This window comes from Crocuta crocuta, unplaced genomic scaffold (assembly GCF_008692635.1).
Source record: "Crocuta crocuta isolate KB4526 unplaced genomic scaffold, BGI_CrCroc_1.0 scaffold39, whole genome shotgun sequence".
Taxonomy (NCBI): Eukaryota; Metazoa; Chordata; class Mammalia; order Carnivora; family Hyaenidae; genus Crocuta; species Crocuta crocuta.
Window position 1 is genome coordinate 4,308,635 of NW_027533334.1, and position 144,179 is coordinate 4,452,813.

Genomic DNA, 144,179 nt, shown 5'->3' on the forward strand with positions numbered 1-144,179 from the left:
GACAGAAATTGCTGCCTTTGTAGTGACAAGCTTTTTGTTTGTTAATGATTACGAAACACTTCTTTTGCAATGTAAGGTGTTTAATTTCCCTGTTACATCTGTGTGAAATGTACTTTTATTAACAGTTGCAATCAGAAATGATGGGAGAGCCCACCGAATGAACTGTTCTCTGTAATATCTCTAAGTGCTTTATGAAACATTTTCATCATTGTGCAGGCTGCCCTTTACAACTTGCTCTTCCTTTAGTTTGAGCCTGTGAGTGCCATCTGGGAATGCTGAGAGGTGGCCTCTTTGAAGGCAGGACTATTGCGTGTGGTCTTTGCATTCCAGTGCTGCTTTTGCTAGACCTCGTGAAATGTTGCATCTTTTGCAAGATTTGCAATTTCACTTTGCACATATTTTGCACTGGATTACATTGTATTGTCAGATAACATCCTACATCAGCAACAGCTTGACTCCAAAAGCTGTGGCAATGCTAGACCTAGGTCGTGCAGCGATGTTTGGAGACCATTTTATTTATTTATTTTAAAATATTTTTAATTTATTTCTGAGAGAGAGGCTGCAGGAGCAGGGAAAGGTCAGAGAGAGAGGGAGACACAGAATCTGAAACAGGCTCCAGGCTCTGAGCTAGCTGTCAGCACAGAGCCTGACGTGGGGCTCGAGCCCATGAACCGTGAGATCATGACCTGAGCCGAAGTCGGATGCTCAACCGACTGAGCCACCCAGGCGCCCCTGGAGACCATTTTAATAAGAGAGAAGTGGTTGGTGAAGGTTTTAGCCTTGTCAGTTTTTGTTTCCTTATGCAGTCTCCTGACTGCAGGGATGAGGAAATGAGAACGTTCTATCATTATCTATTTCCTGGTTTGATTGATAGGAGAGCTGTCCTGTTAGTGTTCTATTAGTTACTAGGGAATATGAAAATGTAGGGTTTTGTCGATGTGACATATAGGTTGGTTTTTATTTTGAGCAGAGATTTAATATTCAGTTAAATAGATTTGGAAATAATCTGTTTGAAAGAAGTGATTAAAGGAGTCCACACGTGTAGATAGTGTAAAGTTTTGTTTTGTTTTTAAACTTAGCACAGTTGAAAGGAAATTGGAAAGAAAGATATCACAGATGAAGCATAAATGAAGCTTTATTCATATACTGCTGGAACGAGGACCAAGGAAAATGGTGAAGTTTTCTTTGATCATCATTCTGGTTTTTTATTGCTCCGTATTACACCACTCCAAATTTAATGATACAAAGCAAGTTATTTATTATTATTACTTCTGGGGATTGACGGTACTCGGCTGGGTGGTTCTTACTTTAGGGTTCTTACGCACTTGCAGTCAAATAGTAGCTGGAGACTCCGAACAGCTGGAGCTGGAACTGGGGAGATCACACAGGCATCTCTACCTCGGGTGGCCTCTCTGTGTGGTCTTTCCAGCATGGAGGTTTCGAGGTTGCTAGACTTCTTAGGTGGCAGCTCAGTTTCAAAAGCATGTGTCCCTGTCCCAAGAGAGCGCCAGGCTGGAATGCCTTTTTATGCCATAGCTTTCGAAGCCACGCAGAGTCGCTTCTGCGTCATATCTTGCTCAAGAAGCAAGTCATAAGGCCTGCATTAAAGGGGAAGGTAATTAGACTCTACCTCTAAGAGGGAGGAGTGTCAAAGGACTTCTGGATTTTTTTTTTTTAGTTTATTTTGAGAGAGTGCGAGTGAGGGGGTGGGCAGAGAGAGAGAGGGGGAGAGAGAATCCCATAGATTCCACCTCTAGGTGGGAGGAGTGTCAAAAGACTTATAGATTTTTTTTTTTAAGTTTATTTCTAGAGCGAGGAAGTGCATGCACGAGCACGAGCGATGGGGTGGGCAGTGAGAGAGGGAGAGAGAATCCCAGGCAGTCTCTGTGCTGTGGGCACAGAGCCCGAGGGGCTCAAACCCACAAGGGAGATCATGACCTCAGCTGAAACCAAAGAGTTGGATGCTAAACCGACTGAGCCACCCAGGCGCCCCTGTAGATTTTTTTAAAAACCTCCATGACCATTAAAAAAGTTGATAAACTAATAATTATCAGAAGGAGGTTTGGATGCCTTGAAAGTTTTAGAAAAGATTGATATCAAGTATTTGAAAATAGAAGCAGGGTAGATTTGAAATTTGTGGCACTGGACATAAAGCATTTTGTGATGTAGTAACTATTAATGAACCTAATTATTTCCAGACAGAAGTACTGAACTTGACAGTTGAACAGTTCAACATCGCAGAGGCCCCACGAAGCATCCAGGTCCGAATCACAAGGGAAGTGTTCTTTTGACATCACTGGTATTATTACTCCTACAGTCAGGTGCTTGATTTGGTGCATTATTTAGGAAACAGTGAAACATTTGGCGTGTTCTGAGACTTAAAGATTGCAGCGTGGGCAAGTAGTTTTTTACTATAACTGTGCTCAGGTGCAGGATGTATTTCCTGTGAAACAGAATTTTCTTTGGGTAAGAGCTTCTCGGCTTCATCATCCATTTGATTAGTCAGCTCTGGGACTGAATGTTTTCTATTTGCAGAGACCCATCTGCCCTGAAATGACTAGGTTTCGCTGCTGAGTCTATTTTAATAATCATTTGCATGCCGACTAGGTGCCAGGCATTGTGCTAGATACGGCCATGTGGTGGCATTCCAAAGAAACCTTATAGCCAGTTCCAAAAGGAGAGTTGCAAACGTTTTTGGGGCAGGGTCATTGTGGTTGAAATAGAGGCGTAGCTTAACAGTATGATTCATAGGAAGACCATGTGTATTTGCATGTGAAGTTTGTTAGAAGTAGGCCTTAATGTTATTTCATAGCTTTGCGTGCTGTGGTATTTTGATGTTTGTGGTCAGTTTTAAAGGGATACCAGTCACGTGTCATTTTTCTCGGGGTTTTTGCAGTTTTGTTAAATGGAATATGATGAAATTGCAACATCTTTCGTGTCAATGTGAAAAAGAAAGACCCTGTGTTTGTTTAGTTCATACAGTATCTTCTGTCATTTTGTCTGTTTCCAATCAAAAGAGGCCTTACTGTTGTCATTAGAAAATGAGAATGTGGGATCAGACAGTTATTAAGGGCCTTCCCAGGTCTAATGCTCAAAATGGGGTGAGGGGGAAGAGACTGGGTAGAAGATCTGGATAGTAAAGGTGGTAGGAGGTATCTGCTAAGTTAATTTAAGTTGATTTGTATTTTAGGCTTTCTGGAAGCTGAGACCAAAAAAGCAATGGCTAAAAAATAACATTGCTTATTATGTTATATCAGAGTGAAACTTTTTTTTAATCATGCTCTGAGAGAAATTTTTAGTGAATCTTTTTTACAGTTAGAGATCTTAAACAGTCCAGTGGACAAGGAGCTTTATAATTGACACGGAAGTTTTCTTTATGGGGTACATCACGAGGTTTGCTCATTTTAAAACATTATTTTTAGCGGTGTTATTTCTTACCACGTACAAAGCATTATGGCTTCCAGACGTCCTCTCATTTAACACTCTGGCAGCACTGTGTGACAAACACACACAGTTAGCCGCGGTCCCAGGCAGCACAGCAGGGGAGTGTTAGGTGGGTCTCCGGGCCCAGGCCCTTGGTTATTAAGTGGAATCAGCAGGCTCTGCTGCTGAGGCTCCATGGGTACTTTTATGTGAAATGAAGTTTTAAACATTCTTAGATGAAAACAGAATACCATAGTAAAGGCCTGTGCTCTAGCCTTTGGAAGGAGTGCATCTTGAGCCTCCATGAATGCATTTTTTTTTTTTTTTTTTATTGCTTTAAAATTTTGATCTGTTTGCGGAGGACAGATTCCTCATTGTGTGTCTTTTCTTCCCTCTTGCCTGGGGTTTGGTGGAGGAGAGGGGACTGCTCTGTGAAGTGACCGTGTTGGGTTGGATGTTTGTCATTCATTTCTGAAGCCAGTATGCCAGTACGTATTTATTAAGCTCTTGCTGCATTCTGTCGTGACATGCTAGCAGGTGAGATGGTGGGCTGGGGGACCCGTTAGACTCACTCACATGGTGACACTGGATTGGTTCTGTCCTTTATGTGCTGTTTGGGTAAGAAAGGTTGTGAGCAGTTGGTCTCTGCTTTGTATAATATTCTAGTATTTTTAATCTAGGCTGTACCTACAGTGTACTAAATACACAGACATGCCAAAAGTTCGGTCAGAGGTCATTTCCTTAAGGAGTTTACCTATATAGTTGGGAAAATAAAAATGTAAAAAGTGGAAGAACAGTAGCAGAGAGAACAGTTCAAAGCAGTAAATTATTAATCTGCAGAATTGAATAGAATTGATGAGAAGTTTTGGAGGAGGCCAAAAGAGGAAGTGCCTATTGGGCCATAGTATCTTAATTAAACTTCTTGTAGGTACTTGAGGTGTAACTTGGGTAGGATAGAAGTCAGTTTGGAGAAGTTAACAGAATTGGGAGTTTAATAGATACCATAGCTTTCATTATTTTTGTAGTACATAGGGACTAAGAGGTATAGTTTTCTCCATGAACTTCAGTTCTGTCTAGTTGGTATTGTTACATGTTAGTGAGGAGATCTATTTCAGATGTCTCTCAGTGCTTGTTTTTTAAAAAAGTGATATGACTGTAGATACTTGGAATTGCTCTTTGCTGTCTTCATCCAAAGTAGTACTGCCCATCGATAAGAGAGTTCTGTGTCCCCAGATGCCTTTTTTTTACCGGTTCCTGTTTAGCAGTCTCTTTTCTTTGATTCGGTCAGAAGAGGTAATGACAGTAATAGCAGGAGCAGCTTAACATTTTGTACCTGGCTCTGTACTAAGGATATTATGTGCTACAGCACCCTGTTGGTTCAAGTGTGTAAGTAAAATTTGTCATGATAGAAGTAAATTTATGGTCTGAATTATTTCTGGGATGTGTTGAGGAACTCAAAAACCATTTGTGGATCAAAATTCTTGATTAAGTTTAAAGGTCAGGCTTTTTTAAGTCCTGATTGTCGTGGTTAGAGTTTTTCTGGCTTGTTTACTTTATGGACTCTGGTCAAGCCAATAACTCACTAGTAAGAGAGTTTAAAAATAAAGAGATATAGGGGTCAAGGTGCTCTAGACTTGGTAATTTCAGGAAGAGTTTGCAAAGAACTCCTTCAGTTTTTTAAAGAGACCTTTGTCCCTAGGGTTTGTTTTGTTTGTTTGGCTCTGTTCCTAGCTCTTGTCCCTTACCCCAGGCTCTTGCTTTGCTCATATGCATTCATCTTCAGAGTATTTAAAGCAGTTGAAAGTTGCACATATACATTTAAACACAAATAGTACCTTTACGTTTCTATCACTTTTGTAGATGAGACCACAATCACTGCTGTGAGGTTGGTGGAACAAGTGAATCTATATAATTTCCAAGTCCAGAAAAGGAGGAGGGTGGACTTTTTTTATTTTAAACTTAGTTAACTGTTTTGATGACATGCTAAGGAATTTTGGATCTAGTTTTGATAGTTTGTTTTCAAGAGTTTTTTTTTTTCCTTAAAGCACGTACCTCTTCTGTCATTAGTGTGGCATTTTGTTCCTTTATTTAGATGAATGCAAATTTAAGTTTTGTCTCTACACTGTTATTGGCTAAGATATCATTTCTGGTTGGGAATAATTTTTCCTCAAAATTCTGAAGGCATTCCATCACTGTCACATAGCTTACAGTATTTCTTTTGAGGAATTCAGTGCTGTTTGGACTCCCGATCCTTTCTATTTGACCTGTGCCCCAAAGCTTTTAGGGTCTTCTCTCGATCTTTGTTGCTGAGAAGTTTCCTACTAATGTGCCTTGATGTAGGTCTTTTCCTCATTTACTGTATTTTGGGCCTCAAACACTTGGCTTTGGTTATTGGAAATGTTCTTTCTTCTTATTCGTATCTGAACTTCAATTCCTGGAAATGTTATTATTTCTTTAATACTCTTTTCTCCCATTCATTTTTTCATTTTTCTTTCTTTCTTGGGAGAACTCCTGGTAATTGGATATTTGAACCTCCATTGCTACCTTGATTTATCTTTTCACCTCTATTTTCCATTGTTTTGATTTTTTGCTTTACATTATGTTGAAGCTTTTCTTCTTCCATTGGGTCAGTTTCCTCAGAGTGGGATCCTGGGAGGTAAGAGCGAGGCTGCGAGCATCTGAACGGGAGCTGGCTTAGCCCTCAGTTCAGTAAACAGCTTTCCCTTTTTCCAGTGTGCCCGTGCCTGCCTAGCTAGGTGTCCCCAGGCTGTTACTCTGGTTGAGTTTCTGTAAGCAGGGAGAAGTTCTGGCAGAGTCTTGAAGGGACGGTCTCCAGCTCCTAGGATGGGGATCTTAATTGCTCCTCATGCAAAAGCAGTCTTCTGTTTGGGTACCCCCAGACTTCATAAGTACCTGGCGCCTCCAGTTAAAATTCCCCTGCACACTGTTGGTTTCAGATTTCTCTTGTCTGCTAGGGCATTTGTCACTACTCTGCTTTCCAGCTTCCAGAATTTTGTTGACAGGTCTTGTTTGAATGCATTGGCCTTCTTCTTTTTCTCTTTGTCCTTGTAACTTTTTTAAAAAAAGTTTTTATTTATTTATTTTGAGAGAGAGAGAAGAGAGCCGAGTGTGAGCAGGAGTAGGGGAAGGGCAGAGAGAGGGAGAGAGAATCCTAAGCAGGCTCTGCACCTTAAGCACAGAGCCCAGTGCAGGGCTTGAACTCATAAACTGTGAGATCATGACCTGAGCTAAAACCAGGAGTTGGTTGCATAACCGACTGAGCCACCCATGTGCCCCTGTCCTTGTAACTTTAAAATTCATTTGTTGTCTTTTAAAATTCATTACTTGTCATTTTAGAGGATTGCAGGAGGTAGTAGAGAGAAACATGTTTAATTACAAGTCCTATACAAGAAGGGGGTGGGGGAGAGGCAGAGAATAAGCAGGTGAGGGGCAGAGAGAGAGGGAGACACAGAATCTGAAGCAGGCTCCAGGCTCTGAGCTGTCAGCATAGAGCTCAACGTGAGGCTTGAATTCACGAACTGCGAGATCATGACCTGAGCCGAAGTCAGTCTGTTAAGTGTCTGACTTGCTGTAGGTGTCAGTAACTGACTGAGCCACCCAGGTGCCCCCTGGGTTAGATGACTGTGTTTGCATCAGATCTACTCATTGGCAGGGAGCACAAGCTTTCTCTTGTCTCTTCTTTTTTAAAAAACTTTAAAAAAAATGTTTTATTTCTGAGAGAGAGACAGAGACAGAGACAGCATGAGCAGGGGAGGGGAGGTTCAGAGAGAGAGGGAGACACAGAATCTGAAATAGGCTCCAGGCTCTGAGCTGTCAGCACAGAGCCCGACGCGGGGCTTGAACCCACCAACCGTGAGATCATGACCTGAAGCCGGATGCTTAACCAACTGAGCCACCAGGCGCCCCTCTCCTCTCTCTTCTTAAAAGGGCACTAATTATGTCACGAGGGCCCACCCTCATTACCTGATTACCACCCAGAGGCTCCATGTCCAGCTGCCATTACATTGGGCTTTAGAGTTTCAATATATGAATTTGAAGGAGAGGGAACAAAAATATCCACCCCATAGCACCCAGTGTGAGTTTTATGTGATTCTCTCTTTAACTTGCACACATTTCCTGTAATCTCTGCTTATGTATCTGAGATTCTTGGCCATGGCCTGTGCTCTCAGGAGAGGCTTGAAGTGTACTGTTGGCTACTTCACCATAACCCTGCGTTTTCCTCCTGAAAATGAGTATCCCAGGATGTTCAGGCTTAATAATTTCTCAAAACGTACTCAAGCCTGACTCAACATTTAATGTTGGGAGGCCTCTATTAGTCTTTTCAGATATGAAAAAAGTTCTTCAAAGTTTATTATAATCAGGGCTTGTTTTTTCTTTTACTACCTTTTTTGGAGTGTGTTCTTATTTTCTTCATCTGGTGAGGAGCAGGAAGATTTTCTTTTATGATGTTTTCTTCTTTATTAAGGTTCTCTTCTGAGCACTTACATTGCTCTGTGCAGCCTTCATTTTGTATGATTTCATATCCTCACCAGGTAGCTAAGTGCAAGGATTCTAGTGTCTGTTCCTCTTGTATCTGCTGTGTTAGTTAGGTCCACATCTGTGAGGTACATTTGTCTTTTTTTTTTGATTTCCATCCTATCAACTGCCTTTAAGTAGTCTATTTTGATATTCAGTCGTATTCAAAGGGAGATTTTGATTAAAAAAATAGTTATTTGATCACAGGAAGGTGGTATATAGTTGGTTTTGTTATTCATTCTCATACTTGTACGTTGACTAGCAGATTGCTCTAGCACCGTCTACTGTTTAGATGACTTATAAGGAAAACGAAATAATTCAGATCTTAGAATTATCTTTTTGGCTTCTTGAAGTGTTTTTGGAGAACTTTAATTTTTTTAGTTCTGTAAGAGCCAAACATTTTTTTTGTTTGTTTAATAGATAAATCATTATAAATGTTTTCACTCAAATATGCCCCTTTTTGTGATGAATCCCAGCACCCTTCATGGCCCATTTCAAAATCCTGATGCTCCTGAAAGCTCTGGCCCTCCCTCATAAAATCTTCCTACCCTTCCTCTCCTCTTCCTCCTCCTCCTCCTCCTCTTCTTAGCTAATCTCTACACACAACATGGGGATCTAACTCAAAACCCTGAGATGGAGAGTTACGTGCTCTACCAGCTGAGCCAGCCAGGTGCCCCCCTCACGAAATCTAACACCAAACGAATCCTGTCTTCTCAGTAATTCGCGCTTAGAGCACTCCTCTCAGCACCTGGTTTACTGTTTTATTATTTTATTTGTTTTTCTGTGGGTATAGTTTGTTTTTAGAAGTAGATTGTAAACTCCTTAAGGTGTGTGGATTGAATCAGTGGGATTTCAATGTTCCTTTTTTTTTTTTTTTTTTTTTTTTACCTCAGGCTTCTCAAGGGGTAGATCACACTGTCCTCTGTAGCTGTGGCTTGTGGTCAGGGGCAGTGTCTCCAAGTATGGAGAAAACTCCCTCAGGTGGTTTGATATGGCTCCCCGCCCTCTCCAGGGCATTTTATTGCGCCCCTTACTTGTAATGCTTAACACCAGGCCGTATACTCTGGGTGTTCAGGAAGTACTTCTGATTGAATGGGACCCTTGGCGGGTGTGGTATGATAGGAAAAAGAGAGGCCTGAAGAGGGTTTGTCGCATATTCTTCCTCCCACCTTTTAATAATTGCAGGTAAACCAATCTCTATAGTCTGTTGTTTTCTCAAATGGAAAATAAGGAGACTGTTACATCAAGGACTTGGTATTAAATACAAAAATCTGTATGTGTTTGTTTTCCTGAAATCAAATTAAGTATAATTCTGTGCTGGTGCAGTTTCTAAGAAAAGTTCACAGTCCATGAAACTTTAACCAGCCCATAGTTAGAAAATTTTTTTATTTGAGATTGTTTTTACTACTTCCCCAGATTTTAAAGTAATCTTTTGATGAAGCATTGCTAAGAGTGATTCCCCTGCCACCCCATCTTACTTGGCAGTATGAAAGGTTGTCAACCTCATCTTTGTCTTTATAATTTGTTTATTATTATTATTATTTAATGTTTTATTTATTTTTGAGAGAGAGAGAGAGAGAAAGATACAGTATGAGCAGGGGAGGGTCAGAGAGAGAAGGAGACACAGAATCCGAAGACTCTGGCTGTCAGCACAGAGCCCGATGCAGGGCTCGAACCCACGAACCGTGAGATCATGACCTGAGCTGAAGGCAGACGCTTAACCGACTGAGCCACCCAGGTGCCTCTGTCTTTATAATTTGAAAGAAATTTATCTGTTAAATCCGGAAGTCAGAGATAACATGCTTTCTACCTTAAAAAAATCTGTGACTCCCCTTTGGGGACAGGTTTCGATATATTTATTTGTTAGCTCAAGCTTGTGAATATACCTTTTCAAAGATTCAGTGTTTACTAATATGTATTTTGTCTGCTTGAGTTATCAGTTTCTGATAGAGGTATGTTAAATTTCTCATTGGAATTGACTTTCTCAAATGGTCATTTTTTACTGGGTGTGTTTTTGAGGTTATGATATTACTATTCAGATGTATGAATGTTAAATGTTCTTGGTGGATTATTCCTTTGCTTGTTATAATGTGTCTCTTTATTCTTCTTAATACTTTCTTTACTCTGATAAATTTTGACTTTTAATTGTGAAATGAGCAGTGTGAATAAGTAATTGATTTCGCCTGTCTGAATTTCATCTTTTCTTATCATTTTTTCCTGCGGCTTTTCCCCCCTTCTGTTAGAGGCCTAATTTTTTGCATTCCCTTCCCTTTTTCTTCCTTCTTGGTTTGGAACCATAGATTATATTTCTGTTCTTTTCGTGGTTACCATTAAAATTTTCAGCTGCCTTGTTTTCAACAAAACCGGTAGCCAGCTCCAACTTCCATGAGGGAAGTCTGGTACCTGGTCGCTCCCTGGGGAGCACTTTTAGCTTCATTTTCCTGCCAAGGAGATGTTTATGTTTCTTGTGTGTGGTCTCACCTTTGTCTTTTGGTTTTTGCTTTTCTACAGTGTCTTTTCTACCATTGGCTGTGTGTTTAGAGGAGGGAGATTTTCCCTGCTCTACCCATTTTTACCCCCTCCGGTCCGCATACTTGTGCATTGTAGTTGCTAACTGGTTGTTATACATCTTGTTCCTTCTATTTGTTTTAGTGTGAGCCACTTTTCTCAGCTTCAGGTGGAAGGGAGAGAAAGAACAGGAGCCCCCAAGCCCACGGGAGGCCTTTTCGCGGACTGTCCGCAGCAGGCTGGGGGGAGCGCTCGATGTTAGAGCCGGAGGGATGTACAGAGAACTCATTGCTGGACAGAGCAACTGGGGGGGGCCTCAGGGGAAGTGATGGACTTTCCGAATTGTGTTCCCGTTGTAGTAGACTGGCTCCATTTTGCTCCATTTGTTAGCCGTTTTGCTGTGTCCGCATTAAAGCATTATAAGGATGCCACTTCTTTTTTGTGGGAAACAGGAGGGCTACCCTGCATGTTGTAACTCTGATGATGGCGACGGAGTTTTACAGACCTTCCTGTTCTCACCCAGAGCTTGCTAGGACAGGTCTGCGACAGGGGCGGTTCTGAAGGGCACCAGACTACAGATGAGTTTAGTGTCTGGATGTGTTTCACAAATTACTCTACCATCTTCCCCTTTCGGGGGATTGATGTTCATTATGCAGAGAGGAGGGAGCTGATTAAACCAGTAAGCCTGAGAGCTCTTGGTGCTGCAAGTTTGAGAACTTACTTCTCTGGCTAGTAAATGATTTTCAGGCGTTTAAAAAAAAAAAGCATGGGGAAAGAATTGAGCAGTTTGGGGATGATAATTAGGATTGGCAGGTAGGAGGCTGATGTCCTTCATAATCTTCCCCAGGGTTAGCCCTTTTAAAGCATCATTATCCACACTGTCTAAAAGCACTGCTTGTGCGTGTGTGTGTGTGTGTGTGTGAGGTGGTTGAGAGATGGAGAGTGGGACTGAGCTGGGATGCAGACCTCCCTGTCAGTGATGTCAGTCTGGAAATCGGACACTGCCTGTTAAGTCAACTTCTATTGGGTTTGAGTGTTTATTGTAAGATGAAGAATGGGAAGCATTTATTGGTGGATTTCTGAAAGCCAAACTTGGAGCCAGGCCTCTGCTGTGGTAGCTGTGTTGCCAGAAAGAAGTTTGTATTCATTTGTGCTCCCTAGTGACGAAACAAAGGGATCTGGTAGAGCTCTTAAATTTGACCCTGGTGTATTGTAGTTTTGACATTTGTTTGACTCTTTTTGGTTTAGCTCTCTGAATTATACCTAAAGGAAGGCTTTCTGCATGAAAGACCCAATTTAAGAACTCTTAGTAGGTGCAGATTTCAAAGAAGCTGTTTGATACAACTTTCAGACCCCCTCTAAGTACACTGACCAACATGTTCTTTTTAGTAAGTGGGGTTGTCGGGCAGCTAGATTGTAAGGCTTATTTGATTAGTCTGGCTTCATGGGAATAAAGATGCCCAGCAAATGTCTGCGTATATTATAGAAGGAAAATGATCCTGAAATCTATTCTTTCCTACAAGGAGATAATTTCAGATAATAAAGATCTTTTATTTTTCCATATTAAGGAATAAACGTGCCTGTTGCCATGTATTATTTGGATTTAAAAATGATCTGTTATAGTTGAATTTTTTAACAATGAAATTTTAGGCAAAGTAGGATTGTTAGGAATGTTTATGCTATTTGCTTTTTTAAAATCCTTGAAGCTAATAAAACAAGAAAATTGAGACATAGTTTTCGTTGAGGTAAAGAGAACAGTTTTGGTTTAGGAAAGACAGCCTATCACTGGTGAGCTCTACGTTATGGAGAGGCTTTCTGTGTGCTGGGCACTCTAGGGTTCTGGGGTAGAGGGATGGTCTCCGCCTTAGGGGAACTTGGATCTTAAACCAGTGTTTTCTAGGTCCCCAAGATCTTCCTAGAAAAAATGACCTGAATAGTGTTTCAAGATTAAGCATAATTACATGGGTTTCTTTGTTGCAGGGCTTATAAAAGTCTAATAGAGGTATGTGAGTTGTGAATTTCTGAGCAGGAGCTATCCTAAGCAACATTTCTAAAACTTGAAATAGTGGTAGGGTTTTAATGTCTCCCTAAATGGACAACTAATCTTGTGACTATTTTAAGCAACTCTTACCTATATTTGTAATATTTAAGAGGAGTGATTTCCAGGGGCGCCTGGGTAGTTCAGTTCGTTAAGTGTCCAACTCTTGATTTTGGCTCAGGTCATGATCTCACATGATCTCTGTGGGATCAAGCCATGCATGGGATGCTGAGCCTGCTTGGGATCCTCTTTTTCCTATCTTGCCCCATCCCTGCTCACTCTCTCAAAATAAATAAACAAACTGTGTGTGTGTGTGTGTGTGTGTGTGTGTGTGTGTGTGTGTGTGTGTATGATATAAAGAGTAATGATTTCCAAAGGTAGTTAATCATCGGATTTACGTTGGGTGCTTAGAAATTAAAAAAAATCAAACTTCTGAGTGGATAGTATGTTTATATGCTTTAAAATTCAAAGAGTGTACATTGGCTTACAGTGGAAAGTCTGCCTTCCTGCCCTGTTCCTAGCTGCCTACTTCCTTTTCTCATTGGTGATTACTGTTACTCCTTCCAGAGATATTTCATGTGTGTGCCATAACTTATTTAACCAGAATATAAATCACAGCAGCTTGCATTTGCAGATTTCTGGTTTAGTAGTTTTGAGTGGAATATATCTTTTACAGTGTCCCTTAGAGATTGTGATGATTAGCTAGATTTAGACACTATTATTTAAGGTGGTACACATTACTTTTACATGTGGTGTATTACCAATTCATAAGACAACTTTCTGAAACAGATATGGTAACGACCATTTTCTGCATGGATGGAAAATTAAAAAAAATTTTTTTTAATGTTTTATTTATTTCTGAGAGAGACAGATACAGCATGTACAGGGGAGGGTCAGAGAGAGAGGGAGACACAGAATCTGAAGCAGGCTCCAGGCTCTGAGCTAGCTGCCAACACAAGAGCCTGAAGCGTTGCTCGAACCCATGAACCGTGAGATCATGACCTGAGCCGAAGTTGGATGCCCAACCAACTGAGCAACCCAGGTGCCCCCTGCATGGATGGAAAATTGAGGGCAGATATTAAATGACCTATTCAAGGTCATGCTCTGTCTTTTTTAATGTGGAGCTGAGACTCAAATCCCAGGGCTGTTTGCAGGTATCTAGGTGGGACCAGGCTGCCACTCCCTGATTTCATGGCCACAGTGCTGGCGAATGGCTAAATAGCAACAATAACACCACCACCAAACCAGAGAAAAAAAAGTTAATACAGATGTTATATCCTGTTTTGGTACTGTATTAGTTAGAATATTTTATTGGATTATTTGCCAGCAGATGACCAGTGATTAGACTTTCTCTCCTTTGTATTTTAAGGCACTTAGCCCATTAGACTCATGTTATCAGTTTCCGGCGCTTAAATAGGAGACTGCACCCTGACTTTTATCTGTAATTATGCTTTCTGATGAGCTCTTTCTCTCTCTCTCCCTCCCTTCCCATTGCTTCCAGCTTCCTTTTGGCCCCTTGAGCACTTTTCCCTAATCCCAATCCAGATGAATCCATTGAGGAGAGAGGGAGGGAAGAAGAAAGGAGACTGTTCTCTAGGTGAAGGGGGCAGAGAGTATCCTAGGCCATGAAGTACTGACTGATTTTCCTCACTGTTTGGTAAACTCCGTAGATGATTCTCAGAGAGTCTCACAAATCCCTCATGCTATTGCAGGGCCATTTGAATTAGGGCAGAGCCTCTGGGGGGTTATTTTGTAGGACAACATTCCTTTGGTGTATTTTTAAAAACCTGGTCTCACAGTATTGGTCACATAAGAGAACATCTAAAAATCTTTAAAAATAGCTATGAATCCATCATTTTGAGGCAGTTGTGACTTAGAGCCAAGACACATGAATGTCCATTCATTGGTTCAGCCACCCATCCGTTGGCACACAGTTACTAAGGATTTGCTATGTGCCAGGTCTTGGGGATTTCGAAGTTAGTAAAACATGTTTCTTGCCTTCATAGAACGTGTCAGGCTGTGAAAGAGGCAAACGTTTCATCAAACAAGTAGTTACATCATATGAAGTGCTCTGGAGGAAGTGTGCCCCTCAAGTATAAAGTAGGATTCAGAGAAATGCCTAGTTTAGTTTGGAGTAAAAGGTAAGTTAAGGTTTCCCAGGTTGTTTCAGCCTAGCCTTGAGGGGCTACTAGCTAGATGCGTAGAAGGCAGTGGCAGTGTGTAGTTACTCTAAGCTGAGGAAATAGGTGTGTTTAAAACAGTCAGAGAGTAGTTTATGAGTATAATCTATAACCTGGTTAAGGAATTGTGAGAGGATAGTGATGTTTGGATATGGAATACTCTGGAAGAGTGAAGAGGTGAGATTTGAGATGTAGAAAGGGCAAGAAGAGGAATTTTTCATGCTTTTTGAAATAAAAACCCATGCACAAGAAACAAAGGAATTATTGTGCATATACAGATTTCTAATACCAAGAATTCCCAGACTTAGCTCTCATTCCCTGGGTCCTATGCCCTGGATCCTCAGAATTTGAATTGGGCCCTATTTAGTTTGGCAACAGTTAAGCTAGAACTTGGTTTGAGCTGCAAAATATAGCAGGCTATCCAAGGATAAAGAACATAGTTCAGTAGTGATAATGGTTGCCATTTATTGAGCATTTAAATTCTTGACTCTTTCCAAGGTAAATCACAAAATTATCTTTAATCCTTACAGCAGCACTACCAGACAAGTAGTTTTATCCCCATTTAACAGACCAAAAAACCTTCCAAGTTCTGGGACGTGAAAGTAAGTTTGCCCAGAGTTACAGAGGCAGTTAACAGTAGGGATGGACTCGAACCCAGGTTGGTTTGTCTGAAACCACAGCTCATCTCTGTGCTCCCCCCCTGCAGCTGTGGTTCGTAGGGCAGATGGAATGGCAGCTCAGGGATGTAAAATGACCATTTCAAAAGCAGTCAAACTATTTCATCTTTGATGTTAATGTTATCAAGATCCTTCATTACAAATACAACCTCCTAAATTGTCTTGTTTCTATGGAAAAGTCAGATTTCATTACAGGTATTTTACTTCAGTTTCCGGTTCTATCTCAGGGATCAAGTAACTTGCCAAATGTCAGTCGTTGTCCTGTGATGCGTATCAGTTGTCTCATGACACATTTGATTTGTATTTAGAGTTAAAGTTGGGATTGTAACTGTTTGAATACATTATCTGCACCTGCAGATACTTCATAATGAACAGTGTTGCAGAGATTCAGAATGTGGATATGGCCTAAGGGTGAAGAAAACCAAGAATTTTCTCTTGAATATTAGGTTGGATGCTGTGTATTTGGATGGAGCTCAAAAGAAGTCTTCTCGACCTGTTCGTATAGTTTGATTCTTGTACGTTTGTGTAGTCTTACTGTTTAACCAAGTTGGAATTAGGCAGAAGGACTTAAAGCAATTGTCAAGAAGAATTAACATATAAAGGCCATATCTTGTATCTTTTTCTACCAAATTTCTTGTCCATTTGGCATGAGTATTTCCCTTTTCCTGTTTTGAATGGAGCTGAAAATAACATGGTATTTTGGCTTTAAAGGAAAATGACTCATTTTGTTGTGTTCGGCATTTAGTTTCTCAGAGATGTGTTTGATTTTCAAATGGCACAGGAGTTAGAAATTTTGGTCTCCTTTTCATTTTATTAGGAAAAATGTTATTTATGACACTAGATAGGAGTTTGTAAGCAGGATATTTTCCAGGTTAGGGGAAGAAATTATTTGTAAGTAAGTAAATTTGTAAGTAGAATGCCATTTTTTTCCTGTGATAGTTTACAGAACATTTCTGCAACATGGATTTTCTCATTTTAGTTTTATATAACTCTGTTTATTTTGAGAGAGGCAGAGACAGTGTGAATTGGGGGAGGGGCAGTGAGATAAGGAGACAGAGAATCCCAGGCAGGCTCCAAGCTGTCAGCACAGAGCCCTACGCAGGGCCTGAACTCAAAAAACCATGAGATCATGGCCTGATCTGAAACCAGGAGTCCGACCCTTAACTGACTGAGCCACCCTGGCACCCCATTTTATAGAATTCTTTTAACTGTTGTAGCTGAAAACCATTTTAGGGGAAATACTTTAAAGAATTTTCCGTTAAAAAATATGCCATTTAATGAATTTATAGTATTTATTTAGAAACTTATTTTCTTTTTGGTCTTGAATGTATCTTGAAGGTGAATGTCCTGTCATTTATTTAGGGTAAAGCGAACACATTACATAAACTAGCATTTGTCATCTCCATAAGCATGAAGTATGTATAGAAGTCCTATCCATAATTGTCATTCAGGAAGCTGACAGATGGGTTTTCCCTCTGTAAGAGCTGTCATTTGTGTGATTTGGGGTCTTTTAATAGTAAAGTCAGATGTTGGCTGCTTAGCTTAGTTTTCTTCGGGTAGGCAAAAAGCAAGAAAAGTCAGGCCACTATTTTAGAAGTTGTAAAGCCAAATTTAAAGAAATAAAATGCGCTTATGGCTGAGCAAAGATATGTTAGGGATCACTGTACACGCTGAGATTTGAATTATAAACCTGTAGTCAGATTCCTGTTCAGTGAGCAAATACCTTCTTCAGAGATTGGGAGGAATAATCCTTCCATATCAACGGTCTCAAACTCCGGTGCCTACAGGTACTGGGTACCTCTCTTGTCACCATAAGGGGAAATAAGCTCAGTTGCTAGATCTCATTTTTCAAAAGAAGCTAAAAACATGAAATTCTATGTTAAATCTTTCAAGTTTAAATGTTGGCCAAGAATCTTTAAAAATCTTTAAAAAATGTAAAATGCTATGTGATTCAGCATCATGTGTACATCTGTAGGCTGGCAGTTTATGAGGCTCCCTCTGCCGCCTTTTAGTAATTGACTAGCTTTTGCATATAAATCTTAGGGAGGCCCTTCTGTATCCTTGTCCCCACCGCTGCCTTTTCTGTTGAAAACCATTGGCAAGTGAATTACAGTCACTTAATGTCTTTCACGGGAGTTTAATACTATCAGGGAGGCACTATTAAAATTTTAAATCTGCTTTATGCTACTTCATGTTACTTTACTGTGCTATTTTATATTTAAACGGAATCATGCATGGGTAAATCATGTATTGAGTGCAAGACAGACCAGTGGGTTTTAGTATAACGATATGGAAAGTTCACTGATACGGTTTCAGATTCCACATTGCAACCAACCTTTAAGAAACTATTACTTGTTGAGTTTTGGTGTAGTATCAAAGAATGTCCTTAATTTTAAAAGTATTTAAAAATGCTTAATTAGATTATTTTGGTTGACATTTGTGGCTGTGTTAGTAAGAAGAATGAACAATTGTTGTTTTCCAACATTGATTTAGTATTGGCCATTTGAATGACACTGTGCATTTTAGAATAGAATACTGCAGTTCTCAGAGTGTGGTCTGCGGACTCTGTGAATCCCCACCTAAAAGGCTTGCAAGGCTAAGGTAATTTTTGTCAGTATGTAATGAGTTTATTGTTTTTGAAATAAATATTCAAATACTGTCTCAATATTTAATACTATAAATATCAGTGTTTGTGACCCTCATAAACAAAAGGATTTTGATGTTTTCAATTGTTAAGAGTCTTAAGTGGTTCTAAGATAAAATTTTGAGAATCCTTAAAGTACATTATGAGGGATTGGGAACGGAGGCTGTTGGGAAGACTCTGAAGGAATATTTGGGGAGGTGAAAAACATGTATCCAGGGGTTCTGTTTACTTTTAGAGGAAACCTTTCATAGGAGAAATACAAAGAAATAAACTTAATGGTCTGTGTCTTCTTGAAGTCTGAAATATTTTGTTTCTGGTAAATTTTTAGTTTCTCTTTGGCCTTTACCATAATCTTACTCTTTGGTTCCTTAATGTTAAACTTTGTGAAGTTTTCTGTGGTCAGCTGTGACATGAGAAAAATTCAGGACAAAAATAGAAGTTTTTAATATAGACAAATTTATTTAGTTTATTAATGTAAGATTATGGCCTCACATTTTTGCTGTGAAAATGAGGTGTGGTGATATTTTTTTTAATGTGTGTGTTGTCCAAATAGCTACATTGCTGCTTTTATTATTCATCTACCCCCATTCCCATTTACCATTTTGGAAATTCTGAAGCTGGGAAACCCATGATCAAGGTTAACTAAATGCAGGCAGAAGCAATACAAAATGGATTTTTAAAAATGTATCCAAAAGTTGAATGTCTTGAAGTCAAATTTTAGACATACAGTGAAAGAGTCTTTCATAATCACAGAGATGAAGAGAATCATCCCTGTGTTGGTACTTTTTGCTTGGGCCAAGGCAGCCCTACTCTTTCCAGGTTAGGCTCTTCCCCACCATCCTCAGTCCTGTTGGTCAAGGTAGCTCCTAATATTTAAGTCGTAACACAGAGTGGGTGGGTAGTAAGAAAGGTTTTGGAAAAACTAATCCACAGTGTAGATGAGAAGACTCCATTGACCCCTTGCGTTTTATACCCACGACCTCCTAAAGAGGCTTCCCTATGAACATGCCTTAGGTGGTTTGCTGTTGGCTTGCTGTTGGCTTGCTCTGGGCTGTAAAAAGGGGTGTTGGGATTGGATGCCCTCTGGACTGGATTGAATAAGGCAGCACCAGATTTTAAGTTATCTGGTGGGCCTGGAAATATTCCTACTAGATGCTGGCACAGTTAAATAACCATGTAAAAATGCCCTCTGCAGCTTTGCCCAAAACATAGTCTTTTCTCCCAGTGACAGTGGCTGGCAGGTGGGACCACCAGATGATAGCTTTAATTTGATGTCAGTGATAATGTTGAATAGCTGGCATGCAAAGAGACTATTCAGAGGTGGCAGTGTATATGGTATGACGTGTTAGTTGTGTAAAAGAACAATGTGAAAGTTACGGACTGAGTGTCTGTACTTACAAAAGTACAGGGTGAGATAGCAGAGAAGACCTTAAGTTTGACATCTGTCTAGCAACATAGTTGCTTAAAAAAAGTTATATGTAATTTCATTGCTTCTTGAGTTTTAGGCTTTAAGATTTAGAGAGGTTTCTTCTGAGGAAATGCCAGAAATATTCAAATACTGTAGGAATTTGAATTCTTTTTCTAGAAGAAGATAATCTGGGCATAGATTTTTATTGTACGATTTGGTGTTGTAGCTAACCTTTACTGTTGGCTGTTGTTTTTTTATATGGATTATTAAGCCCTTTACTCCAAAATAAAATGATAAGGGTATGCAAAAGTCTTATTCCATAGATGGATAGGTAGAGGTTGAAGTGAAGTCATTAATTTTAAAAGCAGTATACTAATTGTGATTATTAAGTAAGTAGTAAGTTATTTAATGTTTTCTCTGTGTTAACTTGTCTGCTTATAACAGTTATATGGGCAGGTGTCCTGAAAGAAATCTGTATATTTGCATTTTTCTTATTTTCTTATTTATTATTTTATTTTATTTATTTTTTTGGGGGGGGGGTAGGGGCAGAGAGAGAGGGAGACATAGAAGCCAAAGCAGTCCTCAGGCTCTGAGCTGTCAGCACAGAGCCTGATGCGGGACTTGAACCTGTGAACCACAAGATCATGACCTGAGCTGAAGTCAGATGCTTAAACCAACTGAGCCACCCAGGTGCCCCTCTTGCCTGTTTTAAACTTTAGTTTGAGGTAGAAGACCTAGGGAGTTAATTTTGTCGAGATTAGGATCAGGAACGGTTTCTTCTTCTGAAATGGGTTGTATATGAGTATTATATATTTTTTGCTGTTGGAACTGTATCTAAAGAAGTGCAAGAGTGGGGGAAAGACTTGTTTTTATCCTTTCTTCTCTTAGAGTCTCTGAAGCCAGTTCAGAGAGAAGGAAATGAATGCAAAGCAGACATGAGGCTACTCTTGTGAGGGAGAAGTTGTTGGTTTCTGTAGGAAGAAAAGTAGGGCTGTCAGGAAAAAGTTCATGGAGGAGGGAACATTTGAGCTGGGCCTGAAATAAGTAGGAGCGAGGCTGGTAGAAATGTGCTGGTGGCAGATTTTGTCAATTTTCCACTATTAAGGTGATTACTGGTAAACATGAAATATGGGAAGATGTACCCTTTCTTACAGTTGCAGATATATGAAGGCCATCATCTTGTAGAAGCTGGTGTGTCAGGAATATCTTTCTCTCCTGGAGAATTGAAGCTTTGGGGGGATCTAAATTAACCTAATTTTTTTGGTTTTAGAAATTCAGCAAGAAATCCATCAGGTTTCATTCAGTGTAGGGGCATGTATGTCTGAATATGCAGGTGTGAGAGGGCGGCTCAGTGAGAAGATGAATTCTCTTTGAAATTAGAATATTAAGTTTGGGGAAAAGGAGACTGAACTTATAGGAGATTTTTGGGGCAGCAGTAAAATATGTTAGATTCCGGTAGGTTATACTTTGATTTCTTGCTTCTCTTGTTTTTTTCAAATGTTTATTTATTGGGGGCACCTGAGTGGCTCAGTTGGTTAAGCTTCTGACGACTTTAGCCCAGGTCATGATCTTGAGGTTTGCAAGTTCGAGCCCTACATTGGGCTCTCTGCTGTCAGCCTGGACCCTGCTTTGGATCCACTGTTTCCCTCTCTCTGCCCCTGCCCTGCTTGTGCTCTCTCTCTCTCTCAAAAATAAATAAAACATTAAAAAAAAATAAATAAATATTTTGAGAGAGAGCACACGTACTCATGCACACACAAGCAGGGGAGGGATGGGGTGAGGAGGAGCAGAGGGAGAGGGAGAGAGAGAATCCCAAGCAGGCTCCATGCTCAGCACAGAGCCTGACATTGAGGCTTGATCTCATGACTGGTGAGATCACAACCTGAGCTCATATATCAAGATGTGGACACTTAACCAACTGAGCCACCCAGGCATCTCTCTTGTCTCTTTTTAAATACCAGTTTTTTGTTACCTTACCTTGGTGCTTTAAGAAAAAAATTCCAGCCTTTGGATCTGTAAAATGCCTATAAATATAAAGGAATGAAATAGGTTATTGAATTGGAATATAGAATAAATCTTTGGTGTAGGAGTACTAAGGATTGTCAGGAGCTTATTGCTTATTGCTATCCATTGTGTGTTACAGCCATTTCACAAAGGCTTTCCTGCCTGTCCCTGAATGAGATTAAATGCTGACTTATGAGGTTATTTTGTAATGTTATGCTGTACTCCTAAAATTGTTTTCCATCACAATCACATGTAAAGATTTATTCTGAAATGGAATTTGGTGAGTTCTAGGGTAGTTTTCCTTTTTTTTTTTTTTTAAACAAGGGAGATTTTTTTTTGTTCATGTTGCTACTAGAGGGAATATAGTTAATGACTTTAAGCATCATTGTAAGCTTTTGGAGAAAGACCCTTAAAGTAGATGAGTGCCTAATAATCATGTAGAGACATTTAGTAATTTAGTACATGAATGTGATCATTGGTCTGCAAGGATTCTGTGATTTGTGTCTGCTAAGGAGTCTGTAGTGTAAAAGGGGGAACTTAAATACCCTTTATTTTGTTTTAGTTTAATTTTAGTTTTATAATGTTTGTTTATTTTGAGAGAGAGTGAGCATGGGAGGAGCAGAGAGAGAGAGAGAGAGAGGGAGGGAGAGAATCACAGGCAGGATGTGGGTTGTCAGCGCAGAGCCTGAAGTGGGGCTCATTCCCACGATCATGAGCCCCCCAGGCATCCTAATACTCTTTTTGTTTGTTTGTAGGTTTCTTTGTCATTATTATTTGGGATTTATGCTTAGGGGACCAATTTAGTCCTAATAATGGTTTTAATATTTGCAAGAATGATATATTTTGGTAAATTTGGGGGATTAAATTTAAGAAATTAAAAAAATTGGTATTTGGGGAAACATCCTAAATGTCCATGTAAAATCAGTTTGTATATGAAAGTTTCAGATGGGTTAGATGAAATCAAATATGACAGTAGATGATACTCCCACTTAAACTTTATGTATGTACCTCCCCCCCCCCCATATATGTATTTGTTTTTCATTCTTAAGAATTCCAGGACTGAAAAGAACCACAGATGACTATTTATCTTCCCTTACATGGGTGAGAAGAACATGAGCCTTAACAGACTCAGATGAGCCCAGTTAGTAGTTGATGAGCTGGGAGTCAGCCGCAGATTTCTTGCTATCCAGTGGGCGTTGTTTACAGTACAGATGGGGTACATTTCCTACGTGGTTAGGAGTCCACTGTGATTTTTAAGATTAGAACATCGAACTGGTGGTAGTAACCATTTTCTTCTAGCCCCTCAGTGGCCTGAAATTTGCTGTTGAGTTCTTGACTTAGTACTTTAGCAATTTGATGTTTCCAGAGCTTATTTAGTGTTACAAATATTTTGTATGTGGAATGATATTTGGAGCTAAGAAAGCAGCATTTAATTTTTAAAATCAGTTATTCCGCAGTTTGAAAAGACTTTGATAAATTTTATCTGCCCCCGACTCCTCTCTCTCTCTCCTTCACAACTGTGTACTTTGTGAAAGCTCTCCATTCAGTGTTGGTTGAAGAAAAAAGAATGGGGTTGAAATGGGTTTAGTTGTATGCAAGAAAACACGTACCTTCTCAGAGTGTCACTACTGTGGGTTTTTAAAAAAGTAAAACCTTTCTTAGCCTTCTACCTCCGGCTCTGCCCCTTTCTCTGCTCCAGGGATTATGAAAGAGCCTCCCAGGGGCGCCTGGGTGGCTCAGTCAGTTGAGCGCCCCACTTTGGCTCAGGTCATGATCTCACGGTTCATGGGTTTGAGCCCCGCGTTGAGTTTTGTGCTGACAGTTCAGCTCAGAGCCTGGAGCCTGCTTCAGATTCTGTGTCTCCCCCTCTCTCTGACCTTTCNCTCCCAGTTTATTTTATCCCCATTTTCTAGTTGATCTTCTCTCAGAGCTCATGAATCCCATAGTGCTTTATTCTTAACAACGGTATTTTATCTCTTGGAACACAGAAGAAGCGTGCCTTGTAAATGAACAAACTGGGATATGGTGAAAGGCTTGACTTTACAGGACAAGGAAAACACATTGTGTTAATGAAAGTAAATGCAACAGTAGGCAACACAAATGAAAATGTGTTTTATTTGGGGCCAGTTCACACGTGGTCAGGTGCTGTTTTTTGGGAGTGAGAATAAAGTCACCAGTGAGTGGGAGAGAAGTTAAGTATGGCATCATCTGAAAGTAATTCTTAGCTTAGGAGAAAGATTCAGAATTGGAAAGTAACTGTATGTATGTTAGTGTTTGAAAGATGCTCCTCAGCATTAAACAGTGGATAGAATTTATAGGATAGAGTAATGTTGAAAGATAGCTGGATCCTACTAAAATGTCTGTTGATATAATTAGATCATTTGCCCATATATTATTTATGGCAACTTTTTAATCCTAAGCTGTCTTTAAGATATGATTTATTTTTGGAGTATGCGTACCACTTTCATCTGTTAGTACAAATGCTTGAAATTTGATTTTCTGTATTTTTGTCACTTTTTAGAAAGCAAAATTCATGTAATTTCCTATCTAATGTTTTAATTTTTTTCTATTGCTTTCTAAAGTTCTGTTTATCTTTAAGAGAGTTATTTATGAAAAAGTTTTGAAAGACTGTGCCGTTGTTTTGGTAACTTAATAGAAGTTGACAGAAGTGCCTAGTTTAAATGAGTATCACAGTATTTTATATTCAAGACTGTTTCTTTGAGAGAAACTGCAAAATCCTTATAGATATTAGGAGTTAATGTCTTTTAGTTATTTAGCCCCTTGAGATTTTTCGAAGCATATTCCACATACTTGGAGGTTTGTGTGCACCCCAGTGTTTATGACATTATCAGCATTAGCCAAATTATGGGAGGAGTCCAAATGTCCACTGATTGATGAATGGCTAAAGAAATGGTATGTATATATAATGGAATAATACCCAGCCATCAAAAAGAATGAAATCTTGCCATTTGGAATGATGTGGATGGAGCTGCTCAGAGTGATTTTTGCTAAGCGAAATGAATCCAGTCAGGGAACTACCAGTATGATTTCACTCACCATATGGAATTTAAGTAACAAAACAAATGAACATGGGGGAAATGAAACAAAAGGGGGTGGGGAGACAAACCATAAGGGACTCTTAACTATAGAGAACAAACTGCGGGTTGATGGAGGGAGGAGATAGGCCAAATGGGCGATGAGTATTAAGGAGGGCACTTGCTGTGATGAATACTGAGTGTTCTGTGTAAGTGGTGAATTGCTACATTCTACTCCTGAAACCAGCATTACGCTATATATTAACCAAAATTTAAATGAAAACTTGAAATATTAAGAAACAAAAGAAATCAGGGGAGGTGTTACTGTTGTTTTATAGATGATGTGGACAGAGGTTTTAATTTTTATAGTCTTGCATCAGAAGGCCCTTTAGGACCTTGAGACTGTGTCTTAAGTCAGTTAGGCTTTTAGGCATTTTCTGTACCGTTATGTTAAATTCTTAATAGATTTATGCCACCCCAGTATTTTCATTTCATGGTATACATATACAAAGAGATCTGCAAGACTGTCTTTTGGCATATGTAGCAGAGTGTTTAAAATGGCTTTCCACTGGTGTTGGCTCAAGAACCAGCTTTATTGTCACTTTTAATATTATAAAAGCTAGGAGCCTCAGTTTCCTCAAGCTGTAAAAAGGGATTAATTAATGTTATTAATACTGAAGTTGCTAATGGGATGGTACGGGAAGGGAATTGTAGAGTTGGCTTGTGACTCTTTTCTTGGGACAAAAATCAAAGACAGTACAAAAACATTCTTGCCATAACAAATTTCTTTGTATGCTACTATTAGAAATCAGCAAATAATGATAAAAGTGCCTGTCAGAACTATTTTGTTTAAAAAGAATGTGTACACATAGTTTATTCTCCTTTTGTTTTGTTTTTAAAGGTTACGGGAAGTTTCAGAGAAGCTGAACAAATACAACTTAAACAGGTGAGAGTTTTAAGATATTTTAAATTTTATGAAAAGAATGATTTTTCTTAATTAGGGAAAAGAACTCGTTTAGGTAGAAGCTACTAAGAATATTGTAATCTATCAACTTTCTGTGAATTTGATTCTTTTGAATTCTAGGTTCTGTTCATTCTGATTTTTTAAGAATCTGGCATACTAAGGACATAATAACTATGAGGACATCATAATTATTATTTTTCAATATTGCTTTAAAATATGTAAATAACAATTTTTAGAAACAAGTTTTGCCAGCTACTTTTTTCCTCTGGTTAATTGGATAAAAACCAACCAACCAACCAACCCTAGAATGTGTTTGCCATTTAAGAAATAATTTTACTTTGTCTTTTTTTATTCCCTAGCCATCCCCCTTTGAATGTACTGGAGCAGGCTACTATCAAACAGTGTGTGGTAGGACCAAATCATGCTGCCTTTCTTCTTGAGGTAAATTGTCTCCTGTAACATACAGACATGAAGAGGAACAGTTAAAATAACAATTGTGCATTATCATGTATCTTACTTTTTAACCAGGAAATTTTCTATTTTTCTTTTTTTAAAGTAGAAGTTTCTTGCAAGAGTAATTTCAGAGATCACCCAGTTCTCTTTCCTTATTGTGTACATTCTCTGGCTCAGAGAAAGCGTAAACGATTTACCACAGCTTGAAACTAGTTAGTAACAGAATGGAGAAGTTCCTGATACCCAGTCATTTACTTACTCTGAATTCTGTTAGATTGGGATACTTTAGCTTACTTTTGCTGCTATCCTGATCATGTATGCAAGATCTACTTCTGCACATCAGGTGTGAGTGCCTCATGAAAAGGAGCTTATTCACTGCCTTCTGAATTGACCGTGATAGAGATATAATCTGTGTATTGAATAAATTCATATTTTAATACACATTTTTACTTGAGCCATTTTTTCTATTTTCTTTGCTTTCAGGATGGTAGAGTTTGCAGGATCGGTTTTTCAGTACAGCCAGACAGATTGGAATTAGGCAAACCTGATAATAATGATGGGTAAGACATTATACCCTTTTTATTTAATAAGTATTTAGCTCTTGAAAGATATTATATTAAACCTGTGTTTTAATATAGCCCTCAAGTTAAAAAAAAAAAAAAGCATTGTAGAAAATGAGGGACTTAAAATGGTGAAAATGGTTATTTTGTAGTTTGATTTTAATTTTTCTGCAAGTGGTGATTTATAGCTAAAATATTAGCATTAAAAATAGCAGAAGAGTGGACCACTTAACAGAAATAGGTTACCAGAAGAATGATTTATGTATGTGATAGGTCCCAAGTCAGACCTGCTCTTTAATTGAAATGACTTTTTCCATCTTCTTCTTCTTCTTTTTTTTTTTTTTTTAAAGATTTTATTTTTAAATAATCTCTATACCCAGTGTGGGGCTTGAACTCCTGAACCCCCTCAACTCATGAACGCTTGAACCCCGCCTCAAGTCACATGCTCTACCAGTTGAGCTCTGACACCCCTTGTTTTTTTCCTTTTTAATATTTCCAAACCCAGTAACTCAATTTGAGATTGACAAGGGTGTTTAAAATTATAGTCTTTTTTTTTTTTTTAAACATTTATTATTTTTGAGAGACAGAGACCGAGTGCAACACGGTTGGGACAGGGAGAGAGGGAGACACAGGATCCAAAGCAGACGTGGGGCTTAAACTCACCCACTGTGAGATAATGACCTGAGTGGAAGTCGGACACTTAACCAACTGAGCCATCAAGGTGCCCCAAAATTCTAGTCTTTATAAGCGATGATCTATTAAGTTACTAGATAATGTGTGATGAATTTCAGTTGGCTGCCTCTAAGGAAAGCATGATTACCTTAAAAAGTCTAAAGAATAGTTCATTTGCAGTGAAACCCTGAAAACGCTTTCAACCAGAAAGGAGTGCTGGATTGCCAGGAGCCTGTTGTTTGTTAGGCTCCCTCTTTGATGTGCAGTACACATTCCAGGAGGAGCAGTGGGAGAACTTGTGGGGCTGGGATTTGGGCACAGTCACTGCCAGGGTAGTGAGGCTGGGAGACCCGGGTTGTACCTGGGCAGTTTGGAACTGTTTGGTACTTGTTCTGCCTCCTCTTTTTCCCCCTCAGGTCGAAGTTGAACAGCAACTCGGGGGCAGGGAGGACATCCAGGCCCGGGAGGACAAGTGACTCCCCATGGTTTCTCTCAGGTTCTGAGACTTTGGGCAGGCTGGCAGGCAACACCCTGGGGTAAGTTGTGGCCACGTGATAGCCTCCACTGGTCTGGGCCGGCGCTCTGTGAGTGCTTCACTGAGTGATGGTCTTCCGTATCATCTAGCGCTGCGGTGAGGAAACTCCTGAACTCCGGGCAGGCATTGCCGTGGCTCATGGCGAGGCACTGTGATAAAAATAACCTATGCGGCCTAATTACAATTAACCCAGGCCCTTGACCTTTTAAAAATGTCTAATGATGAGATGTGTTTTATTATATCACTTACTGTGTCATTTGTGTTATTTCAGTCTTTCAGTGATGCTGACTTTGGTCTTTGTGCTAATTCTAGGGTAAAAGAATCTAAAATTTCTTTCTAGTATCCAAATTTGGTAGGTCTTTCTGAATTAATTTAGAGATTTTTGAACATCATGTAACTAAACCTGACTGCCTTTAATAAAGGTATTTTTATGTTTTTCAATTGATATATTTGAAATATAACATTATATTAGTTTCAGATGTATAACATAATGATTTAATATTTTTGTATCATGAAACGATTACCACTATATGTCTAGTTAACATCCGTCGCCACATAGAGTTAGAAATTTTTTTCTTGTGATGAGGACTTTTAAGATCTTTGAAATACACAGTAATACAGTATATTAGCTATAGTCACCATGCTGTACATTGCATCTCCATGTCTTATTTATAACTGGAACTTTATAACTTAGTTTTACTTTTAAAATTATGTATAAAATAAAAACTTAATAAAATAAAACATTATTTTAAATTATTTATAAAATACCTCTTATACTAGTCAACTCTTTCATTTTATCTAAAATTGATAAGCTGTCAAGTTGAAATCATATACAGATTCCAAGCCAGATGATTTTACTCGTTTTATACCTTGATTCTTGAATAGCTCGATTTTCTGAAATTACCCGATGAATGCTTAGATAATAGATAATGCCAAATCAGTCGGCAAATGTGTTCAAAGGCTGATGCTGATCTATGAAATATGACTAGAAGCAATTTAAATTGTTTTAAAATATAGTAAGGGGAGGAGGAGGATTTTAAGCATTTAAAAAATATTTTGACACTGAATTTATAGGTAAAGTTAGATTTGAAAATTGAGAGCTCCAAATGCTTGCTATTTTTTTTTTCCTTTTTGTTTTTATGCTGAACTATGTTTATTTTGAGGTCAGAGGAAGGTTATTTATTTGAGTACATCCTTTATTTAGTTCATTCTGTGCTAGAACTATTAATAGGAAGTATAACTCTGATCTTTATTGAAAATATTGAGTGTCTCCTTTTAATGGTCCTTTGCACATAACCAACAGAACAACAGTGTATGAGAAAGAATTTTGAAAATGATATGTAATAAATGAAATTTTCATTTCATTTGATAAATCTGGAAAAAGTTTGATTATATTTAAGAAAGAATAACTATTATGTATTATACTATGTCAAACTATACCTTCTTTAAAAAGTTGCTTTGTTTAATTGCAGGGTCAGCAAACTACAGCCTACGGGCTAAATCCATTTCCTCTTGTTTTTATTGACACATCAGGCATGATTGGTACTTTTACTGTCTGTCTGCTTTGTGCTAAGGTGGCAGAGAGGAGTAGTGTTGATAAAGACTTAGCCCACAAAGCCCAGATGAACTCTTTAGTGTTCTGCTCTTTACAGAAAAGTTGGCTCATCGCTGGTTTAGGTTATGCAGTTATATAGTGGCATTTGTTAACTAATTTGTACTCTGTATTTACTTTTAAATTAAAATTTTTATTTTGGAATAATTTGACTTTTATCTGTTCTTAAAGTGCATAACTGAAATAATTTGACATTTAAAAAGTTATAAAAACTTTCACTTAGTTTCCCCAAATGTTATTAACATTTTAAATAACTGTACTACAGTGTTCAAAACTAAGAAATTAACAGTGATTAGTGCTTTATCTACAGAGTTTATTCACTAATTGTCCTACTAATGTCCATTCAGGATCTCATGAATTTATTACCTCATGATTAACCTCTCCCCACCCCCCAGTCTAACTTTTATTAGTGTAGTTTCAGGTTCCAGCAAAAATGAGAGAAAGGTAAGAGATTTCCCATATATTCCCAGTCTCCACACATGTATGGTCCCTTATTAACAGCATTTCCACCTGAGCAATCCATTTGTTAAAGTTGATGAACCTACATTGATGCATCATTATAACCCAGAGTCCATAGTTCACATTAGGGTTCACACTAGACGTGGTACAGTCTGTGCGTTTGGACAAATGTATAGTGACATGTATCCTCCATTATAGTATCAGAGTAATTTCATTTTCTTAAAAATCTTCTGTGATCTGCCTCCCTCCCTCCCCTTTAACCCCTAGTAATCACTGATCTTTTTACGATCTCCATAGTTTTATCTTTTCCACAATGTCATTTGGTTGGAATCCTACAAAATGTAGCCTTTTCAGATTGGCTTCTTTCACTTAGTAATAGGCATTTAAGTTTCCTCCATGTCTTCTTATAGCCTGTTAACTTGTTTCTTTTTAGTGCTGAATAATAATCCATTGTCTGGGGGCGCCTGGGTGGCTTAGTTGGTTAAGTGTCCGACTTTCGCTTAGGTCATGATCTCGCGGTTCGTGGGTTCGAGCCCCGCGTCGGGCTCTGTGCTGACTGCCAGCTCAGAGCCTCGAGCCTGTTTCAGAGTCTGTGCCTCCCTCTCTCTCTGACTCTCCCCTGTTCACTCTGTCTCTCTCTCCTAGAAATAAATAAAAATATTTAAAAAAAAAAAAAATCCATTGTCTGGATAGTACCACAGATTATTTATACATTCACACACTGAAGGACATCTTGGTTTCTTCCAAGTTTTGGCAATCATGAATAAAACTGTTAACATTATGTGCAGGGTTTTTTTTGTGGATATGTTTTCAACTCCTAAATACTAAGGAGCACAATTGCTGGAATATATCTTAAGAGTATGTTTATTCTTTTATTATTATTTTTTGGCGGGGAAGAGAGAGCATGTGAATGTGTGTGTGCAGGTGGGGAAGGGGGTGGAGAGAAACAGAAACAGACAGAGAACCTCAAATAGGCTCCACCCTCAGCATGGAACCCAACTCCAGGGCTTCACCCCATGACCCTGGGATCCTGACCTGAGCTGAATCAAGAAGGCTGGGCCACCCAGGCACATGAGTATGTTTAATTTTGTAAAAAACCAGCTACTGTTTCCAAAGTAGCTATACCATTGTTTTCCCAAGAGCAGTGAGTTCTTGTTGCTCCATATCCTACCCAGCAAATTGGTATTGCATTGTCAGTGTTCTAGATTTTGGCCATCCTCATAGGTGTGTAGTGGTATCTTGCTGTTGTAGGTTGCGTTTCCTTAGTGATACACCGTGTGGGACATCTTTTTGTATGCTCACTTGCTATCTGTTTTCTCTGGTGAGGTGTCTGTTGAGATCTTTGGCCCATTTTCTCATTGGATTGTTTGTTTTTGTATTTTTGAGTTTTAAGAATTCTTTGTATAATTTAGATAACGGTCCTTTATAATATGTGTCTTTTGCATATATTCTCTCCTGGTCTATAGCTTGTCTTCTCTTTCTCTTGACAGTGTCTTTTGCAGAGCATTTTCATTTGTGCCTTTGGGGTCCTACCTAAAGTCATTGCCATACCCAAGGTCATCTAGATTTTCTTTGGTGTTCATCTTCTAAGAGTTTCATAGTTTTGCAGTTTACATTTAAGTCTGTGATCCATCTTGAGTTAAGTTTTGTGAAGGGTGTGAGGTCTTATGTGTAGATTCAGGGTTTTGTTTTTGTTTTTGCATATGGATGTACATTTGTTCTGACACCATTTGTTGAAGAGACTGTTTTTGCTCCATTGTATTGCCTTTGCTCCTTTGACCCAAAGATCAGTTGACTATATTTACGGGGCGTAGGGGATGGTGTCTATTTCTAGGCTCGGTATTCTGTTCTTTTGACCTGTTTGTCTTCCCTCCACCCTCCCCCCAGTAGCACACTGCTTTGATTACCATAGCTTTGAGTCTTGAAGTCAGGTAGTGTCTGTCCACTAACTTTGTAGTTCTTCAGTGTTGTGTTGGCTATCCTGGGTCTTTTTTCTTTGCACATAAACTTTAGAATGAGTCTGTTGGTATCCACAAAATAATTTGCTGAGGTTTTGATTGGGATTGCAGGTGATGGCATTTTTGGCAAGAATACCACAGAAGTGATGATGTGCCTTTCTCGGCATATCATGTCAGGAGGTGCATGATGGTGATAGTTCTCATCTCGTGATGAGGTTACCTCTCATTAGTTAAGGTGCGGTTTGCCAGGTTTCTCAACTATACTAGGTTTCTAGTATAGTTACTGTACTCTTTTCTTCTTTGTAATTAATGAGTATTTTGTGGGGAGAGAGAGCTTGGTGACTGTAACTTATTTTTATGCTTGATTTTAGCATACAGAAATGCTTTTTTGCCTTAATTATTTCTGTGGTGTTGGCCAAATTTTTAAAAAATTTCCATCATTTTATATTTACTAATTGGAATTCCACTGTAAAGAATAATTTTCCTTTCTTGTCCATTTATTTCTTGTTCTATTTCTATTTAGTTCTTTATATCATTATGATCTCATGGACATAACGTTCTATAGTTTATAATTCATCACTGTTATGTTGTTCAGATTGTCTTGGATTTAAGTTATCTTTATAAATAAAACTTGGATATAACCAATTATGATGGAGTGACTGAAATACAGCAATGGAATTTTAGTACTTTCCTAATAAAATGTGTGACACATAGAATAATAATAAAGTATAGAACATTTTATCTTGAATAAAACCTCTGTACATCTACTTCAAAGAAGATTGGGGTTAATCTTAAGACTTTAAAATGCAGAGAGAAGCAAATTTTTTAGTCCCCCTTACCCATCTTTGCCCAAACTGCTTTGTGCACCTACTCTTTTCTGTCACTCTCTCATCCAAACACATGCCCCAGGGGCGCCTGGGTGGCCCAGTTGGTTAAGCATCTGACTTTGGCTCCGGTCATGATCTCACAGTTGGTGAGTTCGAGCCCGCGTTGGGCTCTGTGCTGACAACTAGCTCAGAGCCTGGAGCCTGCTTCAGATTCTGTATCTCCCTCTCTCTCTGACCCTCCCCTGCTCACGCTGTCTGTCTCTCTTTCTCTCTCAGAAATAAATAAAAAACATTAAAAAAAAACAAAAACAAANTCCACCAACTAAGTCATTGCCAGTCATTTGTTTACCTTTATTTGGTCTTGCTCTGTCCACAAAGCGTAAGCACTTAAGGGCTGATTGTTTCTCTTTGGCCTCTGTGAAAATTCTTAGCTTGTTAATGATGAAATTGTGATCAGGTTATTTTGTAAATTAAGAAATTTTATAGAGCCAAAAATATTTTTCTTCATGAAATATTTTTTTCCCATGAGTTGTATAGTGGGTCCTTTTTCCTCTTTCTGTGTTGATTACAGTGAACTTTAAAGAAGTTTGCAACTTATAACCTGTAATAGAGAAGAAGGAAGGCAGAGCTTGAGTCCCCCCAGGGGATTCTTATCTACAAATTTACCAAATGCGGTCAGATATGAAAGGGACCATCCCCATAGACTGTGGCCACCCCTACTCCCTGCCCTTCCTTCAGAGTCCAGGTTTGCTCCCTTTGGGTTGTGAATCAGGGAATGAATGGCTTCTATCTGAGAGCTGCATTTGGAAGATTTGGGGATAGTGGTTTTTCTTTTTCCACTAGCATAGATAATTGAGAATTCATCATTTATTTTGGCTGCTTATTTTTAAGAGTGCATAGTAGATAGAATTTATGGGACTTTTAGTATTTTTCTCTTTGGCCTTTTCACTGTAGGCAGGTGTTAACTACTAAGATTTATCCTGGGAAATATTTCAAAAATCTATGTATTTTTGTTAGTTAAACTCATTTCAGACCAGGTTAAAGGTAAGAACACCAAATTTAGCAGGGGAAGAGAGTTAATTGTGCTCAGTAGTAAGTTTTAAATGGAGATATTCGTATCTAAAGTCTTTTTATTCTGTTTGATGTCACTGGATGCAATGGATGATAGGTGGAAGCCACTTTTCATTGATTTGAGTTACTACTGTCTTTCCTTTTGAGTCTCATGAGCTAGTAATTAGCCCTGGATTTGGAATGTAAAAGCCAAGCAGGTCATTGTAATTGTAAATAATTGAAGCTGGCTAGGTGGGTAAGATAGTAGGTGGTAGTAAGGCTGCAACAAACTAAGCGAATGTCCCATTTTTAGAGGAGGCAGCTTATCAGATGATTATTACCCTGGGAGAATACAGAGCCATTGTTGCCAAGTGCAAACTTCTGTGCCGCCCCCCACCCCCCATTTTGTGTGTTTGTTTTGTTGTTGTTTTTTAAAAGTAAGCTCTATGCCCAATTTGGGGATTTAACTCCTGACCCTGAGATTGAGAGTTGCATGCTCCACTGACTGAGCCAGCTACGTGCCCCTCACCCCAGCCCTTTGTTTTTTGGTCTTAAGAAAAGCTGTAATTCTGTATCCTTATGTGAATATCTTGACTTAAGTGTTGGAACTAACTAATATTTTTATGTAAATAAATATATACACAGGGACACACATACCAATATTATATATATTGTGTGTGTGTATGTTCTTTTTTAAAGTTCATTTTTAAAATTTTTTCTTTAATGTTTATTTTTGAGATAGAGAGCAGGGGAGGGGTAGGGGTGGATAAATGATGGTTCATACTATAGTTCTGAGAATGCACAATATATTGTTTTTCTCTAAAATTCTCTTGGGCAGTTCTCAGGCTGTAATACAGAAACCACATACACCGTTGGTAGAGCGCATCAGCAAGTGTGGAAAACCATCAAAAAGGATTGCACGAGGTTTTCTAGAGATTTTTTTTTTCCATTTTACTGAGGAAACCTTTTTAAAAGTTGTTTTCTTTAGACATAGATTGTGCTTTTCAGTTAAGTGAGAAGAGAGATCAAGCAGTTTGTTGTATATTTGAGAGTTGTTACACTTAATATAGTCAGACATCTTTAAGGGGAAAAAAGGCTTGGAAAATCAAATTTAAACTAAATCTGTTTGCAAGGGGAAGTTGAAGGTTTCAGCCTTAGGTAAGTACCATGAAGAATAGCCGAGAATAAAGTACCTGTATCTAGAATGATCTCTAATTATTAGGTTCATTTTAGAGAGGCATCAATTCTACTAAAAAAATTTTTTTTAAATAAATAGATGGGCACTGTCATAATTTCTAAGGCTAATGTGATTTTTGTGAACATTTTCTTTGAGGTCTGGTTGAATGCCGAAAAGCAGTTGATTTGAAAATCTTAATGCTCATGTTGGGGGCAGTAAGTGAAGATGGAAATGTCATGCCTTTCCTAAGTTTTCTCATACTTAAGAAAAAATTAATGATTTTAAATAATAGCTTTTCCTTGGTCAAGGTGATTAATAGTGCTAAGTATCAGTTGACTTAATACCTTTGCCAAATGAATGTTTTATTCCATGCAAAGCAGTTTGAGTTGTAAACTCTGAATTACACTTTTTGTGTAACATGTTGTTGGTAGTTACGTCTGATGAGTCTTCCAGGTAGAGGCAAGGTGTGTCCTATAACTCATTTTAGAACTGTGACTGGAAATATTTGGTATGTGGAACTTTAAAAATATTACTTCAGAAGATGCATAAGTGTGATACTTAGCTTTCTGAAAGAGTGAATTTACATGTAAGTTAAGCATTAAAAACAAATGGTTTTATTTTAAGGCTCACTTCTATTGTTCTGTTAAAATATTATAAGCTATTACATCAATTAGACAAATAGCTTTGTCTTCACTTAGGGGAATGAACATGATTTATTTCAGAATGACTGTTGAAAATGCGAATCCTTTTAAATTCTCTCCCATTTTAGAAGTCGATGGAGTTCTGGAGTAGGTGGAAGTGGAGGAGGGTCCTCTGGAAGGTCATCAGCTGGAGCTCGAGATTCCCGCCGACAGACACGAGTTATTCGAACTGGGCGGGATCGGGGATCTGGTCTTCTGGGCAGTCAGCCCCAGCCAGTTATTCCCGCTTCTGTCATTCCAGAGGAGCTGATTTCCCAGGTATGGATCTTGAGAGACTCTTCACGGAGGCAGCAGAACAGGATGAGGTTTAACTGAACGCACTGGGCTGGAGTCATGACTCGCAGCATGAATTGGGAAATTCTGATCCTAGAAAGCTGATTTTGACAAAATGTAATCACAGGAAACTTAGCATAGCACTCTTCTTTATTTTTGACTTCAGGCCCAGGTCGTTTTACAAGGCAAATCCCGAAGTGTCATTATTCGGGAACTTCAGCGAACAAATCTTGATGTAAACCTTGCTGTAAATAATTTACTTAGCCGGGATGATGAAGATGGAGATGATGGGGATGATACAGCCAGTGAATCTTATTTGCCTGGAGGTTGGTGGATCACAGTCATGGTTTTCTTATCTAATTTAGAGGGAGAGACTTTTTTTGACTGGGGAATGGAATTGTAAAATACAGTGGGTTTTCTGAGGTGGTAGATATTTCTCACTGTACTGTTTAATTTGTAGAATACTTTTTAGGGAAAATGGGGAAATGTTTTTGCTCAGTGGCCTTACGTTCAGTACCAGTGAAGACACAGATGTATATGCCTGACTTTATCACTGTCCGACAGATGACTCCAGAAAGTTGTTTTCTGCTGCCCTTATTACCGAATATGTAATAATTGCATGTAGATTTTGGCTGCATTAGGTCTATGCTGTTAATAATATTTTAATAGAGATCATATTTTCTTGTGATTATTTAGGTAGCCCAAGTGACCAATCATGCATTTGAGGTTCCTTAAAAATCTTTGTTAGTAAGTTAACTTTATTCCCTAGGTTGTTAGGACTTTCCGCTCAGGGTATGTGAGTAGTCTTTATCTCATTTTAATCTGATTTAATTTTCAGAGACCTTTCAGTGGTCTGCAGATAGTTTCTGTACCTGCTTTATTTATATTTATTTTTGTTTATAGAGGATCTTATGTCTCTTCTTGATGCTGACATTCATTCTGCCCACCCAAGTGTCATTATTGATGCGGACGCCATGTTTTCTGAAGACATTAGCTATTTTGGTTACCCTTCTTTTCGTCGTTCATCGCTTTCCAGGCTAGGCTCATCTCGAGGTAATTTTGTGTTTATTTCTTCGTGATCATTGGCTGGCTGTATGGAGAGATAGTGATAGAGTTCACTATGTTTTAACTTTTAATTTTGTAATTATACACTAATACTTATTACTCTTTTTGAATGTTTTGGTATTAAACTAGTTATTTTTGATGTGGAAGAGCCATAGATAGTACTTCACTTTAGAGATGACCTTACCTACATTGTGGAATACCTATCAAGGGATTTGACTTATCTAACTATATTTTTAATTAGGAATATGGATTCTGAACTAAAAGCAGAATTCTACTTTACAGTGACATGCAGCATTCAGAAAACAAGTCTCTTTAGTTTATTTGATTAAAATAAAGTGATTATTCTGTTCCTTTTAAATCCTGGTTAGATGGAAGTGCGAAGTATGAAAAAATTAATAGAATGGGATTGGCTAATAATTAATATGTGGAAATGTTTCACTTATTAAATGTTACTTCCAAAAGTTTGAAATCCTTAAAAGGTATATAGTACATAGTAGAGGTTAGAAGATTTTGAAATCCTATGAACGTAAGACTTTCTTTGTATACCTTGGTATATATTTAGCTTGCATTTTAACTTTATTAAGTCAGTTTTTTTATTTTCCAGAATGTAAAACTGCTTGATTCAAATAACAGACAAGAATCAGTTATATTACTTACTGATCATTAGTAAACTAGAAAAAATGCTGTTATATTAAGACCTTGCTACAAATATCTAGTACTTAAACGGAGAGCTTAAAAAATAATAAACTCCCCCTTTTTTGGTTGTTCTCTGTAGGTACTGCTTTTCACTTGAACCATATGAAGTTGCTGCTACTTCTGTTTTGACCTGCGTGGTTGGCAGTTTCATATGGTTCAACTTTATGTGGTTTCCAATCCGTCTTATCCAAGTCTTGGAAAGTATATTTTGATTACTTACTTAAAAAAAATATGAGCAAACAAAAACACTCTGCCGGCCCCCCCCAACCCCCCCAACAAACTGTAGAGAGTTTGAAGGCCAGTTGCAGGAGAAGCATTTTTGTAAGGAAATCTTTTTATCTATCTATAAAGATAGTTAAAAAAAGAAGATTGTGTCTCAAAAAATTTTAAATAAAACGGACCATGAACATCCAGTCTATAAGATTACCCTAAACAAGGGCTTGAATTATCAACATTTTTATAGTTAATGTTAATGAATTTATATTTCATCCTTTTCAGATTTTTTCCTTGTTTGTGTAAGGTTTTGTTTCTGTTTTTTAATAACTGAAGACATTCTAATAAATACTCTTGATTTACATATGTATCTAATGTTTTGACATTCTAATTTATGCACATTTCCTAATAGACAAAGATACGGTAAACATTTTTAATGAAAGCCAAAAATTTTTAATTCCATTAAAAATCCATTTTAAAATAAAGTAATTCTGTTCTAAAATTATGTAGTTGGAATTCAGAAAGTCTGCCTCTACATATTTCTTAAAAATAGCTTATAATTTGCAGATTGACTTGAAAGAGTTAATGTTTTGAATGTTGCATGTCAGGCTTATTAGATATACATTTACATTAAATTTTTGTGAGTAGATAAACTGCTGTTAGTTGCATCCTGAAGGGTCTTTACTAGAGAGTGGCTTACTTTTATCCCACTGGTGTGACCCAATTGCATACCAGTTCTCCTTCTTCCCTTAGAGAGAGACTCTGAGCTGTTGCGTGAACGTGAATCCGTATTACGTTTACGTGAACGAAGGTGGCTTGATGGAGCCTCATTTGATAATGAAAGGGGCTCTACCAGCAAGGAAGGAGAGCCAAACTTGGATAAGAAGAATACACCCGTTCAGAGTCCAGTATCTCTAGGAGAAGATTTGCAGTGGTGGCCTGATAAGGTATTTGGAAAGATTCCCACCCTTTCCATTTAAATGGATTCCTGGCAAACCCAGCTGCCTCCCTTCCCCCCAAGGTTTCTATTTTATTTCAGATTTTTGTACTGCGATTATTAAAAGAAAAAAACTTTTTTAATGTTTGTTTATTTTTGAGAGAGAGGGAGACATGGAATCTGAAGCAGGCTTCAGATTCTGGGCTTCAGATTCTGACCTGTCAGCACAGAGCCCAATGCCAGGCTCAAACTGAGGAACCGTGAAATGGTGATCTGAGCCGAAGTCGGTTGCTCCACTGACTGAGTCACCCAGGCGCCCCTGTACTATCATTATTTTTTAAAAACATTTATTTAATTTTGAGAGAGAGCACGTGTGTGAGCGAGCATGAGTGGGGGAAAGAGAGAAGGAGAGGGGGGCAGAGGAACTGAAGAGGTTCTCTGCTGACAGAGAGCCTGATGTGGGGCTTGAACTCACAAATCATGAGTTCATGACCTAAGCTGAAGTCAGACGCTTAACCGACTGAACCACCAAGGTACCCCTGTACTACCATTATTTAAAACACATAACAACAGACATAAGTAATATTTTTGTTTTGTTTTAAAGTGTACATAGAACGTCTTCGTTTGGCACTACGTGAGTCATCTTAGATGTATTCAGTGGTGCTGTTTTTTGTTGTTGTGGTTTTTCTACTTGAAGTAAATCAGAGAAATCTGATCAGAGAATCAGAGAAATCTGATCAGAGAATCAGAGAATGGTAGTTCCAGATAACACAGCAGTATTCTGTTTTAGAACTTCTTTTCTGGTGATAATTTTGCCACTAACTGATGGCCCTTGGTAGGAATTTGTTTTATAATGTCGAGTGGACCCTGGCTACTGCAGAGCAAGTTTGTGGTCATTGATAGAAGAATGCACGTCAGGGCAAGATAGGGATCTGTGTTTCTTTGATTAGTTAGCTGTCCCGTTTCATGGCACTGAATTCCGACAGACCCTTTGCTCTAACTGCTGCGGGAGACAAAGCAGGCTGAACAGGAACGGACTGGGAAATCTGCTCTGCATCCTGAGAAGTACAGTGGCTGGCTTCTAGAAGGCATCCAGGATTTGTTAAGTTGATTTGAATCTTTAAAAATCCATCACTGCCACATATGAAATAGAGTATCTGATGCTGTGTAGGTTTCATTGTCCTGAGTGCTTGGTAATGGCTCCTGTAGGAAGCCATGTTTCTCATCTCTTTTTTTTGACTGTGCCTTTTTCTTCTAGAGCCAGTGGGCAGGAAATTCTCTTCAGTAGGAGTAAAAGAACATAAAAATTTTGAGGTTAGTCTCTAATGGCTAAGGAGATTCTGATAGAGATTTTTTTTTCTTTCTTTGAAGTTGATTTTGTATTTGGGATATTAAAAGAAAAATATTGTTTAACATTTAAGTTTGTTTATTTTTCATAGTTATTGTGAACCGTGATGTAGTTCATTTGTTTTCTTCTGTATTCAGCTCATGTGGAAAGCTTGAATGCAAGAAGTAACATGAATTTTAATCAGTCTCTTTGTAAGCAAAGGTTATTCTGTTTTCTTTGGCAGCTGACAAACTTTCCCTGTATTGGCATTCTCTTACTTATTTCTATGAAACTAGACATGTCCTAAGTTCTGCTTTTATTCCATATGGTAGAAGGTGATTTAAACCTAGGGCTTTCCCTCCCCCCCCCTTCCGTTCATTGTTCTGTGTTTCCTATTTCTATTGCCTGGATCATATTAGCCTGTGTCTGCTTCATGTTGGCAGGAAGTAATAGAGGATTCATGAATCTGGTTTTATAGTACCATCACATATATATTAGTCTGGGCTTCTTTATCATGTACTGTTTTTGATGAATGAGTGTTTTAAACAGTACAAGTTTAGCAAGCTTTTTCCCTGGCCAGTGTATGTTCTGATAGGCTTCGCCTGTCTTTGTTGCTCTTTACTAATAGGCATGTTTTTAGTACAGCTTGTTTTCAGAAACAGTTAATAAGTACATCATGATATCTTGAGACTGTGCAGACGTGTGTAATGTGTTATTTCCTTGATACTTAGAAATTGAATGAAGGAGGAATAGGAGTGTGTGAAACAAAATATATCCTACCTGTACCTTTTTTTCCGTATTAAACACCTAATTTAAAATATTTTCACTGGAAAAGATCCACCTTTTTTAAGCTTATGATTGAAATTTAGACATAAAAAATCAGTTTAGGGAAAAAATATCTTAACCCTAAGCATTATCATAGTTATCAACAAATACCAGTAGGCCCCCAAAATTGGGGGTAGTGATCTCTGGGAAGTGTATGGGTTTTGGGGGTGGGGGGAGCTTGATATGTTATCAAGAGTCACGTGGAGGGTGCAGGGAGATACAGGGTATTGTCAGCATGCACTACTTAGAAGTAATGTCTTTTTCTTTCTTTTTTGGGGGCGAGGGAGGGTTAAGGAATGCCTGCCAGCTTAACTTCAGAAATGACTTCAACCAGTAATTTTAAATTGTACGTTTGGGTAGTAACCATAGTATTTTAACTCTTCATTTTGGATTGGGGGTACCTGAGAAATTCCATTTGTTAATTATCTGGATCAGTACTGACTTTCCTATTCCCTATTTAGAGAAACAACAGTTTCTTCAAAATTTCACCATTTTGTAGGCTAATAAAGTTCCTTTCATAGTAGAATGAGTGTTCTCTTTAAGCCTTTTACAGTTTAATCTTGGACTGAAAGTATTTCAGGGAACCTTAAATTTTAAATATTTCTATGCGTTTTTCTTTGAGTTAAATGTCAAAGCTAGAATAAGAGCATACTTGGGAACTCTTGTGCCCTGTTGGTGGGAATGTAAATTGCTGCAGCCACTATGAAAAACAGTATGGAGATTCCTCCAAAAATTAAAAATAGAATTACTGTATGATCCAGCAATTCCACTTCTGGGTGTTTATCCAAAGAAAATGAAAACACCCAAAAAGATACATGCACTCTTGTGTTCATTGAAGCATTATGTACAATGGCCAAGATATGGAAATAACCTTAAGTATTCATCAGTGGATGATGGATAAAGAAGATATAATGTATACATATGTATACTCACACATAAATTGAATTTTATTCCACATAAAAGGAAATCTTGCCATTTGTGGCAATATGGGTATATGTCAATGGCATTATGCCAGGTGAAATAAGCCAGAGAAAGACAAATGCTGTATGACGACTCTTAAATGTGGAATCACAAAAACAAAACAAAACACCAGGCTCATAGATACAGAGAACAGATTGGGAAGCACCAAAGGCAGGGGCTTGAAATGTAAAAAGAAGAAGTTTTAAAAGTTGTTAAAAAAAAAGGCATAGACTTTTTTCCCTTATTAATTTTTTAGTACCTTAAAATATAAAAATTGGAATTATAGGGATGTCTTCACCATGAAGACAGAGGTGAAGGTCATTCAGTCATTATTAACTTAGTAGCTTTGATTAAATGTGTACTTTTTTTTTTTTTAAGCTTATTTATTTTGAGAAACAGGGTGAGTGGGGGAGGGACAGAGAGGGCAAGAGCGAGAATCCCAAACAGGCTCTGTGCTGCCAGCACAGAGCCCAGTGCGGGCCTCGAACTCACCAAACCATGAGATCATGACCTGAGCTGAAACCAAGAGTCAGATGCTTATCTGACTGGGCCACCCAGGTGCCCCAGTGCGTACTTTGTCTTAGGCCTTTTGCTCAGGTGCTAGGGTAAGAGTTTTATAGAAGGCAGAACAATGATGTTAATGCTTTGGAGTAAGTACCATTATAGAATTAGGTACCGGAGGCTTTGGGGAATTATAGGAGACCAGGGTGATTGTTAAGAGTGTGGACTCTGGAGTCAGGCTGCTGGAGTTTCTATCCTGACCCTGCCACTTACTAGATGTATGGCCTTGGTTAAGACCTTTAACCTCCCTGGGCCTTTGTTTCTCATCTCTAAGATGAGGATGATAATGGTTTTTACCTTGTGAGATTGTCATGAGAATTAGATGACCCATTATATGTAAAATGTAAAGAACAAGGAGATCAAAGGGCCTTTGTTCTATAAAGAGAACAGGCACTTTCTGTTGGAAGGGTGAGACCCCTGCGGGTTTGGGTATTCCAGGGGGGGTCCATTTGGCAGTAAGTGTTTTGTGTGCTGAATTTTCTGCTGGTACAGAGTTGGGCACAAGCTGAAAGAGATGTGACCATGTCCATTGTCTGACTTGGCTAAAAATGCAAGAAATGACAACATTTTATTGCTATAATAATGTAGCATAATAGGAAATTAACGAGTGGTCTGTAACTACCTAAGGGAGAAATGGAAGGAGAACCCCTAAGTCCAAGTTCCTCATGTTCACAGTTGAACCAGCCAAATCTGTACTGATTTCTGAATAGTTTTACCCCAGAATGTCAACTTTCTTATTATGATGTCCTGCCTCTTTATCATCTTCCCTCCCTCCCCAGTGTGCCACTGTCCCTTATTCCTATCCTTCCTCCTGTTTGCTTTTTATACTTTATATTTCTGGAAGCAGCTGTGATAATTCAGTTACTTTGGTAAGAGGATGTGATTTTCCCATTAGGTGATTATCTCACATGGCTTCATTTCACTTAGCAGTCAGTTCTGAATTTACTTTTCTCAGAATAGAAGTTTAGTTCTATGTGCTGAATGTCTACATGTAAAATGTAGCTATATATATTTATGCCAGCCTGCTTCCAACAAGAATCTAAGGTGACTTTTAAGGGAAAAAAGATGCAGCTTTAGTCACGAAATACTGTTACCAAGAGAATGTACAGTTTAGAGTGAATAACAAATATGGGAGGGAGAGGAAGGAGTAATTACACAGAAATTCGTGCTGAGTAAATCTGCTGAAACTGAACATAAAAACTTTGCTTTGTGCCCTGTAATGCTTTCAGTTTAAAGCACGCACGTATCCTGTATTTTTAGCAGGTTGTTGGAGGAGTATGGTGAGAGTTGTTGTGTCATGGGCGATGAAGAAACAAACTGATGGAGCAAGTCAGTCCTGTTAATTTGCAGTCTTGTCCCTCACTGTCATAGAGCTGTCTTCATAGGGTCTAAGAGAAATAAAGGAAATATATTCACATTTGTCTTTTGAATTGCAGAGTTGCGTGTGATTCTCCATTTGTTTGAATGGTGTTGAGAGCAAATAGCCCCATGACATTTGGTTCCTTCAGCTCTTTGGAGCAGCCTCACTGTTGGAGCCAGTTGATCAATATGTTGCTAATCATACATATTGCTTCACCTTCAGGGTTCTAGAAGGGCAGGTTGAGTGGGGAGAGGTCTTTGTGGTTGAACATTTGGATGCTTCCAGGTAGTAAGAAATTAGCTATGTTAAGAAATTAGCTATTTGTGTCACAGATGTCATTTAAAAGGAGAAGTTGTCATAGAAAGGAAGCGAAGGCAGGCATAGGAGACTGAGGAGAAGTAGATAGGCAAGGAAAAGTGAGGTGTGAATAAATAAAGTTGATCAAATTGCACATTGTAACCCTTGGTTGTGTTCCATCTGCTTCAAGCATCATACACGATCCGGTGCTGGTGGTGCCGGCACATACCGGAACAGCGAGTGTTGGCTGATGGAAGGAGCATGTTTTCGAAAAAGATGAAAACCAGGTTGTATGGGGAGAAATTTAGGAATAGAAAGGCCAGCGTTTTCAAAATAGAAATCACTGAGTATAGATGTGGTCAGCAGGAATTTACCCTGCTGCTGGACGGCATGCTTTTTTGTTTTGTTTTGTTTTGTTTTGTTTTTAGTTTTGGCCCCTAGGTAATTTCTGTCATTTTTGAAAGATTTCCATCTCCTTTTGGGGAGGCATTTCTACTTTGATTGACGACCTCAGTTCAATTACTTATTGTTATTCAGACAGTAACTTCAACCTCTAATGATTTGATTTTTGTTAAAAAAAAAAAATAGGGCTACAAAGTACTGATCTTTCAAGCAACATGCATCTCTCCTTTTTCCAGTTGGGTTGAAGCAGGCCCCAACTTGCTCAGAGGCACCCATTGTTATTTCATTAATACAATTAAAACGATATTTTCTAGGACATTATGAAATGAGTGAGGCTAAAATATTGTTCTTTTCTGTTGTGTTTCGTTTTTTGGTTTTTCTTCACATAACAAATCTAAATCAGGCAAGAAGCAGTAGGTGATTATTCCATCATCTCCCTTTGGTTGGACACACAGGTTTTCCACATTTGTCCATGATGGATTTTCAGTGCCTTTGGCATTTAGTTAGCTCATTCAGACCCTGGGGAACGCTGGTCTGTCCTGGAGAATATAGGTAGAGTCACTTTGGAGAGACTTTGTGCGCCTTGTTCTTGCTCTAGGGATGGTTTGTTCAGGATTGTACTGCTCTGGCAAGGCATTTTACTTGGAGAAGTTGGAGTTAAAATTCATTTATTCATTCAGTTATAAGTGTGTTCTTAGTATGTACCATGTGCCAACCAGGCCTGTGGGAATGTAGAGGTGAATATGATATGGCCCCTCCCACAGGGGACTCAGTGGGGAACACATACATTCACATACAGTATAACGTGTTCACAGTGTGTGAACAGTGGTAGACTTGAAGGCGTGAATATAGTGCTTTGGGGTTCACAGTGGAGAATGACTAATACTACCTGAGAGATTTGGTGGAGCCTTCACAGAGGAGATGATATCTGAGCAGCATTTTTAAGGTTAAGTAGGCATTGACCAAGATGCAGAGGCATTCCAAACATATCAAGCAGGGGCCTGGAGTCCTAAAAGGGCGCGGTGTGGTTATAGAACAGTGAGAAATTCAGGGTGGTAGAGAGTAGGAGAAGAGCAAGATGGAGCAAGACTATGAGTGCCCCCGGCAGCTTGCCACGGGGTTAAGATGTTCTGCAGTCACTAGGAAGCAAACAGTTCTTAGAGGTGACATGATGAGATCCTTGGGGTTCTGTGTTTTTGTTTTTGTTTTTGTTTTTGTTTTTAATGAGGTGAAGGCTGTTGGCATTGCGGGAGAAAGATAGGAATAGGGAAAATCTGGAGTCTGTTCAGAGGCTGATAGAATTGCCTTTGAAGGGGGTTATGAGCATCTAAACCAGAGCAATGACAGTGGAGACAGAGGAAAGGAAGAATCTGAGGAATTGACGCAAAGGCAGCACTGGTTGACTAGTCACTACATTGTTAAGAGAGAAGAAGGGGTGACAGGAGTGCCCAGGTTTTCATGTCTCACTCCTGTTCCAGGGTGGGTGGTGGATGTCACTCATGGAGAGACGGACTGCAAAGGATGTGCAACTTTGGAGGATATGGTGAATTCATTTTGTAGATGTTAGGGTGCTTTAAGACATCCAGTAGACAGCTCTTGTAGCAGGTTAGTGTGGAGGTAGAGATTTACATGTTTAATAAGCGTGGTGCCCCAGTGGCTGCAGTCAGTTAGGCTGAGGGTGGAGCATATTTGAATAAAGGGACAAGAGTGGAATCTGGGGCAGGGAGTAGATGGTGGTATGAGGGAGATGAAGGAAATAGCCATGAGGATAGGAGGAAGACCAGTAGGGAATAGTGGCCTGTGAACAAGAGACAGAAGTTCCAGAACAGATGAACAGGGTCAAATGGCTTGAAGAGTTTAAAAAGAGATGATAGGTTAATTAAATGCATGGGGCATTGATATGGCTGTTGGAGGTGCAGGTGTAGCTCTGAGTGAAAGCTGGTAAGGTGAAACATATGCCAAGCAATTCACTTTCTCATGAGTAGGCTTGAAGAGAAGATTAGTTTGGATGGTTTTTGGGGTTCTGAGAGAGGATTGCATTCGTGTGTGGGGGTTACCTTTAAATAAGAGAGAAGGACACTTCCTCTGAGATGAAAGTGGAGAGGAGAGGAGAATGGTGTTTTTTTGTTAAATCTAGAAGTAGGAATATTCATGAAGCTTGTGCTTTTCTGGCTAAGTAGAAGGTGAAGTTGGGGGCAGGCAGAGTAATCATAGTTGAATTTGATTGAGCACTTACTTGTGCTGGGTTCTGTGCTGTCTACTTTATATATATTACTGTCTTTGGCTTTTATTCTCCCTCTTTATATATTATTATGCCCATTATAGAGATAAAGAAAGTGGGTTCAGAGAAGTTCTAAAACGTACCCAAAGTCACATACTTGATACGTGTTGGATCCAGGTTTTGGGCTCACGTGGCTTGATTCCATCATCCTTTAACTGAAGGGAAGAGAAGGAAGTGTGAGGTAGAGGTGTTACGATTTGATGCAGGAGCCTTGGAGAGAGTAGACACTGGTTTTCTGATACCTTTGGTGAAGGATAAGAGAGGAATTGCCAACTTGCAGAATTTCAGATTTGGTCTCTCATATCCCTCTATGGAAGTGACTTGAAAATAGGGCTGATGGGCATTGGTAAAATAGAAGATTAAAATTTGTGTTCTTTCAGTACACCTCTGCAACATAACCTGTTATTTATTATAAATCGTGGCAGACTTTACAGGCTTTAGCTGAGCACTGTAAGCCATCTGACCAAGTAAGATTGGAATTTGACAGAAAAGCAAAATGACACCATTAGTTTAGCCGACTCCAGAGCCAGAATTCCAAAGAGAAGCAGTGTTTAGACCAGTAGCAAAAGTACAGCCAAAAATCTCTTACTGGTAAGTTTTGCCGTGTGATTTCTGTGTAGCTTCTGATTCTGATCATTAACATTGTGTTAAAAATATAAAACATACAGATATTGGGGCACCTGGGTGGCTCAGTCTGTTGATGGTCCGACTCTTGGTTTTGGCTTGGGTCATGATCTCATGATTCCGTGGGTTTGAGCCTGTGTCAGGCTCTCCTCTGAGAGTGTGGAGCCTGCTTGGGATATTCTCCTCTCTCTCTCTCTCTTTCTCTCTCTCTTTTTCTCTGCCCCTGCTCTTGCTCTCAAAGTGAATATAAAAAAATTACTGATTGATACTGTGCATTTACATTTATTGTCAAAGATTTTTAGAATTTAGTTGAATTTAACACCTGGCATGTGCATCTCCTTAAAACAAAATGAACTCTCACCTTAAAAACAAATTAGACATTTGTTTCAGGAGCTTGGAAGAGCCTAGAGAGAAGGAATCTTCTGTCTTGACACTTGATTTTTCCAGCTTCACCTTATTTTTTCATTTATTCAGCATATTTATATCACCAGCTGTGTACACTGTTATAAAAAATGTGGATACGGTGGTGAGCAAGACAAAGCTTATATCCAAGTGAATGGACTGTAAATGAGTGATCTAGTATGTAAAGTTGTGAAATGCTGACATCTGCAAAGAAAGCAGAGTAAGGAGATGGAATACGAGAGTGGTGGTTTTGTAGGTAGTGTGGTTAGAGGTTTCATTTGAGCAGACTTGATTAAGGACAGGGATTGAGTCACGTGAGCAACAGGAGGACACCAGGGACAGGGCAGGACCCTGGGGCATGACCTAGGAGCTGGAAGGAGGCCTGTGTGACTGGAGGGCAGTGAGTTCATGGAGGAAGCCAGAGCTGCATTACCTAGGGCCTTGCAGGCTGTGCTGATGACTTTGCGTAGCTGGGGTTTATATGTTCACTGAATTAATCCAGATTTGATGAGGTGATTAAAGCGCTTAGGTTGGACAATTGTACTTAAACTACTGTATTATTCTTTTACTTCATAGGACGGAACAAAATTCATCTGTATTGGAGCTCTATATTCTGAACTTCTGGCTGTCAGCAGTAAAGGAGAACTTTATCAGTGGAAGTGGAGTGAATCTGAGCCTTACAGAAATGCACAGGTATTTTCTATTAAAGTTGCATCGGACAGCTCTCTATATATTGATATACAAAATAGTAATCATTTTTTGTATGCTTTCTAAGAATCCTTCACTGCACCATCCACGAGCGACATTTTTGGGGCTGACCAGTGAAAAGATAGTCCTGCTGTCTGCAAACAGCATAAGAGCAACTGTAGCTACAGAAAATAACAAGGTAGGAAACACTTTTGATTGAGAAACATTTCATGCTTAAATTCTTGGTTTTCTTCCTCTCCTTCTGCCCTCTTTCCATCTTTTAATTTTCTTTCTAAATCCACAACTTCAAAGCATCTCAAGCCTAAGAGAGTAATCCAGTGTATAATCTTTTTGTTGCTGGTTTATCCCTGTATTATAATCCAGCTTTAGGGGTGGCTTTTTCCTTAAAGGGAAGGACAAAATATTCAAGGTAAGTGCTGACAAAAGCGGTCAGAGATGGACTGGGAAAGTATGTGGCTATTTTGCCTTGAATTTTCTTTGGCTTTAGAGTCACCTATTATTATTATTATTATTTTTATGTTTATTTATTTTGAGAGAGAGTGAGCAGGGGAGCGGCAGAGAAGCGGGGAGAATGTCAAACAGGCCCTGTGCTGTCAGTGCAGAACCTGAGGGGCTCGAACTCAAGAAACTGTGAGATCATGACCTAAGCCCAAATCAAGAGTGGAACGCTTTACTGACTGAGCCACCCACATGCCCCTTGAGTCACTAAATACTTAAAAAAATTAAAAAAAAAAAAAAAAAAGGTTTTTTTTTTCTTTTTGAGACAGAGCATGAGCATGAGCAGAGGAGGGTCAGAGAGAGAGAGGGAGACACAGAATCTGAAACAGGCTCCAGGCTCTGAGCTGCCAGCACAGAACCCGATGTTGGGCTTGAACCCATGAACCTGAGATCATGACCTGAGCCGAAGCTGGACACTTAACTGACTGAGCCGCCCAGGCGCCCCTAAATGCTTTTAAAAATTGTTGGAGCAAATGTTTACTTCTGATTAGTTTTTTAGAGATGGCTTTAGACATTCATTTCAGTAACTGCTACATTATTTGTGTGAAGAAAGTATTTTTAGGTTCTTGTCTTAATTAAGAAACTTTTCTGACTTACTTATTTTTCTGACATTTAGCTCAACACATTTTAGAATTCCAGTCTGTAGAGTATGTATGCCGTTTCGTAGTTTTGACCACAGTCCTTTTGAAAGATTATTTCTTCCTTATTTATTTAAGCCTCTAATATTTTACTTTTTAGGTGGCTACATGGGTAGATGAAACTTTAAGTTCTGTGGCTTCTAAATTAGAGCACACTGCACAGACTTACTCAGAACTTCAAGGTGAACGGATTGTTTCTTTACATTGCTGTGCCCTTTACACCTGCGCCCAGCTAGAGAACAATTTGTATTGGTGGTAAGTATCACAGGAAGGGGGAATTCCTTATCGGTGAATGCTTTTATGTGTATAGATAGGTGCTTTGAGAAGTGGGATACCAACATAAGAAGGTTGGTCAAAAGGTAATGCTTTATAGAGACTAAACTTTCACTTTGGAACAAAGAAACACTAAAAAAAACTTTATAACACACACGTTAGTGACTGTCATTATGGAATTTTACAAAAGCATAAAATAGAAACAAAAATTACCTATTGTCCTACAGCCTAAAAGGTAACTAATGTTAGCATTCTGGAGTATTTAAATCTTTCTTTCCTACACACAAATATGTACTTTGCTTTTACATAATTGGAAGCATAGGCTATAGGGTATTTTTTCATTTTTTTCCCTTAACGGTTTTCCTTATATATAAATATAAAATATAATTAATTACAGTATTTCATTGGATGTAAATTCTATGCCTCGCTTTATTTCTTTGCTGTTAGGGACTTTAAGTGTATTTTTCTGCTGGGTTTTAAGGAGTTAGTAAATTTGCATTGACAGAAAAATATAAGGGGAATCTACTAACGAAATATAATTATTTGGAAGAAAATTTGGGGCGATCAATTTTCTGTAAAATATTAATCCCTAAAGTTTTAATAAAAACAGTCCCAGTTATGTGTTAAAGCTGTGCTCAAGTTATGATTAAGAATAAGTTGTACATGTAAATATTCTGAAGCAAAAAATATTGTAGTATATGTAATTTCGGATTTATTTAATAGGCATCTTTGCTGCTTGCTTGACCAATTTATACTTTTTCTTTTCAGGGGTGTAGTCCCTTTTAGTCAAAGGAAAAAAATGTTAGAGAAGGCAAGAGCAAAAAATAAAAAGCCCAAATCTAGTGCTGGTATTTCTTCGATGCCGAACATCACTGTGGGTACCCAGGTAAGTGATTAGAGGTCAGCTGTCTTAGGGGACGTTGTTTCTCTTCAAAGTCACTTTCTTCCCCTTTAATTAGTTCCTTTGTAGGGGTGCCTGGGTGGCTCAGTCAGTTAAGCTTCCAACTTCGGCTCAGGTCATGATCTCACGGTTCGTTGGTTTGAGCCCTGTGTTGGGCTCTGTGCTGACAACTCAGAGCCTGGAGCCTGTTTCAGATTCTTTGTCTTCCTCTCTCTCTGCCCCTCCCCACCTTGTGCTCTGTCTCTCTCTGTCTCAAAAATAAACTATTAAAAAAAATTTTTTTTTTTAGTTACTTCCCTTGTAAGCAGTTTTATAAATGAATGTCCTTTGAAGGACCAGGTTCCAGTAGCATGTATATGCTTTTTTATTCAATAGTCCAGTGACATAGAGATTCTGCTCCAGTGTCAGTAGGTTTGCTTGTGGGGCAGGGTTCCCAGATTTGCCTAATTTTAAGAATCATTTGGTACTTAAATACAGAGGGTGGAGCTCCTGAGACGTTCCTTCAGCTTCTCTGGTGGTAAGGCCTGGGGATGGCCATGCTAACAAACATCACAGGTGATAAACAGCCCGGCAGTTCGAAGGGTACTGTTGTTAGCATAGGGCGGGAGGCTTCCTCACATCTCATTCCACCAGTTTTGTTTTTTGACTCTGAGATGGTTTTAGGCTCCTATATTACAGAGGGGATTTTTCTAATACCTCAGTGGATCAAATTGGGGTCCAAGCACTTCTGGCTTCTCCATTTTTTCAGGGAGTCTGCGGTGTCCTTTCTTTTCCATTTACATATCCGTGAAGCCAAATTGTCTCCATACACTTTAGTCAAAGTAATGCAGTACAACAGACTGAATGCAGAGGCAGACCTGGAAACGCACTGTCTTCTGTTAAATCAAACATTGCAAGATTTGCAAAAATGTAAACAGTGCCACTTTTCTTGCTATTTTTTTTTGAAAATGCAGTTATTTTTCATAAAATTGTTTATATTAACATGGCATTTGTTACTGTGAAATTTAAAAAATTTTCAGTTTTAATTACTAATACGTTAAATACCAACTAGATAGGACCCAAATAAAATAGTTTTGGGTCCTCAGAATATTTAATAGGGAAAAAGAACTCAGTTTGAGAGCTGTTGTACTTTCATTCATTAGACTCTATGGAAGTTTATCTTGGGGATAAAAATTGGCGTATATTCTAGCAAGTGCTACAATGAGTATTTCGTAAGGCCTAGGAAACAAAATATAAGTTATCTCACCTTGTAGCAACAAGGAAGAGAAAACAATTGAAAGTGCAATATGACACGTCATGTAATAAAAACTACGGTTTGTCTAAGTATTAGGGATTATAAAGTCCTTAAACAGTTACTACTTTAGTTGTTACTTTTCTACAAAACCCAGCTTATATGTACCTATTTTGTGTTTGTGCCTCTATGGTTTTGTTTTGCTTTGGTCCTTGTCACAGCTGTCTTACTCTGACTTATTTCTTGGCCTTCCAGCTGGGAAGTTTTTAGTGATTACCCACTATTTTGAATATTCTTCAGCCTTCATGATTTATGTCAGTTGTTTTGGACAGGAGCTTCAAGGAGCTCCCCTTTTTCTGTTTAGTCCAAATACTGATTGCTCACGTACTTAAAGTCCCTTGTTCACTGGACTCACTTAATAGCAAGATATCCTAGCATTTGCCTTATTAGCCTGGAGGATCACATTGCTATGGAGAGGGGAGAGCAGAAAAAACACTTTAAAGATGCACTGAAGAAATTTTTAAGTGAAATCGCTTGGCACTAAATTGCTGAGAGATAGAGGTATATTAAAGTATTTTGATGTAGAACCAAGACTTTGTTTTAAAGCTCTGGAAAACTAGACATTTAAGATAGTCACAGCCACAGAATAAGGAAAGTGTTAGTGTGTTAACTGTTGATCACTTAGAGTTTTCAGCTACAGCCACACTCTGGGGGTCATAATCGTTGAGAGTGATGGGTGGATTTAGCAGTTATTCATTGGCACATCTCATGATATGCTGCTCCCCGAATACACACCTCCTTGTCTTTAAGGTGCATTTATTTTTTATAAGAAGGCACTAATAAATAATCTCCTATTTTGTAATATATCTTGTCCCATTTTTCTTTAAAATACAGCCTTCTTTCTTAATGATCCTCTCTCAGGCTATAAGCTTTCACCAGTCTTTTCTGAAAATTTGTGGTTAAAACTTCCCTTTAAGTCACAGCTAAGCAGGACATACCTTTTCCCAGAAGTCAGCTCTTAATGAACTATTCATTCTAAGCCACAGATCTGTATTTAGTGACTCATAACTATCTGATGGAACTGCAACTCTGCTCCAGTTTTTCCAGTTGTGATACTACTCAAATGTATCAGCGTCTTCTGTGTCACTTACAGTTAATTATAAACCACCAAACACATGATCGTCAAATATGCCACTGTCAAGTACAACATAACACTTCCTTAGTGGATGACTGAATAGAATGTCCATAGATTGAGCTATTGGAGAAATCAAGCGATTTCCAGAAATAATATTTCTCTCTCATTTGGAGCTGTTGTTGGTGTGTTTGACAGTGCCACCTTGCAGGTTATTGGTTTCAGAGTATATGACCTGAGGGTGCTCCTTGTCAGTAAGAAGTTTCAGATTGTTTACTCCTGACGTCAATTACCTTCTAACAGTGCTGTCAACATACTCTTTTTTGTAACATAAGAGAAAACTTATGTAATCTAGTGAAGCTTTTGGTTTGTAGAAAACAAGTCTTCTGGGGGAAGGAAACACCCATTGAGGTGAAGTTTATAGAGTCTGTGTAGTATATAGCGTCATGAATTAGGAAAGTAATTTCAGAATATAAGAAAGTGACAAAATATGTAATTATTTTGTTTTTTTTAATGACAGCTTTTAAGAAAAGTTTCTTCTCTGCTATTTCTATTTCAATTCTGTTTCTTTATAGCAGAATGGGTAGGATATTTGTTGCATGAAATTTGTTATATTCAATGAATTTTTTTAAATGTTTATTTTGAGAGAGTGTGTGCATGCATGCTGGGAAGGGGTGGAGAGGGAGAGGGAGAGGGAGAGGAAGAGAGAGTCCCAAGCAGGGATTCTGCAGGCTCCACACTATTAGCGCAGAAGCTAATAACACTGATCTCACAACCTGTGAGATCATGACCTGAGCTGAAATCAGGAGTCAGTCACTTCACTGACTCAGCCACCTAGGTGCCCCTGTTGCATGAAATTTTAAAGTTATTATTTAGCAAATGTGCTTAAATTATTGCTGCTTCTTAATTTTGAGAACAAAATTTTTTTTTTTAATTTTTTTTTAAATGTTTTATTTATTTCTAGGAGAGAGAGAGACAGCGTGAGCAAGGGAGGGTCAGAGAGAGAGGGAGTCACAGACTCTGAAACAGGCTCCAGGCTCTGAGCTGGCAGTCAGCACAGAGCCTAACGCGGGGCTCAAACCCATGAACCGCGAGATCATGACCTAAGCGAAAGTCTGACGCTTAACCAACTAAGCACCCAGGCACCCTAACAAATTCTTAATAGAGACAATTCTTTAAAAAAATTTTTTTATGCTTTATTTTATTTTGAGAGACAGAGAGAGAGAGAGGGAGACACAGAATCTGAAGCAGGCTCCAGGCTCTGTGCTGTCAGCACAGAGCCCGACGTGGGGCTCAAACATGCAGACTGTGAGACCATGACGTGAGCCAAAGTCGGACACTTAACCGACTGAGCTACCCAGGCGCCCCGAGATAATTCTTTAATAACCTTATTGATGGTCCAAGATTGTTTTTGGAAAACCTAGGAAATAATACTTCTATATATTATATTTTTATACATTTGAAACAACTCTTCTAGCTTTAAAATTATGTCATCTTGATAATTTTTCTTTTGTTTGCTAGGTGTGCTTAAGAAATAATCCTCTTTATCATGCTGGAGCAGTTGCATTTTCAATTAGTGCTGGGATTCCTAAAGTTGGTGTCCTAATGGAGTCAGTTTGGAATATGAATGATAGCTGTAGATTTCAACTTAGATCTCCAGAGAGCTTGAAAAGCATGGACAAAGCTAGCAAAACTACTGAAGCTAAGTAAGTACTGGACTGTAACTAACTAATCCTGATTTTACACCAGTTTCTAGTTTGCTGTGTATATGAGAGGGGTAGTCAAGGTTTGCTGTGTATATGAGAGGGGTAGTCAAGGCAGACTTAGAGGTGTGCAGTGATCTAGAAAATTGCTACCATGGTGAGGTCTTGTGAAGATGCCCAGAAGTTTTAAAAGGAATTGGTAAAATTTACTGTTTGCAGCTTGGTTAATATTTGTATATTATAGTTGTTCTTGATTTTAGCAGCTAGGATGACCATATAGAGTTCTCTTTTGATGTCTTTGTTTTGTTATTAAGAGTCTGTCCTTTACCATTACTGTGTGCCAGTAATAATGTGTTTAGCCTTATCTCTATCAGGCCATCTTTGCACACGCGCCCCCCGCCCCCCATGTAATCATGTTAATTTCTACCTAATGTCTTAACTGCGTCTTGATCTATGGAAGGATTTCATAAGTTAACATTCCAGGGAGGGAGAGTCTGTAAAGGATTTGCAGACTTTTGGGGGCTGGAGGGGTATGTGAACAGAAGTACCACTGAATTGTGTGGAGCCTGCATACAGAGTCTGGCTTATTGTTTGGAAGCCAGATATATAGTTATTTAGCACCTGTATTTTTAGAAGCACCTTTTTTTCCCTTCAGTGTTTATTTTTGAGAGACAAAGAGAGACAGAGCGCAAGCAGGGGAGGGGCAGAGAGAGGAGACACAGAATCCACTGCACGCTCCAGGCTCCGAGCTGTCAGTGCAGAGCCTGATGCGGGGCTTGAACCCACGAACTGTGAGATCATGATCTGAGCTAAGTCAGACGCTTAACTGATTGAGCCACTGAGGCACCCCTAGAAGCACCGATAAGTATTCATGTATGGTATAATTTGGTTGTTTGGCACATGAACTTAAAAACATTAATAAAGTTTATAAATAACTTTTTTCCTTCCTCTTATAAAAATATGTAACCATTATAGAAACATAGAAGCGTAATAGCATCACATCCCAGAAATAACATTTTAAATATTTTGGTGTCTTTTTTTTAATTTTACAGGGGATTGTACAATAAATGGGGATTGTACAATACATATAGGTATTTAAAATGCTGAGGTTTATTTTCTCAAATGAATGTAATAATTATAAATTTACTACCATTATTACTATTTCTCTTAATGTTAAAAATGTAAATTGTAGTTAAGAAAACACAGGGATCACTGTCAGAGAAAGACAAATATCATGATTTTACTCATGTGGAATTTAAGAAACCCAACAGGTAAACATAGGGTAAGGGGAGGAAAAATAAGATAAAAACATAGAGGGGGGCAAACCATAAGAGACTCGTAAAGACAGAACAAACAGGGTTGCTGGAGAGGAGGTAGGTGAGGTGAGGGGATGGGCTAAAGGGGTGATGGACATTAAGGAGGGCACTTGTTGGGGTGAGCACTGGGTGTCATATGTAACTGATGAATCACTGGGTTCTTTTCCTGAGTCCAGGACTACACTGTGTGTTAACTAAGTTTTGAATTTAAATGAATTAAATTAAAAAAGAAAATGGATCATTATTAAATAAGTTAAATACTTTTTAATAAAGCAACACTATTGTAATTTATGCCATAGTAAGGCTTTTTTGCTTTGTCTTCGTGCTCTCTCAACAGTTCCTGTCTAGTTATATGTAATAGATTTATAGACTTCCTCTGTAATTACATTGATTTTTATCCTAAAGCTAAAAAGGACAAAACACATTATTAAACTTTGTAAAGAGTGACGGAAATGTTTTTGATGTGCACAAATATAAATGAGTTTGTATTTAGCAATTAGAATATGCTACTGGAATCGTGTAATTTATGAAGTTTTTCAGTGTCTTCCTTGAAATTTTCCATCTATATTAATAAACTTAGTAAAAGAGCTTATTGAAATTAAGTGTTAAGAACATAGTCATTTTCATGTGAACAAACTCTTCTTTTGCTAAGTTGTTGAGATGAGTTCACTTAGCGGCATGCTAGTGAATAGTCAGTATCAGCCTGTTTCCACCATCACAAGATTTGCAGAGCTGCTATGAGTGTTCACGTGTGCTCGTACTCAGTACTTCGCCATGATGCTGGGGAAAATAATACTGGTTTTCTGTGAACTATTTGTAAACTCCAGTGAAATTCCTGCTGGGGATAAATGAATACAAAGGGGTTAAGATGATGGGCCCGATAACAGTATATACCAGAATGATCTGTTTATAACAAATTCCTTAGTAATAGGTGACTTTTCTGACTAAAAATTGACTTCTGCCTTTTAAGGACTATTCTGTAGAATATTGTATAAGTTGTTGACTCTGGTTATCTTATTAGGTATAATTAAAGAATTCAGTGAAAAAGTATAGTTTATTAAGTCTGTAATTTTTCATTTCAGTTATAACAGGTGATGGTTCATCATCATATAGTTCAAGAATAAATTTTTGTAGGGGTGCTTGAGTGGCTCAGTTCGGTTAAGCATCTGACTTTGGCTCAGGTCATGATCTCGCATTTTGTGGGCTCAAGCCCCGTGTTGGGCTCTGTGTTGACAGCCATCTCAGAGCCTGGACCCTGTTTCGGATTCTGTGTCTCCCTCTCTCTCTGATCCTACCCTGCTCGGCTATCTCTCTCTTTCTCTTTTGGAAATAAATAAAACATTAAAAAACATAAATTTTTGTAAACCACTGTGAGTTGAGTTCTTTGAACTCTTAAGAAGTTGATGATCTAGTTGGTATTTTATTTATTTTCCTTTACCATTTCTCAAATAAATTGCTGTGTCCAAATCAGGGTTTACTGAAGTGTGAAACCTGTTTGCCAAAGAGGCTTATAATAAATTCAGTGTAGCTTTTCTTGTTATTCCTAGATAAGGCTTATCTGAATCATTGTTCAAAGTTATTGATAGCTTTATATGGTGTATTTTTCTTTCCTTTGAAAATATTACTAAGCATTTGAAGTATGCACTGTGTACCTTTTTTAATACCTGGAGACCTAGAAATAGACCATTTTGTATAGGTTTTAATATTTCATTCCCTTATAAGAATAAACTTGATTCTAAAAAATAAACCATCTGCGGGGCGCCTGGGTGGCTCAATTGAACTTGAGCTCAGGTCATGATCTCACAGTTCACAAGTTTAAGCCCCGCATCAGGCTCTGTGCTGACAGCTCAGAGCCTGGAGCCTGCTTCGGATTCTGTGTCTCCCTCTCCTCTCTCTCTGCACCCCCCCCCCTCCTGTGCCCTGTCTCTGTCTCTCTCTCAAAAATAAATAAACATTAAAAAAATTTAAAAAACAAAAACAACAACAACAACCATCTGATAAGTTCCTAATATTTCATTTTATTAATAATGAAAATCTTATTTCTAATATCAGGCCTGAAAGTAAGCAGGAACCAGTGAAAACGGAAATGGGTCCACCGCCATCTCCGGCCTCCACGTGCAGTGACGCGTCCTCAATCGCTAGCAGCGCATCAATGCCATATAGTAAGTTTTATGTGTAGTGTGCTCTGGTCAGAGTAAGGCCCAGGCAGAGAGCTGGGCGCTCGCTGTCTGTTTATGATTTGAGGCAACTCATACCATTTTAAGTGTCTTTGTATCAATTTTGTTTCTACTAGTTAGATTTTATGTGTATGCACAACTTTATTTAAATGAAAAATAGTGTTTACAGTGTTGACTTCATGTTTTTTTTTAGAGTTCTATTGAGTTTACAATCTGTAAAACGCATTGTAAGGATAGTGGGAAATAACTGCTGCTAATTAGAATATCCTCCCACCTTTGTTGCAACTATTTTTACTATGAATTGATTATGGCTTGGTCACAACTTGTGCTCTGAATCTGTAGAATTTATAAACCTAGACTCATTACTGCATATTGGATTTAAAGAGGTTTTCGAAAGGTCCTCAAAATAAATTCATTTTACACTGTATTTGCTTTGTACTTGAGGAAGTTGAAACTTAATCAATAGTTACATAACAGTTTTAAAAACAGATCAGCAGGTCTTTTTTTTCCTTCCCTTTCTAAACCTTGGTCAGATAACTCTAGTTTTAAGGGTTCAAAATAAGTTTTTTATTTCTTCTTTGTGTGTTTGCAGTAGTGTTAATATCATTAGGCATTAACAGATGTGGTGATTTTTGCTACTTAGTCATTTGAAGTGGAAATTGGTCCTAAAATGTCAATTCATAAAGTAAATTGTTCAGAGAATTGATATATAGATATCTCAATTATGTATCCCTTTACAAATGATCTTTTTTCATATATTTAGATGAAATCTATAAAGTCTCTTTCACATTTTCTTTTTGGTACTTACCATTTTGTTGTTGTCTAAGAACGACGACGGTCCACCCCTGCCCCGAAAGAGGAGGAAAAGGTGAACGAAGAGCAGTGGTCTCTTCGGGAAGTCGTTTTTGTGGAAGATGTTAAGAATGTTCCTGTTGGCAAGGTTTGTTTAAAATGTCTAAGAGTTAGTTACTTCCAGAACTAGAGCAGTATTGGTTGTCCAAGAGTTTATGGTTGGTGAGTGCTCATCAGCAGCCCTTTCCTCAGAGCTGCTCCATTCAGCACCGTCAGTGAGCCCTCAGCCTCCTGCAGATAGCTGCTCTTCCCTACAGACGAATAGAGGAGTAGGAGGCCTCTTCTTGAGCATTTATGGTGATATATTGCTTTTTTTTTTTTTAAATGTTATTTTGGAAGAATTTTAGGTTTGCAGAAAAATTGCAAGGAGACTATATTACTTTTTGATCCAGCCCATTCTTTGAAACTGTCAGTTCTGAAGGAGAGATCATCTTCCATAATACTTAAAAACTTCCTTTAACATTTAAAAATCTTACTGTCTTCACGTCACCTTGAGTTTCTTTTCCCTTCTTTCTGGAGAGGGCTTCTCGCTTTCTAAAAACCAAATGGGTAGAGTCCATCAGCTGAAATGCCATTAATTTCACCATTCTCTCCACACATACTGAAAAACAAAATGGAACCATATCTGCAAAGTAAAGATTTTTCTGATTGCTCATTTGTTTCTGAATTGATGGTCTTTCATTTGTACTTTAGGGAAAGAGTAGGTATGCCCTCCCCTACACTTTACAAAAGCCTTTCTCATACACTATTCGATTTGATTCTCAAAATAGAACTGTAGCTTATGGGCAGGTGTTTCTTATGAGAAGATCACACGGGCTCAAAATCAGAAGCACTAAGCAGCACAGGTAGGACTCCAGTATTTTGGTCTCAAGTCCTGTGCTCATCTTTCTGTACATTGCTGACTCTCTCATGTCATCCAAAGTGGTAGCCATTAGCTATATATCTGGCTAATTAAATTTATTAAAATTAAATAACGTAAAAAAAAAAAAGTTAGCCCCCCAGTCACATCAGCTCCGTTTCAGGTATTTCATAGTCACTATGCTAATGGCTACCATATTGGGCAGTGCAGATAAAGGACATTGGTAAGAATTGCAAAAGTTCTTTCTCACAGCAGGGCTCCAAACTTAATAAAAAAGGAAGGTTGGGAGAATTTCATGGGTTATACTTACTTTTTTCAGCTGATGGCTAATTTTATAACTTGGTGATCATTAAAGAAATAGAAGAAATTAAATGCCTTCAGCATTAAATTAATTCAGTGAACATAATTTGCATATGAATTTCATATAAGTTGGTGTTAATATTCAGCATATTTACCTGTACTTCCAGGTGCTAAAAGTGGATGGTGCCTATGTTGCTGTAAAATTTCCAGGAACGTCCAGTAATACAAACTGTCAGAGCAGCTCTGGATCAGATGCTGACCCTTCTTCTCTCCTGCAGGATTGTAGGTTACTTAGAATTGATGAACTGCAGGTAGGTGTGGAGGGATCGCTCAGCAGGTAAATGTTGGCACTTACTACTTGAGTGTGTTACAGTATTTGAGAGAAAGTTCCTTTTGTGTCATGCAGGTTGTCAAAACTGGTGGGACACCAAAGGTTCCTGACTGTTTCCAAAGGACTCCTAAAAAGCTTTGTATACCTGAAAAAACAGAAATATTAGCAGTGAATGTAGATTCCAAAGGTAAAGATTTGGTAACATTTTCACCTGGCATACTTTATATCCTATTATTATTTGTGTAGTAAATGGGCATAGGATAGGGGCCGCCTGGGTGGCTCAGTCGGTAAAGCGTCTGACTCTTGATTTCAGCATAGGTCCTGATCTCACAGTTTGTGAGATTGAGCCCTGCATCGTGCTCTGTGTGGACAATGTGGAACCTGCTTGGGATTCTTTTCTCTCTCTCCCTCTCAAAATAAATAAATAAACTTAAAATGAGTGTAATATAAAGTGGTTTGGGGTATTTGGCAGTTTTTGTTCCTTGTGTGTAATGTTATGGAATGAAATAAATCTACATTTCAAATGTGACCAGAGATGTTAAAATTTGGCAGGTTCTTATTAGAGATTATTAAAGATGTATTAAATTTTTTTTTTTTTTTTTTTTTTACATTTATGTGTTTCTGAAGGTGTGCATGCTGTTTTGAAGACTGGAAACTGGGTACGGTACTGTATCTTTGATCTTGCTACAGGAAAAGCAGAGCAGGAAAATAATTTCCCTACAAGCAGCATTGCTTTCCTTGGCCAGAATGAGAGGAATGTAGCCATTTTCACTGCTGGACAGGTATTGACGCTTATTTTTGCTTGTGAAAACTGATAGGACAATATTGGCATTTTTGTAAAGCCTAACATTGGGCTCTAATTGGCTTGTTATTAAACTGTTGAAGAAGTTAGAATATCAAGTACAATTAATACTGGCTTTCTTATTTGGTTAAACTAATCTCATATGAAAATAACTATACTTATTGTAAAAATCAAAGATCCATTTTTGATTGGGAGCCAGATTTTATTATTTTCCCTCTATTATAGGAGTCCCCTATTATTCTTCGAGATGGAAATGGTACTATCTACCCAATGGCCAAAGATTGCATGGGAGGAATAAGGGATCCTGATTGGCTTGATCTTCCACCTATTAGTAGTCTTGGAATGGGTGTACATTCCTTAATAAATCTTCCTGCCAATTCAACAATCAAAAAGAAAGCTGCTATTATCATCATGGCTGTAGAGGTAACTTGACTTTTGAAACTCCTTGGCATTTTAATTCACATGATGCTGCTAGAATCTAGGGAAAAGAATCTTGAATAGATTATTTGTTGACTCTTCCCTGTAGGTGGTAGTGTATTAGCACAAGAGAGATGCGTGAACCGTAGATGGCAGTGTGAATGTTTGGCATGCGCAGCGCTGTAGGAGCACGAAGGGGGGGGACAGAAATCAGACTGTGATGGTAGAGAAGGCTTCTCACAAGAGGCAATGCCTGAACACAGCTTTGAAGAGTCAGGTAGGGGTCTTCTAGACACAAGGTGAAGGTGGCAAGTGTTATTCCTGGTGCCACATCTTTGTGAATCTTAATGTTGGGAGACCATGCACATTTTGTTGATACAAACAGAAGGTAGGGCTCATATGGGTCAAGTGAGTGGCAAGTGCACAGGCTGGAGAAAGGCACTGGGGTGCCTTGTGTGCTAACCTAAGGGCTGTGAGCTTCCCCCTGAAAGCTAGGAGAAGGATTTTAAACTGACTTTTTAAAAAGGATTAGCAGTGGGTAGAAGACAATCACAGAGACCAGATTAAGAAACAAAGTAAACTTGAACTCTTGGAAATTAGGAAGAGGGAATGGATTTCAGAGGTGTTAGGAAAGTAGACTCTCCAAAGCTTGGTGTGATCTTCAGCAGTAAATGAAAGGAACGAGTTCTAAAGCTGTTTATTTGGGTGTGGCTGGTGGGGAGAGGAAAAATAGGAGGAACCAAAGGGATAGGGAAGAGGATGAGTTTAGTTTTAAACATGTGTAGCTGAGATGTTTATTAGATGTGGACGTGGGGCCACTGGAATTTATTGGAGCAATTTGAGCAGAGATTGACCTGATTTGACTTAACATTTTCACAGGATCCCTGCTGACCTGTTGAGAATAGTAGGGGACAGTGTGGAAGTAGGGAGGCCTGCGAGGAGGCTATTGAAACAGTCTGGGTGGGAGGGGAAGATGACTTGGCCCAGGAAGTAGAGCTGTGAGGGAGAAGGGATTCATTCAATTCTAGATATGCTAGATAGGCTGACAGTAGAGCCAACACGATTTGCTTATGGCTCAGGATAGGGTATCAGATGGAGGAAGCAATAAGGCCAAAGATTCTGAAGGAATGAATTTGGCATTTACAGAGAGGGAGACTAGGGATGAAGCAGATTCAGGAGGGAGGAGGGGTGGACAGCAGGAGTTTGATTTTAGACTGCAGAGTTTTAGGTGCCTGTCAGATGAGTATCCAAGAGGAAATGGTACATAGAGAGTTAGATGTGTAATTCTGAAGACCCAGAGCAAGATGGAGAATTAGACTTAGGAGCCTACAGTACATCTGTGATATTTAGAGGAATTACATGGAACGAAATTACTAAGGTTGTGGAGAAGAGGTCCAAGGACTGAGCCATCAGAATAGTATCAGCATTTAAATACAGGGAGATAAAGAGGAACCTGCATAAGAGACTGAGAAGCAGCAGCATCCATGGGGTTGGAGGGAAACTAGAATGAGTGTTATCTTGGGAGCCAGGTGACAAACATGTGTCACCAGGATGTAGTGATCAGCCATGTCCGGTGATGCTGTGTGCCAGGCGAGGCAATCGCCAAACAGTGGCTGGGGATTTGGCTCCATCTGGGTCATTCTGGGTGGTGGGGATGGAAAGCCTGATTGGAGTGAGCCATGGAAAAAGTGGAAGAAGAACTAGAGATCAATATAAACCTCTCTTGTGAGGAGATTTTCTATAAAGGATGGAAAGTAGAGCTTAGTATGGGGGCTTATTTACCGTTCATTAGTTTGGAGGTGAAAGCACACATGTTAGATTTGCATCTAACGTAGTCTGAATCCAGGTATTCCTGAGAGCTTCCTGTGAGCTTTCTGTTTAGAGACATAGTACTTGTATTCTTAGTTTAGTTTTGATTGCAACCTATTAGACTAGAGGTTTCAAAGTAGTAGGGGTATGGTTAAGGAGGTGGCCATGGACTGAAGTGGACCCCTAGAAATAACCTTCACATCATTTTAAAATTCGTAATTGGTTGCCAGCATTTAAAAACCACAGGATTTATTTTTAAAATCCAGATTTTTAGTTCATAAAAAATGAGAAGATCTGGTAACATTGGGCCACCATAAAAGCCATTAGCGTGTCCCTGTTAGTGGCTGTATGTGGTCTCTCCAATTTATTGCAGTTCCTGATACTTATCTGCTTGGAGTTTAAATGCTGCCATTTATTTATGATGCAGTTTCTGTTATCTTTTTACCCCCAGCCTCCTCCGCTCATTTGTATTACTTCAGATGCATCTGTAGGCATTTGGTTCAGTGACCCCTGCACTCTGTCAGCATCTCAAGGGTAAAGATAAAATGTGTCATCATCCCATGGGTAGGGGTAAAGCATGCCATCATTTATCCTTGTACCCCAGCAAGCAGGGCTTTGTGCACGGTGGGCCTGCGAGAAATGTTTCACTGAACTCTCTCCGCCTTTCTCTGTAAAACTGACAAATACAAACATACATCTTCTGCTTCTCACATAGTCATTGTGGTATTGATAGCTCTCAGGGTGAGAGCCTATATAAAGCAGCCTGGAGATGAGAGTTCCCTGTAGTTGTTTCTAGCTGAATGACTGGCTGATTGCTTGAAGACATTTTATGTCACAGAGTATGCAGCAGAATATCTTGACTTTAGTCACTTTCAAAAGCAGTGTGTTTTTTATTCTTGGGAGAGACTTTGACATGTTCTCTCAGCCTATTAACTACTGCATGTATGTCACTGGACTTTGTCAAGTTTAATCTTGTGTGTCCCACCTCTTACTTTTGAACTGGAGCTTACCATGTAAGCTCAGAGTCTCAATGCATAATCAAATAGCCTATCTCAGGGACTGAAATGTGGCAAATACTAAAAATGTTTAACTGTAGTTTTTTGTCCCCCCTCCTCGACCACCTCCCACTCTCCTCTCCATACACTTGGGGGAAGGATGGGATATTTAAGTAGTTTGGGAGACAAGTGGCAAGTTGTTCAAATGTATCTTCTTCCCTTTGTATTCCCACCCACACTTTTCCCAGTTCTCAATTCTAGTTGAAATGAACAAGTTCATTTATCTTCCAAAACTAATGCTTTATATATATTTAGCCCATTAAATATCCCTTAACTATAGTTTTACACTCTGAAAGAAGTACATTTGAACTCCTTGATATGTTCATGCTGTGTCTTAGTCTGTTCAGGTTGCTATAGACTGACTGGCTTATAAACAACAGAAATTTCTCACAGTTCTGGAGGCTGGAAGTCCAAGATCAAGGCGTGGGCAGATTTGGTATCCGGTGAGGGCCCACTTATTGTTTCATAGACAGCCATGTATTCTCATATGGTGGGAGGGGAGAACACTGGTTTTTTCAGCCCCATTAAGGGTATTAATCCCATCCATGAGAATAATTCAGAGTTAATAATTTTGGAAAGGTCCCACCTCCAAACACTATCACATTGGGGAGTAGGCTTCAACATATGAATTTTGGGGGCTGTAGATATTCAGTCTATAACATGCTGTTTTTCATTAGTTAATGAAACGTCCTGTAAATCATTAACGCTACCATGTCTTTGACAATGAAGTTACATTAGTTGTAACCTCTGAGAGATTGCATCGTCTTGATTTCTAGGGGAGTTGAAGGTATTGGTTTTCATGTACTGCAGTGTGATACAACCTTCCTAAGCATGGGGGTTATGCCTAAGCCTATATAGAATGTATACCCTTTGCTTAATTGTGGTTAACAGTACTAATAGGGTTCTAATTTAATAGTTATGTAAGATACAATATAAACCAGGGATTGGCAAAATGGCCCGCCAGCTAGATCCAGCCACTCCCAGTCATTTGTGTTTTGTGTGTAGTGGCTTTCTTTCCCACCATAGCCACAGAGTTGAGTTAGTTGCCAAAGCTGAAAATATGTACTGGTCCTTTAGAGAAAATTTATACACCCTTCTCTGTTCCTGTGAATTATATACTCTGCTTAAAGAGTAACCTTAATTTTAACTCCTTTGGCAGGCTACCTGAAATTGTCTCTCCTTATTTGCAGAGGTGATTATATTATTGTGTGAAATTATAAAATGAGGAGTTTTTGACATGTGTAATGTGCTATTTGAATTCATCGAAGTTTTTTTCCTACTTTGTCTGAGCACAGAAACAAACCTTAATGCAGCACATCCTACGCTGTGACTATGAGGCCTGTCGACAATATCTCATGAATCTTGAGCAAGCGGTTGTTTTAGAGCAGAATCTACAGATGCTACAGACGTTCATCAGCCACAGATGTGATGGAAACCGAAATATTTTGCATGCTTGTGTATCAGTTTGTTTTCCAACCAGCAATAAGGAAACTAAAGAAGAAGAGGGTGAGAATTAGAACTACAACAAGGTCTTTAAAAGGAATTTTAGGCAGTTTTGGGGAGCCTGGGTGGCTCAGTCAGTTAAGTGTCCAACTTTGGCTCGGGGCACAATCTCATGGTTGGTGAGGTCAAGCCTCACTCTGTGCTGACAGCTCAGAGCCTGGAGCCTGGTGTGGATTCTGTGTCTCCCTGTCTCTCTACTTTTCCCCTGCTCACACTCTCTTTCTCTCCTCCAAAAATACATAAATATTAAAAGATTTTTAAAAAAAATTTTAGGCAGTTTTGAAAATATAACACTGAAAAGGAGATCACCAGGGAGACTTTGTACTTTTTCTTTGTTTTGTAAAATCTAGCAGTTTTGACATGCTTAGAAGGTGAAGATGCCCAACTTCTTATTAGGATGAGTATGTAACATAAGCAAGTAAATTCTTAGCAGTATGTTTTGTTGTCTTGAGTTCTATTCTTGATATATACAGACATTATATGTAATACTTAATGAGATTTGATGATTTTATAATAAGAGATGACATTTGTTACCATCAGAATTATTAAACAAGTTGAGGCAAGTTATATTGGAGCCACTTTTATCTGAATTTTCATAATGTAGAGGGAAAAATAACCTACTGAATTATGAGGTGTTTTTGGAAAAGTAAGTTTTTTTTTTTGCCATAAAGGTTTTAGTTGGGTATATGAAGGGGAAATCTGAAAGTCTAAAAGTGCAACTGGGTGATTCATAATGTTTTTCCTGATTTTGAATTCTGCTGATGACACTCTGGTAGCTACATTTTTGAGTGGTGGTTTACTTCCTTATCACTAAAGGAAGAGACTGAGGTACTGAATTATGGGTCTTTTCTCCCTTGATAGTGAAAGCTAGATTTCAGTCTACTCATGAATAATCCTACGTTTGACCTTTGGGGGCTGAAAGTAAGGCAGAATACAGAAATAACTCACATATTAAAACTCATAGTTAAATCTATCTTCAGTGTCTGTTGCTCTAAGGAGGAAAAAATTAAGCTATTCATTATCTCTAGTATGAGAATTAGAGCACTAAAATACAAAGCAGTTAGCATTTAATGGCTTGTAGATACTTAATCTCTTAGTTACTTCTGAAGTTTAAATTGATCCTAGTTTTTTCTCTTCTATATTAGAAGCAGAGCGCTCCGAAAGAAATACATTTGCGGAAAGGCTTTCTGCTGTTGAGGCCATTGCAAATGCAATATCTGTTGTTTCAAGTAATGGCCCAGGTAATCGGGCTGGATCATCAAGTAGTCGAAGGTAATGTGATTTTTACCAGGAAAGTTTAATTGGCGGAAACAGAACCCAAGTACAGAAAAATGTATCTCTTACCTGTCATATGCATGAATTGACGGGTCCTTTTGCTGTGTTTTTATTCCTCCAAATATCACCCTGGGAAAAAAGATCTGATAATATCTAATTAGATTTTAAGTATAGAACAATTGGACCTAGGATGCTTCAAAAACTTGAGATAATATAGACAAGTAGTTCAACCTTGGTTCTTTGAATGTGTTTTAAGTTTATTATCCTTGTTTCCTAGGAAGTTACTTTCTTTAGTTGGAGAGTAAGTAATAACAATAATGGAAAGAACTTCAATCTTTTATTTTCAGATTACTTATATAGATCAGTTTCTCAGATGTCTTAATGATCTGGGAAGAAACGAAAGGCTGGTGTGTATTATAAATGCTTGGTATTTAAAATTTTCAGTTCTCTGGGTTGTGGGATGGACAAACCGTAATAACACATTAAAAATCACAGGTGTTTGAATAGATGAAGAATATAAAGAATTCAGGATATAGTTTTTTTTTTCTTTTCTTTTTTTTTTCTTTTCTGAAGGAAAAAGCACATGTATATTAGACACAAGAGCCAGAGTTCTTGGACACTTGACAGATCATTGACGGAAGCACTGCTCTCTGTGCTAATGTGATAGGTTGTAAAGTGTACTTAAAATGAAGAGTCTCTTTGCCTATTTTCTGTGCCATATCCAACCTTCCCTTTAAAAATGATTCTTCTAAAATTGGTACCAAGTTGATAGCTTCCCGGGTTCAAAAATGTCCTGAAATGAAATTTATCGAAAACTATTTATGGGTGACCAAATTGTAATTTAAAACGGTACAAAGACCTTATATAGACTATACAAATGGAAATGATCACCAGCTTATTTGTTTAGGACTACACTAGGCAGACAAAGTGTTTGGTCTAAAATGGAAAGCAACTTAAATTCTTCATGAAGAAATTAGTGTCTGAATTATTTCAGGTATTTCATTTCCTCAGGGAAAATACAGGTGCAGATCAAGTTGGACTCTGATATGGTTGGTCCAATGCCAGTGCTGCCATCTTTTTTTCATGTAAGGATTATTTTGAAGGCAAAGACTAAAAGGAGCTTCAAGAGTGGGTGATGTGTTGCTCACAGAAATAATTTGCAGAGTAAGCTCCTTTGAGGCATTTGCCGAAGATTTCACTGCAGTGCTCTTAACCAGTTCAAACTCAGGGCTGCCGGTTGAACAGATGAAAGCACAGGAGTCTTATTATCCACGCCGGGCAGTAGGAAGTCCACAGACTCTGCTTCATTGAAGTGAAACCCTCCTCTAGCCTACAATGGATTTTCTAGGCGATGCCCCTTGATGAGTATGCAGGCTGGGATTCATTCATGAGCTGTAAGCTCAAAACTGATGCAATTTCAATATTGAATGGAGTACTGTTAAATGTCTTCAGATGATGATTTGACTCAGAAGTTTTGTTATGTGACTCATAGTTCCTGAGTACAAAGGGCAGATTTAGTGGAAAGCTTGATTGATGCATCTGATTGCAGGTGTATGTACTCTAGAGATTGTTAATCTGGAAGACACATGACCTTCGCTTTTTTGTCACAGTGGTATGTTTGAACATGACTGGATTCTAAGGCTTCTGTAGCATGGATATAACGTGCTTACAAAGAGGAAATTACATCATCCTTGAATTCTTCCATATTGTCAGAAAATACGATGACTCCAGGCAAGCCTATCGAAGAAATGTCAAAACTCTGAATCTTAGCAGCCAAGGTGGTATCTCCTCAGTATTGTCCTCAGCCACTGAGGATACAGGTGAATCTTCATGAATTGTGTACAACATCTTGAAGAATAATTTTCTTTTTTTTGTTTTTTTGTTTTTTGTTTTTAAAGAATCTATATGAGGAGCTGGGCATTGTACTTAAAAATGTTCCCAAGACCTAATGAAGAAAAGAGGTTAAGGACAATTTTTTAAAATGACAAAGGAATGACCCCCTCATTTAATAATGAATTGACTACATCACAACAACAGAGTTGGGAGTTTGCAAGTTCAAGATGAGACTATGGTCTCCACTTATCTTCATTTTATTCTTAATCTACTCTAAGCTAGAGGTTGGAGAATAGCCCACCTATGTTTTTTGGCCTGTGCACGGTTAAATTTTTTTTTCTTTCTTTAAAATTTGAATGCCTTCAGATGAGCAGCTATGCTTCTAATTTGCCATTACTCCCCATTTCTTACATCTGACTGCCCTTTCCTCAATTGATACTGCCTTCCGGGCCCAGGAGGCATTGAGTTTGTGACCCTGATGTATGCATTCTTCTTAATAGGCCCCAAACATGTATTTATTTTCAGGTTATATGCAGTGCCTCTCAGTTACTGCTGATTTTTTTTTTTTTTCCTCTCTCTGTTTTGAGTAAGACACATTAGGGTACCAAGTATATATATTGAGCTTAATTAAAATTGTATTAGGAACATCACAGTGTGAACAGTCACCCTGGTGGGTGCTGTTAACTGGTAAGGAGACTGCCTTTCTTTGTGGGTAATGTCTTCGGACAGGGAAGTGACCTCGACTGACATAATCCCTATGTCCTTTTCCCTCCATATTCTAAAAACTCAGATTTCTAAATTGGGAGAGAGAAGATCTCAGAACCATAAAAGAATTAATTGTAGGTATTTTTTTTTTAAAGTGAATACTATAATAACTAATACATTATTTAAGACATTAAAATTTACTTTGCAGAATCTTCCAAAGATATGTTTCTGTTCCCAAAGGTATATCGTCATACATAAGCTTTTTAAAATAGATGTGCTCTTGAAAGTAGCCTCTAAAGGAAATTTTTGTAAAAGCTTTAGAAAATTTGTCCTTTTAAAATTGAAAGTGTATGAATATGGAAAAACACGTTTATCCTTGGATCACATAACAATTATAATTAGAAGATTCAAACATTTATAAAAATCTTTCTAAATTACTTATTTGTAGACCTATATATTATGCTCACCTGGTAAGGTGGTAGGTCTTTCACATCAGAGGAATGTCCTGTCTGGGGTTAAATCTGCATGGGAGAATGAAGTCCCTTATGTGTTGCCTGGCCCTTATAGTTGAATTTTTAGTCTTTATTCATTTAGAACCTCTAAAATTGTGGCTGATGGAAAGGATTTGCCTCAGATACTCTCTCTTAATTGCTGTTAGTTCATAATGTGTTAATTTTCTAGGCTTTGTAAGCTTTTATTGAGAGGTAATAGATTTTTATGCAGGTAGTTACCAGTTCCCCTAACAAGGTCTGTGTTTGTGATGATTTCCTTTTCTTTTTAGTGATGTGCACACCTGTGCAGTATTTTTTTTTCTTGCAAAGCAGGAGAAAAAAAATCACGCCCAGACATTAACAACACATTTTATAAGCTCCAGTTGCATTAATTTCCTTGGGATACAAACTGTACTGTTAAAAAATTTTTTTTTTCTTTTGGTATAAAAAAATAAACCTAAATTGGTCTTTGTTTTAAAAGTATTCACTGTCTGGACATTAGTTCAATTGTTTTTGAGATTACAGCAAAGGGATTTATTTAGTGGGCTAATAACAATATTGGTTTTGTGCTACTCAGTATGTTTGCTGTTGTCTATTATTAAACTTAATTCTCACTGATTATAAACAGGGACAGAAAATTTTTTTGTCTTAATGTTCAGCTGTTTATTTACCTTAATGTATGAAAGATTATTTTCTAATCTTCACCGTAAGTTTTGTTCCCTGTGCTTATTAAGTTTGTGTGGGAGCTTAATGTAGTGGTTTTAGTGCCGAACTGGGTACTAGGTGCCCCCAGTTCCATTTCTATCCCTCACTGACTTTGTGATTCCAGAATTGGCATTTGTACTTCACTTCCCTTGCCTGGAGTGTTTGCTTATAGAACAAACTTTGATCTCAGATGAGAAGTTCTGTGCACCTTTTCATTACATTTAGCCATGGTAGTGAGCTCTTATTTTGTCCATGTTCTTCTAGTTTGAGGTTACGGGAAATGATGAGACGTTCGTTGAGAGCAGCTGGTTTGGGTAGACACGAAGCCGGAGCTTCATCCAGTGACCACCAGGATCCGGTTTCACCCCCCATAGCTCCCCCTAGTTGGGTTCCTGACCCTCCTGCAATGGATCCTGGTAAGATCTGTTATTTTATTTAGTGTTTAACAAAACAAGGTCCTGAAAGAAAGGAAATTGAACATTTTAGTGGGATATTGAGAAATCTGAAGTATTTAAAAGCGTAATGAGTAAATTGTAACTAATTTGTTAAGATTTGGTTTAAGGGGTTTATAACTTAATTAAAATTCTAGAAGCTCTTTTATTGAAATACATATTTCTACACTGGCAAGAAGCTAACTAGTAATAAATACATCATAGTAAGTCAATAATTTAGAGGATTCCTTCTCTTCTGATTTGGAAAACAAGTTTCCACTTAAACCTCTATCCGATGTGACCTGTGGCTTGCAGAGAAAAGCCTTAAGGCCAGTTAAGAGAACATGTTAGGGATGTGTTGCCTATAATGATGTACATCCTGCTGTTCTGTTTACTGAAAGATGGTGACATTGATTTTATCCTGGCCCCTGCTGTGGGATCTCTTACCACAGCAGCGACTGGCACCGGTCAAGGACCAAGCACCTCCACCATTCCAGGTGAGGATCTGCACTGTTTTCTCTGCTTAGGCATTTGGGTTTCTACAGAGCCACACTTTATCTCAAGACTTTCCTTGGCTTGAGAAACATCTAATTCTCTGAATTAGATCTTCATATGTCAGTGAAGTTGTGGTGGTGTACGATCACTTGGGAATTGTAAAATGTGTTATGGTGTTTAAATTCTCTATAATTATTAGTTTATTGCTGATACTAGAATATTTTTCTGGTGGCTTATTAATAGATACTTCTGTCATTCCAGAATATTATTTCACTCTGTCTTGTTTACTCTGGTTTTGTTACCAATGGATCTGCTTAATTACAGGTCCTTCCACAGAGCCATCTGTAGTAGAATCCAAGGATCGGAAAGCCAATGCTCATTTTATATTAAAATTGTTATGCGACAGTGTTGTTCTGCAGCCCTATTTACGAGAACTCCTTTCTGCCAAGTAAGAAGTTTAATATACCCTAAAAAAAATTTATTTTTCTTTAATCTTTATTTTTGAGACAGAGAGAAAGTGGGGAAGGGACAGAGAGAGGGGGAGACACAGAATCTGGAGCAGGCTCCAGGCTCTGAGCTGTCTGCACAGAGCCTGATGTGGGGCTCGAACTCACATACCGTGAGATTGTGACCTGAGCCGAAGTCTACTGCTTAACCGACTGACCCACCCAGTCGCCTGTAATACACTGTACTTTTGATATGAAGATTTAGCTCAGCTCCTTTTCCTTTTTAAGTTGATCTTGCAATGTACAGACAAGTTATCTTATGTCAATTTAAAATAATTGATCAGAATCTAGCATTTATTCCTGCTGTAATCAACTAATCTCCCTTCACTGAAAGACTCTTCTGAGTATAATACAGTGTACACTAAATGAATACAAGCCAGTTTTACATGAGTTTGATTAGGAGGTGTGTGTTTGTGTATGTATACACACACACATGTATATCACACATATATATAAATCACAGCATAGTTACTCTCAAATGTGAATTCATAAATTCCATCACTGTCACCTGGAGAACTTCAAAAATTATACAGATTCTTCTCCAAATGTTGCACTAGCAACAGGTATGCAGGTATGACTCAATAGGTCTGGGATGGGGCCTGGAATTTGTATGCTAAAACTCTGGAGGATTCTGATGGTATCTTTGGAAATCTTTTTGGGCTTGCACAATCATAATGAGATTATGCAGTTGTTGATAAGTATTGTGTGGCAAGTGCTCACTAACCACTGAAAGAGTCTAGCTCTGCTTTCAGTGTGATTGTTTATGTTCCTTTACAAACTCATAATAGTAAGCATTTTTGTAAAAGCTCTGATCTGTGCCAAGTTCTACTTGGATTTACTCTTCCAGTTCTGGCAGTAGCCGTCTGGAGTAGGTAATATTCCCATTTTATATTTGAAGACATGGTCTTAGACGTTAATTAACCTACTCAGGGACACAGAACTAGTGAGTGGCACAGCTGGAATTCCAACCATTGTCCATGTCTTAATTCCGGCATTGAGACTCCAGGCATTCATTACCCTTAAGCTACCTCCCCACAATTTAAGTACAAGAAGGTGTTTTGAGTTTTTTATTACTAAGGGCAAGGAAATTTTTGTTTAATCTTAGGTCATAATGAACATAATTTATGAACTTAAAATGAATACTTTAATGAAGGCTACCCCCACTGGTAAAATAAGTCACTGAATTGGAAATAAGTTATTACTACAGAAGAAGCTTACTAATTTATTAGTGGTTTGATGCATAGACAAAAATGGTATATATACAAATACATTCTTTCTGTTTTAGAAAGGTGTATCTTCCTATTTTTATTTCCTCAGTTGCATTTTTAGTTTCTATTTTTGGTGTTCTTAAGGATATTATCTTTGTACAATTTGTTCAGTCATTTGGTGTTGTCTGAAAGTTCATTGAATGTTCTTAAGAATAATAATCCCTTTCTCTTTATTTATTTTTAATCCATTCTGCATTTCTGCAGTGCATTTCTAGTTCACCAGTCCGTTATTTTAGTGCCCTTTCAATAGTAGTTGCTTTCCTCCAACCCTTAATCTGAGAAAATACATGAACTATTTGGAAAATACATCATTCTATTTTTTTTAATGTTTTTAAATTAATTTTGAGAGAGACAGACAGACAGACAGACAGCAGGAGCAGGGGAGGGTCAGAGAGGGAGACAGAGAATCTGAAGACAGATTCCAGGCTCTGAGCAAGCTGTCAGCACAGAGCCCGATGGGGGGCTTAAAACCCACAAACCGTGAGATCATGACCCGAGTGAAAGTCGGACACTTACCGACAGCCACCCAGGTGCCCCACATCATTCTGTTAATAAGCTGGTATTATTGATTACAGCTTTGAAACAAATGAGAGGAAAGGCAAAGCTCTTTTGCTCTTTAGGTAATAAGCATATTATTGTTTGTTTCCTTTTTTATATTACAAATATAGAAGAATTTCCTGGAGTTGCTAATAAAACTTTCCAGTGGTTTAACTGGAAATTAGTTACCATACAGATGACTCAGTTAAGAAAGGTTCTTTGCATAATTGTATTTGGCAATATCCAGAGTACTAGGAGAATACTTCAGAGCATTGAATCCTAATTTGAGAGCATGGCTGTGATGCGGATGCATGTTTGTGTGTGATGAAGATGAAGGATTTTTTAAAAAAATTCATTATTTCCAACATAAGCATTCCGTGCCCCCCAGCTCCCTCCAATCTTAGGTGTGGGTGGTTGGAGTTTGCTTTAGTAATATAAGTTAAAGGAAGTAAATTTTGGTAAAATCCTCCTGGTTAGTAAAGATGTAGGGAATTTTATTCTCAACTAGCTCATTCTTACCTTAGCAGAGAGGCAGTATGTTTATTTATTTTTGAGTGCGAGAGCATGAGCAGGGGAGGAGCAGAGAGAGAGAGAGTGACAGAATCTGAAGCGGGCTCCAGGCTCTGAGCTGTCAGCACAGAGCTCGATGCTGGGCTCGAACCCATGAGCCTCAGATCATGACTTGAGCCAAAGTCAGACGCTTAACTGACTGAGCTACCTAGGCGCCTTCCAGCAGAGGGGGGTAGTACGAAGCTTGGGGAATAGGTAGGGAAAGAGTGAGCAACAGCCTAAAAATGGAGAAGTATAAACACTTTAGGAAACAGTGACACATCTGATTAAAAGTGGAGGATTGGAAGAGGAGAACAATAACCACTGAATCCGAAGAAGTAGATTAAAGCTACCACTTTGGTCTCTGTTCTTTGGCCTTAAGTCCTCAGATGGCTTTGGTTAGACTGAAATAGTATCAAAGTGGGTTTACAAGAATAATGATGTGATGGTGGCATATAAAAGGACTAAAATAGGCAAGAGTAGAGACTGGAGTTGAGGCTTTGTTTTTTTCTGTCTACCTGTCGCCTTTAGTATATGTGTTGCAATAAACTGAACCAGAAAATGGAAAAGAAAGATTATATGCAAGAGCAAAAAATTGAGTTAGAGGGTAGACTCATGAAGAATCCAGGTTTTCTTGTCTCAGTTTAAGCAAGTGCAGATTTTGGAACTGTGTTATCATCATAGAAGTGGTAGTTGTTTTGGTGGATCAGAGAGAGAGGCACAGGTGGTTGAGGACTACATTTTGGGAATTGCTATGGTTCTGGGAGGGAATAGAAATTCAGTGAAGAATATTGAAGGTACATCTTTCAGAGAAAATACATAATAATAATAATAGCTAACATTTATTGAATACATTTTATTTACCACGCAGATAAAAAGCTTCTAAATAACAATTGATTTAATCCTCATCATAATTGTATGAGATAGAGCCTATTATCATCCCCACATCTAGATAATATTAGTTTGACTCTAGCACCCCTGCTGATCTATTCTTAGTGTCACTAAGACCCAGAAAGGAGAGCATGGTTGAGAGAGAAAGGATTCTTAGAGAGAGGTGGCTTTCTTTTTTAATGTGGTAATATGAGACTAGAAAGTACCACCAGGGATTTTCTTTGAGTGGTAGGACATTATTTAATACAACAACAAAACTACTTTTTTGCTTCATCTTGAGCGTACATTTCTTTAGTAATCAAGAAAGAAAATAATTGAAAAGTAATGTGTTTATGCATACTTTTTCTCATTTTAGGGATGCAAGAGGGATGACCCCATTTATGTCAGCTGTAAGTGGCCGAGCTTATCCAGCTGCAATTACCATCTTAGAAACAGCCCAGAAAATTGCAAAAGGTAATTTATTACAAGTTTATTACAAGTTATTATCCTAAAAGAGTTGCTTATGTTTTAATTTGAAAAGGTTCTCTTCTACATATATAATACAGTTATTCAAGCCTAACTTTTTTTCATAATGAATAATTGAGTAGAAGCTAACAAGATAATTCGTGTGTGTGTGTGTGTGTGTGTAAAATTCGTGTTTGTACTTTTTTCAAGTATATTGTATTTTGAACTTTGTACCAAAAAACAGCTGGTATAATACGTTTTTAAATTATTAAAAAAAAATAGCATAATGGATAACATAATGACATTTTTTAAATGTTTGTTTATTTTGAGAGAAAAGAAAGAGAATTCCAAGCCGGCTCTGCGCTGTTAGTATAGAGCACAGTGCAGGATTTAATCTCCCGAACAGCGAGATTCTGAAATCAAGAGTCAGGTGCTTAACCAACTTAGCGACCCAACACAGATGCCCCATGACTAATCTTTTGAAAATAAAGATGGGTTACTGATAGAACCTGTCAGTGGTTGACTGGTGATAATGATAAACTTTTATAGAAATAATAGGCCGGATATCTTACTGTTCTTTCTTCTGACTTAGAATTCCTGCTTAATAGAAAACAGTAAGAGTAAGGAATATCAGTTCCTGCACCCAGCCTTTAAAAAGTGTAAAATTTATGTGACTATCTCTAATTTATTAAATAGAGCTAGAACTTAAATCTTAACTGCATAACATAGATCTATGTATTCACATGATGTGTGGTGTGTTGTTGTCATGTAGTTATGATATAATTACAGTTTGCTTTACTTTGCACCAGAATTGACTGGATTTCCTTGCATATTGACTCGTGTATCAGTGGGTTTTTTATTTCTATTTTTATTTTTTTTAACTTTTATTTTTTAAGTGTTTATTTTGAGAGAGAGAGAAAGAGCGAGAGGGACAAGAGTGTGAGCGGGGGAGGGGCAGAGAGATGGAGACAGAATTTGAGGCAGGCTCCAGGCTCTAAGCTGTCAGCACAAGAGCCTGATGTGGACTCGAACTCCCTAACCATGAGATCATGACCCGGCCAAAGTCAGACACCCAACTGAGCGAGCCACTCAGGCACCCTGTATATCAGTTTTTAAACTGAATATATAGTAGTTTTGATCTATATAGTGTAAATGTTAGAGCTTTTGCATTTGAGTAAAGCAGTAGCTGGTTGTGATTAAGGCTTTTCTTGGTGTGTGAACTACTATTCTTAATCTTTTTAGCTGAAGTGTCCTCGAGTGAAAAAGAGGAAGATGTATTTATGGGAATGGTTTGCCCATCAGGTACCAACCCTGATGACTCACCCTTATATGTGTTATGTTGTAATGATACCTGCAGTTTTACATGGACTGGAGCAGAGCACATTAACCAGGTAGACGAAAAATTTTATATTTCTCTGTATTTATGCTATCTTGAGGTATTCTTTGCTTTTTTCTCCTTTCACCATTACTAGAATTACAGTTCTATAGTTCTTAGCTGTGGAATTGTAAGTGTTATTTCCTTTCATTCTGAGTTATTAAATTCTCCATAGAAAAATACTTTTTATTCCCAAATAAGTGAGGCACAGAAGATGATCATTAAATTAGTTATGAGATACCACAAAAATTAGAAATCTTCATTTAGTAGTATAATTTGTTCCACAGCTCTTGATACAGATTTTATAACTGTAGTATCTTTTTGGGGGTGGTGATATGACTTATTTTTGCCCTACTGGTAATATTTGACTTCCATTTGTATATTATAAAATATATATTTGCTGTATCCATTTATAATTCTTTGTTTCCAGAGCACATTCGCTTTGCTCTGGTTTCACTGTAATGGATTTTAGAAAATATGAGAAATAATTAAGGTAATGAGACGTACATTATATTCTTCTTGTAAGAAATAAACCCTTCTAATTGTAGGATATTTTTGAGTGTCGAACTTGTGGCTTGCTGGAGTCACTCTGTTGTTGTACTGAATGTGCAAGAGTTTGTCATAAAGGTCATGATTGCAAGTGAGTACAATTTCTTTAATAATATAAACTACTTAATGTCATATTGGTGTATTAAAATAACCTGTACCAAGTTAATGTTTTAATTTATTATTCATAGGAAGCGTAAAGTTTTCTCAAGTTCTTTTTTAAAACAGTTTATGTATTGAAATGTGGTTCTTGATTTAAATAAAGTGTACCTTGAAATGGTTTTCATTTGCTTTTGTCTATATTCTCTAGCCAAAGTCTTAGTCTGTAGTAGGGACTCCTAGCAGGAATCACTACAGGTATAAGGTGAATAATGGTGACTATTTGGCCTGTGCTTTATTCTTAAAATGAATGTAATAACCTTCCATCCAGCAACAGAATCACCATGGCTAGTGTGTTAATTTTCACAGACATAAGAATCAGTAAATAGTCCAGCATGAACATTTGCAGTGCCTTGGAGGCTCAGCAGGGACATCAGCTATAGTTGTGCTGCAGATATGTAGATGTCTAACAGAGAATTGGTTTGTATAAACCATCTGTTGTGCTTTAAAATAAATGATTATACAGGACAAGTAGAAAATATTTATAGATATTGCATTGGTACTTATTTATGATTTTTATTAAAGTTTTCATTAAACTTTTATTAAGAACTTTGGCTAATCTGTTTTCTTCCTTATTTTAAACATCTAAAAGTGATCATCTGTTCATCGACTGCTTACTGAGTGCCGTCGCACACTGGGCGCTCGGGCAGTGGTGGACAAGAGAGCCTCTGTCCTCACGGGGCTTACAGTCCTGTCAGAGGATGGAAGCAAGAAACATCTGCTCAGAAGGGTTTTAGGGCTCGTGAGAAACACATAGGAGGACCACTTACACTGAATGGGGGCTCTTGGGAATTCAGGAAGACATTCTAGAGGAGGTGACTATACTCAAGTCATTACAAGATCCTTCTATCCAGGAGAGTTGCTCTGTAGACTTCATGCCACTAAGTAATACTTCTAGTCAAGTATGCCTTAAGGATTACACTTTAAATTTTGGTTTTTGTACTTGTGTATGAATTCCTTCTAGACTCAAACGGACGTCACCAACAGCCTATTGTGATTGTTGGGAGAAATGTAAGTGTAAAACTCTAATTGCTGGACAGAAATCTGCTCGTCTTGATCTACTTTATCGCCTACTCACCGCCACTAATCTGGTCACTCTGCCAAACAGCAGGCAAGTGGGGTTTTTTAGGACATAAGTTGAAAAACACTACACATCTGAGTAGCCCTCCCCCCTCTTCTGCTCACAACGATGTTCCATTTTGCAGGGGAGAGCACCTCTTACTGTTTTTAGTGCAGACAGTTGCAAGGCAGACAGTAGAGCACTGCCAGTACAGACCTCCTCGGATCAGGGAGGATCGTAATAGAAAAACAGCCAATCCTGAAGGTGGGTGAGTCTGATGGTTATGACCCGTATGAAAAGCATTTTATTTATTTCTGTCTTACCCACTGTTTCTTTTTCTGCTTAGATTCAGATATGCCTGATCATGATTTAGAGCCCCCAAGGTTTGCCCAGCTTGCTTTGGAGCGTGTTCTACAGGACTGGAATGCTTTGAAATCTATGATTATGTTTGGGTCACAGGAGAATAAAGACCCGTATGTATTCATAAAAAGGCTTTAGATTTATGTATTTCTCATGCTAATGTAGGTGATTACAATACATTGTCTTTCCTTCCCCCTCAAGTCTCAGTGCCAGCAGTAGGATAGGCCATCTTTTGCCAGAAGAGCAAGTTTACCTCAATCAGCAAAGTGGCACCATTCGGCTGGACTGTTTCACTCATTGCCTTATAGTCAAGTGTACAGCAGATATTTTGGTAAGTTCTTTGGATGTTTATTTACAAGCACATGAAAGGAATGTTTTCTGACTTAGTTTCCCGTCATTTTATTGATACAGCCTCCTAAGTACTGATAAGGTCTAATTAAACAGTACATTCAGGGGAATGAAATTTGGGAGGTGATTTAAATATCTCCGTTAACACACAAAATTCCTTTCATTCTAAACAAAAATTCTAAAATGTGCTAAAAATACAACAGTATATAAAAATGAATGGAGCAGTGTTCAAAATTAACCCAGTGCAAGTGTTTTTTTAAGTACTCTTTTTGCTGTGAAATTAGAAAAGAATATAAATCATAAAACCTGCTGATGAGGTTATGGGAAAAAGAACGCATTCAGACACTTACGGGGTTGGCATTGCATTTGGTATTCTTTTAGAAAACAATTGGCAATAATATCACAAGCCATAGGAATATGAGTGCCCTCTGGGGCGCCTGGGTGGCTCAGTTGGTTAGGTGTCCAACTTCAGCTCAGGTCATGATCTCACGATGCATGGGTTTGAGCCCCACATTGGGCTCTCCACTGTCAGCATGGAGCCTGCTTTGGATTCGCTGTCCCCCTCTCTGTCTGCCCCTCCCTTGCGCTCTCTTTTCTCTCTCAAAAATAAACATTTAAAAGAAAAAATTCGTGCCTTTTGACGTACCATAAATAATTTGTGATATAAGAAAAAAAATCATGTTACAGAATAAAAAATATAAAAATGAAATACTCGATGGGTCCAATAGTAGTAGAATGTTGAATCAAATTATAGCCCAGCCACTGGCTGAATTGTAAAGCAGCAATTCAGAAGTAAAGGTTATTTTAAGTAACATTTAAAAACTCCCAAATAACATGAAATTAGACGTGCTCTATAATTAACATGTATATGATAGATGATGCATGGAAATGAGACTAGAAAGTAACAATAATAATGGTTATGTGAGAAGATGGGAATATGAATTTATAATATAAATAGCTGAAACGACTTTGCTTTCAATATGTACCCTATAGTGAGAGAAATTATTCTTTCTGATTTGATATATTTGTTATTTTTCTATGTGTGATATGCACAGAACAGACTGGAAGGAAGTCAGACATTTGAAGCCTACTGTAGGTCAAAGACTTGGTAGGCATGTGGCATAAATTAGTCACTGATACTAGTCACTGTTTTGGTTATATTTATTTTGAGATTTTTATTATGAAATGGTAATATTGAAAAAGTGTTAAAACTTTTTACTTTATAAAATGTCCAAACATCTTAAGAGATGTCTCAGCATTAATAGAGTGATTACAATTTTTAAAGCTTTTAGATACTCTACTAGGTACACTAGTGAAAGAACTCCAAAACAAATACACACCTGGACGGAGAGAAGAAGCTATTGCTGTGACAATGAGGTTTTTGCGTTCGGTGGCAAGAGTTTTTGTCATTCTTAGTGTGGAAATGGCTTCCTCCAAGAAGAAAAAGTAAGACATCTTTTTTGATTTGAGCTTTTATATCATTTTACACACATTTTATTAAATGATATTGTGTGTATGAAAAGATTCATAAAAGATTCCTGTTTTTTCCTTTTGCTCTAGCAACTTTATTCCACAGCCGATAGGAAAATGCAAGCGTGTGTTCCAAGCGCTACTGCCTTATGCTGTAGAAGAATTATGCAATGTAGCCGAGTCGCTGATTGTTCCTGTCAGAATGGGGATCGCTCGCCCGACTGCGCCTTTCACCCTGGCGAGTACTAGCATAGATGCCATGCAGGGCAGTGAGGAGTTGTTTTCCGTGGAACCACTGCCACCACGACCGTCATCTGATCAGTCTAGCAGGTACTTTTCTGCCTGGTAACAGATTCCGATTAATTCTTTCTCTGGAGATGGTCATGTTTGGCTAAGCACTCCGGCTGTGGCCGTGATAATTTGTGTAACAAATGGTAAAGATTTTACTGTTTGAAACCTGTGAGAGGACTTTAAAAATTACACATTGTGTCTACACATATAAGGTAATAGACTTAGAGCTGTGGGTTTTATTTTTGGTTTGGAAAAGGCACTATTTTTATTATGTCAATAAAGGAATCTGGTAGGAAAGTTGAGACTTCTGGAGACATACTTCCTGCCTGGGTTAGGGGACAGCTTCTTAGTCTCAACAGCCACCATATTATCTAGGATAGAGCTAAAACAATTCATTAACTAAATGTTTCTAGTTAATAAGATTATTTATTTTTAAATCTTCCTCATTTTTCCCATTGGTAACTAGACTGCATGCTTGTTGAGAGTCAGAATGTTTAGAAACTGAAATGTTTTGGTGTCTTTTAGCACAGTGATTGATGATATATGCATGCAAATTTCTTGGGGATTTTATTAAAACGCAGGGGCAGATTTTGGAGGTCTGGGTGGGGCCTGAGGTTCTGTATTTGTTCTAAACTCTAAACTAAAGCCAGTGGTGCTGGTTTTGGGGTCCTACTTTTGAGTTGCAAGGCTATAGTGATCTTTAGCAAACGTTTGTTTATTTGGCTTTCTCATGTCTGATTTTGTTACTATGTGTAATTGTAATGATGTTTAATAAAGATCTCTGGGACTTCCTCTTCTTTTCTGGAAAACATCTCTGTGTTATTAAGGAAGGCCTGCGTTAGTATATTTAGCACACCTTACCTAGACTTCATTCCTGGGTTTCATCTGAATTGATGTGTTCACTGTTCTCATTATTCCATGTGCCAGTATGTGTCCCAGCTTTTCCTTTATTGTCAGGTCTCCTAGGATACCCTAAAATCTAAATCCAGGTTTGTCTGTCAAAGCCTTCTCATGGTAGCCTTGTCACTGAATTACTTTCAGGATTTGCTGGAAGTGGTTACAAATCAAGCTACATATTTTCAGACTTGCTAAATATACCCCATTATCCAGCGATTCTTTACTCAAAATTTGCTTGGGCGCCATATGATGGCTCCTGAGCCTGATACACTGTGAGGAGCTCCCTGGCTACTTAAGTGGTATTACTTTGTGTTTACGTTCCAGAACATAAACACTTTTTATCTGTTGAATAGATTTTTGGGGTGATCTCCTTTTTAAACAGTGCCCATCAGCCTGTTCTTACTATCAAGATTTTTGTGTCCCTTTGCCATGCTTCACAGGCTATTTATTTCTTCTTAATTTTTTAATTTTATTGTATAGCTTACTGTCAAGCTGGTTTCCATATAACAGCCAGTGCTCATCCCAACAAGTGCCTTCCTCCATGCCCATCACCCTTCTTCCCCACCCCCATCAACCCTCAGTTTGTTCTCAGCATAAGTGAAGACATATGGTATCTGTCCTCCTCTGCCTGACTTATTTCACTTAGCATAACACCCTCGAGTTTCATCCACGTTGCTACAAATGGCCAGATTTCATTCTTTCTCATTGTGGAAAGGCTATTTATTTATTTATTTAAGTATTGTGCACTCTTCAGCTCTCCTCTTCACTTTATCCCCCTAGATTAATTCTTGAGTCAGTCTGTCATGTCTTCCCAGAAGGAGATCTCATTGAATCATCAAGATAATAGTGTAATGTTTTCTACAACTGTTGATATATTGTAAAAGTCCTTCGTTATAATGTGGTACAAGCACTCTTGTAAGGGTGTATTTTGATCAGTGTTCCAAGCATGTCTTAAATAAAAGTACACACTTGTCTCTGCCATTTCCCTTGTGTCCGGTGGTAGATGGTATATGTCACTCCACTGAATGTAAAATTTTGAGTTTTGTATTTTTGCTTTTTCTGTTTCTTCCTTTCATCTCTTTAAAACTCTAAACGTCCTTACTAATTAACCTGTTTGTTTCTCTATCTCCATGCCTTATACAAAAACTCTAACTGAAATTTTAGCATGTATTAGGAACTTTTAGCATTGTAAATGCATTACCTGTTTTAATCTTCCCAATAACTCATAGTAACCACTATCATCCTAATTTTAAAAGTGAAGAATATGAGACTAAGGTAATTTGTCTAAAGTTGTACAGTAATTAACATTTAAAGATATTTGGAGATACTTCTAGACAGCTATTTTCCTTTTTCCTATATTCCTGAATATCAGATGGCAGAGTAGGGGGAGATAGTTGCTCTTTGGTGCTTATTGAAAGTGTTGAGGCTTTGGATTAATCATCACAAACTCCCCATACCTCAGAGCGTAAATTGCAGTCTTCAACTTTCATGAGCACAGGTTTGTAATTTGAAATTCCCTGAAGAGGGGCACCTGGGTGTCTCTTTGGTTAAGTGTCTGACTTTGGATTAGGTCGTGGTCTCACAGGTCCTGAGTTTGAGCCCCAGATTGGACTCTGTTGTCAGCATGGAGCCTGCTTCAGATCCTGTGTCTCCCTTTCTCTATGCTCCTCCCCCGCTGTGCTCTCTCTCCCTCTTTCAAAGATAAATAGCAACAACAACAACAAAAAGTTCTCTGAAGAGACACTTTTCCTGCCCCCCTCCAGCCATGGCTGATACAGATAGGCAAGTCTCTCGAAATCGGTTGCCCTTTCCCAATTTAAGTTTGGCTCTATGTATGAGGGGGACCGAAGAGGAGATTTCTGTGATGGAACTTCCTATCTTGCTTTATACTCCAGACTGTCTCTTATGAAAACTGTGGGTCCTTGGAACCCTTCTTGCCTAAGAGGCACCAGCAGATGCCTTTGGTGTTAATGGTGGCACCACTGTTCTCAAGCTTATTCAGTACAGTTGCTTCCCTTTATCACCAGGATAGTTGTGCTTTGTTTCTTAAATTTATCTAGTACATTTAGGTGTTCTACACCAAGAGGGATGTCTCTTCAGTTTGGCAAATTGCTAGAACTAGAAGTTCCCAAAACTTGGGAAGTATTTTAACAATCCTGTTAGCCTGGGCTTCAGGACTGTAGTTGTGCCAGGAAGTCTAGTGGGAAAAAAGTTGAGTCGTGGTATGAAGAAAACTGGGGGATATATTTTCGATATTATTAGTGTTATACATACTAAGTACATAACTCCGTACAGTTCTTTGAAGGGACAATAGATCTTGTAGATGTCTGTTCTAGGGTTTTTTGTTGTTGTTTTGTTTTGTTTTTTAAGGAATACTTTGTGGCTTTACACAGTGTTGAGTTTTATTTTTTTAATACTGGAAATATTGAAATCTTACGTTGGAAATACCCCTTTTATCTCTTCAGATTTTCTTTTAGCTTCCTCCTATGTTTTGTAATTGGCTCTGTGAAGAACGAGTTACTTAAATTTCTAGTATTGAACACCATATTGAGACTACTTCTGTGTTTGAAGGTAGATTGTCTCAGTGGATTCTTCATGCATAACTGGTTTGATTCTTACTTCTAAGAGCAGCTGAAGTGAGGAGAGAACAGGATCAGTGTAAACACCTTTAAAGGTCCTTTAACATTTTTTAATTTGTAAATAAAGGACAATAGTAAGTCACAGGATTATTGAACAACCATCTTCTGATCTCTGACCTGCATTTTAAGATGCATTCTGTCATTCTCCCCTTTCTTTTATAATGGAGGAATCAGTCTTTTCTTGGCTATTTATTAAGGCAGATTTTTAGGAAAGTGGAATTTTTTGGCTCCCCAGTTTTTGTTATGATTCTATTTTCAAATTCATACTTCTGTTGGGGCGGGGGGATGTTTATTTTTGAAAGAGAGATAGTGGGGAAAGGGCAGAGAGAGAGAGACGATGGATACACGGAATCCAAAGCAGGCTCGAGGCTCCATGCTGTCAGCACAGAGCCCGATGCGGGGCTCGAACCCATGAACCGTGAGATCATGACCTGAGCTGAAGTCGAACACTTAACAGACTGAGCCACCCAGGCACCTTTCAAATTCATACTTTTAAACTAATGCTTTTCCTCTACACACAAGCCAGTGGTTCATAAGCTGATGCAGAGTAGATCATATCAGATCTCTTCAAATAGTAGATTACTTGTAATAAGTGTACATTATTACTGCACTTTGTTAATGGATCAATGCTGCTGTCGGAGCCTGTACAAGTTGAGGACTGTTGGTATTGAAAGCAGCAGAGAAGGAAAAGTATTTCCTGGGGAGCATTTCACTGGGAAGAACTCGTGCATTAGTATGTGCATTAACAAATATGAAATGACTTACGGAAAAGCAGAAACACTTCTGAGATTTCTGTTAAATCTCTATGGTAAAATTCATTTCTTTGGAGTCCATATTTTCTGATCTGCTATGGATTAATTATTGTTGGTTTCCAGGGAATTTTTAGGTGAAATTTAAAATAGCTTCCTAGCAAGTGGGTCATACCGAGTGACACTGAGAAGCATTTAAAGTGTGCCATGTGGCAGCACTGTTCTCATACGCTCATGGTTCTCCACAGCTCCAGTCAGTCTCAGTCTTCTTACATCATCCGGAACCCACAGCAGAGGCGCATCAGCCAGTCACAGCCTGTTCGGGGCAGAGATGAAGAACAGGATGACATTGTTTCAGCCGACGTGGAAGAGGTGGTTGTAATCGGTTTTTTTGTTTGTTTTGTTTTTTTTAATGTTTTATTTATTTCTGAGAGAGAGGGAGGGAGGCAGTGTGAGCAGGGGAGGGTCAGAGAGAGAGAGAGAGATACAGAATCAGAAGCAGGCTCCAGACTCTGAGCTAGCTGTCAGCACAGAGCCTGATGAGGGGCTCGAACCCACGAGCTGTGAGATCATGACCTGAGCCAAAGTCGGACGCTTAACCGACTAAGCCACCCAGGCGCCCCTGTAATTGTTTTAATTGTGGTAAATGACAGGGTTTTATCTGGTAGGGAAGAAGTTTTATTAATAGTAGTTTACTACCATTATGTGTTTTTGCTTTTAGCTTTTAGAGTTTTGTTATATGTTCTCATTCGTGGTTATACATGTTATAAATACTTGAAATCCTTGATTTAGTGGATAATACAAAATTGGAAACATAAGCTTGCTTTTACTTAGGGTTAATAGAAAGATATCCTCAATGTTAAAAAAATGCTTTAGTAATTTTGTGCAATGTATTTGAAGGTGAACGGATCCTGCATATTCATTAGGTAAATTTTATTACTGTGGAAGTTTAAAAAAACACATACTTCCCACCTGGTTGTTAAACTGTTAATTTTAAGGTTCTGCATATGGACAAAAATCATGAACTTTAGGATATCTGACATAATTTTTGATAGCAAGTTGTCACTAACAAATGATTTTCAAACTCCTGAGTGTTAATATTCTCTGTAATTAGTTAGGGATCTTTGTATTTTAGCTTATGAATTGCTGTGGAGGAACCCTAGTAGGGATGTGGGTGTATTATATACTTTGATTGTCTACAAATAAGATTCTGGATTTAGGTTGAGGTGGTGGAGGGTGTGGCTGGAGAAGAGGATCATCATGATGAACAGGAAGAACATGGGGAAGAAAATGCTGAGGCAGAGGGACAACACGATGAGCATGATGAAGACGGTATGCAGGTTATTTGAGAAATCATTCAATATGAGTACGTTGGGTACCTTTAAGGATATTAATACAGAGAAAAGCCCCATTTGACAATAATGTTCAACATGTTTTTTCAGCCTAGGGATGCTGTAGCATCTGTTCCAAAATTTTAGGAAGCATATGTATGCTCGTATATATTGATATGTATAAAAGTGTATCCTTTTTCTTAAAAAATGTTTTTTAATGCTTCTTTTTGAGAGAGAGAGAGAGAGAGCGCGCGCGTGCGCGCAAGCTTGAGCAGGGGAGAGGCAGTGATAGATGGAGGCAAAGAAACGGAAGCAGGCTCCAGGCTCTGGCTGGCAGCACAGAGCCGGACATGGGGCTCAAACTCACCAGCCACGAGATCATGATCTGAGCTGAAGTTGGATGCTTAACGATCTGAGCCACCCAGGCACCCCTGACTTTCTCTTTTCTTAAAAAGCATTTTAGAAGTTAAAATAGTCATCATCACTTTAGGAAACATTTGCAAATTAGAGAAAAGGAAAACAAATGACCCACAATCCCACGTGGACCTAACAGTTTGCATTTTTACTTTCAGCCTTCCCCTGTGCTTCCTCATTCCTTTGCATATCTTTTAGATATTGTATGTGTAACTTTTTGTGCCTTTTTTTCCTCCACTGATGACTCATTTTGGCCTTTTTCCTACCATCATAACCATTCTTACAGTAGCCAATGGATAGACATTTTGGGGATCATCTTTATTGAGGTATAACTGACCTACAATAAACCACACATTTAAAATTTGTTTTGATGTGTATATACCATGAAGTTCTAGATAGACCTTTATAGCATTCTTCCCCTTGTGGAATCCCAATATGTAAAACATGAAAATGGAGCAGTGGTCCCAGCCCAGAGTTTTGCCCACTGGTAGAAGTTCTCCTGCCCAACCCTTTTTACCTAAGGCTGTACAGAACAGATTTTGAATTGTTGTGTAATAGTCTACAGAGGACCATAAATTTGCCAGTCATTTTTCTCCTTCTGAGCAGGCAATTCTGCTTCCTGTAGTAATAATCACTTTTCCCTGCTCCACCCCCCTCATAACTTAGGATATTTTGGCTTATGAGACTCTGTTCCACAGTGGGTTTTTATTTTTTTCCCTCCTTCTTATTTAAATATATTTCCTAGGGAGTGACATGGAGCTGGACTTGTTAGCAGCAGCTGAAACAGAAAGTGACAGTGAAAGTAACCATAGCAACCAAGATAATGCTAGTGGGCGTAGAAGTGTTGTCACAGCAGCAACCGCTGGCTCTGAAGCAGGTATGTTACCTCATCCTTATCTGGCTTTCTTGCTTATACTAAGGCCATGTTTATGTTTAATATGAAATGGCTAAACTATACTCCTTACGATTTGTACAAGGGGTGGCTAAGCCTTTTTATAACTTTATCCTTTTCCCCTTATTTTATTTTAGAGAGAAAGTGCATGAGCTGGGGAAGGGGGCAGAGAGAAGGAGGTGGGGGAAAGAGAGAGAGAGAGAGAAATTATCTTAAGCAGGCTCCATGCCCAGTGTGGAGCCCAACACGAGGCTCAATCCCACGACCCTGGGATCATAACCTGAGCCAAAATCAAAAGTTGGATGCTCAACCAACTGAGCCATGCAGGCACCCCAGTAATTAAACTATTTTAATGATGGTCTTTGTGGACTACTGACTATAGCCTGGCATTCTGTTTAATGTATGTATATTTTCCTGTAAGAGGGTGTACACTGTAGTTTTATATATCAACAAAGTGACGTTGATTTTGGTTTTAAAAATAAAAAATTTAGGTGCGAGCAGTGTTCCTGCCTTCTTTTCTGAAGATGATTCACAATCAAATGACTCAAGTGATTCTGATAGCAGCAGTAGTCAGAGTGATGACATAGAACAGGAGACCTTTATGCTCGATGAGCCATTAGAGAGAACCACGAATAGCTCCCATGCCAATGGTGCTGCCCAAGCCCCCCGGTCCATGCAGTGGGCTGTCCGCAACACGCAGCATCAGCGGGCAGCCAGCACAGCCCCTTCCAGCACATCCACACCAGCAGGCAAGTCTGAAAACTTGGTATTCTTCTTCTTCTTCTTCTTTTTTTTTTAAAATTTTTTAATGTTTATTCATTTTTGAGAGAGAGACAGAATGTGAGCAGGGGAGGGTCAGAGAGAGAGGAAGACACAGAACCCGAAGCAGGTTCCAGGCTCTGAGCTGCCAGCACAGAGCCCAGTGCGGGGCTCGAACCCACAAGCCGTGAGATCATGACCTGAGCTGAAGTTGGATGCTTAAATGACTGAGCCACCCAGGTTCCTCTGAAAACTTGGTATTCTTAAAAGGACTTAAATAGGTTTTTAAAATTATGTGTGTTCACCTAGACAAGTAGCTTCATAATCGTTCTTCATTGTTTTTGCTGTGTTCAAATATGTTTTTGCAATTACATATCCTTATATCAAGGTTTCTCCGTCTCTGTACCATTGCTACTTTGGGCTGAATAATTCTTTGTGATTGTGCATTGTAGGATGTTTAGTAGAAGCATCCTTGACTTCTGTGCACCAGATGCCAGTAGCAATCTTTCCCCCAACTCCCCCCACCTGTTGTGACAACCAAAACTGTCTATGACATTGCCAGATTGTCCCGTCTTTGGGCGGGGGCAGTAGCAAAACTGCATCTGGTTTAGAACATTCTAGTAATTCTTGTCCCTCTCACCATTGACCTTCCTTAAGCTGGTGTGATTTAAGACCCAAGCTTTTTGCTCAGTGACCACAGTTGCCATTGCGATTGATTTTAGCTTATTTAAATGTATACAGTGCTAGAGAAACACAATTAGCATCTGACAGCTTATTGTGGTTGTCCTTTTTTCTCTGTAGCAAGTTCAGCGGGATTGATTTATATTGATCCTTCAAATTTACGCCGGAGTGGTACCATCAGCACGAGTGCTGCTGCTGCAGCTGCTGCTTTGGAAGCTAGCAATGCCAGCAGCTACTTGACGTCTGCGAGCAGTTTAGCCAGGGCTTACAGCATTGTTATCAGACAAATCTCGGACTTGATGGGCCTTATTCCTAAGTATAATCACCTAGTGTACTCACAGATTCCAGCAGCTGTGAAATTGACTTACCAAGATGCAGTAAACTTACAGGTATGAAAACATTGACAAGTTACTCTAAATAAAGTTTGGGATGTCAGTTTTGAGAATTCCACTGTAATGGGAGCTAATGTTACAGATATTTAAATGTATATAGAATACTACTATATATCAAATGTAACTTTATTTGGATAGTTTTAACTATTTCAGTTTGGTCTTCATAGAACTATGTAGAAGAAAAGCTTATTCCCACTTGGAACTGGATGGTCAGTATTATGGATTCTACTGAAGCTCAATTACGTTATGGTTCTGCATTAGCATCTGCTGGTGATCCGGGACACCCAAATCATCCTCTTCACGCTTCTCAGAATTCAGCTCGAAGAGAGAGGATGACTGCACGAGAGGAGGCTAGTTTACGAACCCTTGAAGGCAGACGGTATGAAATTCTTCCTATGTGCTTATATGTTAGAGCCCTTATATCCCAGAGAGTTAGAGCTTTTTGGTTGCTGTTACATTAGACCTCACTTTGTTTTGAAGAGGGGGAAGTGTATTCTTTTTAAATTGTTGTGTAGTTGAAGCAGAGTAAGTTAGTTATAATCCAAGCTGTTTTTTTTTTTTTTTTCAAAATTCATATTTTAGGAATCTGATACTTTTCATTTTTGAAGTAGTTGATATACACCCTTGTTTCATTATCCTCCAAGCTTCCCCCTCCACCCCCCACCCCTTGAGAGGCATGTATTTATAGGAAGACTTATTCTGGCCATGATTGAGTATGAATGTATTTTGTTTTCGGGAGGAGGAAAGAATGTGTGGTTACCAAAGTTGCTCTTTGGTTTCCTTGAATCAGGCTTCTTTTTCTATATCCCCAAGTCTGTTGAACTGTATTTAAAGTAAATTTCTTTATGTATTTATGGTCTTATTTCTTTCAGTTATAAAATGGTCTTTTTCAGGAGTAGGAATTAGCCCAGAATTTGAACACTAGAGCAGTGGGGCTTGTGCCACTACTGCAGTAGAGCAGTGCCATATAGTCAAAGTACCCTGTATCTGAGGTCAGAGTCCTAGGATTTGGTTCTAGCTTTGGCTCAGGCAAAATAACTTTGCTGCTTTGAGAGGTTTGTAACAGGGGAAAGACAAGGGCCTAGGAGACTGCTCAGGAACCTTAACAAAATTATGGTTGGACTGACCACTGAAAGGTCATAGATTTATTTAAGTAGGACAAGTGAAGCCAGAAAGGAGAGAGAGAAGCACTGAAATCATATAACAGAATTGGGGGCCTTGTTGAGGGGTGGAGCAGGAGGAGGCAGAATTTACAGCTAGACTTTGATTCTGAATAACTAATAGGAAAAATTATAAGAAAATTCTAGAGCAGTAGAATGGACATACGTGGCTTTTGAAAATACTGAGGAGCTGGGAGAGGAGTTGATGGAAATGTCTAGAATGCAAAATTGAATGCTTGGCAGAGAGATCTGGACTACTTGGGAGGCCTCTGCTTTCTTTTCCTAGGAAGCCTGCTCCACAAAAAGGCACAAGTGTTGTCTTTGTAAGCCCAGCCTGAATAACAGAGCTCTGATAATAGATCTAGATTAGTGACAGGGTTCTTCTCCCTTTAGCTCACTGTGCCTCTCACTCTAATATAATAGCCTTATTGAGATATAATTTACATACAGTTCCATACTTCTCAATATATTCAGAGCTACACAGTCATCATCACAATTAATTATGGAATATTTTTATCATCTCCACAAAAATACCTATTAATAGTCACTTCCCATTTTCACATACCTTCCCACTCTAAGCGACCACCGATCTACTCTGGGTTTCTATAAATTGCCTATTTTGGACATTTCATATAGATGGAATCATACAATATGTGGTATTCTGTGCCTAGTTTGTTTTACCTAGCATAACGGTTTTAAGGTTCATCATGTTTAGCATTATCAGTCAATACATTACTTTCTAGTAATATTTCATTGTATGGATGTGCCACATTTTTGTCTGTTCATAAGTTGGGCTTTTCATCCTTTTTGCTCTTGTGAATAATGTGTATAGGTTTTTGTATAGGTATGTTCTCAGTTATGTTGGATTATATACCTAGTTGTGGAATTGCTAGATCATATGGTAATTCTGTTAAACTTTTGGGCAACTGCCAGACTTTTCCAGAGCTGCTGCATCATTTTACATGCCCAGTAGCAGTGTGCGAGGCCACTAATTTCTCTAAATCCCTGCTAGCACTTGTTACTAGCTGGATTTATTTATTTATTTATTTTTTAATTGTAGCCATCCTAGTGGGTGTGAAGTGGTATCTCATTGTGATTTTGATTTGCATTTCCCTAATGGCTAAATGATGTGCACCATTTCATGGGCTTATCGGTCATTTGTATATCTTTTTTGAAGAAATGTCTATTTAGATTCTTTGCCCATTTTTTAATTGGCTTGTCTTTTTGTTAATTGAGTTGTGTGAGTTACTTACATTTTCTGGATTCTTAAGTTCCTATCGCATACATGACTTGCAGAAATTTTGTCCTTTTCTGTGTCTTTTCATTTTCTTGATGGTGTCCTTTGAAGTACATAAGGTTTTAATTTTGATAAAGTCTGGTGCTATCTGTGTTTTTTTTTTTTTGCTTTTGTTTCGGTATCATGTTAGACAATGGTTCTCAAAGTTGTGATCCCCAGAACAGCATCAATATCACCTAGGAGCGTGTTAGATCTGGAGGCCTCCCCCAGCCCTACTGAAACTATGGAGGTGGGGCCAAAACAATCCGTCTTAACAAGGCCTCTACGAGATTTTAGTAAGACGTTGAGGTTCAGGGAAGGAGTTCCTTGTCCATTTCCAAAGGACACTATATATTCCTGTACAAAATATACAGGGCAGTAAATCAACCACAATGTCTTTATCTCTAAAGCAGAGTCACAGGGTTAATGAGTTGGATATCCTCAGTTCCTAATTTTGCATATTTATGATAGTGGTAAGTTTTACATTTGTGTTTTTTTGTTTGTTTGTTTTTTTTACATTTTCTTTCTTTTTTTTTAAATGCATTTATTTTTTTATTTTGAGAGACAGAGACAGAGCAAGCGAGGGAGGGGCAGAGAGACAGGGACACACAATCTGAAGCAGGCTCCAAGCTCTGAGCTGTCTGCACAGAGCCCGACGTGGGGCTCAAACCCACAGATTGTGAGATCATGACCTGAGCCGAAGTCGGATGCTTAACCAACAGAGCCACCCAGGCGCCCCAAAGAGTTTCATTTCTTTTTACTCCTACAGACGTGCCACACTGCTTAGCGCCCGTCAAGGAATGATGTCTGCCCGAGGGGACTTCCTAAATTATGCACTGTCCTTAATGCGGTCTCATAATGATGAGCATTCGGATGTTCTTCCAGTTTTGGATGTTTGCTCACTGAAGCATGTGGCATATGTTTTTCAAGCCCTTATATATTGGATTAAAGCAATGAATCAGCAGACAACATTGGATACACCTCAACTGGAACGCAAAAGGTATCCATACTTGCCATGAGATTGGTTTAGGAAATACCTGTTTGCTCAATGTAGTCTTAGTATATTGTCTGATTTTTGGAGTGATAAGAAGAGTGTGACTAAAGAGAAAATAGCGTAGGAATGTTTCATTTGGGAAAGTGGGTTTGAGTCTATTCAACCTTTCTCCATAGCTGCTTCTCACTTAAAACAGGAAACCTAAGAATTTTTAGTTCAGCTTTATGCCTAAGATAGTTTGTCATGTTTTCTATTAGAGTCTAACTACTCAGTATTTCTCAATGTGAGTATCCTTTTGCTTCTCTTGAGCCTCTTTTTTAATTGTAATACATTTGGCTGGTCTACCGTTCGCAGAGTCTAAAACTTGACCACAGTTTTTGAAATTGGCTAGATACTGACCTTTTCAGTGCTTTTTTGCTTATAGTTCCTATCACCTTTACTCCATACTTCATGTCAAATGACTCACTTGTCTTTTTAAAGGACGCGAGAACTCTTGGAACTGGGTATTGATAATGAAGATTCAGAACATGAAAATGATGATGACACCAATCAAAGTTAGTGTACAGAAAATCTGCTAATCTACTTCAAGAAATGGCTGCCTCAGTATTTCCCCTTCAAGCTTTTTAACTTCATTATTTTCTGTCTGGGTGGGAATTTCTCTTTTCTTCTATATGTCCCATTTCTTGCATTTTCTGTCCATTTTTCCTCTTATACCCTTGCATTATTTGCTTCATAAATAAGGATGAATTAAACAAATGTAATGAACTTGTTAACAGTCAGTATTTTTTCTGGTTTTGTACCTTTTGCATTTTAGTTGTATGTTTACCTTTATTCTTAAGTGTGTAAGTACTACATTTTTAAAAGTCTTAGCAGAACCTTTATGGATATGGGTGCAAAATATATTTAGTCAAAATGAGAGATACCAGTTATAACTCCCAAATATGAAAACCCTTAATGGTTAATGCAGTAAAAAGAAAATATTCCAAACTCAAGAAATTTTGGGATCTTCTACAGTCTCTTTGTAGTTTTTAGCTATTCTTTCAAATGGATTGTAAAAAATTTGTCCTTTTGCCTATTTCTTATTATCGAGTAGTACTTTTATTCAGCCCACAGAGAGACAACTGACATAACTGCTGTTGTTTGAAAACCCAGCCATAGCTCACTATTTTCACAGCATATACTATAAGCTAACTGTCCAAAGTTTTAGTACATTAAGGGAGATGGTGTTCTTAGGCCGACTTTGCTGTGGAGATGAATGAGATGCCCAGACATTTTTATCTTGTAGAGAAAGCAGAACTTACAAGTAGGCAAATGCTCAACTCTCAGCTCCTGACCATCTCCTCTATTTAGAATCCTCAGTGAGCCGCATCCTGAGTATGCTTAGGAATCTAGCTGTATTCAGGTCTGAATCTCTAGAGAGAGAGAGAGAGACAGAGAAAGATAGGGGAAATATCTGTACCGTAGAAAGTGAAACAATATTTGTATTCCTTATAAAAAGTTTTATTGTTGTGTTGTAAGACACCTAATAGAATTTACCACTGTAACCATTTTAAACTGCTAATATTTTCAGTTGTCACCTAAAATACTATCAAAATTTTGGACTGCTGTTTTTGAGTGGCATTAAAATTTTGTAAAGAGGGAACAGGAATTTCAGATTGAGGAGATTAAGATTCTTTAACTCTTCCCCAATAACTAATTTTTTCTAAAAATCAAACACTTTATCTCTCTATGTTTAGGTGCTACTTTGAATGATAAGGACGATGACTCTCTTCCTGCAGAAACTGGTCAAAACCATCCATTTTTCCGACGCTCAGACTCCATGACGTTCCTTGGATGTATACCCCCAAACCCATTTGAAGTGCCTCTGGCTGAAGCCATCCCTTTGGCTGATCAGCCACATCTGTTGCAGGTGATTTAAACAAACTAGTCGTGTAAGATTTCTTTTTAAGTACTGTTTTTTTTTTCTTAAATGTTTATTTTTGAGAGAGAGAGTGTGAGTGGGGGGAGGGGCAGAGAGAGGGAGACACAGAATCTGAAGCAGGCTCCAGGCTCTGAGCTGTCAGCACAGAGCCTGATGCGGAGCTCGAACCCACCAACTGTGAAATTGTGACCTGAGCCACCGACTGAGCCACCCAGGCACCCCTAAGTACTTTTTTTTTTTTTTTTTAAGTGTTCAGTGTAACTAGAATATTTCTGTTAAAATTCCAGCCAAACGCTAGAAAGGAGGATCTTTTTGGCCGTCCAAGTCAAGGTCTTTATTCTTCATCTGCCAGTAGTGGGAAATGCTTTATGGAGGTTACAGTGGATAGAAATTGCCTTGAGGTAAGATAGTAAAAATCTCCACAATATCATATTTGTGAATGAGAACTTATCCCAGTATCTAGAGTTCTGGAAACGCATTAATCCAGAAAACTATGTTGCCTCAACTAATGTAAGTATTAGAAATCCTTGCCTTATGACAATTTCATATAATTTTATAATTCCATCAGTGTCAACTTGCCTGCCTTGATACTAACTTGTTTTGTGTCAGGTGACTTCTGTAAACTGGGAGTCATTTTGTGTTTTGCCTTTTTCACAGAGCTGAATAATAGTAATGCTGCTGAAAATTAAAATCTTTAAATGTATATATAATGGGAATATGTTTTTATACATGAGCATACATAGTATTGACTTGACACTTTTTGACTGTAGAATGTGAATAAATAAGGTAATATTAATAATGACTTATTGAATAATTCTGTCTACTAGGCATGGTCTCAATCTTTATAACCATGTTGGGTAGAAAACATATTTATCCTGATTTTATGGGTAAAAAAATTGAGGATTGCAGAGGTTACATACATTTCTTGTGGGAATGTCTGTTGTTATACAACTAGTTAAGTGGCAGATCTGGTTTTTAGATAGAAGTTCAGGCTGTGTGGTGAATGCACTGAAACTGCACTGGGTAGTTTCACTGGTGGTCAGTCAAGGGAATTGGAAAAAAAAAAACCATGCTGCATCTTTGTAGTTGAAACACCCAGTAATTTCCATGTGATTTCTGTAGAATATTAGTAAGTTGAAAAGGAAATCTAGTTAGGTGTTTTTTTTTAATGTGTAACTTTTAAATGTAAAAATTCATAGGTTCTTCCAACTAAAATGTCTTATGCTGCCAACTTGAAAAATGTAATGAACATGCAAAATCGACAAAAAAAGGAAGGGGAAGAACAGAATATGGTGCCAGAAGAAGCTGAAAGTTCAAAACCAGGGCCATCTGCTCATGATCTTGCTGCACAACTGAAAAGCAGTTTACTAGCAGAAATAGGACTGACTGAAAGTGAAGGGCCACCTCTTACGTCTTTCAGGTATTTGCTAAGTAGAGATAATTCTTCTGTTTTTACTTTACTTTATGGATATTATAATTCTTGTAAGAATTTTTATTTAGGAATTTTATAATTTCATTTGTATGTAAATAATAGAATTAACTGTTATCTTATTTTTGTTTTTCTAGTTTATAATCAGATATTTAAACTTGAGATTTTCTGGATTTTTTGGGTGACTTTAGTTATTGATTGGCATTCTGATTTTTTTCCTCACCTTCATTGAGGAAATTCTAAGATTGTGTTTCTTAATGTTTAGCACTGAGTTAAAGTATATGTCCGTGTCAGATTGCCCATTGAGTTTCTGCTTTATGCTATTTTTTGGTTATAGACTCTGAGATCATTATTTTTGTTGATGAGGAGTTAACTGGGTTTAAGAAGCTATATACATTTTATATATACAGTCTAACAATCATAAAAGGCAAGGAAGAATTGTGGCCTGGGGTGGCCAAGTTTTTCAGAGGCAATATGGCTTGTGCTGAGATGTGTAGAATATGTAAAAGCAAATAGACTGAAGGAGAGAAGAATTAGAGGTAAGGAGACAAGTTAAAAAGAAAGCGGTTACTAGGTTCTGTCTAGTGGTAAAAGGGGGCTTTTACCTTTGGGGTAAAATACAATATTGCCTTTGGGATGAATTAGGAAATTATGGAGGGGATAAGAAACTCATGAAGGACTTAATCGCTCTGGAGAAATAGGGGAAAGAAAAATTAAAATTTGTTTCAAGTTTGTGCAATAGGGAAATTGATGGTACTACTGAAAGAAATCAAGAGGCAGCGTCATTGAAGTGAAGAAGCCATCCTCGGTTTTCCCATGTTGAGTTGGAGTTACATGTTACAGACATGGGTGTATTCAGCACAGTGGAAATTCTGGACTGTTGTGAAAGTTTGAACTAGAGAGGGATTTGGGAATCCTCTAAGTGTAGATGGACACTGAACTTTAAGGGGGGGAAGAGGTAAAATTGAAGATGAAGAGAGGCAGCTGAGAGATGTATCCTTCTGTGAAGTACAGAAGGAATAATGGAGTAAAAATGAGAAGTTTTGTGAGGAATGAGTAGTTTTTAAAAAGATTCTGTTAGAGAGGATGTGGGCCAAAGTGCCTAAGACTTCATAATGTGAAAAAACCAACCAAATTACCGTCATTGACCAAAAACCAGGAGCTTTTTACAGTTGGCTAAATTCCTTCCTTCTTCTCTTAAACCTCTTGCAGGCCACAGTGCAGCTTCATGGGAATGGTTATTTCCCACGATATGCTGTTAGGACGCTGGCGCCTTTCTTTGGAACTATTCGGCAGGGTGTTCATGGAAGATGTTGGAGCAGAACCTGGATCAGTATGTGTTTTGAGCACTTTTAGTTCTCTTCTGCGTGAAAAGAACATATGTCAGAGAATAATTCTGTCATGCATTTTTTTTTTTAAAGATCCTAACCGAATTGGGTGGTTTTGAGGTAAAAGAATCAAAATTCCGTAGAGAAATGGAAAAACTGAGAAACCAGCAGTCAAGAGATTTATCACTAGAGGTAAAGGTATTTAGATTTTCTAATACTATACATACAGTATGCCACTTAATGAAATTTGAAAACTGTTCTAACAATCATGTTTCATGTTTAGAGATATATGTTGTGTAATTAAAAATGTAAATAAATGATAATCACCAAATTTAGAGTAATGTAATTGGTTTCCTAACATCTCATGATGATCAATGAATTTTTCAAGTTTTCGGTTTTTGTTTTTTTTAAAACATTTTTGATGTCCTTCATTCCATTAAGATTATTATTTTCCACTGATGCTCAGATGGTCTCTGGATAGTGGGAGTCCTGAGTCCTTTTTCGCTCCTCAGTCCTTTTCACAGGACTCCCAATAATCTTTGATAACTTCCTTCCTTTTTGGTACGTCTCATCTTGTGTATTTCCTGTCTCAGATCTTAGACCAGCCATTTCTTCAAGAAGCCCTGGCTCCTTTTGGTAGTAAAAAAGGTACTTTGAGACTATACTGTGGGCTGTAGGGTTGCTCACTGCCTACTAAGTTGTTCGTAGTTTCTGGGTCTTTTCATTGGCTAGAGCTAGGGAATTCTCCCTTAAAAAATTATAAGTACATACTGATATTTCCAGTTCAAATTCAAGATTTAGGATCACAAGGTTGTTTTGTTTATTTCCACCTCTTAGTCTTTATCTCCTTTGTTCTGAACTGAATATCCTACTTACCATCAACACTAATAAAATTACTCATTTGCTTTTATCCTACGGCATATACATAGTCTTAGAATCACGCCATCTACACTACCACCCCAAAATAATTATCAAAAAGAGCTTAAGGGCTTTTTTTTTTTCTTTTTCGAGCATATCCAAGTAGAGATGTAGTCCATTTGCTTTGTTTTAAAGTCATTTGAAATAACTTTTCTTTGTGTGATTTTGCTACTAATGTCCATATAACCAGGGTCTTTGTTTCATTTTGCTTTTAGTTTTTAGGGATTGCTTTCTGTTTTTTGGTTTTGTTTTGTAATTAATGTAAGATATCTACCATAGTGCAAGATCAGCTTTACAGAAGAAGGTATATTTAGGGAAATCTAGTTTCCATTTCTGTCTCTTTTACCATGCCCCTCCTCTTCCTTTCAGAGGTGTGTGTGTGATGTTATTTTCCTCCCTCTTAAAAAAAAAAAATAGTCGTGTGTGTGTAATTCATTACCCACCTCTGTCCCCTACTCCCGACTCTGAGCGTGCTATACATTTTACTACATCTTGCATTTCCCAGTTAACAGTACATCCTGGGGGTAAAGCCATCACTGTATAGAGCAATGTTCTGTTCTGTTTCTTTTACAGCTGCTTTGTCTTAGTACTGCATTTCATGGTTGTGTCATGTGGGGTTTTTGTTTGTTTTTAAGCCAGTCTCCTATTGATAGACATTTGGGCTTTTTTCTCATCTTTTGCTGTTACAAATAGTAGTGTGATGATAGCTTTATGTGTGTTTTTCTTTTTTGGCAGGCGTGTCTTTGAGGTAGATTCTTGGACACAGAACTTAGACGTGGGTTAAAGGGCATATGCATATATAATTTTGGAAATTTGGAAAATACTTCTGCCTGATGGTTACATATTTTTGCATTTGCAACATTAATATGAGAATGCCTGATCCTCTATAATGCTGCCAGTAGTTGTCAAAGTTTTAGATTTTTGCCCATCCAATATGTGCATCTTAATGTAGTTTTAATTTGCATTTTTCTTAAGAGCAAGCTAAACATCGTTTCATGTATCTAAGGATATTATTTTCTCTATGAACTGTTTGATACATTTTGCCCATTTTCTATTGTTTTTCTCAATTATTTATAAGCACATCATCTTACAGTGATATGTGTACTATTCATGAATACCTGTCCATAATAGAAGGCACCAGTTGTTTTCCAGCTTATCATTTTTCTTATACTTTGTGCTTTTCTGTCACCAAAGGAATAGCCCATGTTTTCTAGTATTTGCTGTTTCTTTAAACAACACATACTTTTCACTTGGAATTGATCCTGGTATATTTCAAAATTGAACAGATTGCTGTTTTCCAATGGGCTTATTTAGGAAATATTAGAATTGACTTAAATTCCATTATCCTTACTTAATGCAGGACATTCTTGTATGCTTTAGAATGTATGGAATGTATAAGCTTCCAAAAATCCAGATTACTTTGTAGTTAAATTGTCAACAGAAAGCTAAAATTACATTTTCAGATTTTACATAGGAAAATTCCAAGGTGGTTTCTAACATTGAACTTTATTCCTGTTTGGTGTTTTAATAGGTTGATCGCGATCGAGATCTTCTTATTCAGCAGACCATGAGGCAGCTTAACAATCACTTTGGTCGAAGATGTGCTACTACACCAATGGCTGTACACAGAGTAAAAGTCACATTTAAGGATGAGCCAGGAGAGGGCAGTGGTGTAGCACGAAGTTTTTATACAGCCATTGCACAAGCTTTTTTGTCAAATGAAAAACTGCCAAATTTAGATTGTATCCAAAATGCCAACAAAGGCACTCATACAAGTAAGTATTCTACAGATAACAAATGTCATAAAAATTATTTGGATAGACGGACTTGGTGAAGGGTTTTAAGAGGGAAAAAATTCTTATTTGATCAAAACAATTACAATCACAGTTAAGTGTATTTTAACTGGGAGAACTTTACTGCACACTTCATTTTTATGTAATTATGTTCTAGATTAGTGATTTAATCTTACCTAAACTATAAATGTGTATGACGGTACTAGTGAATCATGTTTGGGGAGTGGGAAGTTGTAAGTTCTGTGTTAACAGAAAAATTCATTGAGCACATTACATTATTTTCCATCACCCCTGTGTATTTAATTAGTACAGATACTTAAGAAAATCCTATTCTCTAGAGCAGTGCTATTCGAAGTACAATTTGCAGAGTTGTTACTGGTCCCTAATGAAAGACGGAGCTTGCAACCANTTAACATCCTGGTGTAAGCTCTACCACTTTGAGGACCAGCACTTTGGAATTAGGATTCTTACCTAATTTTCAAATTTTAAAAAATCTGTGAAAATTACAAATGCCTTAAGTAGGTTATAATTGGGGATTCATATAAACAAGGGGCAGAAGATTGTCACTTCATAGGTGGATAATTCAGGGAGAGGACATCACTAATAAAATCCTGCATGTCACCGAGGCTGTAGTGCTAATATACCAGGTTTTGGAAAGTGCCACCATAGACTAGGCTCAGTGAGCTCTAGGAAGGATTGAGGATGAAAAGATGGAGAGAGACTGCAGCCTTTCGTCATTAGTTTTACCACTTGACTTTCTGTAGTCCTATAATAAAAAAGAAATCAGCAAATGTGAATGAGGGAGCTTGGGAAGTCGTAACATTTTCAGAAATAGCTCTCCTGCACACTCTTTACGAAACCATACTCTGGCTTATGCTTAAGGTTTTGAAAATAATAATAGCTGGATGTTTTGGGTGGCCTATATATAATGCTTAATGCCCCAAACTGAAAATAAATAGAAAAGAGATCTGACTCTAATCACGTAAGAAATTTCAGCATTATTTATGGTAAAACTAACAGCCCTAGTTGCTAAAAAATCATTTCACAACTGTGACATAATTCATTATATACATACTGAGTGAACATCTATTATGAGCCAGGTAGATTCTATATAATTACCCCCAGCCTTCAAAACCATACGGAGAATGAGTGGAAGGCATAAGGGAGATAATTTTCACCTGTCATGTTCTTAAGTTTGTCTCATGTCCTCACATTAACTTTAAAAGTTAAAATAGTTGCATTCACATTTATCTAAACAAAGTGTGTTTTTATATCTTCTTCCAGGTTTAATGCAGAGACTAAGGAACAGAGGAGAGAGGGATCGGGAAAGGGAGAGAGAAAGGGAAATGAGGAGGAGTAGTGGCTTGCGAGCAGGTTCTCGGAGAGATCGAGATAGGTAAGATAATTTTGTATCTTTTATTGAATACCACCTTAGGGAATGAAATTATAGGTAGTCCTGTAATGAGAGGATCTCAGTTATGGACTATGTTTTAGAAAAAGTTTTAGTGTTTGGGTATATGTATAGTCACTGTACTGTTACCATTCTTTCCTAAATTTGTCTTAAAATTTTAATCGTGGCAATTGTGTTATATTTAAACCTCTTAATTTTTCTCCTGTTAAGATGGGTGGCATTTTACTTTGGACTAAAATATCTAGGAAACGTGGGTGGATTCTTAATATCTGGTATTTTATAGTCCTACTCCATTGGAATCAAACAACTATGTATTAGATTTTTAGATTTATAGAATTTTAAGTATTAGTATCTAGAAAACCTTTATTTCCCAATGACCATCTATTAGGCATTCTACCACCTTGATAACTAGAGAGAGCTGCCTGTATGCTTTGGTTTTCCATCTTTATTACTGGCTGTGCTGAAGTTATTTTGCAGACAGGGGAGATGAAATATAATAGCTTTGTTCTTCTTTCAGAGACTTTAGAAGACAGCTTTCCATTGATACTAGACCCTTCAGACCAGCCTCTGAAGGGAATCCTAGTGATGATCCTGATCCTCTGCCAGCACATCGTCAGGCACTTGGAGAGAGACTTTATCCCCGAGTACAAGCAATGCAACCAGTACGTACGATGCACTTAGCCCCCCATAACTGGCTGTGCCATTTCTGCGTTTGAATTTATTTTTGAGAGAGACAGAGCATGAGCAGGGGAGAAGCAGAGAAAAGGGAGGGAGACAAAGAATCCAAAGCAGACTCCAGGCTGAGCTCAAACTCATAAACCACAAGGTCATGATCTGAGCCACAGTCAGATGCTTAACCTACTAAGCCACTCAGGTGTCTCCATTTTTGTTTTTGGATTAAAGTTGGTATTTATTTATTTCTGAGAGAGAGAGAGAGAGAGCATGAGCAGGGGAGGGTCAGAGAGAGAGGGAGGTACAGAATCTGAAACAGGCTGCAGGCTCTGAACTAGCTGTCAGCACAGAGCCCAACACGGGCCTCAAACCCACAAACTGTGAGATCATGACCTGAGCTGAAGTTGGACGCTTAACCGACTAAGCCACCCAGGTAACCCAAAATTTGGTATTTTAAAAGGTTGTTAGCTGTCGGCAAGCCATGGGGTTGAGGACTGTAGTAAACAAAAAGGAACCTTAGGGAAAGCCACAAAATGGGCTGCAGGGTAGCTTGAGATTTGTTTTTTCTACCTATGTTAAGTTGTCCTTTTACCTGATAAGTTCCTTGTGTGCTAAAGAATTATCCATGCATTAAATTTGTACCCTTATTTGTACAAATTGTTACTTTTTGAAGCAGACTTTTTAATCTGTTAAGTTGTAGATAAAACATACTGCAAAGACTGTACTTTATTTACTGCTGTTATCTATTGCTAGGAGATTTTTATACTGAATGTTCTGTCAGGTTTCTTTCATATAATATGAAACATAAACTAATGGTTTTTTGTCTTTTACATAACTTACATTTCTTTCAGTAAATCCTTAGCCTTAAATTTTATAGGCCATCTTTCATCTTCCTCCTTCACTTCTTCCCTCCCTTTCTTTTCTTCTACCCTACATGAAAGAAATGTTTCTGGCTCTCTGTAGTAGGAAAAAATGGAAATCAAGTATTTGTAGGTTTACTTATGGACATTAAACATCTTAAAAGGCTCGTCATAAAAATTTTAAACTAATAAGACTACCAAAGTTCTCTTTAATTAAGCTTCCTGTTTAATAAAATAACTTAGGGGTTCAGAAATGTTTTGTCACCTAAGATTTCTTAAGTTTTCTTCCTTCCTCCCTCTCTCCCCTCCTTTTTTTCCATAAAAGATTGTTGATTTAGACAGGAGGTTTCAGAGAGTAGGGGCAAGTAACATTTGCTCATTGTTTGCAGGCATTCGCAAGTAAAATCACTGGCATGCTGTTGGAATTATCCCCAGCCCAACTGCTCCTCCTCCTAGCAAGTGAAGATTCTCTGAGAGCAAGAGTGGATGAAGCCATGGAACTCATTATAGCACATGGACGGTAATGTATATAATTGGGAAGGCATTTCAGTTTGAACATCAACTACTTTATTTTTAGGATGTAGTGCCACCATATCTTAAAATTTATACTATAAAGTACATGACATTAAATGTTTTTTTTTTTTTTTTTTAAGAGATGGCTTAAAATTCCTGAGTGTGACAGTTGAGTTTCATATGTATTAGGTAGAATTTTAGCAATGACTTAGGTTCTGAAAATCTTTTATACCTGAAATTTAGAAATTACTTATAAGAAGTACACCCCCAATTCTCTACCAGAATACCTCTGATGGCAGAGGCCAGATACTTTAAGGAATTGGTGTGTAGTCCCTGAGTTCTTGCCATAAGCATGAAATTTCTTTCAGAGCTTCTGATTTATCTTACATGGATTTTTTAAGCTTTTGCTTTCTGTTGTGTAATATACTTGTTTTACAATAAAACTTAGAAATAGTAACAGTTAAATAATTCTTTTCCCAAGGTAACAAGTAAAGGTGACATCAGGAAGATATGCAAACTTATTCGGTGCCTTCCATCCTGGTGCAACTTTAATATCTAGTTGGAGGCTTTGAAATGTTAATTACTTTATTGTTACTTTTTTAATGTTTATTTTTTGAAAGACAGATCGAACATGGGGGTGCAGAGAGAGCAGGAGACAGAATCTGAAGCAGGCTCCAGGCTGAGCTCTCAGCAGAGAGCCCAGTACAGAACTAAAACTCACTAACCATGTGAGCTTATGACCTGAGCCATCTGAGCCGAAGTCAGACCCTTAATAACCACTTGACCCACCCAGGAACCCCCAAAGTGTTATTTTAAATGCAGATTTCTTTGTTCCTAGTGATTATTTTGCATGAGGAACTTGGACTGGATGTAGTCCTAGAAATGGATAAGTGGATAGATAGGCTAAACACTGGAACTTAACAGACATCTATCTGTTTCATAGCCTTTGAATGGTCCAAGTGAAAAGACCATTGCTTGAAGTTTATTTTCTTTGCTGTTAATTACTTTTTTTCTTACCTGGGTTTTTATGTACTGTTTCTTCATTCCTTTTCCCAGTCTCTGGAGGTAATCAGCACCCATTATAGGAAAGGTTTTGAGGAGTGTGCATTTTGATAAAAAGATTTTAATAAATGGGTCACCTGGGTGTGGCTTAGTTGGTTAAGCATCTGACTCTTAACTTTGGGCAGAGCCTGCTTGGGATTCTCTGCCCTTCCCCGGCTCATGTGTGCTCTAAATCAATAATAGATTTTATAAAAATCTTTTTTAAACATCTGTAAGAGTTTATTAGTAGTGTTTTCTATTGAATACTGACTGCTTTCAGCTGACTTTATAAAGTGAATAGTGAATTTATTAGTATTCTAGAATAATTAAACACACTAAAGAATTTGATTCCTATTGTGATTGCTTTCTGAATATTTTCTGTTCTCTTACATTGCTCCATGTGAGCCTAATCTTCAGTCCCCCTGTGAAGACTGCATTTATTTTGTCTCAAATCAGGTAGCCTTTATCTCGTTATCTTGAATCACACTTGTAGCACCTAATTTTATTTATGTATATAATGACTTTTCTGTTCCTATATTTGCACTAAGACTAGTAAGTATCCTAGGCATTTATTTCAAAATTTTAAATGTGTTTATAAATTCTTACAAATTGGAATGCATGTTTCTCTACACTAAATCCTAGAAGTTTCAGTTATCTGGAATTTGAAAGGGGTTTTTTTGGTTTGTTTTTAGGGAAAATGGAGCTGATAGTATCCTGGATCTTGGATTATTAGACTCCTCAGAAAAGGTACAGGTAAGTGATGTTTTGTACATATGCTAATAATAAGCACTTGGAACTCCGGTTTAAGCACAACCTGAATTAAGCTTGAATTTAGAGATGTCATGAATTTCTTAGGGCTTATTTCTTAAGGAAGAATTGAGTGCCAAAGATGCAGAGACAAGGAGACGTGGAGGAGCCGCAACGAAGGCTTTTTTTTAGCGCATGATGTATTTCATTCTTAAGCTACCTGAGAACTTCATTGCCACCCAAGGTGGAGCAAAAGCTTTATAATCGTATCTCTACCACTGATTACAACTAAAAACTTAAAAGGAACTGCCTGAGGATTCTGGAAAGCACACAGATTATAGCGGAAAGTCAAAACTTGAAAACACAGCTGGTAGGGTATTGTTTCAGGCAGTAAAGCTGATCCCTTTTACTCCCATCTTAGTTGGAAGATAGAAAAGGCTTTGAGAACTCAACTGTGTGGTATAAACCATTGTCTAGGACCCAAACAGTATAATAAAAGGCTTTGAAAATTTGTTACCAGAATCATTCCACACAGATGGGGAAACTTTCAATCTGAATCTACCCAGGTTGACTGCCTACTAAAACCCCCAAATCTCAACATTTTCCCTATCATTTTAACAAGACCCAGAGTTTCACAATTTAATATTTAAAAGGCCCAGGAGACACTCCAAAATACTTTCCTTTACTAGGAAAGACTGATCAGTTCTCCTGGGAAAAGAACCAATAGAGGCCAACTTCAAGATGACCTACTTGGATTGGAATTAACCAAAGATTTTATCTCATATTCTATGAGATAAATACTAATGAACTGAAAGAGGGTCACAGCAGAGATACAGAAAACTTTAAAAGAGAACCAAGGGAAAAGTTCAGAATTAGAAATACAGTGTCTAAAAGAAAAAACAACAACAACAACAACAAAAAACACCAGATAGGTCAGTAGCAGAATGAAGATGATAGGAAAGTGTCAGTCAACTTGAAGATAGAAATATCTACTCTGAAGAACAGAGAGAAGATTCTGAACAAAAGAACAATTTTGGGGATCTTGGGACCATATCAAAAGATCAAATATCCATGTCATTGGAGTACCCAGAAGAGAGAGTGCTACAGGAAAATATGTGAAGAAATAATGACTGAAAACTTTGCAAATCTGGTACAGGACATAGATTTATGAATTCAAGGTACTCAGTGAACCCTAAATAGGATAAAGTGAAAGAAAACTATGTACATATTATCATTGAACTGCTGTAAAACTAAGCAGCCAAAAAGTAGTGCCTTATGCAAAGAGAAACAGTAATTTGAAAGACCGTAGATTTCTTATCGGAAATGATATAGGCCAGAGGACAATAATGGTTCATTGTTCTCAGAGTGCTTTAAGAACTGTCCATCCAGGGGCGCCTGGATTCGGCTCAGGTGATCTCACGGCTTGTGGATTTGGGCCCTGTGTCGGGCTTTGTGCTGACAGCTAGCTTAGAGCCTGAAGCCTGTTTCAGGTTCTGTGTCTTCCTCTCTCTCTGACCCTCCCCTGCTCGCTCGCGCTCTTTCTCAGAAGTAAATAAAACATTAAAAAACAATTGTCAATCCAGGGAGCCTGGGTGGCTTATTGTGTCTGACTTAGTTTTAGCTCAGGTCATGATCTCATAGTTTGCGGGTGCGAACCCCACGTTGGGCTCTGTGCTGACAGCCAGCTCAGAGCCTGGACCCTGTTTCAGATTCTGTCTGTCTGTCTGTCTCTCTCTGGCCCTCCCCTGTTCATGCTGTCTCTCTCAGAAATAAATAAAACATTAAAAAAATTTTAAAAGCTTATTTACAGGGGCATGCCTGGGTGGGTCATTTGGTTGGGTGTCCAACTAGATTTCAGTTCAGGTCATGATCTTGCAGTTCAGTTGGTGAGATTGAGCTCACCACTGATACGAGGGCTATGCACTGATAGCATGGAGCCTGCTTCGTATTCTCTCTCCCTCTCTCTGGGTCCCTCTTCCACGCACATGCACTCTTTCAATTAATTTTTTAAAAAATATTTACATTTAAATATAAATGTTGCTTCACCTGACTGACTTCACTTTGAGTGATTTTGGAGAACCTGTTCATATAATTCATTTTAAAAATCAGGTTTAGGACTTAATCTCTGATATTCTATTATTAGGAAAACCGAAAGCGTCATGGCTCTAGTCGAAGTGTTGTAGATATGGATTTAGATGATACAGATGATGGTGATGATAATGCCCCTTTGTTTTACCAACCTGGAAAAAGAGGATTTTATACTCCACGGCCTGGCAAAAACACAGAAGCAAGGTTGAATTGTTTCAGAAACATTGGCAGGTAAAATAACTCTAATCTTATATTTGAGTTTTTATAAAATTTCAGTTCAAGACTTTTCTAAAACATAGCAGTTTTTAAAATGTGTACATGCTCTATTTCATACTGATTAGAAATGAGGCTGTAGAAAATTTCTCAAAATACTGTATGTATATTATGTATGTATGTGTGGGGTTATATATGTTCTAGAATTATTTTCAAATTTAAATATATTTCCCTGTTTTTATTTTTAGGATTCTTGGACTATGTCTGTTACAGAATGAACTATGTCCTATTACATTGAATAGACATGTAATTAAAGTGTTGCTTGGTAGGAAAGTAAGTGAATTTAATGAACCTAACTGCTTTTACAATTGCAAAAATTTCCTTTTATAGCCATGATAAGTCCTTTTCAAACATTTAATGACATGGGAAAAACATCTCAATACATGGAGGAGATAGCATAGCAGAGTGGGTGACACAGGTGGATTCCAGAGTGTCTGACAGACCTGGATCTTGCTGCAGACAAATCCCCTGACACCTATCGCATATTTTCCCATTTAGAAAATGGTAAAACTATATAATGGTAAACTATAATAGTGCCTGGTAAGTGCTCAATAGATTTTAATGATTATTATTTGTTCAAACAGGTGGTAGTGGAAGTAGTAGTAGTAGTTTATTGAAAAGAGCATTGTTGGCTTCAAAAATATATGTAAGATGTACAGGAGAGAGGGAGACAAAACAATGTAAGAAAATACAGCATGGCATGCTTGATCTTTATCTCTGGGTGATAGAAGTAGCTTAATTTCTTTATGTGCTTTGATAGTTTGCCTGCCTGCACATTCTTTTTATCCTGGGGGGAGGGGAAAACCACATCCTTGAAATTACTGTATAATACTAATTATGCAGCTTTTGATTTAAAACACAACTGCTAGTGTTCTGAAGGAATTATAAAGAAATTTCTTGACACAAAACAATGAAATATTTTAGTCTCTTCCAGCAATTTATATCACACACACATCTGATACAAATTAACACTGTTAAAGTTCTAGTCTTAATTTTTTTAAATCAAATTCACTGATGAATAGTTTTTTAATACAGCATATGATATGTATGTGTATATATATTTTAACTCTGACCCTTTTGCATTCTTAAAATATTCCAGCTAAATGTTCCTGTACCACAAAGAGCTAGATTTAAAGCTCAGCAACAGCTCAAAAATGTTGATATGTGGAATCTTTAACAAGGTTTATAGAAAAGATCATGGAATCAGATAGACTCAAGTTTAACCCAATGATATGACCTTCAACAAGTTATTAAATTCCTTTGAGCATCAGATTGATTGTCTAGAATTAATCTGTATTTTCTTATAATCAAGACTAGGACATGTATACACACACACACACACACACACACACACACACACACTAAACACCAGCTGCTTAGCATAATCATTGTCAATAATTAATGCAGGACTTTTGCAAATAAATTGTTTTGGAAGTTAAACTCCTCCACTATTGGCTTTAAATTTTTTTTCAAAGTATATGTTACACTTTTTATATACCATGATAATTACATATATTATCAGAGCCAAAGATTAAAATTTAAATAAATCAGTTTTAATATATTTAGTGAGATAGTACTCTTTATATTTTCAAATTAGATAAAATTGTAGTGAAGATGCTTCATAATTGAGTTCCATATGATTACTTCCTTAGGTCAATTGGCATGATTTTGCTTTTTTTGACCCTGTGATGTATGAGAGTTTACGGCAACTTATCCTCGCTTCTCAGAGTTCAGATGCTGATGCTGTTTTCTCTGCAATGGATTTGGCATTTGCAATTGATTTGTGTAAAGAAGAGGGTGGAGGACAGGTAAAGCAAATATGTACCTTTCTGATTCTGGCAAGAGAATTTGGTTAGTCTGTTGTGCTTATCTTATATACAAACAGTGTGGATGGGGACAGAGCGAGTGACACACAAACAGCAGACTGACAGGCATAGAGAGAGAGAGAGAGATGGAGAGCTAATGAGACATAGGGAAAGGTAGTGTTTTTTTGTACTTATTTAGGCCTAAATTTTTACATCTTTTAGATATTTGTCCGAGATTTGTCTTTAGATTTTAGAATTTAAGGAATTGTTTTATGAACTGTAGACTTACTCCTGCTTTGACCATTGCTTTTAAATGGCAGTGCTAAATTTATTACAGGTTGAACTTATTCCTAATGGTGTAAATATACCAGTCACTCCCCAGAATGTGTATGAATATGTGAGGAAATACGCAGAACACAGAATGTTGGTAGTTGCCGAACAGCCATTACATGTGAGTATTTTCTAAAAAGTGTTATTTGATCTGATGAGGCTATTTGTGTCTTCATGTGTGGTAAACTAGTTCAGGTGTATTCAGCTTGCCTATAAAAGGTTAAAAATTTTAAACCAAATTAATTTATGTACAGTGTAAGTTAACACCTGAATCCAAACCAAGCACTCACCTTCTGTTGGGAAAAACTACTTGGATAAAGCATGCAATCCTCAAAGTCAATTTGGTGAGTAAAAGTTGAGAAAAGATTCTTGTGTGACTGAGATGACTACTGTTGTGGGGTCCTGCTACCACCCATACTTGAAGGTGACTGACTAGAAGGACTCTAAGGCCATTGTACTGATAGTCATGGTTTATTATAGCAAAAGGACTCCCGGCAAGGGAAGAAGTACATTAGACCAAGTCTAGAGGAATCTAGAACTTTGCTGCCTTCCAAAGTTCTCTCTCTGGAACCATGGGTGGACACAAAGAATATACTTCTTTCCTCCAGCAGTGAATTACAGAAACACATGCATAGTGTTTGTGTTTAGCAAAGCCTGCTTAAGGGTCCTTAAGGGTCACAGCCCAGGTTTTTTATCGAAGGCCAGTCCTGTAAGCATTTTCTGCGTATGCAGCCAGCCCTGATTACTGAAATTCAGACTCTTAGAGGCATGTGTTCATCATAAGTCACATTGTTTGCTCAAATAGTCTAGGTAAGCTGGCACAGCAGAGTTCATCGCTCCAGGCTTTCAGAACAGCCGTATCAGTAATGTAGGGGGAACATTCCAAAAACCAAGTTTCCAGATGCCAGCCAAGGACCATCCCCGTCCATCCAAGAGAGCCTTCTAAAAAGCAACATCAGGCCTGCTGTATTTGTCAAGTGTTCTGATCTGATTTCTGTGCCAGGAATAATTGTATAGGCTCTGGAGTCCTGCTGTTAGGATTCAAATCATGGCTGCAATACTCTTTAGCTATTATATGACACTAGCAAACTACTTAAGTATTTTGTGCCTTCGTCTCCTCTGCACAATGAGGATAGAATTAAATGCGTTAATAATACATGTAAGGTACTTAGAACAGTTCTTAGAACATTGTAATTTCTCAGTGAGCTTCTAGATTTTGAGTTTGTGTTCTTTTCATAGGATCCTACTTTTCATAGGATATGACAGGATAGCATGTTTGAAAAATTGAAGCTATTATTTAATGAGTAGCCTATTTTATTAACGTGTAAATTATTTCAGTTAAAATCCTGGTGTATAACAATACTATTTCACTTTTGAACCTGTAGCCTATTCATAATCCCTTTTTTCTCCTCTGCTTCTTTTGAATCTGTTAAGTTAAAAATACTCCATTTCTTTCTCCCTGGTTTAAAATGAGAGCTAGTATTCCTAGGCTGCTAAAATTAGATATTGGGCTTTAACAACAATAAATGCTACATGGAAAATAAAGTGCTCAGAGTAATAAAAAGGTAATTTTTAAAATATTCTGTAGGCAATGAGGAAAGGTCTACTGGATGTGCTGCCAAAAAATTCATTAGAAGATTTAACAGCAGAAGATTTTAGACTTTTGGTAAATGGCTGTGGTGAAGTTAATGTGCAAATGTTGATCAGTTTCACCTCTTTCAATGATGAATCAGGTAGGAAATTTTTTGAATGTTTATTTAAGGAATCTACTAGATAGATAAATTTACAGGGCTTAGAAATGCTGTATAACTCAGGTGTTCAAGGCTTTTTGTCTAAATTTTTAAGATATTATTGAACTATGATGGCTTAGCATTAGGTTGTTTTTAATCTTTGTTTAATATTTCTAGGTTTTAAAGAGTATATGGTTTAGTATGAATACAAGTAAAACTTCTTTGTGGTGAGCAGCTATGTAAACAGATTTTTGTATGCTAAGAAAAAATAGCCTTTCCCAATTCCTAATCTCTCTTGGGCTCTCTAATTAAAGAATTTGTATGGCGTTTGCTTTGTAGAACTGTACCCAAAGCTCACTCATAAAGATATAATAGCATACAAACAAAAGGAAAGTCCAGAAAGAGTAACAGGAGGTAGTGATATTCCTTGTAGAATAACATTTACTATCAGCCCCTGACTTTCTGTAACACTTTGTCTTCAAAGTCCTGTAGCCTAGGAGTAGAATTTTAGCTGTGACCATACCGTAAGACACTGAAAGCTTCAAGAAATTCCTTATGAGAGGATTACACCTATAGTCCAAAATTATTGCATACATGAAGGTATTGATTTTCCCCCTTTATATTTTGCAAACAGCTTCAGCTAAATTATAGCAAGTTAAATTTGGATAAATTTTCTTGTTTATGCTTGGCAACATATAGATTCATTGTATAATAGTTTTTGTGCTATTTAACAATTTGTCTCATTTACAAACCTAAGACCTAAGAGTAGAAAATAAATACCTAAGGCCCCTCCAAATATGATCCTCAGATAAGCATCATCAGTATCATTTAGAAGTAGTTTTAGAAATAGAGAATTTTGGTTCTTTTTCCTCCCTTTTCCCAGACCTAGTAGATGAGAATCTGCATCTTAAAAAGATCCCCAAGTAATTAGTAAACTCATTACAATTTGTGAAGCACTGGTGTAAGTTCAGCAGGTAGAATTAAAGTGATTATTAATTTTGAGGCTGATGATCCATTTTTCTTGATCATCTTAAGTCAGGACTGACTAATGAACTTTTACATTATGCAAGTGGTCCTAATTTCCTATATTAGGAATTAAACCCCTGATCCTTAGTAACAATTTTATAAGAAGCAGTGTTTTAAAGTAATAATTGGTATAGTATATTGGATTTATATTCTTCGTAGGAGAAAATGCTGAGAAGCTCTTGCAGTTCAAGCGTTGGTTCTGGTCAATAGTAGAGAAGATGAGCATGACAGAACGACAAGATCTTGTAAGTTGAAATTTTTACAAAATTTGCAAAAGAAAATATGAAATGTTAAAATACTCTTGTGTGATAACCTTTTAAGTTTCTAATGGTCATTTTCATTTTGGTTAAGTAAATTATAGAAGGTCAGAAATATAAGGCAGTTTTGGTTTTTCTACTCTAGAACTGAAAACCTGAAGTATTAATAAAGCCATAAGCAGAATGAAATGCATTTAGTTATTGATATGCTGTCCTTAGTCCCAGAAGATAATACCAGTTGATGTGTCTTTTTCCCTATAGTGCTTACATATGCTAGCTGCTCCCTTTATTTATCCTTAATCTTTTTGACCAGTGGCAAGCATTTGCAAAATTTCTGAATAGTATCTTGATTGCTCTCTGTATACTGTACTAGGAATAGAGCAGCTTATGTATTAAGTTTGATTTTAAACTTAATATAAACTTTGATCATAGTGAAAAGCCTACCAAGTCAGTGGAATCTGTGTCCATTGTTGAGTATATCCATAGCCAGATCAACCTGTCCATCAGTCTTGAAAGGCAGTCTTCACCAGACTTTCTTTTAGAAACTTTCCTTACCCAGAAAATCCCAGAGATCCTTTCTACCATATTCCTTATGGTTCCCTGCCGAACCAGCCTTAGTTCTCAGTAACTAAAAACCACACTACTTGTGGAACATATAACAAAAATCCAATTTCCAGATATATTCTCCAGTTTTATTTGAGAGAGGGTAAATGGTTGTATGGAAAAGCACAAAACTTGGCAGTTTCCCGTTTATCTTCACCTCAGGCAGTAACTTATTTTGGGGGGCTGAGGGAAGGGTCTGCATTTAACACTTAATTTTTTAAAAAATTTTTATTAAAAAAATTTTTAAACATTATTCATTTATTTTTGAGAGACAGAGCATCAGTGGGGGAGGGGCAGAGAGAGAGAGCAGGGGAGACACAGAATATGAAGCAGGCTCCAAGCTGTCAGCACAGAGCCATGGAGCTCAAACCCACAAACCATGAGATCATGACCTGAGCTGAAATCATATGCTTAACCGACTGAACCACCCAGGTGCCCTGCACTGCTTAATTTTTAAATGATCCTAAGAGCCTTCCAATATTTCTGCACTATAGTGAGACAGATTGTTCAGTAGTCCTAACTCTTAGGACCCTAAAGTTTCTCCCAGTGCATGGTTTCAGGACTACCTGTACTCAGTTTTTTGATCCAGGTACCTTGTTTCTGTATGAGCCCGTTATCGGTTCTGTAAGACCTATCAAAAACAGAAATAGAAATGATTGGCTATCTGGTATAAATTCTAAACTGTAACGGACTAGTTTTCTTTTTGACTATTCCCTGGTATTTCTGTTTTTAAACCAATAATATATCCTTAGTCCTGTCAGTCAAGTTAAATTTCACTGCAGTTTCTGCCTTCTACTGAAAGAAAAATTTGCTAACTATTCAGTCTTTAAAATGAAAGATCTGGGGCGCCTGGGTGGCTCAGTCGGTTAAGCCTCTGACTTCGGCTTAGGTCACGATCTCACGGTTCGTGTCCCACATTGGGCTTTGTGCTGACAGTTCAGAGCCTGGAGCCTGCTTCATACTGTGTCTCCCTCTCTCTGCCCCTCCCCCACTCTCTCTCTCAAAATTGAATAAATGTTAAATATTTTTAAAAATTAAAAAAAAAAAAAAATCTCCCTAAAGGGCCTCAGGATTTCCTATTATCAGCTTTAATTTGAGTCCTATTTAATAGGGTTTAAGCAGTATATCAAAAGGTTTCCCCCTCTTCTTTTGGGAAGGATGCTTCACAGTTGTTGGTTTTATTCTGATGTACCTGAGGAGAAAAACTGAAGGACATTACAGACCATTCAGAGCAAACTATTCTTCCTTGAATTACTAGTCCTGCAAATTATAGGGATTTTTTTCAGTTACTGGGTGAGAGAGGCACAGTTCACTAGTAAAAGTTCTGAAAATCCTGTAGTAGTTCTTTTCTTCCAGCTTCTTGACTGTCCAGCAATGGTAGTTATCTAACCTGGCTAACCATATTCATCCTCAGAGAAACATTTTACATTAACTTTGTCTTTTTTTAACCCATAAATTGAGTGGATTGGACCAGCTTTATCTCTAGAGCATCTTTCAGTCCTTTTTTAATAAAGTTCTTTGTTGGGGGGACGCCTAGGTGGCTCAGTCAGTTAAGCGTCTGACTTTGGCTCCGGTCATGATCTCATGGCTTGAGTTCGAGCCCACATTGGGCTCTGTGCTGACAGCTCGGAGCCTGCTTCAGATTCTGTGTCTTCTTCTGTCTCTCCTCCCACCCCCCTCACCCAAAAAAACCCACAAACACTTAAAAAATATATATATATATTCAAAGATTATATAATTAAGATGATAATCTTCGAATATCTATCTATCTATCTATTTATAGTTCTTTGAAGATTTTGTAGACCCTGACTCTTAGCCGGGGTTCTTTTTCTGCCCCCTTCTATAGAACTTAGAGGAGATTTCTCATAAAACCATTCTTTAGGAAAGCAAAACATTGTGGGGGTTAAGGGCACCAATCTACCACACATTTGAAAATCTACTAAATTAAAGTTTTAGTAAATAGTCTATTACACATATTTTGTATTTTATATCTATTATATATGTTTTTAAGTTTTTATTTTTAAATTTTTTTAATGTTTATTTTTGAGAGAGCAGCAGAGGGCAAGTGGTGAGGAAGGGGGCAAAGAGTGAGGGAGCACAGAATCTGAAACAGGCTCTGGGCTCTGAGCCATCAGCACAGAGCCTGATGCGGGGCTCAAACTCATAAAGTCAGGATAATGACCTAGGTTGAAGTTGGACGCTTAAGCAACTGAGCCACCCAGGTGTCCCTAAGTTTTTAATTTTGAGAGGGAAAGGGAGAACAAGTAGGGGACCGGCAGAGAGAGAATCCCAAGCAGGCTCCATACTGTCAGCGCAGAGCCCAGTACAGGGCTTGATTTCACAAACTGTAAGATCATGACCTGAGCCTAAATCAAGAGTTGGACACTTAAGTGACTGAGCCACCCAGGCGCCCTATGTAACTGTATTCTTAAACTACAAAAAATGTTACAAAAATCATAAGGAAAATACACATATAATATCGTATTTATTTTAAAAAATTGCCTGTAGGCACCTGGCTGGTTCAGGTTGTTGGAACATGTGACTCTTGTTTATTCTAGCCCCATGTTGCATGTAAAGATTACTTAAAAAAATCTTTTCTATGTGGAATTTGAGAAACTTAACAGGATCATAGAAGAAGGAAAAATAAGATAAACACAGGGAGGCAAACCATAAGAGACTATTTTTTTAGAAAATAATTTTTGAGAGCACAAGCAGTGGAGGGGCAGAGAGGGAGATAGAATCTGAAGCTGGCTCAAGGCTCTGAGCTGCAATGCAGAGCCTGACGTGGGGCTTGAACCCACGAACTGAGCCTTTAAATTTTTCTTTAGAGAGCTTGTGTCCTATTTCCACTAAAAGATACTCTGGAATTTAGCCACTGGAAAGGCTTACAGAGAAACTGAGGCCCTGAACCATAGTCACTTTTCTACATACCTGATACTTTCTTCACTTTTGACCCTGAACCTTTCTTTTTCAGTACAAGAAATGAATTTTCAAAAACAATTTTTTTAATGTTTATTTTTGAGATCGAGACAGAACACAAGCCAGGGAGCGGCAGAGAGAGAGGTAGATACAGAATCTGAAGCAGGCTCTGAGCTGTCAGCACAGAGCCCTATGCAGGGTTTGAAGCCAAGAGCTGTAACCTCATGACCTGAGCTGAAGTCAGACACTTAGCTGACTGAGTCACCCAGGCGCCCCAGCACAAGAAATAAGTTTAAAACCTCATTCAAATTCATATCCCTCTGTAGGTTTTAAATAAGAATTGGATTCCATGTAGATTTTGCCAGAGTTCATGTTAATCTGTTAAAAGCCAAACTTGTAATTATCATACTCCTGTTTAGGTTTACTTTTGGACATCAAGCCCATCATTACCAGCCAGTGAAGAAGGATTTCAGCCTATGCCCTCAATCACAATAAGACCACCAGATGACCAACATCTTCCTACCGCAAACACTTGTATTTCTCGACTTTACGTCCCACTCTATTCCTCTAAACAGATTCTCAAACAGAAGTTGCTACTCGCCATTAAGACCAAGAATTTTGGTTTTGTGTAGAGTATAAAAAGTGTGTATTGCTGTGTAATATTACTAGCTAATTTTGTAGATTTTTTTCCATTTGTCTATAAAAGTTTATGGAAGTTAATGCTGTCACACCCCTGGTGGTACCTTAAAGAGATTAAATGCAAACATTCCTTGCTGAGTTTGTAGCCTAAAGGCCTGAGGAGCACTAGCAACTTTTTGACTATAATGGTTTGCTAGTCAACAACTTCTGGGTCTAACCCCAGCCAAAGATGACAGCAGAACAACATAATTTACACTGTGATTTATCTTTTTGCTGAGGGGAAAAATGTAAAATGTTCTGAAAATTCACTGCTGCCTTTGTGGAAAGTGTTTCAGCAAAGGTTCTTGTATAGAGGGAATAGGGAATTTCCAAATAAAAAATTAAGTATGTTCTGTGTTTTCATTTTAACTTTTTTTATGGTGTTTAATTTGTGGTTGGCTGCAATTGTGTATCATGTATATGGAACTTGTACAAAGTTCTGGACATTCAGATCTTAGAGATGAAATCACTTTTACCTATGAAAACCACTTTTATTGCGGTTTATTTTAGCTGCATTGAGCTCTAGGATATTAAATGATATCACTAATATTTTGCATGTAATTTGTTCAATTGAGTAAGGGCACTTTTTTTGTACATATGATGGGGCCAATGCACAATACTTTATCACAATCAACCTTTTTTTCTTTGTATCCCTATTTCAATGAGCAGTCAGTCAGGAGGTTACTGCACTTCAGTTCTAACTAGACATTTGTACTAAGGTATTTCAGTTATGTAAACTCAGCCTGGGCACTTTCTGATAACTGTAAAATGTTTTATAAGATCATGATTATTGAAGATACATTTTGGAAAATTTTAAATGTTCGTGAGCAGCTTAACTACTTTTGTATCTAGCCTTTTTTAAGTATCTTGTTACATTTACTTTTTTAAATAAAGAAATTACAGAAGAAATGTCAAGTAATATTGAAGAAATAATAGTTTTTATTTATGTAGTTGTACATTTTTAAACTAAGGGTAATACACCAACATGGTTATGTGCATAAAAATTTTTGATTTAAAGAACTGAAAGTTTATATACACATGGACTATAAGAAAGAGAAGTAAATCAGTCCACATTTTACAGTTAGCAGAGAATCCTGAATGGCACTGGCCAGGCCACCTTTTCTTTTTTACAAATGAGGGACGTGAAGTGTGACGCTTACTTGGCATAGGAAGTTAACTCACTCACTTATACTTAGTAACTAAGTGACAGGATCTTTTTTGATGACCCATTAATTATGTAGCTTAGTACCAATCTCTAAATTCTTATGGTTTTAGTAGCTTTACTCAGTGGCATAAAGAACACTGTTTTCTTCACTAAGTCTTCAAAAAGTGACTTAACACTAGTCACTTTACATGTTGAAAATGAGCGAAATTCTCTGAAATCTCTACCTTTCAATTCCTTTTGAGGACTCCTAGCCTTTGGGATGTTTTTCATGTTCAAAGGCACTGTGCTTTCATTATAGAACTTCCTGCAGAAGACTGAACCATGTGATATTCTAAGCCCTGCTGACACAAATATTAAAAACTAAAATGATAGTAGTGAAACTCATTGTATTACTTAAAAGTTACACAATATGCTGTATTAGATTTGTGTAAATTAACCAAAGGTTATTTTACAAAGTGAGACATTGGTTTTTATGTCTAAATGCTATTTCTGAGTAAATGAAATAGTAATTAGATTAAGAGCTAATTATCATCAGTGTGTCTGAAAGAGAAAATTTATTTATCATCTTAACTTCTGTATGCACATGATGGGATTGATAAAATATTAAATGAAAACAAACTAGATATGATTAGGACATTTGAAACCCTAATTGTGAACTTATTTTTAATAGTTACTGAAAGAATGAAAATATTTAAAATAATGCACAATGTCTTAAGTCTTCCTAAATCAAGATTTTGGTTAAATGCTTTTAGGACGATTAAAAGCAGAGTTTTTTTTTTTTAAGTAAAGCATAAAATGGTTCTAAATGGAAAATAAAGTCATGTAAAATAAAGTTCTCTTTTGGTCTTGTTTAGTGATTAAATCTAATAGAATTGAAAAAATTTAGGAAGAGAAGACCAAGAATGAACTTTACAAATGGGGTTTTCAATATTTTGCTATTTTTACCCTTTTTTCCACTAAATCATCTGAATATGTTGACTATCCAGTATAGTAGTAGCTTACTGAGACAGACTTGAGGTTTTTGATAGTATGATATCAATCACCAGTACTTAAGATGATTAATTTTGTCTGTTTAAAGGTAGCCAGTGATTTCTAGGTCTGAACTCCAACCGATCTTCCTTTGAGGTAGTAGTTCCCATGCTACTCTATGCATAAGATTCCCTGGTAGAGCTTGTTACTGCAGATTTCCTAATCTTTGCCCATCCTTTCAATCATATTCTGATTCAGTAAACCTTAAGTGGAATACAGAAACCTTTATTCTTAAAACAGAATCCCAGGTGATTTTGACACTTCATCCAAAGAGCATTCTTTTTCATGAATGTAAATCTCCCTTTTGGTAAGCTCCTTAGACCCAAACTTTTCCTACTTATAGCTTATGGAAAACTACTGCTGTTAATCCGGATTAGTTTCTTCCTACTAAAGGACTTGTTGGAAGTGCCTTCAATAGATGATTAAAAGTATTTTCAATGTTTACATTAACCTAAGTGGGTAGGCATGGATAGAGATAAATTCTTCTCTAAACATTTGATTATGGTAGAGATGTATTTAAAATGTGACTTGTCTATTCATCTTAAGATACTTTAAAAGCAAATTATGTTACCTCTTAGAATTAAAAAATTTAACTGCATTGCTAGGACTGTGCAACACGAAACTTCTCTTAGCTTTTATTATTTCCTGTGTGCCAGGCACTTTGTCAAGTGCTTTACATATAGTATTTCATTTTATCCTTTGAGATCGGGGCTATTGCCGTCCTCACAGACAGGAAACTAGACACAGGTTAAACAACTTGTTCCAGTTTACACAGCTAATAAGTGCTGGAGTGAGATATTCTGGAGCTTACATTCCTAAACACTGGGCTATAGTATTTTGTGGAAGGTATGATTATAAGCAAGTGAATTGGTCACTAAGGGTTCTGATACCCAGTTCATGTATGTGTATGCACATGTGTGTATACATGTGTGTATAGGGGATTTCTACCATACCACCAATATGCTTATAAGCAAATTAGTCATTAAGGGTCCTGATACCCAATATGTACGTGTGTGTGTGTGTGTGTGTGTGTGTGTGTAGGGTATTTCCTCCATATCACCAAGCAATGCACCAATACAAGCACAATTTAACTCATTCTGACACAATCTACCTGGAAATAGCATCAGATTCCACAGGTTAAGGGCTCAGTCCCACAAGACTGCCCTTCACTTCAGATACCAGTTGCAAGCCCAGGTTGTTACTGTAGTTGTGACTGGCCAGCTGTAAACCAGAGGTTCCTATGAACCCCTCCTTGGGTATTAATGATCTCTAGAGTGGCTCACCAAATTTGGAGATCACTGGTTTATCATAAAAGGATATCTCAGAACAACCAGATGGAAGATGAGCATTGGACAAAGCATATATTAAAGGGTGTGGAGCTTCCATGCCCTCAGAGATTGCAACTTCCTGCATCTCCATATGTTCACCAACCTGGAAGCTCCTTGAACCCTTTGGGTTTTTATGGAGGCTTCCTTACATAGACTTACTCATTGGCCATTGATGATCGATTCAACCTTCTAATACCTCTCTCCTCTCCAGAAGTGTGTGTGTGTACATGGCAAAGTGAGACCGAAAGTTCCGACCCTGTAATCACATGGGATCCCCTGGCAACTAGCTCCCATACTTAGTGGTCCAGAAGGTATCATTAATATAACAAAAGATCCTTGTACTACTCTCCTTACTTAAATTCCAAGGATTTTAGGAGCTCTGTGCCAGGAAGGGAGACAAAAACCGAAATACGTATTTCTTAAATCACAGGCCACTCCTGGGTCTTCAAATGTGGATCTTTTATAGCAAAACAATCCTAAAGTTCAAAAGATACCGGCACATTACTAGAATCCCATTCAGTCATTAATAACTAGTCCATCATCAGTCACATCATGAAAAATAATTCCCAGGGCGAGACCACTCAGGTTTGCAAGCTTCCATTGTATCTTGTCAGGTTCCAGAAACAGGAGTGGTGTTAGAAATGCCTTCACCCTTTCAGGCAGCTGGTATCCTCAAGCTAAGAGATCATATGGTCACTTGCTCTGAGCCTCTTCTAGATGTTCATGTAATAATGGATTTCCCTTATTACATAAACCATTTATTCATCCTTTTACCCACAGCTACTAATTTTCTTTCTCTCCATTTATATCCAAACTTTTTTAACTTTGGAAGAGTCATTAGGTTTGGCCACTGTGCTTGTCTAGATTGCAGGCACCAATAGTGCTCTAGCAAGTCCCTTCCCTCAAGTCCAATTCTGTTCAGATAAGGTAAGGTTACACAAGTGTAAAACAAATGGACTATTTTTATGCTCAGGCAATATAGCTGAATTCAGTTAGCCCCAATTTGGAAAATGGGGTGAAGGTACATCCTGCCTCATCAGGCCTTTAGGAATTGTGACATAAAGGTTAAAAGCACAGTTACAGTCTCTTGCTTAAGAATCACCCCCTGCTTCTAGTCCTTACAGTTGCAATAGGCCTGAGCTATGCATCAAGTTGGAGGAAAAAAAGTGTAAGTGATGTGAGGAAGAAAGAATATCCGCACCTTCCCCCAGCCTCTCTTCCCCAGATCCAACAGAAAAACACAAATCTATCTAGTAGGGACGCTCCTTAGCCCCACTCTCGTTAATGTTGAATGTCAGCACATAACTCATAAAAGCACGTAAGCCAGCCCTTCATCCCTTTACTTGCCCATTTTAGACAACCAATATTTTAACTGCCCATTCCAATCCTCTATCAAAATATTTCTCTGAGGGGGAATATCTCCCATTGTTAGATATTATGGGCTGTAAAGTATGTTTGTTTCCTAGTCTGAAGAAATGACAGCTAGTTATCTGAATCAGTGCAATATTTGTCCTGGTTCTTTCATAATACTCTGAGCACCTGCATCTACCACTGCGTATGCAAAGCCCATTCCACAGTCAGGATCTATTCCTGTCAGGACCCGTCTGTAGCCCCCACAGCTACCAGCACTGGTCTGACTTGCCATCTATGTTCAGGGCCATCCAACCGGAGAACCTGCTAGTCTCTGCCTTTGCAGTCTCTTGTTTGCAGACAGAATAGCTCTTAGTGGCATTTTGTGCCTCAGAAGGTACAAGGGGGAAAGATTTAGATTCATCCCATCTCCTCCTTGCTGCAGTACCCCCACATCCATCCATCTCATGGATCCAGGTGGCTGTCTCAAGTGAGCACACAGGAATACCTGCTGGTTGATTCTAGTCACTTTCCAAACCTGGAAGGGAATTCTGATGGGCATCAACATGTTCTGCTTTCATTCATTCCTCCAATTTCCACAGGACTATGCTCTGTGTAGCCATATCCACATGCGGATACTGGCTATTGGCCACTGGCCAGAAGTCAGTAAAAACCCAAATTTAGGGACTTTTACATTGTTCAATTTTTCATCACTGCTAGGAAAATAGCATGCAATACAGCACAACCAGACTGATGTGTTTTTAACTTCTTTAATCAGAGTGGAAGCTTTCCAAACAGAATGTTATCCATTTACCCTGCAACTGCCATCCAAAGACTAAGTGGCTCTTTGTTGGTCAGTCAATAGCTGTCTGGAGGGCACTATCTAAGTGACAGTAAAATCCACACAGTTCCAGAGTCATTCCTATGGAATAAGAGCCTCCTTTCTTGTAAGTATCGCCTCTTTGCATTCCCCAGGCAGCATGGTCCTGCATAAACCATTTCCATTTTATTATGGAAACTTTCTGGGCATTATCATCTCCATCAGAGAGTTTCCTAGACATCACCTAAAACATGTGGCTATTTCAGGTTTCAAGATCATGTTAGGCCTTCAGTCATGGGAATAGCTTCAGTAAATAATGTCAGAGAGAAGGTAGTAAACGCCCCTCAAATGAAAATTCTCTTGTTCAAAATCCCAGTGGTCGACCTTAGGAGGCACTCACAGCTTCCTGCTACAAGCCCCAGTCTACACTCCACAGAGGGCTACCGCACAGAGAATGTGACCCTACCAGCCCTCCAGTATCTCTTCCACACTGTGCGGACTCAGGCAGCCTTATCGGCTGCCACTTGACACATCCAATTAACTTTGCTTGAAGAGTGGATTTATATGCCTTCTGGTTTATAGTATGAGGTAGGGAAAACGTTCTCCATGAGATACAACATCCATCCCCAAATACACTCAAGTAAAAGAGACACGACCACTTCTCATAAAGCCTGTTCAAACATACCAATTCTTCTACAAACTTTTACTGTAATTCCACCAACTCCTATATTCCTAACTACAGTCTCCATTAGGATTTCATCGACAAGTTTTGGTTTAGAAAGTGTTTTGCAGCCGGACATAATACCATTCCCATGAAACATCCAGGTAATGGAGACACAACTTTACAAACTTTCCCCAACTTCTGACAGTTTAACTTACGATTTTTCAACCTCATGAGGGTGTAAAAGTGACATGCATCAAGTAGAAACTACTTCAAATTTTGATTTTGGGTTTTTTCCCAGGGCTAGTAGTATATGGGAATGATGCTCCCTTGTGATACTGGGCAGTGGCAGGGAGCACAGTGGCTCCCAGTCAGCTGTGTGATCACCAGGGTAAATCACCAATACACTTACAGCCATTCTGTACCCATACAATCGCACTGTTTTTCATTTTCAGTATAGCACTCATTAAATTGTGTGAGATATTCAACACTATTATAAAATAATAAATGATTTTGCCCAACTGTATGCTCATGTAAAGTGTTCTAAACACATTTAGGGTAGGCTAGGCTGAGCTCTGATTTTTGGCAGGTTGGATCAATTAAATGCATTTTTACTTACATTTTCAACTTAGGATGGGCTTATCAGAACATAACCCTATTGTAAGTCAAGGAAGATTTGTTTATAACACCTGCTTAAGCATTCCAACTTTCATAATCCTGCCAACCAGGAGTCAGGGCTTCACCAATGAGTTTTAGTATCACAGTTCAAGGGACCCCTGTACCGAGGAGTCCTGAAAACTTTTCATCTCATCATTTCACTCACTCTTGTACAAAAGACTGGATCTCCAGTGAGACGTGGAGCCAAGAAACCCTGGCCCCTTTGTTAATCCTTAATTTAACCAACCCCTCTAACTCCTGCCTGAAGTGATTCCTGACCAAGTTTCTCAGTAATCTCTATCTTCTTGCTTTTTAAATTTCTCGAAATATGGATAAATAGAGTGGGGGAATCAATAGGGACTCCATTTGGCCCACCCAAGCTCAGGTAGTGCTGTATTAAAAGCTCTGTTTTAACCCCATTGGTGTCCATTTTATTCATCCCATTTTTTAATAAACATCTGAAGATTTCTACCCTGCTGGGAAAAATCCCCTCTCCCTCTTGACTCCTCTTTGTTTTCCCCTATCAATATTTGTTTTATTCACTTTATTTCTTAATAATCATATAAGAACATCCACCTAGTTGGGAAGAGTCTTTTGACATTCTCTTCGGCCTTTTACCATTCCCTTGTTAATTTACCTAATGTTTTTATTAACATCTGTAAGACCCAAGAGGGGCAGCTGGGACAGTAAATTTGATAAGCCTTCCTTAAACTATTTTTTTTGTTTTTTTTTGTTTTGCAGCAATAGAGTTATATGGGGTACCCATGTGAAAGGATCCCCTTGAACCTGGATATCAGGCATATTTAGTGGGTAAATAACCCAATCATTATAAAGCCAATCCCACATGGCTTGAATGGGATGCATATCGGCTGCTTCATCTGGGGTGCTTCGCTTGGCAATCCTAGGGGGAGAAGGACAAGTCCCCCTTCTCAGGGTAATGGGAACTTACAGTGGCTTTTATATAGTTCGCCAGGCTGGCTGTTCCTTCAGGAATAACCCCCAATGTGTGTATGGCCACCTGTGATTGTTCCATAGTGAGCTCTGAGTCCTGTATCAACCCAAACATGGTCTTCCATCCTGCAGCACTCAAAAGCAAAGACACAGCCCCCCAATTTGTTACTCTCACAATCCATTTCAGTAAAGATCCCTCAGGAAGCCAATGATACCGATTCACAAAGTGAAACAACTCCTTCACAGCATATACTCCCTGGTTTAAGATTTCTTGGTTTTGTCCTCCTGAAACCGACACATTAACAAATGCTTGAACTTTCTACCTTAAAGAAACTTTGGATAACTTGAGCGATTTATGAACCTGTTTTGCAGAAGTTGACTAATGAGACTAGCTAAGACTGGAGCAACCAGGAAGAATTCTTGCAGTTGCACAGAAGGCACCAAGAGTGAATGAAAGGAACCTCTATGGTGACACACCCCAGTATCTTTACCCCACTGTTAGTCACACTTATGCTGCCATAATTTAAACAGATGTCCCAGGAAGAGACATGATTCCTGAATGCACACGCTCAGAAATGAGGACACGGTCTTTTTCCCCCTATATTTAATCAGCATATTCCACATCCTGACCTTATCTTTAAACACTTCAGACCCCAACCCTTGGTGGGGTGTGGATTTGAGGCTTGCTCTCCCATCACCTCGTTTGTCTGTCTCCCAAATAAATTCTTTCCTGGCTGTGTACTCAATGTCTCAGTGATTGGCTTTGCTGCATGTCAGACAAACTTGGGTTTCACTACACTCCCCATGCACTGACTACCTTCCTGGTGACCACAGGTCTTAGAGGTACTTTCTGTTGCCCCTGAGTAATTTTTTTCTTCTCTCAGTGGCTTTCAGGCAAGTGGCCAAAGCACAGAGCCTAATATGAGCTTGGTTCACCATCAATGCCCTACCCAGTACTTGCTGATAATTTCATTTTACCTATTATAGTAACAATAGCCAAAAGATTATATATGTTAGAAAATAATAAACATACGAGGTCCAAAAACAAGTCACTTGTGCTAAGCCCACATCACCAAACCAAGGCTTAAAACCTAACCCAACTGCAGTTTCAACATTCTTCAGCAATGTAACACTCAGTATAAAATTTTCTGGTCAGTACCAGTGAGGTAATCTCCACATAACCCGTTACATCCCTCAAAAGAAAAAGAGGTAATCTGCTCTTTCCTATGACTTCCCCCTACTACCTAGAAAAGCCTTCCATCTAGCTAGGTGGAGTACTAAGCTCCTTGGAGCTCCTTTCTACTTGCTAGATGGGATGCTGCCCAATTAATAAATCATGGAATAAAGCCAATTAGACCTTCAAATTTACTCAGGTGGATTTTGTTATTTAACAGATATGGTAGCAGTAACAGTATCCAAAGCAAATGCTAATAACATCATTCAGAAAAATGAGAAACTCAGACGTAGTAACTGTGAGCCCCTTTTTAGAATTCTTGGTGTTTCTGGGGTGCCTGGGTGGTTCAGTCAGTTAAGCGTCTGACTTTGGCTCGAGTCATGATCTCACAGTTCATGGGTTTGAGCCCCTGCATCAGGCTCTATGCTGACAGCTCAGAGCCTGGAGCCTGCTTTGGATTCTTTGTCTCCCTCTCTCTCTCTGCCCCTTCACACTTTGTCTCTGTCTCTTTCTCAAAAATAAATAAACATTAAAAATTTTTTAATAAAAAAAAAAGAATTCTTGGTGTTTCTGAGGGCCAAGGGTAAGTTTTTGTAGGTTCTGAGTGCGTCTCTCAGCATTGAGCTCTGGATCTAATTGGCTTTCCAGTACTGGGCAAGTCAACTTAAAATGGCAGACGGTTCTGCCTAGAGGTAAGCCCCTAGGCTTTCAGACCACAATCCCAGGTTTTTGAATGGAACATCTCTAGCCCTTAATTCTGTCCTGAGATCCACATGGGAACTGTTAGTGACAGTTTGCAGCTCTCCATTCAGGTAGAGAGCCCCCAATTCAAAGTTCCCAATTGTTGAGGTCTGCTGGTTCAATTCTTTCCCTAATCCCCAGATTCCACACTGAAAACTACCGGTGGTTACTGGCTAGAGTTGGACTGGGTCCAACTTAAAACCAGACTGAATTCAAAATTGGACTGGATCTGATTTAAACAGGACTGGATCCAGGATAAGGGCTCAGGAGAATCCACTCAAAAACTGCTCTCATTTCTTGCTGGCTCACATTTGATTTCCATCCTGTGCAACGCCAACCACGCTCTTGGCTGGTACTACAGGACCCTCCCTGGGTCCTCGGCCTGGCCTGCCTGCATCAAGACCACCTAATTACTGGCTCATGTCTACCTTCCAAGGTAGGACCCATATGGGCCCCACCCAAAGTTGATGTGACTCTAGGGGAATAATGTAGCAGTTAACCAGTAAATCCCTCAAACAGCCAAAGTAAAACTGAAATTAAAAATTAATAAGAACTAAGGTGTCTGGGTGGCTCCGTCAGTTAAGTATCCAATTCTTGATTTCGTCTCAGGTCATGATCTCAGGCTAGTGAGTTCAAGTCCCACATAGGGCTCCGTTTTGACAGTGTGGAGCCTGCTTGGGATTCTCTTTCCCTTTCTTTCTGTCCCTCCCCCACTCATGCTTGCTAGCTCTCTCTCTCAAAATAAATTAAAAATAAAAATTTTGCCAAATTCTGATAAATACTGGAGCTATACTCTTCACTTTGAATCCTGCTCAGAACCTGCAGATGGGATCCTTGAAAAACTAGCAGAAACTGGCTGAGTGTTACCAGAATCAGCTCTCTCAGATCTCTGTCTACAGTACAAGGCAGAGAAAGGAAAAGAAAATATCTTTTGCGTCCTCTTTGGGGACACCTCATAAGTCCAAGAGGTTGTCAATATTACCAGAAATATTTATTGTTTGTCCTGGCTGAAAACTGACAAGATATTTAAAAGAAATTTTAAAATAGCTCTGTAGTCAAAAAATGGGTAAATTAGAAGCTGATATTCAGAGCCTAATATGAACTTTTTTTTTTTAGGCCTTCTCCCCTAAGCAAATTGAAGATAAAGTACTTAGATGGATGATCAACTTATGATATCTTTTAAGGGTCAACCCAATTCTTTGAGGAATTAGAAGCAACTATCTTTATCTTATAATCTTTGCAAAACTAGAAATACAGCTCTAGAGGCAGTTCAGATTCACTTATTTCTTTTTTTACCAACCCCCAAACTCCCCTATTTATCTTACAGGGCTTATAACTTGCATTCTTCCCTGTGCCTTTGAGATGTAAATGTTGTAATACAAAATTCAGGGAGGTTATTATTATTGTTATTATTTCAGGGAAGTAATTCTTATCAGAAGAACAACAAAAGAAGGAACTGGTCATTTGGAACTTGGGCTAATAGGAAATCTTAAGTGTACAGAAGCTATAAGATCTCTGTTTGTGAGTATCCATATATGTATATTGTCGATGCAGTATTTTCTAACTCTGGATGATAATGCCAAATTTAATTTGTAAAAGAGCTATATTTAATTGGCCCAGGGAAAATCAAGTGTTTATATGAATTAAGTATACATAAAAATAAAAATTAAAAAAAAACCTAACCCAACAATTTTTTAAGCTCACCTGATGTGGGATAATCTTTGGCAAATAAGAGCTGGTTTAAGTTTGGTTTCCTTAAAATAGACGTCTTCAGAGTTACCAGCATTAAATATAACACAGACACACAATGTTCAGTCTAACTGGGTTTACTAGTCAAATACACTCATGTTATCGCTCACGAAATCTGTCAGCAAGAAATTTAGCTTGGGATGATGGTTGACTTTATGTAATCCTCATCAAGCTTTTGTGGGTAACCTAAATATACTAAGAATAAGTAAATTTGGGGCGCCTGGGTACCTCAGTAGGTTAGACAGCCAACTCTGGCTCAGGCCATGATCTCACGGTCCATGAGTTTGAGCCCCGCATCAGGCTCTGTGCTGACAGCTCAGAGCTTGGAGCTTGCTTCAGATTCTGTGTCTCCCTCTCTATGCCCCTTCCCTGCTCACACACTGTCTCTCAAAAATAAAAAATTTAAAAATTTAAAAAAAAAAGAATAAGTAAATTAAATAGATGTAAGTAGGACAAAAAGGTTTTAGGTGAACTTTTCACGTAGTTTTCCCAAATCTTTTGGGTAACCTGAAATCTTAATATTTTGCAAAGTTAAATGATGAGTTAAGTTCAATTCTTTAAATATACAGATCATATTCAAATGAAATACTGAAAAGTATGTTTCCAAAAATTATAAAGAGCATTTAAATATTTGCCAAGCCACAGAATGCTAAAAGTTCGTAATTGTTTACTTCAGGATTTTTAGGGCGAATATTCTAATACATGTAATTAAAACTAACAGAAATGATAAGAAAAAGAAATTTTTAGTGGTCAGGACTGGACACTAATTTGGACTGGCAAAATTTGGTTTTTCCCTCTGTTAAAAAGGCAAAGTTTTCTTGGACTATTGGTCTGCTCTAGATAACAGACTGTAAAGGTTTTTATTTACCTTTTTAAGTAATCTGTGTAGAAAGCAAAGACTTTATGTTTTATTAAAATCATCTCCCTTGCTTCATGTTATCTTTATTATCAGATCTTTGATGATTTAACACAGTTGAATCTTTTCTATTAAAAGAGCTAAGGTTTTGTGGTTTTTTAAACAACTAACTTATTTGCTTGTGAAGACTTCAATTGTCACTATTTTTTTTAACTGTCACTATTGTTAAATGGACAACTAAATATTATTTCACAGTGACCTACGCTACTATCTGACCAAGTATCCTAAAATCTTTTGATATTTTTGACAAACTTTCCCCACACTGAGTTTTAGATAAAGTGTTTTTGATCTCAAACTAACTTTGGAATTTCCAGAGGGTCCTGGAACATCTCAGAAGATTTGTTCACTTTCCGTACAAAATGAGAGATATTAATTAGACTTGTTTGATATGTTAAGTTACATGGGAAGCACTGTCAAATAAGTGATGCCAAACCTTCTTAGATTATGTTTGTATAATATATATTATTACTATGTGTTATAAAATTATGTGAAATTCCTAGAATCTGAAATGTCTTAGTATAATGGCTATTAGATATAATTCTTTTTAAAATGTCATATATTACATAAATAAATTTCCTTGTCAATTCCTTTATAATGAACTCTGAATACCTCTTTAACAATGGGAATTTTAAAGTCTTTTTGTCATTTACAGTTATTGCTTTACTCTGATGCTTTGCAAAAGTATGCTTGAAAAAGTATTTTATCTTCAAGAAGATTCAAGGAAAGGATTTTTGACAAGTGCATGTTTCTGGTAACTTTAAGATCATAAACCTGGGGTAAGAATTTCCAGAACTAACTGAAAAAAACTGGATTCAAAAATAACAAGAATTAATTACATGGAACTGAAAGAGGACAATTACCATTTTCATAACTTTTTGTTTGAAAGAGCGCTGGTTCTTTAACGTGCTATCTTTCTGGATTTAAGAAAACTTTTTATGTTAAGCTATCAGTGACACACGACAATTTACAATCTCTGTAAACAAAAATGAAATATTTACTTTTACTCCCTTCCTGATCTTCCTGGAATTTGGAAACTCTTGAGGGTTTTTTTCCTGACAAAACAATTAGTTATAGAAGTTCAATAAGAATCTGTTCTTGTAGGGGCGCCTGGGTAGCTCAGTCGGTTGAGCATCCAACTTTGGCTCAGGTCATTATCTCATGGTCCATGGGTTTGAGCCCCGCATTGGGCTCTGTGCTGACAGCTAGCTCAGAGCCGGGAGCCTGCTTCAGATTCTGTGTCTCCCTCTCTCTCTGACCCTCCCCTGCTCACACTGTCTCTCTCTCTCTCAGAAATAAATAAAACATTTTTAAAAAATTAAAAAAAAGAATCTGTTCTTATAACAGGACACAACTGGAAAGATAAGGTTATGTTACCAAGGCTTTAACTGGATTGTCATATTTGAGACAGATGGGTAGAGACTCAAATATGACAACAGTTTTGGGGAAACTAGGTTGACTTTGTGGAGCCAGTAAAGCTTGCTAGATAATCAACCTTTATACCTTGCTTAGAGGTTCTAGCAAAGCAGTATTAGAAAGAGCTTATATAGCCAATCACTATTCCTGCTGTACTTCTACATTCAGGCCAAGTTTGATGCAAACAAATTAGTTTTATGAGGATTATCTTTGGTAAAAAATGGGGGCAACAGCAGAGACAATAATTTTGTTTGCACCTTTGTCTATATAGGATTATGATCCTGTTACTGGTCTCTGACATTCTGTTATATACCTGTAAACTGGACTGGATCCTGAATTCTTCTGGTTTCCTCAAATATCTGGATACCAAGATTCAACAAACTAATGTTTCCAATTTTCCTCTCCCCCTCTTAATTTGTTATTGCTAAGAACAAAGACTGCCCTTGAATCTCCTTGGAAGGTCCTCCTCACTACCAAGATGACAATAAAATTTCAGGCACGTGAAACTTAAATACATATCTCAAAACTAAAGAAGGCTTCACTTGATTTCTGGTCCAAATAGTTGGAGTTGGAGACCACAGCCCAACTAGTCTCCTCCAGAGACACCAGATCAAGACTTCATATTTTAACTAAACATGCTTTCCTTTCTTTACTCTGGCATTGATCTGAAAAGATAATACCATCATCTGTATCACCCAGGACATTGCTAAGGGGGATAACCTCTGGAATTTAAAACAATTTTTCATTTCAAGTTAGGAGAAAACCCAACTGATCCCTGGTTTGAATGGGCAAAAGCAATCCTTGTGAATGAATCCATTAACAGTGCCACCTTAGTGGAAGTGGTTTGCCCAACAGGATTTATCTTTGTGGTGGTTATCATTATTCTCGGGCCTACGAATGCCTAGACTGCAAAACAGGGCAATGGCTCTTGAGTTATCCAATTATACTCCTAACTGTTACATCTCATTGGTCAAGTTAGAATTTACACTGTCAAGTTAGAAAGGAACTACCAGATTGACTGGGAAAATGGCAGAGTAAGAGGACCCTATGCTCACCTCCTCCCACAGACATAACTAAGTAACACCCATATTAGTGTAAATAACCCAGGAAACAACCTGAAAATTGGCAGAACAAACTCTACAACTAAAAGGCTGGGAAGAGGTTATAATAAAGAAGATAGGAAGGGTGAAGATGCAGTCTGAGAGCAAAGTGGACTGTGGCCATCTGCAGTAGGGAAGGAGCTAGTGGTGTGGAGGAAGGTGGAAAACAGAATACACTCTGGGGAGGCTCATGAATATGAAGGAAGAATCTCTGTGATACTTGCCTTTGAAAGTAAGAGGGGCTGAATTCCTTGAGTTTTCTAAACCAGTGGGACTTACAGCCTGGAATTTTAAAAATCAGTGGGCTCAGCTCTAGAAGATCTTGGAAGGTGTTAGGAAGCCGAGTCCATGCCCTTAAAGACAAATAGCCCATGTAGATATAGTGTAGAATCAGCAGTTTGAAAAACACTGGGGTCAGATAGGAGGGAGAATGAATTTATTCATATCAGAGTATGGCTTGAGAGACAGGGATCATGGGGAGATGCCTCCAGGAACAAAGAGCTGGAAGGTGCCATTTTCCTCCCATTGCCCAGCATAAACATCCACCTGCAGGAACAAGCACAGCCCCAACACTGGTTACCTAACTTGCTTGGACCAAGTCCTGCCTCCCTGTGCTTCCTTGGATCCACTTTTCCCACTCATGTGCACCTGAGTCCCAGCACTGTGAGCCCTTCCTCCAGAAGACCAGGACAAATCCTGCCTGTATCACATCTCCTTAGGATATTTGCAGAACCTCAATTCTGGCAATGGTAGGGATAGGTCTAGTTTTGCAAGCAGACACATTTTGCTGTCCACAATAGGCAAAGAGAGCCTCTGCAGGCAACTGGACTGAAGAAAAAAGAGGCCAAGAGTCAACAGCAAAGCACACACAACACAAAGGAGACACCCACTGAAGTGCCAGGCCGTGGGTAACAGGGAACACTGTGCTGCAGGGCACTACAGGACCTCTTCTTTATAAATCTATTATTAAAAGCAAGAGAAGTAGCTGACTTTTCTAACCCACAGAAACAGATGCAGAAAGGCAGGCAAAATGAGGAGACAGAGAAACATCTCCCAAATGAAAGAACAGGACCAAACCACAACAAGAGGCCAAAATGAAACAGATGTATTATGCCTGATAGAGAATTTAAAGTAATGATCCTCACTGGACTGAAAAAAAAAGAGTGGGGGACATCAGTGAGACTCATAACAGGGAGAAAGAAAAGAACCAATCAGAGATCAAGAACACAGTAAAGGAAATTAAAAATGCACTGGATAGAATAAATAGGCTAGATAAAGAAAAACAACAAATTAATTGCCCAGAAGACAGAGTAATGGAAAGTAATCAAGTAGAACAAAGGAGAGGGGAAAAAGTACGCAAATTGAGAAGTCTTAGGGAACTCAGTGACTCCATCAAATATAGCAACATCTGCATTACTGGGATCTCAGAAGAAGAGAGGGATAAAGGGGCAGACAATTTACTTGAAGAAATAGCTGAAAACTTCCCTAATCTTGGGAAGGAAACAGATATCCAGATCCAGGAGGCTCAGAGATTTCCCCCCAAAATGCAACCCAAGGAGCTCTACACCAAGACAAAGAGTAACCTGAATGCCAAAAAGTAGCGATAAAAAAATTATAAAGCATCAAGAGAAAAGAAGATAGTTACATACCGGGGAAATCCCATTTGGCCATCAGTAGATTTTTCAGCAACAACTGCAGGCCAGAAGGGAGTGGCAGGATATATTTAAAGTGCTGGAAGGGAAAACGCCAAGAATACTCTTTAATTCAGAATAGAAAAAGAGATAAGAGTTTCTCAGACAAACAAAAACTAAAGGAGTTCATGCAAAAAACATTAAAGGGGTTTCTTTGAGTGGAATAGAAAGACCATAAGTGTAAGTATAAAAAGTAAAAAATATAAAAGCAGTAAAAATAAATATTTCTGTAAAAATAGTCAAAAAACTCATAAAAGGATGTAAAATATGACAACATATGCCTAAAATGTGGGAGGGAAAGGAGTAAAGAATGGGTTCAAACTTAAGCAACCATCAAGTTAACATAGATTGCTATATGCTGAAGATGTTATACACAAACCTAATGGTAACCACAAATCAAAAACCAGTAATATATATGCAAAGAACAGAGAGAAAGGGATCCAAGGAGATTCCAAAGAAAGCCAATGAACCATGAAAGCAAGAAAGGCTCAGAAAAAATCTATAGAAACAACCACAAAACAAGTCACAAAATAGCAACACATACATATCAATCAATAATTATTATGAATGCTCCATCCAAGACATAGGGTAACAGAATGGAGAAAAAAAACAAGACCTATCTGTATGCTGCCTACAAAAGATTCATTTTAGACCAAAAGACACCTACAGATTGAAAGTGAGGAGGTGAAGAAACATTTATCATGGAAATGGATGCCAAAAGAAAGCCGGGGTAACAATTCCTATATTGGACAAAACAGACTTTAAAACAAAAACTGTAATGAGAGATAAAGGAAGGCACTATATAATAAAAAAGTGGACTGAAAGGGAAGATGGTGACAGAGAAGGACCCTAGGCTCACCTCATCCCACAAATACAACTAGATAACTATCAAGTCATCCTAAATATCCCAGAAACCCATCTGAAGACTGGCAGAACGAACTCCACAACTAAAGGCAGAGAAGAGGCCACATCAAAGAAGGAATGAAGTGTGGAGATGTGGTTTAGGAGAGAAACAGACCGTGGCTGCTGCAGTAGGGTGGGAAGCACAGCCACAGAGAAGTGCAGGAGACAGACCAACACATGGGAGCACATGGGGAAAATGAATCCCTATAACAACTGGCTTGGAAAGTGAGAGGGCCAGAATTTTGTGAGTTCTTTCAACCAGCAGGGCTTAAAGCCTGGAGTTTTAAAAGTCAGCATGTTTGGCTCTGGGAGAGCTTGGAGGACACTGGGGCTGTTCTTGGACAATAGTCAGGGCAAAGAGCCTATGGACACACAGCATGTAAACAGTGATCTGAAGAACACCTAGGGCACATAGTGGGGAGGTTATTTGCTCATCTTGGAGCATGTCCCGAAGAAGCAGTGTTCATGGAGAGACCCCTCCTGGAAAAAAGGACCTGGCAGGCACCATTTCCCTCCCCCACACTTCAGCAGAAGCACAGTGTGATCACTTGGTACGTAAGTTGCTTGCACCAAACCCTCTCCCTTCACCCCCCACTTTGCTATAGTGGAACTGCCCTTCCTAGTCATGCTTATCTCAGGCCCCTTCTCCCAGAGGACCAGTACAAACCCCTGCCAACACTGCACCTCCCAACCTGGGAGTTTTGCAAGGCTTTGGTGGCAGTGATACATCTCATTTCACAAGCAGACTAGAGGACATCTAGTTAAAACACACCACATTCAGGCCAGAAAACAAATACCCACAACAGGCAAAGAGAGCCTTACAGATAACTGGCCTGAAGGATAAAGTGGCCAAGACACAATAACAGAGAGGATGCAGCACACACTAGAGACACTCTGGGAAGTGCCAACCCCTGGGGACAGTACCCTTTAGGGCGCTACATGGACCTTTTCTTTATAAAGCCATTGCCCTCAAAAACAGGAGATGTAGGTGACTTTCCTAACACAGAGAAACAGGTACAGAGACTTAAACAAAAGGAGAAGACAGAGGAATTTGTCCCAAATGAAAAAACAAGACAAGGCCATAGCCAGAGATCTAAATGAAACATATAAATAACATGCCTGATGGAGAATTTAAAGCAAAGATTTTAAGGATACTCATTGGACGTAAGAAAAGAGTTGAGGACATCAATGAGACCATTACATGGAAAGAAGGAATAACATTGCGGAGATAAAAGGCTCAATAAAATGAGAAACACGTTCGATGAAATGAAAAGCAGGCTGCAAGAGGCAGAGAAACAAATTAATGGTCTAGAAGAAAAAGTAATAGAAAGTAATCAAGCTGAAAAAAGGAGAGAAAAAGGAATTATGCAAAACAAGAACAGACTTAGGGAGCTCAGTGACTCCATCAAACACAATAACATTTGTATTATAGGAGCCCCAGAAGAAGAAAGAGAAAAGGAAGCAGAGAACTTATTTGAAGTAATAATAGCTGAAAACTTCCTAATCTGGAGAAGGAAACAGATATCCAGATCCAGGAGGTACAGAGAACCACCAACAAAATCAACAAAAGCACACAAGTCATATTGTAATTAAAATGGCAAAATACAGTGATAAAAAAATATTAAAAGCACCATGACAGACTCTGACCTATAGAGAACTGAGGGTTGATGGAGGGGAGGTGGTCAGGGGGATGGGTTACATGGATAATGGGTATTAAGGAGGACACCTGTGATGAGCACTGGATGTTATATATAAGTGATGAATCATTAAATTCTACTCCTGAAACTAATATTACACTATATATCAACTAACTAGAATTTAAGTAAAAACTTGAAACAAACAAAAAGCAGCAAAAGAAGACAGTTACATACAAGGGAAACATATAAGTCTATTGGCAGATTTTGAAGCAGAACCTTTCCAAGACAGAAAGGAGTGGCATGATATATTCAAAACGGTGAAAGGGGAAATCCTGCAGCCAACAATATTCTATCTAACAAAGTTTTTGTTCAGTATAGAAAAAGAGAATTTCTCAGACAAACAAAAACTAAAGGAGTTCGTGAGAACTAAACCAGATCTGCAAGAAATATTAAAGAGGACTCTGAGTGGGACAGAAAGACCAAAAATGACATATGAAGGTAGGAGAAACAAAAGCAGTAAAAATGAATATTTCTATTAAAAAAACAAATGCAGTCAAGAAACTCACAACATAAAAGTATACAAAATATGACACCATATACCTAAAATGTGGGGAGTAAAGAATGGCTTCAAACTTAACCATCAACTTAATGTACACTGCTATATGCAGAAGAGGTTACATACAAACCTAACGTAACCACAAATCAAAAACTACCAATAAATACGAATAAAGAGAAAGAAATCCAAATATATCACTAAAGAAAATGAGCAAACCATGAAAAAATAAAGGATCAGAGAAAATCTTCAGAAACAACCATAAAACAAGCAATAAAATAGCAATGAATACATATTGGTCAATAATTATTGTGAATGTATATGGACTTAACATTTCAATCAAAAGACAAAGGGTGACGGAATGAATTAAAAAAAAAAAGACCCATCTATCTACTGCCTATAAGAAACTTATTTTAGGGGCACCTGGGTGGTTCAGCTGATTAAGCATCTGACTTCGGCTCAGGTCATGATCTCACAGTTTGTGAGTTTGAGCCCCACATCTGTCTTGTGCCAACAGCTCAGAGCCGGGAGCCTGCTTTAGATTCTGTGTCTTCCTCTCTCTGCCCCTCTCCTGCTAACATTCTGTCTCTCTCTCTCCAAAATAAATGAACACTAAAATTAAAAAAAACAAACTTATTTTAGACTGACAGACATCTGTAGATTGAAAGTGAGGGGATGATGGGATGCCTGGGTGCCTCACTTGGTTAAGCGACTAACCTCAGCTTAGGACATGATTTTGTAGTTCGTGAGTTCAAGCCCCACATCGGGCTCTGTGCTGACAGCTCAGAAGCTGGAGCCTGCTTCAGATTCTGTCTCCTCTCTCTCTGCTCCTCCCCTGCTCATGCTCACTCTATCAAAAATAAATATTTAGGGGCGCCTGGGTGGCTTAGTCGGTTAAGCGTCCGACTTTCGCTTAGGTCATCTCGCGGTTCGTGGGTTTGGGCCCCGCGTCGGGCTCTGTGCTGACTGCCAGCTCGGAGCCTGGAGCCTGTTTCAGTCTGTGACTCCCTCTCTCTCTGACCCTCCCCTGCTCACGCTGTCTCTCTCTCTCTCTCCTAGAAATAAATAAAAACCTTAAAAAAAATTTAAAAAAAATATTAAAAAAAAAAAGAAATTGAAGGGATGAAGAAACATTTATTATGCAAATGAATGTCCAAAGAAAGCCAGAATAGCAATATTTATATCAGACAAAAGGCTTTAAAACAAAGACTGTAACAAGAGACAAAGAAGAACATTATATAATGATAAAGAGGCCAATTCAACAAGAAGATATAACAATTGTAAATATTTATGCCCCCAGCTTGGAAGTACTCAAATACATAAAACAATAACAAACATAAAGGAACTAATTGATAATAATACAATAATAGTAGGGGGCTTAACAGCACATTTACATCAATGGACAGATCATCTAATCAGAAAATCAACAAGGAAACAATGGCTTTGAATAAGACACTGGACAAGATGGATTTAACAGATGTATTCTGAACATCCCATCCTGTAACAGCAGAATACATTCTTTTCAAATGAACATGGAACATTCTCCATTATAGATCACATATAAGGTCATAAAAGAAACCTCAACAAATTCAAGAGGATCTAAGCCATACCATGGTTTTTCTGACCATAACATATAAAACTAGAAGTAAAGCACAAGAAAAAATCTGGAAAGACCACAAATACATGGAAGTTAAATAACATGCTAGTAAACAATGAATGGGTCAACCAGCAAATAAAAGAAATACAGTACATGGAAACAATTGAAAATGCAAACATAATGGTTCAAAACCTTTGGGACACAACAAAAGTGGTTCTAAGAGGGAAGTGTATAGCAACAGAGGCCTACCTCAAGAAGCAAGAAAAATCTTAAATAATCAATCTAACTATACACCTAAAGAAGCTAAACAAGAGCAACACACAAAAATCAAACCCAGCAAAGGAAAGGAAATAATAAAGATTAGAGCAAAAATCTGAAAACATTAGAACACCAATCAATGAAATCAGGAGATTGTTCTTTGAAAAGATCAACAAAATTCATAAACTTCTAGAAAGACAAAGAAAAAAAAGGACCCAAATAAACAAAATTACTAATGTAAGAGGAGAAATAACAACAAGCACCACAAATACAAACAATTATAGAAGAATACTGCAAAAGCCTATATGCCAACAAACTGGGCAACTTAGAAGAAATGGATAAATTCCCAGAAACCTATAAACTGCCAAAACTAAAGTAGGAACATGTGGCACCCCGGTGGTTCACTTGGTTAAGCATCTGGCTTCGGCTCAGGTCACGATCTCACGGTTCGTGGGTTTGAGCACTGTGTTGGGCTCTGTGCTGACAGCCAGCTCAGAGCCTGTAGCCTGCTTCAGAGTCTGTATCTCCCTTTCTCTCTCTGACCCTCCCCTGCTCATGCTGTCTCTCTCAGAAATAAATAAAAACATTAAAAAATTAAAAAAATAACTAAAGTAGGAATAGAAAATTTAAACAGACCAAACACCAGCAATGACACTGAATCATCAATCAAAAAACTCTCCAAAAACAAAAGTCCAGGATCAGATGGCTTCACAGGCAAATTCTACCAAATATTTAAAGAAGAGTTAATACCCGTTCTTCTCAAACTACTCCTAAAAATGCAAGAGTAAGGAAAACTTTCAAATTCATTGCATGAGGCCAGTATCACCCTGATACCAAAACCAGATAAAGACACCACAAAAAAACAAAATGAAACAAACAAAAACAAAAACAAAACTACAGGCCAATATCTGTCATGAATATAAATGCAAAATCCTCAACAAAATATTAGCAAACTGAATCCAAAAATATATTTTGAAAATATATACCACTATCGAGTAGGATTTATTCCTGGGATGCAAGGGTAGTTCAATATTCACAAAACAATCAACACAATAAATCACATCAATAACAGAAAGGATAAAAATCATATGATCATTTCAATAGATGCAGAGAAAGCATTTGACAAAGAACAACATCTATTCAGTGAAAACGCTCTGCAAAGTAGGTCTATAGGGACCATATCTCAATATAAAAAAGGCCTTATATGAAAAACCCACAGCCAACATTATACTCAATGATAAGCATGGTCAGGAAAAAGACAAGAATGTCTACTTTTATTCAACATAGCACTAGAAATCCTAGCCACAGCAATTAGATAACATAAAGAAATAAAAGGCATCCATATTGGTATGAAAAAAGTTAAAACTCTCACTATTTGCATATAACATGATACTATATATAGAAAACCCTAAAGACTCTGCCAAAAAGCTACCAGAACTGATAAATGAATTCAGTAAGGTCACAGGATACAAAATGAAAGTACAGAAATCCATTGCTAATGAATGAAGCACTAATAATGAAGCAGCAGAAAGAGAAATTAAGAAAACAATCCCATTTACAATTTCACCAAAAACAACAAAATATATAGGAAAAACTAACCAAAGAGGTGAGAGACCTGTACCCTGAAAACACTGATGAAAGAAACTGAAGATGACAAAGAAATGGAAAGATAGCCCATGCTCATGAATTGGAAGAATATTGTTAAAATGTCTATACTACCCTAATGTCTATACTACCTGTGCATTTAATCCAATCCCTCTCAAAATATCAACAGCATTTTTCACAAAACTAGAATAAACAATCCTAAAATTTGTATGAAATCACTAAAAACCCCAAATAGCTAAAGCAATATTCAAAAAGAAAAACTGGAGGCATCACAATTCTAGATTTCAAGTTATGTTACAAAGTAGTAATAATTCAAACAGTATGTTACTGGCATAAAAATAGACACATAGATCCATGGAATACAATAAAAAATCCAGAAATAAACCCACCATTATATGGCCAATTAATCTTTAAAAAAGGAGGAAAGAATATCCAATGGGAAAAAGTCAGTCTCATCAATAAACGGTGTTGAGAAAACTGGATAGCCACATGTAAAAGAATGAAACTGGATGACTTTGGCCATACACAAAAATAAACTCAAAATGAATTAAAGACCTAAATGTGAGACCTGAAACCATAAAAATCCTTGAAGAAAGAACAGGCAATAATCTGTCAGGTATTAGCCATAGAAACACTTTTCCAGATATGCCTCTTGAGGCAAGGGAAATAAAAGCACATTTGGGACCACAACAAACTAAAAACCTTCTGTAGAGCAAAGAAAACAATCGATAAAACTAAAGGCAATCCATGGAATGGGACAAGACATTTGCAAATAACATACCCGATAAAGTGTTAGTATCCAAAATATATACAAAACTCATACAACATCCAAAAAATAGACAACTGAAAAATGGGCAGAAGACATGAACAGAGATTTCTCCAAAGAAGACAGATGGCCAACAGACACATGAAAAGATGCTCAACATCACTCATCATCAGAGAAATGCAAATAAAAACAATGAGATATCATCTTACAGCTGTCAGAATGGCTAAAACAAAAAACACAAGAAATAGCAAATATTGGCAAGGATGCAGAGAAAAGGTAACCTTCTTGCACAGTTGGTGGGAATGCAAATTGGTGCAGCCATTTTGGAAAACAGTGTGGAGGTTCCTAAAAAAGTGAAAAATAGAACTACCCTATCTAGTAATCACACTACTGGGTATTTACCCACCAAAATACAAAAACACTAATTCAAAGGGTACATATACCCCTACATTTACTGCAGCATTATTTACAATAGTCAAAGTATGGAAGCAGCCCAAATGTCCACTGGTAGGTGAATGGATAAAGATGTGGTATATGTATACAATGGAATATTATTTAGCAATAAAAAAAGAATGAAATCTTGCTGTTTGCAACAACATGGATAGAGCTATAGAGTATAATGCTAATGAAATAAGTCAGTCAGAGAAAAAAAATTACCATATTATCTCATCATGTGTGGAATTCAAGAAACAAAACAAGCAAGCAAAGGAAAAAAGAAACAAACCAAGAAACAGACTCTTAACTATAGAGAACAAACTGATAGTTACCAGAGGGAGATGGAACGTAGGAAATAGGGCACAAGTATTAAAGAGTACACTTAACAAGATGAAACAAAACAAGATAAAACAAAATGATAAAAAAATTAAAAATATAACAAAAAAAAAAACACAAAAGAAGAAAAGAAAGGAACTTCCAGGAGGCTTTCATGATTCAGAATTCATTTCCTTTGGCAGAGCCCTATTTCCATGGTTAGGAGTAAATGTAAACGAGCCTACGATTAGAAATCTCTCTTTAACTCTTTAAGATATTGCATAATCCACTGACAAGACAAAAATCTTTCCAACAAAAATCTCTAGACTCTCTGGCCAAAGTTGCTCTTGGAGATAGGACATTCTTAGTATCTTTTAGTTGAACAAATAAGTAAATGCGCTGTGGCCAACACCACCTTTACATCTGCATGAATACTTCTGGTGAAGTTAAAACTCAGTTACATAAGATCACAGAGCAAGGCACTAGGCTTAAAGGGTGACTCCTTCACCAGGATCTTTGATTTATTTGATTTTGAGTGGTTTGGATCTTAGGTATCATATTCCAAAGTGCACTCAAAACACGAGTAATTATCCTGATCATAATCAAAATAACTCCCTCATACACTGTATTCTCTCTAATGCTTTACATGCATGTTTGTAGCTGCTAAGCACCAAGAAAATGATCTCCCTAATACTGAGACATCATAAAAGTAATGAAGAGAATAACCAACTTCTAGGTTGTGAATCTAAAGCCATGATCTATGCATATCACAGGGAATAAGCAAAAATGCCATAACTTATGGACACCACACAAAGAACCAAGAAAAGATGCAAGTAATAGCTAAGAGTAGTGCTAAAGCCTTAATTTTCTATCGTATCTCTCAGTTAAACTGAGGCTTCTCAAAAGGGGAAAACTGTTAAAAAGAAACTAGAGGGTCAAAAAGAAGTCTCT

At 38.1% G+C, this 144,179-nt stretch overlaps 1 protein-coding gene across 1 annotated transcript; it reads left to right on the top strand.

Moving 5' to 3' along the window:
• The first annotated feature begins 1,483 nt into the window (after positions 1–1,483).
• Positions 1,484–119,333, top strand: UBR5 (ubiquitin protein ligase E3 component n-recognin 5). The gene is made up of 62 exons (XM_077748225.1): positions 1,484–1,615; positions 15,720–15,857; positions 16,725–16,777; positions 17,889–17,963; positions 25,355–25,399; positions 25,777–25,858; positions 26,354–26,430; positions 27,519–27,638; positions 35,490–35,679; positions 35,861–36,020; positions 36,598–36,747; positions 38,422–38,615; positions 48,221–48,337; positions 48,420–48,530; positions 49,589–49,743; positions 50,530–50,647; positions 54,547–54,731; positions 58,097–58,206; positions 59,049–59,161; positions 60,400–60,543; positions 60,639–60,750; positions 61,191–61,345; positions 61,591–61,788; positions 65,942–66,152; positions 67,295–67,421; positions 71,423–71,574; positions 71,991–72,086; positions 72,409–72,532; positions 76,191–76,288; positions 77,522–77,670; positions 78,203–78,294; positions 79,324–79,470; positions 79,565–79,683; positions 79,766–79,892; positions 79,981–80,110; positions 81,413–81,573; positions 81,688–81,927; positions 86,422–86,545; positions 87,394–87,505; positions 88,664–88,795; positions 89,302–89,559; positions 90,371–90,639; positions 90,810–91,021; positions 93,848–94,078; positions 94,553–94,626; positions 95,809–95,981; positions 96,281–96,394; positions 97,193–97,413; positions 98,635–98,755; positions 98,844–98,942; positions 101,200–101,443; positions 102,746–102,857; positions 103,390–103,534; positions 104,794–104,924; positions 106,651–106,711; positions 108,849–109,024; positions 109,255–109,339; positions 110,719–110,874; positions 111,209–111,322; positions 112,790–112,934; positions 114,117–114,202; positions 118,156–119,333. Exons 1-62 carry the CDS (start codon positions 1,484–1,486, stop codon positions 118,366–118,368), a joined length of 8,715 nt encoding a protein of 2,904 aa, XP_077604351.1. The 3' UTR covers positions 118,369–119,333.
• The last annotated feature ends 24,846 nt before the right edge of the window (positions 119,334–144,179 follow it).

Coding starts and splice junctions, on each gene's coding strand:
- UBR5 (XM_077748225.1), top strand. CDS start 1,484: ATGTGTCCCTGTCCCAAGAGAGCGCCAGGCTGGAATGCCTTTTTATGC. Junction 38,616..48,220: donor TGCAGTGGTGGCCTGATAAG/GTATTTGGAAAG, acceptor TTTACTTCATAG/GACGGAACAAAATTCATCTG. Junction 98,943..101,199: donor CAAGAGATTTATCACTAGAG/GTAAAGGTATTT, acceptor GTGTTTTAATAG/GTTGATCGCGATCGAGATCT.